The sequence below is a fragment of the Mirounga leonina genome, unplaced genomic scaffold (assembly GCF_011800145.1).
Source record: "Mirounga leonina isolate KUSES-001 unplaced genomic scaffold, KU_Mleo_1.0 Mir_115, whole genome shotgun sequence".
Taxonomy (NCBI): domain Eukaryota; kingdom Metazoa; phylum Chordata; class Mammalia; order Carnivora; family Phocidae; genus Mirounga; species Mirounga leonina.
Genome location: NW_023270268.1, coordinates 70,221,221 through 70,347,429, shown reverse-complemented (window position 1 = coordinate 70,347,429; position 126,209 = coordinate 70,221,221). Strand labels below are relative to the sequence as shown.

The following is a 126,209-nucleotide window of genomic DNA, read 5'->3' as shown; positions in this document are numbered from 1 at the left end:
GGGTTAGAGGCAGAAGCAGGCTCCCTGCCGAGCAGGGAGCCCGATGCGGGACTCGATCCAGGGACTCTAGGATCATGACCTGAGCCGAAGGCAGTCGCTTAACCAACTGAGCCACCCAGGCGCCCTGGACAAGAGTTTTTAAATGCAAAAATTAAGTACAGGCAGATGGGAAGCCAATGGGCAATAAGAAAGTAAAACAAGGTTCCAGATCAAGGGCAGCAAGCATGCAATCCACAGAAAGGGGAAATATGATGAGGAAAAAGCACTATCAAAAAACAGGCTGGACAGCAAGGAAACACTCAAACAGCTCGCCAGTAGAACAAAACTTCCGGAATACAATATTTGCAAAATCCAAAAACCTTGCTTCCAAAAGCAAATCCACTGAAATAAAATTATCCATATGAACTAAGTAGAAAAAACCAAACGCGTGTAATCCCAGGAGAGTGTAGGCCTCTCCTGGACATCGATAAATCTTGCTTGTGGCCATGAAGTGTTAAGAAAAAATACAAATGTTGATGCAGTAATGATTCTTCCCATTTGCTCCAACTTTGCCATTTTCCTCTCTGCAGAGGGCTCCCACATATGCCTTAGAGCCGCACAGCCACCCCAGATAGCTAAAGGCAGACTCCAAACAGCTACGTTTTAACACACTGTATATTTACTGTTCCACCGATCAGTCATTTAGGAACTTTTTTCCTAAGGATAAAACCACATCCTTGCTCTGGGTATTTGGAGCAATGAGGATGCTGTCACCCAAACAGCTGGGGAAGGGTTTTGGCAAGGCATGAGGAACAGCTACTACAAGGTTCACAGGACAAATGAGCAAAATAAAACTTGTCAGAGTGAGGACACTGAGGTGAGCACCTTCGGCGGGGCTAAACTGAAGCTACAATCCACGTAGGCAGTTCCCAGTTTACATATAAAAAGAGAAAATGTGAAACCACCTATCAAAGGTAAAAACGTTTTATAATCATTTCTTCTCATTTTTAAAAAGAGATGGTTTTCTTCAGGATGCATTTCCCCTGACAAACTATATTAAACATGAAGATTAGGTTTCCAGGCTAACCCATAAAAGCCCATCACTACGAGCTGGATTTGAGTATGTATAATAGCCCTGAACAGAGCTCCCCCGCAGGGAGGCCAGCAAACACTCCTGCCCAAGGCTTTTGCTGAAGGGCAGAGCCTCATGCGGAACTGCCAAGTACAGGCTGTCTCTCCTTGGCAACCCCAAGACACTATAAATCTCATTTCACATTCTTCTCAGAAGGATCCCCTCCCAACTAAATCCCACTTAAAGAGATGGCTAGCATTAAGCAGGTTTAATGGGAAGGCATGATTATAACATCCCTTCCAGGTAGGTACTACAGAGGGAAAAGCCAAGGCTCAGAGAAATTCAGTGAAATTAAGACACCTGCTGAAGTCTTACTGCTACTAAGTAGTACTGGGGTGGGGGAGGGGCCGGGACCCAGGCCAGTCTGGCCCTCCACATGCTGCCTGGGGCAACTGAGAAGCAGACGTTGTTTTGGTGGCAGGAGCCAGGTGGGCGGCTGTGGGCAAGCACACGCGTCATGGAGGCTTGGGGAAAAGAGCAGTTTCTTCCCTTTTTTACCAAGGCCGTCTCATTCCAGGAAAGCAGACGGGGCAGGCGAAGGAGAGCACCCCACACAAGTAGCTTGTGCCAGGTGCTTGCCAGGCTTTCCTGAAGGGGAGGAGAGAGGCTCCAGCAGGACCCACCAGCTCCACTTCCCAAACTCCAAAGGACAGCTGGAACCCCGGGAGGTGGCTGCCCCAGCCTGACAGCTCCCCGACAGAACAGTGGCAAGGCCCAAGGTGCTGGGCTCCGGACCACCGGGCCCCCAGAGCCCACCCACCCTCATCAACCGATGTCCAGCCAGCGGGCTGGATCTGTCTGTCGGTGGTCCTGCTCTGCTGGTGCAGGCCTAGAGAAACAGTGCATATCGGCTGGGGCTCCGTCCAAAGCTTCAGGCTTGAGACTCAATGGCAGAACATGCCCAAAGGCACACGTCCAAAGGAGCAAATCAGCAGCTGGGCCTAAGGAACACAATATGCGAATTACTTTCACCCTTGTCCCCTGCCCACTCCTCTCTCCTCCTGGCCAGTCAATCCACTGATCCCACTAACAGACCACCAAGCGTATTTCGAAGAACTGCTGCGGACAGAGACATCTGTGTCCAGGTCACCACTTTGAGCAACACCCAAAGAATTAACCAGGGCCAAGAAAGCGACACTTGGTCGCATCAGGAGAAAAGTTTTCATAATTGCAACTCACAAGAGCTCTGGGCCAATCGCCCATGTAGTCAATATGGGGCAGATTTACTCTATAGAGTGATTTTATTTCATACAACAGTCAAGTCTGCGTGTATTCCCTCTGTAACTACTCGTGCAACAGGATTATCTGTTCAAATTTCTAATTCCTGGAGGAAATACTGCCCCAGACTCCTGTCTGAGCTTCTCCACGCAGCACCCACCCACCTGATTTGACCGACTCACCCTCGTATATGCCCTTGATACACTCCATCCGCCCTGCTACAAACCCTGAAATGACCTTTAGCTCCTCCCACTCCTTCATCTGCAGCATATTCTAAGTTACTAAGTTGCGCTGTACCTTTCATCAAAAATGTCTACTGAGTTTAGTCCCATCACTCTGCCATCTCTCTCCCCACTATCGTCACCCTCATGAAAGCATCACACCCCCCCCAATATTACTACTACCCCGATTCCTATTCCAGTTCTCCCCACCTCCCAACCTTAGTCCTCCTTCGGCTTCCAGAACAGCCACAGCAAGTAACCACTGTCCTTGAGCTGTTCCCTGGCTCCCGACTGGCCAGCCCATCGGTCGAACTTTACCAAGGCCGACCTTTATAACCCGCAGAGGATTCAGCCTTGCTTTTCAGTTGCCCGAGTAATCCTCTCTTCCTCACATATGTCCCAAGCTTGGTGCCACCTCCATGCCTCTGTCCCTTCCTCCCCCAAAATGCCACTTTTCAGATCCCATCCAGGTGTCCAGACCAGTAACTTTTCTAGATTGTATTGATTATTCCTGCATCTGAAATCTCCATTCGTACATGGTAAGCGCCACAATGTTTAAAATTTAATACTCTATAAGTGCTTCAGGGTCTAAGGTCATGACACGTCAGGGCTTAAGTCCCATCTGTGTCACGCACCAGTCTTTGAACAAGTCCCTGAGCAAGCTACGTAATCTCTCTGACTCTGTTTCCTCTTCTGTGAAACAGGGCAACAATAGTAATTATCACTTACAAGCCAATTACTACTGTAATTAAATGAGATAATGTATATAAAAGTACCCAGCACCGTGTTTGACTCCTAGTAGACACTCAAAATTGGCGCCCATACTCCATATTATGCTAGAAACATCCATGTCACACTCTTCTTTACTGTGGTCCTGTTTCCCTCCTAAACACTCAGACCCTCCCAGGGCAGTGCTGGGTACATAGTAGGCTCTAAGTAAGTATGAATACTTGCTAATTAACACAAAACAAATTGTTTTATTTTTAATTTCATCACAGGAAGCACACATACTGTTGTGCACCTCAAGCACCATCTCTAGTCTGGAGGCGTATTCAGATTCATTAAATTCTTGTCATTATTGCATTGACCTGCTGTTCCAGACCTAAAAATAGGTGCTCTTGTTCCCATCTTCCCTGTGCCTGGGGACAAGAGGAGTCCTGGGCTGACTGCCCATAATACTGAACATGAGTGGTAGCCCAGAGGCCCGGGCTACCTCCACAGAGACCAGCCCTCTTGTCATCTCCCCGAGGAGCACTCTGTGTGATCACGTCCACCAAGATCCCTCTGGCGCCCAGAATCACAACACACAAAACACCTAGGAAGAACCCAAGACACCTCTCCCTAGCTTGTCAAGGGTCAAGTTTACGACTTTTTAGATTATAATATGACAAAATAAAAATATGGTATTGGTTACTTTTAATAACATTTTTTATTCCAAAGTACATGTTCATGATTTTTAAAAAATTAGAAAAAACAGGGGCGCCTGGGTAGTTCAGTCGCTTAAATGTTCAACTCTTGATCTCAGCTCAGGCCTCGATCTCACAGTGAGTTCAAGCACCCTGTTGGGCTCCATGCTGGGCATGGAGCCTACTTAAAAAAAAAAACAAAAAAGACAGAAAAACAGAAAAGATGCAGCCTCAGCAGCACAAGTACACAAGACCCCAAGTGTTCCATGTGCTCAACAATCAGGATCCCACCCATGACAGAGATGTACAAAGTGCTTCGTGAGCAAAGGAAAATGAGTGTCTAACTCAGCCTGGGGACAAGGGAGTGGTGAGGGCTTTCCAGAGAACATCTGAGCTGCTTTTTAAGGATCAGTAGGGTTTTTCCCTGGGGGGGTGAGGGGTTGGGAGAAGGCATTCCAGGCCAAGGGAAGAGCATGCGCCAATGCATGGAGGGCTGAAGGCATGGAGCACGTGAAGAACACAAAGTCCCTTGGGCCTAAAGGAATGTAAGTAGAGGTTAGGTGTTAAGTGACAACACTGGCAAGGAAAGTTGGATCAACTTGGTAAACTGATTTGAGGTGCTATGTTAGGAAAGCCTGAATGGTGCTTCGAAAATATCTAGGCAGCGAAATGACATGATAAGACCCATGTTTTAGGAGAACTGAGGGTGCAGTGTGACAGACTGGAAGGAAGGCAAGATGGTCAGTTAAGAAAATTCTTATGCAACAGTCCAAGCAAGAGATGATGAGGACTTGAGCCTGGGCCGTGGATAAGGAGAGAGGAGGCTACCCCGGAACCTGGTCTCTAGTGGGATGTAATATAAAAGAGAGGGAGAACTTTTGGCTTTCGCCTCACAGGAGGCGAAGGTGCGACTCTCTTCAGTGGTCCCGAATCCGGACTCATCCGACACCAGCTGCCTCCGCCGTGCCGCCTAAATTCGACCCCAGTGAGAACAAAGTCACGTGCCTGAGGTGCACCCGTGGTGAAGTCAGAGCCACGTCTGCCCTGGCGCCAAAGATCAGCCTGCTGGGCCTGTCTCCGAAAAAGGTTGGTGATGACATCGCCAAGGTGACCAGTGATTGGAAGGGTCTAAAGATTACAGTGAAACTGACCATTTAGAACAGACAGGCCCAGATTGAAAGGGTACCTTCTACCTCTGCCCTGATTATCAAAGCCCTCAAGGAACCACCAAGAGATAGCAAGAAGCAGAAAAACATTGAGCACAGTGGAAGTATCACTTTTGATGAGATTGTCAATTTTGGCCGACAGATGCGGCACCAATCTTTAGCCAAAGAACTCTCTGGAACCATTAAAGAGATCACGGGGACTGCCCAGTCTGTGGACTGCCATGCTGATGGCCACCACGCTCATGACATCATAGATGACATCAACAGTGGTGCCATGGAATGCCCAGCTAGTTAACTACAAAGGAAAATATTTCAATAAAGGATCATTTGACAAAAAAAAATAAAAATAAAAAGATGGGGCACCTGGCTGGCTCAGTCAGTGAAGCGTCTGCCTTTGGCTCAAGTCATGATCCCAGGGTCCTGGGATTGAGCCCCACATCAGGCTCCCTGCTCCGCGGGGGGCCTGCTTCTCCCTCTCCCACTCCCTCTCCCTCTGCTTGCACTCTCACTCTATCAAATAAATAAATAAAATCTTTTAAAAAATAAAACAAAATAAAATAAAAGAGAGAGATACATGCATGCCCACAGCAGCCTTACTCACAATAGGCAAAAATGGAGGCAAGCCAAGTGTCCATCAGCAGATGAATGGATAAACAAGATGTGGTCTACACATACAATGGAATGTTACTCAGCTTTAAAAGGGAAGGAAATTCTGACACATGCTACAACATGGACAAACCATACAAACATGGTAAGTGGAATAAGCCCGTCACAAAAGGGTAACTACTGTATGGTCTCGCTTCCATAAGGTGGTACCTAGAGCAAATTCATAGAGACAGAAAATAGAATGATGGTTGCCAGAAGCTGGGAGGCTGGTGGGCTGGGGAGTTATTGGTAAAAGGGGACAGAGTTTCAGTTTTGCAAGATGAAGAGCTCCAGAGAGGCATGGTGGTGATGGTCATGGAACAACGCGAATGTCCTTTAATGCCACCAAACAGGATGCTTAAACACCGTTAAGATGGTTAAATTTATGTTATGTGCATTTTATACAATTTTTTTGAAGATTTTATTTATTTATTTGACAGAGAGATACACAGCGAGAGAGGGAACACAAGCAGGGGGAGTGGGAGAGGGAGAAGCAGGCTTCCCGCGGAGCAGGGAGCCCGATGTGGGCTCGATCCCAGGACCCTGGGATCATGACCTGAGCCGAAGGCAGACGCTTAACGACTGAGCCACCCAGGCGCCCCTTATACAATTTTTTATAAAGCAAGGGAGGGAGAGGGAGGCAGAGTTGATAATACTGTACATCTCCCAGCCTGTGGCCCTAAATGAAGGGCAGCACCCTTAACTGCACTCCAGTCCACGGGAAGAACAACGCAGGGGAGTGAAAACAGAATTCAGAGCTGCACAAAACTTTCCCAAGCGGCTCCCTGACAGGATCAGCATTGTCTCCTACATTCCCAGACCCTAAAAATGATACAGCTTGAAAGATAATTAACGGCAGCCCAAAAGAGACAGGAAGTGCCTTCTTGATTATTCGTTTGGGAAAGCGGGATTCTAGTGTATGTGGGGCAGATTACACATATACGTCAATTTCACTCCTTCCTGAAACCCAAAGAAAAGAACAGTAAAGACATCATGCCTTTAAGAAACATCAACCGTAGCAACAAAATCTGGAAACCAGGCTGCAGATGGAGAAGCAGTACAAGACTAAGAGGAGCCGACAAAGAGGATTCCTGCAGTGGAGAAAACCAAGATCCGTTCTGATGTCCACCCCAGAATTTCCAAGAGACTCCAGAACTAGTAGCTCCACGAACTCTGAAAGCTGAGGTGGAACAAGGGCTGAAGGAAGAACAGCGCAGGGGAGTGAAAAGAGAATTAGCACTCAAGAAGGAAGGTTTGAAAATCCGTCTAGGCAGCAATCAGAGCCCCAAATCCCTCCTCCACGCGCAGTGGGCCCTCCCACATGGGCAAACCACAAGAGGTTTATTCTCTAGAGCAGGTAAAAACACGGGACTCGGGTCTGTGGGACAAGGAGCTCAGTTAAGAACAGGAGTTCCATTAGGAATACATGGAGACTTAGAGGTATGTGTGTAATGTATGTGTATAAGTCCGGATGTGGACCAAAAATACCAACTATTCTAAGTATTTCAGGCAGGAAGGGATTTTTTTTTTTAATTTTATTTATTTATTTGAGACAGAGAGAATGAGAGACAGAGAGCATGAGAGGGAGGAGGGTCAGAGGGAGAAGCAGACTCCCTGCCAAGCAGGGAGCCCGATGCGGGACTCGATCCCGGGACTCCAGGATCATGACCTGAGCCGAAGGCAGTCGCCCAACCAACTGAGCCACCCAGGCGCCCGGAAGGGATTTAATACAGGGAATTAGAGGGTACGTAATCATGGTTAGAGCTGTGAGAGCCAAGGTCAGAGAAACCACCACTCATGTTCAGGAAATCCAGATGCACAAGCATCGTAAGAAACTGCATAGATGATCCCAGCTCCCCCATGGCTGAGGTGGCCTGGAGTCCCAGAAGGATACTCTGAAGCTGACAGGAAAATCGCACACCTGGCACGGCTGTTGCTACAGTAACAATGTAGCTTCTCCTTCTGAAGCTCTCACTGGCAGAATCAAAATCAGAACCCTCCTGTCTAGGGGCATCTGGGTGGCTCAGTCACTTAAGAGTCTGCCTTTGGCTCAGGTCATGATCTCAGCGACCTGGGATCGAGCCCGCATCAGGCCTACTCAGCAGAGAGTCTGCTTCTCCCTTTCCTTCTGCTCCTCCCCCCACTCATGCTCTTTCTCTCTCTTCTCTCAAATAAATAAAATTTTAAAAGGAAAAAAAAAGCGTGCCTGGGTGGCTCAGTTGGTTAAGCGACTGCCTTTGGCTCAGGTCATGATCCAGAAGTCCCAGGATTGAGTCCCGCATGGAGCTCCCTGCTCAGCAGGGAGTCTGCTTCTCCCTTTGGCCCTCCCCCCTACCCATGCGCACGCTCTCTCATTCTCTCTCTCTCAAATAAATAAATAAAATCTTAAAAAAAAAAAAAAAAAAAAGAATCCTCCTGTCAAAAGATTCTGGCAACGGTATTGTCCAGGTTCCCAGCCCCTACAATGTGGGAGATCGCTTAACAAAACGGGGATAGGGTTGAGAACCAGAAGACCATATCCGGCCATATCCAATATCCAGATGCCGAGACCACCCTCGTCCTCTCCTCCCACTCAGTTCCCTGCTCCCTGGTACTGGCAGATAAACCTTCACTTTCCAGGCAGAAGATGACAAAAGTCTCCTAACCAGGGGCTAAAGGAAAAAAATCAGGATGCTAAAATTTAAGGTTCTCAAAGAAACAGCCCAACCAGATCACCCTCCAGTGAAGCTCACAGTCAACAGAATAAGGAATTCTCACCTCCAAAAAAGGCCGATTCCCAGCCAAGTTGCTGCAGTTTTTTTCAAAAGGTCCCAAATTCTCTAAACTTTAATTTGCTTCAAAAAGAATGTACAGGAGACATAGGACATCTGTAGTTGAGCTAAGATTAACAACCAATTATTCAGTCACCACAAATGTGAAAATGTGAACCCGTAAAAGTGACAGTGCAGATGGGATGTGTCACTGGAGTAACGGGTTGTGCCTACACATCGAACTCTGGAACTCTGGTTTTCGAAGTCCGACCTGGAAACCCTGTCATGCCCCCAAGGCCCTTCGAGTGATCTGCGAGGTCAAAACTATTTTCATAACATGAACTTATCTGCCTTTGCCACTCCTGTTCTCTACTGAGCATACAGAGGCATTTTTAAGAGTCTGCATGACATCTGATGACACCATCACTCTAAAAGCTAACAGAATGGAAGTTGTTTTAAATTTTTCTCGGTCTTAATTTCTAACGGGGTAAATATCAATAGACAGAAACCACATAAAAGCCCTCTGGCATCCTCGAAAATATTTAAGAGTATATAGGGCCAAAAATCTTGAGAATCATTGCTATAAAACAACATTTTAGTTAGTTGCTTTTGGAAAGGAACTTTTAATATGTGAAACTAATTAGAATGAGTTTAAGTTTATATCTTCAGGGGAAAAAGAAATAAGAAATGTTTTACTATCTTAAATTTTTGATCCCTTAGGAGGAAGATTTTTCCACATAGATCCCCAAATTATCTTTCCCCTACAAGTAAGCACCATGATGGAAGTCTCACTGCCTGGAAGGGAGCATGCACACCCCTACAGTAGTGAGCCCCTAACACGAGCTGTTCCTACAGGTAAATGATCTCAAAGCCCTTCCCAGTGGCTATGTAAACCAGCCAGTACCATGAGGCCCCAGCTCCCCAGAGTTTTACAGAGGAATGTGGAGAACCAACCGTGACATCTCAACATCGCTAAGGGATCTCAGAGCTTCAGAGAATGGGAAACAAGCTCCTTTTTACAAAATCATGCTGATGCTGGAAAGGAAGGAGAGGTGTAAGGCACTGCTTATGCTGGTGTCACATCCTCTCGGGCCACCTTTTCAGCGTGTGCAGCTGCTTGTCATAGCAAGTGTGGCCAGAGATCCATGCCTCACTGCACGGGGATCTCTCTCTCCTCAGCAGCTGCTGGTCTCGGGAAGGCTTCTCAGGAGGCCCCTCCGGCACAAATACAAACCTGGAAGGGTGAGGGAGTTTCATCCCTGGAGCACCCCTGACCAGCAGACCATGGGAGCCAGTGGATAAATACTCCCCTCTCCATGTCCCAGGTGGAGGATACTGAGGCACATTCAACAGTTCCCCAGAGGTCCCTGGCCGGACTGAGCACCAGTGATCCATCATGGCAGCCAGCTCAGTAACTCACTCTTGGATTGGCTTTCCTTCCTCCCCTTTGTCAGTATTCCCTTGGATGTTCTTCCTCTTATGTTCCCTGGGATACCTTTCCAAAATAAATTGCCCGTGCTAAGCCCTTGTCTCAGTCCTTCAGTTGACCCCTGCTAAGATAAGGCATAAGATAAGCTCTCCACCTCCAGCCAGGTGGGGAAGGGGCATAGTTAGCATGAGAGGGGCCCAGCTCCTCCCCGATCCTAAAGCTTGGTAGAAGGCTTCACATCTAGCAGATGTTTTAAAACAACCAGTTAAGTGAAAAGAGAATGAAATGATGGCCAGCTATGGAAGAGACACTGCAACTAATCGCTGTGTTGTATGACATAGACTCTAACTAATGTGGGTTTCAGAGGAAACAATGAAGTCTCAAGCAGAAGATGATGAAGACAGGAGGGTGGTTCTGGAAAAGGAAATGAGTCCTAGCCACTGGAGACCCAGAGACTGGCCTCCCCAAAGCTGGCATCCTAGAAGGTGAGGGGAGGTGGGGCAGAGTACATTCAGATGAACGAGGGGTTCAACAACCTAGGGGATGAGCAGATTTTACACGGTGGTCCATGAAGGCTTGTGAGAAAAAGTATGGACCGATGTCTCCACTTAACCACACCAAACTTTCTACATAATCCCGGACAATCAAACACTTGGGCTTACAACCCCATGCCTGACTCTCTGTATCTCTTTCTTTTCTTCCCAGAGTGATTATGAATTGTCCGGGCATACTTTACACATTAATTTATTTAATCGACAAAAAACCCCATGAGGTAGGTTCTATTATTACCCCCATTTTACAGATGGAGAACCTGGAAGACAGAGAAGTTACACAGCTGGGAGACAGAGCTGGGGTTAAACCCTGCCAGTCTGGCTCTCTCTCACACTTTGTCCCCCACAGTCAATAAAGTCACCACATCCCACGTGATAATCCCACGTGATTCCTTTCACAGTGTTTCCCATATGTTGAATCCTTAGCATTTTCAGAACCTGTAACCACAGGTAACTCATACATTTCCTAGGTTTTGGTTGGGTTCCTGATATATATATATATATATATACATATATATATCAGATGCTGGGCCAGCTGCAGGGGATAAGATGCAAAGGCCTCACTCTCCAGGTAGTTCCCATTACACACCTTGCAAGATGAGCCATGTCATGGAGAGCTGAACCTACAGGTCAAGGTGAGAAGGTGAGCCTGGGCTGAAATTGGGAAGAATTGGTAGGTGAAAAGCACAAATTCTCACTCATCTCAGAAGAAGTGTCACTGAGCATCTGCCCTGTGCTAAGCCATAGAAGGTAGGAAGGAAGGAGAGGGACACTGAAATGAGTTACCATACAGTCCCACTCAATCCTCATACCCACACAGGTAAGGCATAGCAAAGCTGTTCACACCAGGCCTTAGATATGGTAGATCTGTAATAAGAAATGATCATTTCAGTCTCCTTCTAACACCACTTTAAGTCACATAACTTATAGTAGTTTTCCGTAACTGACCAGATTAAACCAAGTTCCTATTGTAGGTATTCAAGGCCCTCATCTTCTACTCTCCACTTGGTTCAGACCTCACTACTCGTTAAATCAATCTTTTTCTTCCCAGTACATTACAAGCAAATAAGAAGAAAATAGTCACACTTTATGTGTTTGCCCATGTGATTTACTTTGCTGGTTACTGGTCTTCTTTATTTCTATCTGTCTTTATCCATGGCCATTTTCAAAAGTATCCGATGATTTTTTTTTCCACTCACATGGCTTTGGTCTTTCCTCTACCACAGTCCCATGGCACTTGTAGATTTAAGTCTCTGGGGTGTTTGGCACCAGTGGATTTTACTCTCTATGGTTCTTACAGCCATGCATGTATGAGTTGGCACATAGTAGGTGCTCAAGAACCCTTATCTGATTCATGATGAAGTGTTAAGTAAGTACCATAAGGAAATATCGCTCATGATCTTACATTGTGCTTTAATATAACTTGTTATAAAACCTTCTTTCTCTTCCTCCTCATAGATAATGAAATATACTGATTCATCAGCCTTGTAAATAAGCCCAGTCTCCCCAAGGAACTACTGTGATATGAATGAAATCATCACTTTACACTGGACATGATGCTTCTAGAAGAGTGTTTGGCACACCATTAACTCCCAATAACTATTTGTGGAAGTGAATTAAAATAATCAGCTTTATTTCACACCTGTCACATACTATATAATGTGGTAAAGATTTCCAGTAACAAAGTTTGCAAGATGAATTTGAAGAGCAACCCCGATCAAACATAGAAAAAGTAGTTTTACCCACTCTACACACTGTACTATCCTAAAAGACTAGGCCACTTTCTTTTTCCTGGACTTCACAATCTGTCAATTGCTTAAGTTAGTTAAGACCATCATCCCTCTCCACCCTTAGGAGCTCCTAATGGGAACCTGCCCATCACTGGATGCAAAATCTGAAAATGGCATTTTCAAATACTTTGTGGAGAATACTATTTAATGACACTACTGACAGTCACTTTAAGTAGTGTGATCACAATATGCTAAGTATTTAAATACAACCATCTCATTCCACTTAGACCTTTTTGAAAGAAAATAATTAAGTAATCAAAAAAGTGAAATTTTTATCCCCCAAATGATCCGGAATTAACATAAAAGAAAAACTGAATATCGTAGAGAGGATATGAATTCTGGGACTCCAATGTGTAACAAACAAAAATGCTTTGGTATCAGCCAATATGAATCCAACAGATAATAAAGGATACTTTGGAAAATTTGCCTCTCATTTGAGGTTGTTGTTTTTTTTCCCCCTCCAACAATACTCTACAGAATGTGAGTAAAATCTGTTAGACTACTGTTTGAAACCTGCCTCAGTCCTCCTAATCCATGCACCTCCCGGTTGCATTGAGATCTGCCGGGTGACACATGAGATCTAAAGTGGGTGGATAAAAATAACCTGGTCCTCAAAAAGACATGATAAACGCCAGACAGCTGAGTCACTTTGAAGCCCATCTGACTCTGGAAAGGGACATTCACCCTCCTTTTCCTTGTCGCACATATACATGCCACCTGGTGAAAAACACTACCAACCGCCCTGGGTGGAAGGCGGTGATCTGTAGTAACTCCCCCCCCCCCCCCGCCCCCGCCCAATCCCGTCTCCGGTCACGACCCGCGGCTAAACTTTTAATAATTTATACTAATGCATTTCAGCCCAGGCGATTCATGTAGAGGAGTAAGGGGAATGATTGAAAGAAACCATAAAATCCAGAAGACCCTCTATTTCTGCTGCCCAACTGGAGGCACTCGAAGGTTTCTTCTGACATTGTAACGGGAAGAAAAGGTGTGGGGAGCAATAGAAAGTGGAGGAAGAAAAGCTCGGCGAGGAAATCCGAGTCGTCCGGGAGTGGGACTCCCTAGGCAAAGCAAACGGTCCCAGAAAGAGAAGGGCTGTGTGTGTCCGGGGCGGGGGAGCGGGGGGTGGGGGGGATCGATGCGGTCCACCCAGCCGCCCTCCGCTCTCGCCCCCAGAGAGGACGCAAACCATCCGCAACGCGCAGTTAAGATCAGGTCTTCGATTGGATCTATCTTTCAAACGGTGGCGGGGCTGGGGCCAGGCAGCTGCGAACTGGGGCCCTGTCAGCCTAGGACGGCTGGCGGAGCCAACCCCGCGGCGACCCCGTCTTCAGCTGCAGCAGCCTCGGGGCCAAGAGCGCCCCGCACGCAGTAGGCGCTCACTCGGTGTCTGCCGAACTGCAGTGCCCCTGAGCGCACTCCGCCGCCGCGGGAGGAGGTCCCCGGCTGCCACTGCGCATCTTCTCCCCCAGCTTCACGTGCCGCCCAGTTCCGCGGCTCGCGGCCGCCCCAGGCCGCTGGCGCCGCGACCCTCCCCCGGGGCGCCGCGAACGCCGCCGAGCCTCACTTACGGGGGAGTCGTACGAGAAGGCGCACTCGTTCTTGTACACCCTGTCCCCCGACCTGGGCACGCGGATCGTGGGCATGTGAGGCACCAGCAGCTCGCCGATGTCTCCTGCAGCCATCTTCCTGCTGCCGCTGCCGCCCGGCATGCCGAACAGGGCGCCCCGGCGCTGCATGGCCGCGGCGCGCACCCGAGCAGAGCCGAGCCGAGCCGGGTCGGGCCGGAGCGCTGGGTCAGCCCGCGGCGGCGGCGGCGGCGGCGGCGGCGGCGGGCTGCGCGGGCGACCGGAGCCGAGCCGGGGCTGGCGGGCAGAGAGGGCCGCGGGGCGGGAACGGGCACCGGGGGCCTGGGGCGGGCGGGCGGGGGTGTGGGGGACGCTGCTATTTTTAATCCAATGGCGAATCGCCGGCCCAGCTGCAGCGTCAGGCGGGGCGCTGGGGAGCGCCAGCCGCAGCGCACAGGGGAGGGGGCGCTGGAGAGGGGCCCTGCGCCCGGATCCGGCTGGGCGGCGGGCGGCGGGGGCGGGGGACGAGCCCCCCGGCCGCGGGAGCCGGGAGCCGGCGGGGTGCTCCGCTCGCCACCGCCGGCGGGCTGCCGTGGGGTACGCCCACGGTGTTTTCTACCCTAGATCGATAGGTTGCGAAGGGACAACTCCGAGGCAGCGAACACAAAGAGCAGGATTTGGGGGTTTAAAAACCGCTTGCTTTTAAAACAACTGAAGATAAAAGCGGGGACTTCCCCTGCCTGGGTAGGGGTGGAACTCGATGTGCAAATCTGGATTGCACAGCGTCGGGCCCAAATCTGAATTTGCGCTGTGCACTTCGGTGGTAACCTCACTAAACCTTGTTCCCCACTTTTTTAACATCTAAAGCTTATTAAAAGAGAATAGAATAGGATCCAGTAAGGATGGACATAGATTTTTGCAATAATACAGATTTCTTTCTTACGTATGGTGAGCAGGATCAAGATTTTTTCGGGGCGGGGAGAAGCTTTATATTTTTCTCTTTGGAACGTATTTTGCTTGATTTGTTCGAGGTCTCCCGAGTCGAACGTTGAAGAGCCTGATTTGAGCATCTTATTCAAACGCACGTATTCCTGTCTTCAGGTCCAGTTCCTCAAAATAAACAATGAATGGGGAAGGGGGGAGGTGAATAATTTGCGAACAGAGCTTGCCTCACAGCATACTCTCATTTTCTCCAAAAAAATTCTTAAAACACAGGTTCCATTCCGCTGAGGTTCCCTAACTACACCCAATGTAAAGGGCAGGGTACCCAGGGATTCCTGCCAATTCATAGAACACAAGAATAGCAAAAAATAGTGAATAAAAATGTTGGTTTCTGTAAGCCTCTCCCAAACAAATCAAACTATCTTTAAAATCTACCCCCCCCCCATTATTTCTGCTACTCTGCCTGATTCTGCAAATGTGCCAGTTTCCACTAGGAGATGGCAAGGGTACCTGGAATTTGATGTGAAGTAGGCAGATGAGCCCCTCTCCTGCCTTGCTCTCCTTAATTTTCATACCTTCAAGCAAGGCTCAAGCACACCTCACATTCAGGTTCATGGATGATGCTTGCTTGTCCAATTACAGAGAAAAAGTTTATTCAAAGTCATTCAAACTACAGTTTAAAATATTTCTTTTTTTTTTTTTAAGATTTTATTTATTTATTTGAGAGAGAGAGAATGAGAGAGAGCCCATGAGAGGGGGGAGGGTCAGAGGGAGAAGCAGACTCCCTGCCAAGCAGGGAGCCCGATGCGGGACTGGATCCCGGGACTCCAGGATCATGACCTGAGCCGAAGGCAGTTGCTTAACCAACTGAGCCACCCAGGCGCCCCTAAAATATTTCTAGATTAAATGCAATTTAAATTGAGACACCGTTTTTTCACCCTTCAGACTGGTTAAGATATGTTGAGTTGGCCTATGTGTGGTAAATAGGCCCTCCTATATATTGTTGGTGGGAATAAAAACAGTAAACAATAACAATATCGACCTTAATTTTATATGCATACGCTGTTTCCCCAGCAATTCTTCATCTAGACATTTATGCTACAGATAACTTCACACTGTGTAAGGATACTTGTTAGAGCATTGTTTATAGTAACAAAAGACTGGGAACAGCCTAAAGATGCCTGTGTAGGAAGTGGTTAAAATACAGCACTGTTGAGAAGAATGAAGCACTCAGTGTGTGCTGATGTGGACCAATTTCCAAGTCATATTACTAGATGAAAAAAGCAAAGTGCAAATCAGTGTGCAAAAGCAAGGAATGCATGCAAGGCACTCTTGTACACCCAGAACGCCACCGGCCTTCCGTCTAGTTGGTAGTACCTATGGTAAATATTTTATATATATGTGTATACACACACACACACACACACACACGAGACTACATTTTATATATACTGTGTGTGTGTATTTGTTTGGCCTTAAGATTATCTCTAGAAGACTACATATTTATTATGTGCAAGTATTGCTTTAAAAAATAATTAAAAATTATACAAACACTCTTAAGTTCAATAACCAGTTAACATGTTTGTAGTATATTAGCCTCACATACTTACAATGCTTATACAATATTATTGCAACTGGGTAAAAAATCAACACACATTTTGACAAGACTGGAAAGACATGTAAAATTTAAATAGTTATGTTTAGAATTTGGTTATAAGGTTTTGTTTCTATTTTCAAAATGTCTTCAAAGATGTTACGTTTGTTTTATAATATAAACATTTATTTTTTTAAGATTTTTTTAAATTTATTTATTCATTTGAGAGAGAGAGACAGCATGAGCTGGGGAGAGAGGCAGAGGGAGAGAGAGAAGCAGACTTCCCGCTGAGCCGGGAGCAGATGCGGGGCTCCATGTGGGACTCAATCCCAGGACCCAGAGATTATGACCTGAGCCAAAGGCAGACACTTAACCATCTGAGCTACCCAGCCACCCCTATAATATAAAAATTTATTGAGACAAAAAGTAAGAGAAACATCAATGAATTAAGACAATGTCTTAATCATGCCATTTCAGGAAAAAAAAATCTGGTTCAGTTACTGGAACTTTTTAACTTAATTTTGCAAATTCTACATATGAATTTATAACCAGACTACTTTACTGGGAAAAGTTTCCAATTAGCAATAATGGCGCCTCAGATAAAACCTCATTGGCTCCAACACTGCCACTGGGCAAAGTTCAGCCAGACTATCTTACTAACGGACCGGTTTCTATGTGTAGATCTTGATCAAAGAGCCAGGAATAAAGTGAGGATGGGTCAACAATTCTCACTTCCACCATAAATCCACAGTCTTGCTGAAGAGATTTCAGAGGACTAAGATTAAGAACTTTTTCCACATCAAGTATTCAGGCCACCACATCACTACTGTTCCAAAGCCTCCTCAGATGTTGTTCGCAGTGAGTCTGTCTCCAATGGCCCAGCATTTGAGGACCTCGCCCTTTGGCACTCTTTCAGACTTCAGTCCCACACCTACTTCTGTAAGCTCGATTATATCGTCCCCAAGAATAAATGTACTTGTCTCCTAGCCTTGGTTGAAAGCTCTCCGCTCCTTTCAATCTTCTCAGTCCTTTCAAGCCTTTTCTGACCGCTGCAACCCTCGGGGACCGATCTTAAATACAGACAGCTCCTGTTGCCTGTACCCATCACTGCATTCTGCCGTATGACATCTTTTGTACGTTATTTAATTAGTCGGGGTTCCATATCTTTTCCCTTTATATAGATAACACACTCTGAAAAAGTTATTTCTCTTAGTATCCTTGCACATTGTGGAATATTGCCCACCCAGAAAGGTACTGCTCTGTTTATTTTAGGCACTCAATAAGTACCTACCAAGTGAATGACTCACATCTGTGACATTGTAATAGATATGTTTTGCAGTCAACTTTGTGTCTTTTAGGTAAAATTCATTGTCTCACAAATGTTCCCAGAACCAACATAGGTTACATTAAAACATGACATGAATGTTACTGTGACTAATGCCAAAAAGGGGAAGTGGGGAAATCTACAGAGAAAAAAGATATCTTAATTACTTCAATTAATGGAATAGCTCTTGAACTCAGATGTCCTCCGATAGTGTGCAGTGATCTATCTAGTAAAGCCACATATGGTGATAGCTTGTCGTGGAGGCATATCCATAAAATGTTCTATCCTGGCAGATAGTCGCTGCAGGAAGCACTGGTTATTAAGTGTAAAACAATAGGTCACTGCTTAAGAAATGTAATATGTTTTCCATTTGAGAAAATTCTATATAACCATCAAAACTCATGTGACACAAGAATATTCATTGACATGGAAAAATGTTCACTATAATGCAAACTTCAAGGACAAGTTATAAAGGAGCACATACAATATTCTTCTGTTTAAATACATACACGCATATATACATAGTCATAGCAGAGAAAAGAGATTCGATTGGAATAGGCTGTATGTTAATGGTGGTTATCTCTAAATGAAAAAAAAATTTTGTACTTTTCTGTGTTATTTAGATGTTTTACATTAACTATCCATTTATTTTTCTTAGTAAGGGGAGATGTTAACTTTTTACACTACCACTGATTATGTCAATTTCTTTTCCACCTGCCCTAACTTGTTTGTCCCCTTCACCACCCATATAAAACTAAGCAAGTTTCTGCTGTTAGGTTTATAGGCAGGCTGCATAACTAGAAGGTAGGGTCACACTGGAATGAGCAAACTCCTTGAAAAACTCTTAACGTCAAGATGAGGTAAGCTGTTACTCAGTTTGAGAGGAAATCTGAGATCCCTGTTCACCTTTTGAGTTCTGTGATGTGTAATACTAAACCACAGTTCTTCCAGAAGCCTGACTCATAAGTTACTCATAGAGATAGGTAGGCATACTGCCTTTCAGACCAATCTGACACAATCTCTACTCATGCCCACTTGCCATTTCCATGTGCACACAGGAAGACATGTCCTCCATTCAGGTGTAGAAAAGCCTGTTGTAAATACGGTAAAAAAAAAAAATTATATATATACACACAATATATATACACAGAGATACACACATCACCATGGGGCCACAGGCCGCTTTTCAGGTTTCCTAGTAAAGCAGGTTACCTAAATATGATACATATTGGCTCCAAAATCCAAAGAAACTCATCAAACATTATGCCTCATTCTTTTTTATTATTATTATTTATTTATTTGAGAGAGAGAGAGCACAAGGTGGGGGGAGGCACAGAGGGAGAGGGAGAAGCAGATTCCCTGCTGAGCAGGACTCCATCCCAAGACCCTGAGATCATGACCTGAGCCGAAGGCAGACGCTTAACCAACTGAGCCACCCAGGCGCCCCATGCCTCATTCTTAGAGATAGGGAGCTCAAGATGAAGAACTTGACCTTCATTCTTCTATATTATTAAATTCCCTTCTGGAGTTTCACTGGGACAGCAACCCCCTATATTTCTCAGAATATATCTCCTATCTTCTGTCACAGGACATCTGCCTTTTCCTGCTCTCCGGGTCCTGTCTGCACATTGTCATCACTGTAGGGATTAACATGATGTCCTGCAGATATTGATGGCCAAGATGAGGAGTCAGTGCACTGCAGCCCATGGACCAAATCAAGCCTGCAGTTTGCTTTTGTAAATAAAGCTCTGTTGGAGCCCAACCACATTCATCCATTTACATATCATCTATGACTGCTTTTGTGCTACAACAGCAAAGTGCAACAGAAACCATACGGACCGGGCACCTGGGTGGCTCAGTTGGTTAAGCGACTGCCTTCAGCTCAGGTCATGATCCTGGAGTTGCGGGATCGAGTCCCGCATCGGGCTCCCTGCTCAGCAGGGGGTCTGCTTCTCCATCTGACCCTCTTCCCTCTCGTGCTCTCTCTCATTCTCTCTCTCAAATAAATAAATAAAATCTTAAAAAAAAAAAAAAAAGAAAAAGAAACCATACGGACCCAGGGTATTCATATCTGATCCTCTACAGGAAGTTTGCCAACCCCTGGTCAAGACCCCTGCAGGTTATATGTTATGATCCAAAATCGGAGAATTGGTGTGACCTTACACTTGTGCTACTTATCCTCCAGGTGATGGCAAACCTGTTTATCTGAACGGAGCAAATACTTTCACCAGATCGGTAGCTGCAAACCGAATGCCAGGAGATGTACTAATTTGCTTCAATAAGGAGATCGTCTCTGGAATATCAGCCAAGTTGAAATCACCACCTTGTTAACTTTACCACAGTTCACTGTCATTCTCCATTCTAATGGGAAAAATAATGGGAAATGATGGGGGAAAGAATGGGAATATGATAGCAATCACCAACTCTGTCTTCCTGGTCTTTGATACGGGCACAAATTCCTGCAGTTCCACTTGAAGAGCAGCTGTGTTCCATATTTACACTTTCGTTAGAGAAAGAGAACACCGGTGGCATCCTCTTGGTCTTTCTTACTATAGTAATGATTACTCCACAGATAAGGGAGTCATTGTGGAGATTCTACAATTCGCTAAGGCTATGTATTCCAGTAGTACTTTCAAGAACTGAAGTACTATCCACAGGATGAGCTTGGGTCCCTCTGTGCCTACCACGAGGTGAGTGGGATCAGAAGCTCATACATCATCTATTTCCGATAAGCCTTCCCTCTGGCAGGTAGGAGTGACATTCCACCAGGCTACCGTTCCATCAGAGCCAGTTTCCAAGAGTCTCTAAAAAGTTTGGATATTTCTCATTCTCCAGGGCACAGTTACTAGGGAGTGGCTGCAGGGAAGGCCAGAAGGTAGGTTCATAGTGTCCATATTTGCTAATACTGTAGCATCTTTCCTGAGGAACCCCACCTCCTCTTCAATCAAGAAGCTCTACGGTGACAACTAAATCCTGTCCGTTACTGTGACTGTTTAGCATGGTGGCTTGATTCAGGTCTTTGCTTGCTAAACTTGGAGATGGGGAGGGTGGGATATGTCTTAGTGGAATGTCCACTGCTTGCACTCCTGGGAGCCCCACAAGAACCATAGCCAGAGTTATCTGTGAATTAGCCATTGCCTGAGATCTGTTAATCATGTTAGGACTGCTGCCTAATACCATAACAACTCCAGCTTTGTTCCTGGCAGTGAATTACCACCACCTGAGATCCATCTAGGACTCCTCCCAGCCCCACAGAAATCAGAAAGCCCACTTTAGGGCCAACTCTTGTAAGCAGCACTCAGATCCACTGGAATGATTAGTAAATTGCCTTTGAAAGATTCTGAGTCCCATTGGAGACATATTTGATAGATCAAATTCAGCATTTGTGTGTCTTCAGTCCCTTCCTCTATGCTATGCCAAGGGACTTCGAACCCTGTGTCATCATCTACCATGAGTCAGCATTTGGGCAACCCAGGTTTGCATTAGGATCATGCCCATGCTAATACATTTTAGACAGAATGTCTGCTGAGTAAATCCACATTGATCAAACTGGCCTGCTCCAAATTCATGTTTTGCCTTCCTTGATCAAATATCCTCAAAATTCATTCCCACAAACATTGCCATTTTACTAGAATTTGCTAATTCTTACGATTCCTTTGGATATAGCTGCTCAACTCCTTCCACTCTGATTTGGCGGTTTACTCTTAGGGACCATGTTGAGTTATCAATGAAAACGGTTATCAGTAGAAAACACTACAGGGTTGGACAATGGGAAAAAAGCTAATGAGCCTGAAAGGGAGTATAGCTTCCCCTAGAAAAAGAAAGTGTGTTGGGGAGGGAAGTTCAGAAGGATTTCAGAATTGGGGATTTTCCAAGTCTCCTACACACTCCTAGATTTCTCTGTTTCAATCATGGGGATCCTACTCTTTTCTCATCTGTGCCATAACTTGAACATAAAATAAATGAAAAAAAAAGTAAGTGAGACAGCATTTTCAAAACTTTGATTTTCAGGAATCTCATTCTACAGCTGCAAGCAGGAAGCAATCTTTTATCATGGTCACATAAATTCTTTGAGATTCATCCTGTTCCTTAAAGACTGTAAATATTTGAGCATGCCCATCCCTTGCATCAAATTATCCAATGTCTTTTTTTTTTTATTTTATTATGTTATGTTAGTCACCATACAATACATCATTGGTTTTTGATGTGGTGATCCACGATCCATTGTTTTCGTTTCCTTAATACCCACCACCGGGCTAACCAATCCTCCCTCCCCACTCCCTTCCAAAACCCTGTTTGTTTCTCAGAGTCCATAGTCTCTCATGGTTCATCTCTCCCTCCAATTCCCCCCCTCCCCATTTTTCCCTTCCTTCTCCTAATGTACTCCATGCTATTCCTTATGTTCCACAAATAAGTGAAACCATATGATAATTGACTTTCTCTGCTTGACTTATTTCACTTAGCATAATCTCCTCCAGTCCCATCCATGTTGATGTAAAAGCTTTATCCAATGTCTTTTATTTTTTTTTTATTTTTTTAAGATTTTTTATTTATTTATTAGAGAGAGAGAATGAGAGAGAGAGAGAGAGCACATGAGAGGGGGGAGGGTCAGAGGGAGAAGCAGACCCTCTGCCGAGCAAGGAGCCCGATATGGGACTCGATCCTGGGACTCCAGGATCATGACCTGAGCCGAAGGCAGTCGCTTAACCAACTGAGCCACCCAGGCGCCCTATCCAATGTCTTTTAAAATAGAGCCCTGACATTGCCCTCTCCCTGGGGTCCAGGGCAGCCACCTTTCCCCAGAGCTACATGGCTCTGGACACACAGTCGCAGACAACACAAGTGCTAACTTGGTTGATCTATTTCACCACTGAGTATTATGGGCTGCTATTTTCTATCTTGAAATTTGAATGGAAATCTGCCTTCTATCCAATTTGTAACTGAACAGCAATTCCAATATGCCCTCATATCCTTCAGGATCTGCTGCTTGCAACACATTCTCTGAGACTGACTAAGTTAGAGTTCTTCTGTTGTAAGCAATAGAAACTAGCTCTGACCTACGTAAGCACTAAGAAGGAATGTCTTGGAAGACTAATGGATGACTCCCAATACTGAAGGATAGGCTGAACTACCAGAAACCAAACGTCCAAAGTCACAGTAACAGCCACTTATAGACCTTTACAGATGCTGCTACCTGTCGATGTGACAATAATTTCATCCCATCCATATGTGTCTCTACTCAGGATCCAGATTTTTGTAGTGGGAAAGAGGCCATTCTGCAAAGAAGGTATGCTGATCAGCAATAAATAAATAAATACCTACATACATAAATACTACTATACTCATCTTGCAAAATTTGCTACAAGGATATGAAATATTTGTAAAGCACTTGGCAGACTTCTTGGAATATGCTAACCATTCTTATTATTTCTATCATTATCCACAGATCTGACTCCTTCCTCCCTCTCTGGGAATGACTGCAGGCTACTTTGGGGAACTGCTTTCCCCCATATATATCTCTAAGTCAGTCTACTCAGTATTCATTGATCACTTCATTAACATTCATGCTTTTTATTTTTGCTCATGATGAACCCCAGTTGGAATATTCTCCTTCATTCATTAAATTTATCTAAATCCCACTTGCCCCACATTTTTCAGAAAGCCTATCACATACATTTACTGCCTGTATCACTCATTAGCTACTAAAGTATGTATGTTTTTTAATCTTTTGTTTATGTACTGTCACCCTAACTCGATTGCAAGTTGCATGAGGCCAGAGATCATGTAATATGTCCAAGCCTAAACCTTGCTTCTACATAGAGAAGTTGCTCAAAAAAAGTTTGTTTTTAAGAATGTTTATTACTATGAAAAGATTGCTAATTGATTTCTAAAGCCCATCTCTCCTTCTCCCTTAGAAAAATAAATCGGTTAATGGGCTCAGGGGGGAAACGAGATGTTCCAACTTTGCATCTCAGTGCATCTAATGTGTTCTAGGCATTAAGATGTAAACAGAAGGTTATGACTTTCTGATGCCTGGCATCTATCTGGATGTAATGCCTGGAGCTCCAGCAGCCATCTTGGAACTTGCAGTGACCCTAAGAATGGAATCCAGGTGTGACATAAATATGGAAAGATATCGTGTCTTTGATAGTTTCTTAGAGCCATGTACTGGTTAGTCCTGGGCTGCCTACTTCTGAATGGTCTTATATAAAAGAAAAATAAAATTTTATCTTGTTTAAGTCACCTTTTTTGAAAGGTGTAGTCAGTGGGGGATGCTCTGTTACAAGTAGCTGAATACACTTCCTAAATGATACAGCTACTATTAGAAAATACCAGTTTTTTAAAATTCTTATCACTTATTATTTAGTACTAGTTATACTTAATGAAAAGCTCTTACGATCTCCTGACTTGTGCAATAGGCTAAATAACAGCCCCTTGAAAATACTCACGTACTAATCCCTAGAATCTGTAAATATTATCTCACATGGGAAAAAAAAAGTGTGCTTGCCATTAAAGATCTTGATTAAAGATCCTGAGATGGAGAGATTATACTAGATTATCCGAGTGGGTCCTAAATGTAATCACAAATGTCCTTATAGGAGAGGGGTAGAATGAGCTTTGACACACACAGAAGAAGAAATGGCAATGTGATGACACAGGCAAAGATTGGAGTGATATGGCTACAAGCCAGTCAATGCTGGCCACCACCAGAAGCTGGAAGAGGCAAGGACAAACTCTCTCCTGGAGCCTCCATAGGAGCATGGCCCTGGCAACACCTTGACTTCAGTTCAGTGATACTGACTTTGGGCTTGGCTTACAGAACTGTGAAAAAATAAATTCTATCATTTTAAGCCACCATACTTGTAATTTGTTCCAGCAGCCATAAGAAATTAATACAACTTGAATTACCTTTCTACATCTCTTCTAAGAAGGAACTATACTTTATTCTGCACGTTACCTGTTACCTCCCAGCACATCATGCCAGATACATCATAGATGCCCAAAATATAGTTGATAAATGTGTAAGTCCATGCATTTTCCCTTTGCCTACCTAAGATGCAATATTCCACAAACGATATACACTTGGTTAATTGTCAACTGCATGACACAGACAATAACCAGCATACTGGAGGAATGCATGAAATAAATTTAAAGGACAGACTGGTTTGGCAAGAATCAAGGATCCAGGAAGTTTATCATTGAAAAGAAAAGGACATTGCAGGCAGAGTGGAGCAGAGCAAGGACTTTGGGTTTCTTCCTTACAGGCAAGGGAGAGTCACTGAAAATGGTGAGTAGGAGAGTGACACATGAATCTGACCTTTGAGGAAGATGAGGCTGGTGGCTTAGGCTGCAGGGGGGACGGCTGCTGTAGAAAGAGCCTGTAGGGGCTATTGGAAGAGGGCATGGGGCAAGAAATGACTGAACCAGGGGAAGCCAGTGGAAAGCATGTTTTGTGAGAGAATTTGCAAAATAAAAATCAACAGGACATTGATTTGGGAGAGCGAAGGCCAGTGATCTACTCCTAGCTATGGCTATCCAGCTCAACTTCCTACCTGGACCACTTGAGAGAATTCATTAGCAACTCCACACTGTGCCTCTTCATCTGTATTCAGAAAATTTTTTAAAAAGGACACTTTTTATGGATGAAAAAGAATTATATAAGAATTGCACCTTCCCTTTCCTTCCTCTTTCATTGCTTCCAGGTTTTTTTTTTTGTTTTTTTTAACTCCGATATCTCCTAAACCCTCCTGAAAGGATGCCATGACAAAGACCACACTGGGAGAGAGCTCCAAAGTACTGAGGAAGTCAAGGTGTGCTAATGAAACTTCTGACAGCTACGCATGGTGTCACTCATTATAAACTGTGTTGAATCATTTTCAATGTCACGTTGACAGCCCCATCAAATTAAGCAGTTTGCAAGAACAGCTTAAATATATGAATATTTCTCGAGAAGTTTGCCCTATGAGACTGTCAAGAGAAGAAGAAGGTAAAGGACAATAAAAGGATGAGGAGGAGGAGGAAAGGGGGAAAGAAAAGAGAGGTAGAGAAATAGGAAAAGAGTGGTAACGTATTGAGCTCCTGCTGCACCAGGGGCTACATATGTGTTATACCATTTAATCCTCACAAAACCCTACCTTGAATGATTCTTACATCTTTTTTCCACCATTACAGTCCTAACAACAGAAACAATATGAAAACACTGAGACAAAACGGAAAGTAAAACACACAAATCATCCCAAATTCTTTCACTCCGAACTACCATTGTTTATAATACGTGAACTTCACTCTAGCTATCTCTCTATGTCTATAAATTAAAAGGTGGATGGAATGGCTAGTCAGAAATAATTTTTTTTTAAATGAGAACATGTGACACCTGAAGCAAGTTTGGTTTTTCTACCTTATAAATGATCTGATATTTTTACCTGGAAATTTCCCCTACCTGCATTTTATTTTTTTTTAATTTTTTGAAGTACAATACAGTGTTATCAACTACAGTCACCATGTTATACATTAGATCCTGTCTTTATTCACCTTATAGCTGAGGATACCCTTTTTCCAACCTCTCCCTATTTCCCTAATTTTTAAGCCCTAAATGCTATCACTGAATCAGGATTTTTTTTTAGCATCTATTTTTCCATTACTTCCTAGAACATAGTATGTTCTTTTTATCTTTGGCTTAGGTTCTTCCTTTATTTCTTAGGAATTTCCCTTCTTGGAGCGCCTGGGTGGCTCAGTCTGTTAAGCATCTGACTCTTGATTTGGGCTGGGGTCGTGATCTTGAGGTCATGGGATCGGGCCCCATGTTGGGCTCCGCACTCAGTGCAGTCTGCTTGAGATTCTCTCCCTCTCCCTCGGCCCCTCCCCTCGCGCGCTCTCTAAATAAATAATAAAATTGTTTTTTTTTTAAAGTAAAGCAATTTCCCTTCTTACATCTCCATCGCAGGGATTTCAGTGCCTGCTCCTACTTCACATTTCATCTTCAACATGATTTGGACCGGCAACAGGTGGCAGAAGTAAATGCAAGGGAAATCCAAAGCTCACAGTAAAAAAAACATCAGGCACACAAGAAAAAGCGTGATTAGTGACGTCAGCTGAAACAACCAATACACAAAGATATACCTGCAAGACTTCAGGTACTTGAATTCTCAAACACAGACTATAACATAACTCTGGTTATCATGTTCAAAGAAATGGAAAACAGATTTTTAAATACCGGCCGGGAACAGAAGACTACCTTCTGAAGAAATGTGTTTTGTTGGTGTTAATCATCTTTTATTGCAATTCAATGAGGACATCAAACAATTTAGTAAACAGTGTCAGATGCCAAGATCTGGAATGCTGAGCTAAGGTATAAGGTCTGTGCTGAGTGGGAAAGAATATGTTGAGAATTACAGTGTCGAAAGGAACTATCTGTCACAAAATCGTACCATCAGGCTGACAACAGACTTGGAAGTTAAGAAAATTGATGCCCTCTTATGAGGCCTATGGGAGTGTGAATTGGTCCAACATGAACAGGAAGGCAACTTTGAAACATGTACCAAAAGCCTGAAAACTTACTCTTTTGCTAAAATCTCCCTTCTGGGAGTTTATTCTAAAGAATCAATTCTTTAATGCATGGAAAGAGGGGCACCTAAGTGGTGCAGTTGGTTAAGCATCTGACTCTGCTCAGGTCCTGATCTAGGGATCATGATATTGAGCTCCAAGTCGGGGCAGAGCCTGTTTTAGAATTCTCTCCTTCTGCCCCTCCCCACCACACCCCTGCCCTGCTCATGCTCTCGCTCTTAAAAAAAAAAAAAAAAAAAAAGCATGGAAAAATTTAATTATGATATTAGAAGCAATATAGTTGTCCAAAAATAGGGGATTGTTAAATAAGTTTTGCACATCCAAGGGAAAAGAGGAGACTGGACACTTAGAAACAGGTATGTTAAATGAAAGCCACTTCACAATGTACCAAAGCCGAATCCTGTCACTTCCCCTCTGAAACTGGTGTGCTTTTATTTATTTATTTTTAATTCCTTTTGAAAATCTGGTACAACTTTTATTTGACTCAACCTTAGGCTACTTACTTTATTTAAACTTTCTGCACTTCAGTTTTCTTATTTAAGAGAGAATAGTCAAATCTACACTGCAACATTACTGTAAGAAATAAATAGGATTAAACAGACAAAGTGCTTAATTAGTGTTTGCTATGTACTGGACTCAAGAAGGGGCAGCTACTTCTTTTTTTTTTTTTTTTAAGATTTTCTATTTATTTATTTGACAGAGAGAGACACAGCAAGAGAGGGAACACAAGCAGGGGGAGTGGGAGAGGGAGAAGCAGGCTTCCCGCTGAGCAGGGAGCCCGATGCGGGGCTCAGTCCCAGGACCCTGGGATCATGACCTGAGGCGAAGGCAGACGCTTAACGACTGAGCCACCCAGGTGCCCCAAGAAGGGGTAGCTACTTCTAATTCATTGAAAAAGAAATGTGGAAAACAGTAAATAGCATCACAAGAAGTTGGATATTTGAGGGGAAAAATAATTCCTCCACCATAAATCAACCATTTTATCTTTTTTTTCACTTTTAGTTTTGTTCATATATGCAATTATGGTGGACATATACTTACTTTTTATACATTATTTTTAAAACTTTTAAAAGTAATAATAAAGTTGTATAATAAAATAGTACAAGGAACACTCACATACTCATACTCTTTACCCAGATTATCTATAATCCTTATACTTCATTTGCTTGAATTTTCTCTCATTCCTGTGTGTATATAAGGGTGTATACATGAGTGAAATACACACACGTACACACACACACATAGATACACAGATATACAAATATATTGCATTAGTCCACAAGGGCTGCCAGAACAAAGTACATAGATTGGGGGGCTGAAACAACAGAAAATTATTTTCTCACAACTGAGAAGGCCAGCAGTCCAAGATCAAGGTGTCAGTGGGGTTGGTTTCTCCTGAGGCCTCCCTCCTTGGCTTGTAGATGGCCATCACTTCCCTGCATCTTTCCATGATCTTCCCTCTGTACATGTGTGTGTTCTATTCCGCTCCTCTTAGACCAGTCATGCTGGATTAGGGCCTACCCCATGAACTCATTTTAACTTAATTACCTATTTAAAGACCCTACCTTCAAATATAGTCATAGTCTGAGGTACTGGGAGTTAGGACTTCAACATGAATTGCGGGGGAGACACAATTCAGCTCATAACACACACACACACAGATCTAAATCTGTAGAGGTAGATACACACAGACACAATACGTGTATATATGTGTACATATATTCATATAATATACATACATATATTCATATACACATTTAGATACATATGTATGTATACACATGTGTATATATATATACACATCGATAAATATAAGTATTTTTTCTGAACCACTTGAGGTAAGTCACACACATATCACATACATCACCTTTACCCTAAATATTTCTACTTTCTACTTCTAAATATGTCTATTTCCTAAGAATGGGGATAGTCCCTCATACAACCACAGAGTGTTACCAACTTCCTACATTCACTCTCTTGTAATACTTTCATCTGATCCATCTTCCATACTCCGATTTTGCCAGTTGGTCTGACAATATCCTTTGTAACATTTTCTCTCGCCGTAGTGCAGCGCAGGATCGAGTATTGCATTTACTTGCATGTCTCTTCATCCCCTTTTTATGTGAAAGATTTCCACAGCCTTTCCTTGTCTTTTATGACATTCATATTTTTAATAAATACACTTCAGATTTTTTTTTAAAAATGGAGTACTTACCATTTTTGTTTGGCTTATCTTTCCTTGCAATTTGATTGAATTACACTGAGGTTATATATTCACGGTTGGCATACTGCCTGGGTCATGTTCTTCTCAGGGTACATCCCTATGTTCCTCATATCTGAGGTTAACTTTTGTGTGTGTGATGTTAATTTTGCTCATCAGGTCAAATTGTTGCCTGACTTCTCCACTGCATTAATTACTGTTTAGCATGTGCAGTTACTTTCCCATCCTATTTTCACTTAACATTATAGAAGATTGAAAAGAAAAAAAAAACATAGAAGATTGGCAGAGACTCCAGTTTCCCTTCAACATCCATTCTCCAAAATTTTTAGCTGGTTATAATCATGTGACTAAGTCCTGTCCAGCGATGTGGGAACAGAAGTGACATGTGATTTCCAGGCGTATGTTTTAGAGGGAAAGAGCATTTCTATTTCCCTTTTCTATTTCCCTCTTCCCATTGGCTAGGATTTAGTGATGACAGCTGAGGCTAGATCAGTCATCTTGAACCACGCAGTGGAAGCTGCATGTGTAGAATGACAGAGCAACAAGACAGAAGGAGCCGAGCATCCTGGGAATTTCATGGAGGAGAGCCACCATACCAGCTGACACTCTACAAAGACAGATAAGTAAACTTCCATCGCACTTGTGATATATTTTGGGTTTTGTAATAGCTTTGGTACCTGTATTTTAACTAACATAGGTATTTCCCCTCATTGCCACAGTTTTTATAATCGTTAATTGCTACATTATATTCCATCAAGTGATGGTAGTAAATTAACAACCATTCTCCTATTAAGTATGTATTGATTATGTTTTCCCACTATTACATATATATAACTATATTCTACTATATTATACATATATTATATATATAACATTATATATAATATAGCATTATATTATATATAATATATATAGCATTATATACAATATACATTATATACAATATAATGCTATATATATGTATAACATTATATATATATATAAAATTAGGAGTTTAGTGTATATAACTTTTTCATTTTTGTGGATTATTTCCTTAAGATAAATTCCTATATATGTGATTAGGCTAAAAATAGAAAAGAGATCATGGCTCTAGGTAGGTTCTGTTCAAATGTTTTCCAAAAAGCAACTCTGTGGTTGGATTCTGATGTGCAGTGCTGAATAACTTATGCTTTTGGATAATTAACTAAATGTGATGCTAAGTGATACGCTTTAGCAATTAATATATAACTTAAAACAAGTCAAAATGTGACTTAAGATTAATTTTAATTGATACGTTAGAGATATTTACTTACATATTTCCCAATGTCAATAGTACTGCCAGCCTAATGAAATATATAAAAATTTGCAAAAGTGGGCATATGTAGAACTGCCATACAATCCAGCAATTCCACTTCTAGGTATTTATCCAAAGAAAATGAAAAACACTAATTTGAAAAGATATATGCATTACTATGTTCATCACAGCATCATTTACAATAGCCAAGATATGAATGGATAAAGCAGATGTGACATTTATATATAATGAAATATTACTCAGCCATAACAAAAGAATGAATTCTTGCCATTTGTGACAACATGGACAGACCTAGAGGGTATTATGCTAAATGAAGTCAGACAGAAAAAGAGAAACAGCATGACTTTGCTTATATGTGGAATCTAAAAAACAAAACAAACAAAACAGAAACCAACTCACAGATACAGAGAACAAACTGATGGTTGCAAGAAAAGGGTGTTGTTGGGAGGGAGGGTAGTGGACGAAATAGGTGAAGGGGATTAAAAAGTACTAACAGTTGTAATAAGACACGGGGTTATAATGTACAGCACAGGGAATACAGTCAATAATACTGTAACTGCTTTAAATGGTGACAGATAATTAGACTTATTGCAGTGACCATTTCATAATGTATATAAAAACTGAACTACTGTGCTATGCACCTGAAACTAATACAATATTGCATGTCAATTATTCTTCAATAAAAATAATAAAATATATTTAAAAAAAAAGATGTGGGCATGTACCTGGAGGATATAATTCATCACATCATGACTAAGTAACTGCTTTTTCAATTCTCCATTTGATTACATCAAGAAAAGCCTCCATTTGGTACTGGTATGTTTTAACGCCACTAATTTCCTTTTAAAATTCTCCATTTTCAACAAAAGGAGAGCCAGGCCTTAGGCTCAGAGCTTTGGGTGGGCAACAGAATCTAAGTGGAATATAATAGTTATATCTGTGATTACTTTTTAATTATGACAAGGGCCTGAATTTCTATTCATAGTCATGATATAACATTTTTTTCAAACTTAAAGTTTAAAAAGGTCAATTTAAAGAGAATATTAAGTATATATCATATGTGTAGGCAAAATAGAAACAGTTAAAATCAAGGACTGAAATTTGAGAAATAGTGACATAAGAGATTGAGCCCAGGAATTACTGCAAACTCTTTTTTGATCTCCAGCAGTGCATTTTTTTCTAGTGAGAATAGTATGCTTAATTTACATTGTAGAATTTGGGCTTTTTCCATGGTTTGGAAGTAGTGCCAAAAACATTGCCCATTGGCTCTAGTCTACCTGAAACTCCATTACTCTTTGAAGTCAATAGGCTTGAAGCAGAGACAGTATGGGATATTCAGTAATTTTCTTGGAAAAGGAGTGGACCATTTCAATCTTGCAGAGAGAAGTCTTCATCACCTATTATTTACTAGCGTAGTAGGCACTTTACATTGTCCCAGTAACTTTTACAACATTACCAGGGGACGAAGATTATCATTTCTTTTAGAGATGGGGCTCAAAGCAGTGATGAAAATTTCCAAATATAAGTTCCTAGTGCAGTGTCTGACACATGCAGCAGATCCCAAGTAGATGATAGTCATCATTACTGTCCTGGTAATTAGCAAGCTCAGGATTTAGTCTGAGGTCTGCTCAATTCCAACAAGCCCACCATGCTGGGCTCTGTAGAATTGCAGAAGAAAAAGAAAAAAATAAAGATAACCCAAAACAATATTAAATCCATGTATCATCAACTCAAAAGATCTTTACTCAGTGTTTACTATGTTCCAGATGCTATGAATTGAGCTTATAAACATTCCATGTTGCCTTAGGCTAGCTTGGAATCCCACAGGTTGCTATAATGCCATTCTTCCTGTCAAACCCAGTGCATATAATTTCTACTTTAACATCTATCATTTATACTAAAGAGTAAACTCTTGGGAGGAAATATGTCTACTGTGTGACTAATATATAATAAGCTTAAATATCTGAATTAGAAAAAATTTACATAAAAATCAATATAAACATATATATACTAGCTTTATTAAAACTTCCCTTCAAGAAACACTTTCAAACCTTAAAAAAAATTCATATGATCCCAGCTATGTTAAAAGAAGGAAGACTGGGGCGCCTGGGTGGCTCAGTCGTTAAGCGTCTGCCTTTGGCTCAGGTCATGATCCCAGGGTCCTGGGATCAAGCCCCGCATCGGGCTCCCTGCTCCGCGGGAAGCCTGCTTCTCCCTCTCCCACTCCCCCTGCTTGTGTTCCCTCTCTCGCTGTGTTTCTCTCTGTCAAATGAATAAATAAATTTAAAAAAAAAAAGGAAGACTGAAGGAAATTTCTCAAATTTCTTTATGGATGGTGGCATTAATAGTATTTCTTATACTTTCGATATTTCTATGTCATGTTTTCTTACATCTATATTAGTAGAAAGGAGAAAATAAAGGAAAACCTAATAATGCCAGAAAGTAACCTATAAACTCTTAAAAATGTTAACATAAATGTACATAGATGTAGCATAATTTACAATTACCATTCTCAAGACCTATCTGCCTCCATTCTCCTACAAAATTGAATGATTCTTGTAAACAGAGGCTTAGGGACCGCATGCCCTTCCCTCAAATCCTTTGTTAGAATTATGAGGTGGTAATTAGACTGCATTAGGGAATCTTCAGAATGAAATCTGGAAGTAGTCGGATGAGGCAGCCCTCTTCTGGGAAAATAAGAAAATGCAACTACTCCAAAGATCTTGGCTGGATTGTAAAGGGCACTAAGTGCCTCTCTGGGGCACAAGGATACTGAAAGGTATTTCCTGAAAACAATGGATTTTTGAAGCTAAAGGTCATTCTGGAAGTTAAAGTGTAAATATTTATTTCTGTAAGTACTGAGTATGTGTTTAAAATCTCTGAGCCTCAATTTCTTACCTGCAAAACATAGTAATAGTATCTCATACGGTGATTTTGAAATTAATGTGAAAAAATACAATCATTTAGGGCACCTGGGTGGCTCAGATGGTTAAGCGTCTGCCTTTGGCTCAGGTCATGATCCCAGGGTCCTGGGATCGAGTCCTATATCAGGCTCCCTGCAAAGCAGGGAGCCTGCTTCTCCCTCTGCCTCTGCCTCTGCCTCTCTCTCTCTCTCTCATGAATAAATAAATAAAACATTAAAAAAAAAAAACAATCATTTAGCACAGTGTTCCCCAGACAGTAAATGCTTAATAAATGATAGCCATTATTTTAGCTGTTACTCACATTTTATAATCTTTGCAGTAATCATTTTACATTGCGCAACTTTTCCAGTGTTTACCAAAAAAAAAAAAAGGACTCTAGGAATCTTAAGAGATTGCATCTAAGAAAAGGGGTGCAAGTGTGTATGCATTTAAAAAGCATAATATACTATACTACATCTGAAACCAACGTAACATTGTGTGTCTACTATAGTTCAATAAAAATTACTTTAGTAACAAAAAAGTTTTAAGGCAGAAAGCATGAAAATATTCAACAGATTTGTTCACTGAAAAATTGTTTATTAAGCTGTTAATGTTTAGTTCAGTAATTATGTAATTTAAAATTCTGAATCACCTCTGAATAATTTAGACATATATGTAAACTACTATATTTCCTGATATTTAATATAATTAGACTTCTCTAACTTCCAATTATCAGACAAATGAAACATTAAACTTTCAAAGACACACCCTTAGGAGTTCATAAATTCCTATTTGCCCAAGTTTTTTTTAAATATATGATTTAAAGGAGGAAGCCAAAATCCACAAATCAAGTCTTATTCTGCCTTTCACGACGTATATCAAATCATCACAATGTACACTTTAAATATCTTACATTTTGTCAATTATGCCTCAATAAAGCTGAAAAAAAAAAAAAGAAATCCCACATGGAAGTCTTACTCTGAACCAATGTTGAGAAATAGTACAATGGAAGATCTTTTATTCATCATGTGACCAAAAATACAGAATATATTTATTAATTTTCCCCTAAAGAGAATATACTTTGTATTTAGAGAAATAAAAGATTAATTGTCAGGAGTTGCTTTTGGAGAATAATCAATCAGCGCCTTATCAACAGTCGGATACTGATACCAGGGACCATCACCTCTCGCACGCATTAACCTTCGCACTTCCAGCTCCTGTAACCTATAACAAACAGGATAGCAGTATTGTGGGTCCAGCATTTCCAATTGCAAAGTTAATGAGTTATCTCCATAAAGAATAACCACCAGAGAGTCTTTTGCTTTTGTGTAAAGTATTATCAAAAGTATTTTATGCGGGGCGCCTGGGAAGCTCAGTCATTAAGCATCTGCCTTCAGCTCGGGTCATGATCTCAGGATCCTAGGATGGAGCCCCGCATTGGGCTCCCTGCTTATCGGGAAGCCTGCTTCTCCCTCTCCCTCTGCTGCTCCCCCTACTTGTGCTCTCTCTCTGTCAAATAAATAAACAAAATCTTAAAAATACATAAATAAATAAATAAATAAAATAAAGTATTTTATGTAAAGTATTAATGTACCTCCATAGATCGATGTGTATGCATGTATCTGATATGCACCTATTAGCAATATTTGGGACTTATTTTTGACTTTCATTATTTTGCTTAGGTGGTTAGCCAACAAATCCTGTTTTTAATCACCAAAACACCACTTGAATTGATAATCTATTCTCTCCTCTTGTCCCTGCTCTTTATCTGGACAGATCACTTTCACATGAATAATGGCAATGCAGTTCCTGTCTTCTTGCCTTTTAGAAAACCTCTTGAGACCACATATTCCTGAAACAGTCCCTCTCCAAAGCAAACCGTAAGAGACTCTTAACTATAGGGGCACCTGGGTGGCTCAGTCGTTAAGCGTCTGCCTTCGGCTCAGGTCATGATCCCAGGGTCCTGGGATCGAGCCCCGCATCGGGCTCCCTGCTCGGCGGGAAGCCTGCTTCTCCCTCTCCCGCTCCCCCTGCCTGTGTTCCCTCTCTCGCTGTGTCTCTTATGTGTCAAATAAATAAATAAAATCTTTAAAAAAAAAAAAAAAAAAGAGACTCTTAACTATAGAGAACAAACTGAGGGTTGCAGGAGGGGAGGTGGGCGGGGGATGGGCTAAATGGGTGATGGGTATTAAGGAGGGCACTTGTTATGATGAGCACTAGGTGTTATATGTAAAGTGATGAATCACTAAATTCTACTCATGAAACCAATATTACACTATATGTTAACTAACTAGAATTCAGATAAAAACTTGAAAAATAAAAAATGAGATAGTCTTTTTTCCATCAAACCTTTTTCTTTCCATTTTTATAGACTACATATTAAATTTTTCATGACTGGAAATTTATCACAGTTAAATAATTCACTTTATTAACCTTAACCAGCTCACTAACCCTACCCCCTATGAGAAACTACAAACCTTTGTGATTGTGTATCTAAGAGAGTGTATTTCTTTCCTTTTTTTTTTTTAGGATTATATATCTTCATATTATCCTTTTTCTTTTCTACTCTTTAGAATGTAATTATCCAAAATGCAAATATTAAAATATTCATCAAAAGGACTGGTTAAATAATGTTTCACCCTTATAAGAGACTACTAGGCATCTGTTAAAAAGAATGAGGAAAATCTGTATATAGTAAATACAGATGATACACATATGGTTAAATTAAAAATGCAAGGTATAAATGAGTATGTGCAGCATCTTCCCATTTCATTAAAAAATAGAAAGTAATCATCTGCGACTATGTATATGTACACATGCAGAGAGTATTAAAAAATCTGGAGGGCCATAATAAATAGTTATCTCTAAGGAGAGACCATTATGGAAGATAGCCCCTTTCTATTTTGTATCTTTCTTTTATGCTTCAGTTTTCCAAATACCTAAATATACTTTTTAAAAAATGTAGGTACTCTCATTCCATCCTCACAATGGCATCTTTTCTTTGGGGGTAGAAGCCAGGGTTTTTTGTTTTTACTTTGTTTTGCTTGGAAATTGTTTAAAATCTCTATATGTCTAAGGAATTCTGGGATCTGTCTTTTAATTGGAACTCAAAGGTATATGTGTGAAGTTCAAAAAAGTCCAATGTTACAAAGTATGAGCCATATTGCTGTTCCACGCTCTTAAATACTTAACAATTCCATATGGTAACTATATATGTGTATAATTTCAAATCTAGGAAACAGGCCCATCATACGTTCCTTTAATCATTTAAATATTTTTTAATATCATAACAATTTTTATAAACTACAAAGTTTAAAAGAGAATAAACAGAAAGCAGATCAATGGTGGACTTGGGCCAGGAGGAGGGGATGGGGAATGACTGGAAAGGACCGCAAAGAGGCTCAGCAGGTGATCGAAATGATCTTGACTGTGGTGGTTACACAGCTATTTACCTTTGTCAAAAACCTATCAAACTTAATGGGTACATGTGACTGTATGTAAACATCACTACAAACACGAAGATAAATCTCAGACAGGATCACATTTAAAAGTAGCAAAAAGAAACATGAGTGAACATTTAAAAAAATAATTTGGACTTAATATTTGCTTATTTAATCACTATCAGAGGCCTATGCATGACACAAAATCCCAAAAGCTAATGAAAAAGACTGACAATGGGCGCCTGGGTGGCTCAGTTGGTTAAGCAACTGCCTTTGGCTCAGGTCATGATCCTGGAGTCCCTGGATCGAGTCCCGCATCGGGCTCCCTGCTCGGTAGGGAATCTGCTTCTCCCTCTGACCCTCCCCCCTCTCATGTGCTTGCTCTCTCTCATTCTCTCTCTCAAATAAATAAATAAAAATCTTAAAAAAAAAAAAAAAGAAAAAGACTGACAAACCTGACAATAATCAAATGAGTAAATATATATAAAGTAATTAAAACACTAATACATAGTAAGTGTTCAGAAACATATTAGCTACTACTATACTTTTGTTATCTGAAACATAAAAACACTTTAGTTGCAAAAAAATTCTACACTATCAAAAGACAAATGACAAGTTGGGTAAACATAATTGCCACAAAACCCAAAAGAGGTATTTTAGTTAAATGTATAAATTAGTAGAAAAATGGGCAATTTACAGGACAACAAATACAAACAACCAACAGATATATGAAAAAATACTCAACCTTACAAAAAAAACAAAATTAAAATAATAACATTTTTCAACTATCTTATCAGCAAAATGTTTAGGTTTGATAAATTCCATTTACAGGGAAAGGCATGGAAAACAGAAATTATCATGTATTGGTGGCAGAAAAAACAACTGGTACAATTTTTTGGAAAAGAGTTTGGCAACATCTATCTAAAATTTAAAACATAAAACATTTGGTTTATCAGTGCCACAGCTAGGAATTTATATTTCAGATACACTAAATATGCAGAAATCTATGTATGAGGATATTCACCATAGCACTATGTATATTATCAAAAAACTTGGAAAGAACCTAAGTACCAAACATGGGACTGGTTTAAAAAAAAAAAACAAAAAACCCTAAGTACCAACAACATGGGACCAGTGAAATATATGATGCAGCCATTAAAGTGAATGGGGTATATACTATTATAGAAAGATCACCACGATATATTTAAGTGAAATGAAGACAGGGTGCAAAACAGTACTTATAAGAGGATTCTATTTGTATTAATATATTTTTTTTTATTTAAATTCAATTAGCCAACATATAGTACATCATTACTTTCAGATGTAGTGTTCAATAATTCATCAGTTGTGTATAATACCCAGTGCTCATCGCATCACGTGCCCTCCTTAACGCCCATCACCCAATTACTCCATTCTCCCACCCACCTCCCCTCCAGCAACCCCCAGTTTGTTTCCTACAGTTAAGTGTCTCTCATAGTTTTTCTCCCTCTCTGATGACTTCCCAGTTTTCCCTCCCTTCCCTTATGGTCCTCTGCGCTGTTAGTTATATTCCACATATGAGTGAAACCGTGTGATAACTGTCTTTCTCTGACTGACTTATGTTGCTCGGCATAATACCCACCAGTTCCTTCCACGTCGATATAAATGGTAAGTATTAGTGTTAATATATTTTTAATGCATTTTTTTTTTTAGGAACAGAAAAAAAAAAAAGAACTAAGTAAGTAGTAGTCACCTTTAAGGATGAGACTAGGTAGAAGAGGAAAGGAAATTGGGAATAGGGGCAGAGGGAGGGGAGGGCTGCCTTGCACTCAAGAGTGGGGTATTTTAAAAAGAATTCCTTTTACTCTGACAGATATTATCAACTAGTAGTCTCTCAGTCTCCAACTTATAAACTCCACTCTAAACAAGCTATTCCCTCCCTGTCTTTATCCTTTTACATGGAGCATTCTATAGTGCTGATATAGTTTATTAAATTTTTTTTTCACAGCTTGCAATAGTAAGAAAGGATTTTCTTCCTTGCCCCCCTCTTCCCACTTTATTTATTTATTTATTTATTTTTACCGTAAATCAGCCTTTTCAGCTTCAATCTGAAGGATAGCCATTGTTCTTTCATAATTCTTTTCAGGGCTATCAAAGAAAGTTCGGGCAATCCATCTTGATATAGGATGCTACAAGAGAAAATTTGTTTATTTTCTGAACAGTACTTTGCTCTTCCAGTTTCCTATTCTTTAAAATGGCCATCTCAGGTAAACCAATAATACTTACTAAATGCCAACTACTAATTTTAACCCATTAGGTGGATACTATTTTTGTCCCCATTTTATAGATGAGCAAATTGCACAAAGTTATACAGTTACTAAGTGCCAGCAGCTGGACTACAAACCAGGTCTGTCTGACTCTAAAACCTGTGCTCTTCGCCATTATACTACACTGAGTACTTTAAGTGGCAGATTTAGGAGCCAAACCCAGGGTTTGGTGATCAAAAACTGAAGCTCCTTCTCTCAGCACAGAGAGACTACCTGTATGACCTGCCTTAAGGTATGATAATGATACATTTCTTTTCTGAAATACAGTTCATTCAGATAATAAAACATGACAGTATTGACTCGAATCAAGGCCATCTCACCACAACACTTGTAAAGGCAAGTAACAGATTTAACTTAAGGTTTTAGTGGCAGTGACAGTGTAGCAAAATGACTAACAGTACAGGCTGTCGGGCCAAGCCTACCTAGGTTCCAATACTGGCTCTAATCCTTGGACAGGTCACTTATCCTCCGTAAAGCTGTCTCTTCATGTCTGAATTGGGAATGGTAATAGCACATTTCACATGGAGTAAGAGAATATTTGCAAAATACTACCACAGTGCCTGCTATACAGTAGGTGCTCAATAAAGAACAGCTAGCATGAGCATGGGTAACATCCTCCAGCACTGAACTGAGGATAAATTCTGACTATTACTCTGCTAGGATAAGAACACACTACAGAATCACACTTTAAAAAACCATGAAGATCAAAGTAATAAAATGCAGAAAATTACCAAAAGAAGTTGCTTGTAAGGAGTGAGCACAAAAGTGTCATCTACTTGATATCAAAAACTGAATATAAAACAGTATCATAATTGCTAAATAAAGACATTAATCAGTGCACTGACAAGACACCTAACAGAAAGTAACTTTCAATGACGCATACCAACCTTGAAATATTCCCAGTGTTCTGGGATGTAGCCTTCTGGAATCTCTGCTAACTCAGCTTCACCTAGTAAGAGAAAATAGCGATGTCCAATTTTAGTATCAAGAGTTTATAATATTAATTCTTCCCCGTTTAAGTAAGAAACCAACTTCTTGTGGTTTTAAAGGAACTTTTGTTTGTACCAATGAAGATTCAAACACAGTTGACCCTTGAACAACATGGGTTTGAATGGCCTGTGTCTACTTACACATGGGTTTTTTACCATAGAGTACTGTAAATGTATTTTCTCTTCCTTAAGATTTTCTTAACATTTTTTCTCTAGCTTACTTTATTTTTTCATTTAATTTTATTTGAGAGATCGAGCATGTGCGCAGGTGGGGAGGGGCAGAGGAAGAGGAAGAAGGAGAGAAGCGGACTCCCCGCTGGGGAGTGGCCAAGCTTGATGCGGGGCTGGATCTTACAACCACGAGATCATGGCCTGAGCCTAAACCAAGAGTTGGACACTTAACCGACTGAGCCACCCAGAGCCCCTCTAGCTTATTTATATAAGAATACAGTATATAATACAAAAAACAGCCAAAGTACATGTTAGTTATTGATAAGGCTTCTGGTCAACAATAGGCTATTAGTAAAGTTTTGGGGGGAGTCAAAAATTATATGTGATTTTTGACTGAGCAGGGGGTTGACACCCTGACATTGTTCAAGGATCGACTGTATTTTAATTACTTTAATGTGGTTGAAAATCATTTCATTCATTAGATATTTTTTAGATGTCTTCAATGTGTAAGGCGCTGCCTATAGGCATTATATAAGAGTTTCAAACTTTGTTTTTATATAGTATAACAAAATATAATAAAAGACACATTATTCTTTCTGGTTTTCCCTATCACTACTAGACAAAACATTTTAGGATTCAAGATGTTAGAAGTACTTTGGGCAGAATTTCCCATGAAAATCTAATGTTAGCTGTCTTTCACAGTTTCATTCTTTTTTAGAAGATTATAATTTTATGTGTTCCAAGATGGATAAAAAAAAATTCTTCCATCCCTCAGCCTCTCTTCCACCTCTATTTCTATTTTCCTTATTTTGGTTTGTCAAAGCTGGTTTGGAGAAGTAACAAGGAGGAGGAAAACAAGGCTTTCTGAAGCCTTTTGTGGCCTCTACAGAGCTGATGACCTTAAAGGCTGTTGTAGCAAAAAAAAAAAAATGTTTAAAAAAAATACATTGTATACTATTGCAGATTGAGATTTCGTTACTGTAAAATAAAATCCCATGCCTATGTTTATTATTTAAATAACTTTTCTTGGGGCGCCTGTGTGGCTCAGTCGGTGAAGCGTCTGCCTTCAGCTCAGGTTATGATCCTGAGATCCTGGGATCAAGTCCCGCATCAAGCTCTCTGCTCAGCAGGGAGCCTGCTTCTCCTTCTCCCTCTGGCTGCCCTTTCCCCTGTTTGTGCTCTCTCTCTGTCAAATAAATAAATAAAATCTTTAAAAAAAAAAGGATTAAAAAACAAATAAATAACTTTTCTTTATAACATCCATAATTTCTTTGTTACTAATGTACATAGATTTTAGTCGGAAAGGTACTTACCAATGAATATATTCACCAGAGTTATGCCAATTGCTACTGGAATCCCAGTCAACAAAATGTAGAATTTCTGTTGAGATTAAAAAATAGTTTTCAGGGGCGCCTGGGTGGCTCAGTCATTAAGCATCTGCCTTCAGCTCAGGTCATGATCCCAGGGTCCTAGGATGGAGCCCCACATCGGGCTCCCTGCTCGGCAGGAGGCCTGCTTCTCCCTCTCCCACTCCCTCTACTTATGTTTCCTCTCTTGCTGTGTCTCTCTCTGTCAAATAAATAAATAAAATCTTAAAAAAAAAAAAAACAGTTTTCAAATAACCATTTCTTAACTCTTTCCCCACTCTCAAACTGTCTACAATTTTTTATTTCCTTACATTGCCTGTAAAATAAACTTGCCAAATTGAAGATGTGATACCAAATTATCTCTGAGGTTTTCTTTTACTCTTTTATAGATGCCTATATTTGGTACCAAAAATGAAAGAAAAAAGTAAGGATTAATTGTACAAGTATAATACAGTATCTATTCAAGTGATTTTTCATTTTTTGGTTAACACAATGTGAAAAAATTGAGAAGTTTTTGTATTAAGATAAAAATGTTAAAAACATTTGAGTGGTTTCAACCACTGTAGAGTTTGAGTTGGTCATAACAACAAAAGTGGGAGCTCAACCAAGAGGAGGGATATTAAGAACAAAGGGCAAGCAAGAGGTCTACAGGGCAGCCATTGCTGAAATGGTCACAGCTGTAGGAAGAGTGGCAGAGAATCCACACAATCTTCCATCTTCCAAGCCTCTACTTTTCATTATAGAGCCTTGAAATACAAATATACAGCCAGTAGCTCACTTGATCCTCTGAAATCAATGTTCCTGAACAATACAGAAATAAAAAATTATAACCCAAAATAATGGAGTTACTTATTTAAAGAAGTCTTCCAGTGAGTTCCTTGGTAATTTAAAGAATATTTTAGGGCAACCCTGTCGGGACCTCTCACTCTTGAGAGCTTTTTCTGTATCTTCACTTAATAAACTTAATAAACTTGTATCTCTTTACTCAAAAAAAAAAAAAAAAAAAAAAGAATAACTATCCCCAAACAAATCCATTTTCAAAGTTCTATAATTTAAAGATTTTGGTGTGTGTGTGTTTGTGTGTGTGCAGGGAACACAGATTACATTTCAAAACCCCACAATCTTAAAAATAAGGGCATGGCTCAAATTTAACCTCCAATACACATGAATCCTTTTTATGATGAAGTAAAGGTTCACTAATTTAAAAAGAAATTCAGGAACAAATCAGACATTACTACAAAATCTCAGTATCTATTGAGAAAATAAATATGAATTTACAAAATAACATCTTTTATAAAATGAAAGATGTTCTCTAAATAGACAAAAGAAAAAAAAAAACCCCACATTCCTATTTGTACGTAAAGAGTTTAGTTCAGAAAAATTTTTAACTCACCATTAAACTCAAAAAACGTCTGTCATAGAATCCAGATGGTTTGATGATAAACAGTCTTTTCCCATGGTCTCCACTGTGTCGCACAGGAGCTGGAAATATTAAATTACCCTGTTATATGCAAGGCTCAAGGTATACTGTTATATTCTGAGATCAAATCAGGTTATAAGAAAATGTACATGCATAAATTTTTAATATGAATTAAGATAAAAATACGTATTTGACTACTAAAGGCAGAGCAGATATCTTTAAACAGAGACTGGTATACTGTTGTAAACTATAGTTCTCTCCATTTTTATTCAACGTTAAAGAAATATTTAATAATTGTTTCAATTTGTTTCCATAGCAGGCAGGGAGGTCAGATACTCTTGGCGGGCTACTTGTCTTTGTTTACCTCTACAATAAATATTTGCTAAAGCTATTAAATAAACTTAATTTAAATCGTGTCATTTCATATGATGAGGCAATATACATTAGGGGCTCACAGCAAAATAGATGGAAAGACATTTATTCAACATATCTCCAGCAGGAATTTGAACTTGTTCAAAAGTAAACACTCTAACGTATCTCGATAAAATCACTCTGTAAGCCATTTCTGATTGTGAATATTGTCCTCTTCAAATTCTCCCTCAGATGGTATGTAATCAACTCTCACTGGAGATAAACTGAGGCAAAATTTCACTCCTGATCTTATTTCTACACAATTTCCCTTTCTTGGATGTCTGGAAGGACCATTGCAAACACTGCAAGCCCTTTCTGCCGGAAGCAGGAAAGGATCTCACTGTTACTGGGAAACTGAAGTTACTGCTTCTGCTGTGTGTAACTGTATTCAAGGAAATTTCACGTGAGAGTCACTGTGGGATAAAAAACTAATTCCCATTAAAGGAATTTCAGTCATGATAGACGTCATAAAGATTTGTATCCTTTGTTCAAGCTTAAATGTCTGGAATGCCCTCCCCTCTCCTGAAATCTATTCTTTAGGCCCAGATGACATTTTATCCTCCAAGAAACCAACCCTCTTCCCAAGCATATGAGATCTCTCCTACCTTTGAACTGTGATATTCATACTTGCTTTCACTGCTCCCACTGAAATATAAATGTCTTGAAGGCAGGAACTGTATTCTTAATTTTGGCATCACCTTCAGCAGCTTGCAATGAATTTAGGAGGTTAATTCATAAGAGAATTAGAAGCTGGCATGAATTCACTGGGTACAATTCATACCGTTAAGGCTTCTACAATAACAAGAGAATGTGACAAAGTAATTACGTATTTCAGAAAATAATTTGAGGGCACCTGGGTGGCTCAGTCGTTAAGCGTCTGCCTTTGGCTCAGGTCATGATCCCAGTGTCCTGGGATCAAGTCCCACATCGGGCTCCCTGCTCGACAGAAAGCCTGCTTCTCCCTCTCCCACTCCCCCCTGCTTGTGTTCCTGCTCTCACTATCTCTCTCTCTGTCAAATAAATTAATTAATTAAATCTTTAAAAAAAGAAAATAATTTGAAAGATACAATGGAATTCTTTGTGGACTAGGTGGGAAAAAAAGGGCTGGATAACAGTATAAACCACTCAATAATTCAATAAATATCTAAGTGCCTACTTTGTGCAGCTCCTGTGCTAGGCCTACAGTCTAAAATGGATATACATTCCGCTGGGAGAAACAAATAAACATAATTAGACATCTATAAGGACAACAAAGAGAAGAAACAGGATGCGATGTCAGAAAAAAAACAGGCCCAGAAATTCCTATTTACACAGGACGGTGAGGATGGGGGAGTATAAAGAAGGTGCATTATAAGCTGAGAGAAATAGCAAGTTAGGTGAATTTGTAATGGGTAATTGATTGATTGATTACATCCAAAAGGTGCTGGTTACTTAATTCAATAACCTGCCAAAAGGCTCTCTCCATAGCCCTGAGAGGTCAAGACTTCTATACATGGCCTGGATGAGGTGAAAATATGCCTGATGACAGAAAGCGACTACTACAAGAGTGGCTACTGCACTGATGATGAAGTGGGATCCCAAAAGTCTTCATACACATTTACAAAAGGCTGATTCTAAAAGGATTAAATATAGTAAGTGGAAAGTCCTGACCGCATCCCCCAAAAGTTGCTCACAGATTTAAGAAGAGTCATTGGTGTGATGTGGTTACTAAGAAGGCCAAAGACAGTTCAATCCTAATCTTATGTAGTAGAAGCATGGGGTCAAAACAGGAGCACCCACCCCCATCTCCTAACCACACCTGCAGAAGTGTGTCCATCCCAGAGTACACCATTTTAGAGAAACAATCTGGAGCACACCCCAATTTAAGCAACCAGGATGGCAAACAACCTGGAAACTGATACAGTGAGCCTTAAAGAACTGAAACCGATTGGCCTACAAAAAAGAAGTCTGGGTAGAAACCAGTAAGTGCCTTTAAATAGCTGAAGAGCTATCCCATGACAAAGGGCTTACACTATTCTGTATTGACCTGAAAGGAAGAACCAGGATCAATGTGTGAAAGAGTAATTTTCAGCTTAATACAAGGAAGAAGTTTCTAACAATTTTACTGGTTCAAAATAAAATTGGATTGCATCTCCAGTTCCCCTTTATGGAGTTATTCAAGTATCAACAATGGGATATAACAAGGATACTCTGGGGGTTGGCCTAGAGGATTTCTAAGGTCCTTTCCCTCAAAGAATCTGAACTTACGGCCTGTCTTAGAACAAAAGGGCATAGCATTGGACCTTATCAGTCTCAATGATTCCCTTCCAAGAACTGGTTCCAGGCTTCATGTTTTTGCACTTACTTTCCTCTTTGCCCAAAAGCTTTTCCCCAGGCTCTTTGAATAGTCACCTCCACACCTCATCCTTCAGGGTCAAGATCAAATGTAACCTCCTCGAAAAGTCTTCTCTGCCTTATCGAAAGCTGGCCTCCCACTCATCCTCCTTAACATCATTTGGTTAGTTCCTTTAGAACAATACACAATAAGCCTGATTTTTTTTTTTTAAGCCTGATTATTTTGTTAAAGTCCATCAGGTCAAGGACTGTATTATTCAGTACTGTATCTCCAGTACCCTTTAGTGTCTGCCACATGGTAGGTGCCCCATAAATATTGTTGAATTTACATTTCTTAAGTAAATTAAATGTTAGTCAGGATCCTTCCTCGCCTTCTGAAAGTAAATCTACTCAGAAGAGACAGCGTACTCCCAATTTTCCTTTTCAATCTGTCAGACAGGCAGGCAGGCAGACAGAAAGACACACACACACAAACACACATACCCCACAGAGAGAGCAAGATGGATTATGCTCTGCATGGTTTTGGGGACAAGTGATTATGAATAACACTCTTAATAGATATGGAAAATGTAACAAACAAAAAACTATGGAAGAATACTTGGTCTGGCTGCATTCTAATTAATATTAATGCAGTTAGGAAAGCGAACTGCTTGCTTTCTTTCCATATAATTACCCTACTGTTAAACAACAATTATTAGTGTCATTAAATGTGATAAATAACTATTGTTACTATTAGCTGTTCTAAAGTATACTTCATAGCACTAAACTCTTTTCCAATATTCTGAGGCTTCATGATTTGTTGTTGATGTAGTAAGGCCATCTGCTTACAATCTAAAAATATTAGGGTGAACACTGCTTACAACCAGGTGACTGCCAGGATTTCTGGAACTCAGATTCTCCTTCCACCAAAATACGCATCTTTACCATTCTCTAAAGCCTGGACTTTCTCAACTAGGTATTCATTTAGCTATGTGAAACTCAAGTTTCAATAACCAATTTTTTAAATGCAAATAACTTCAGGAAAGCTATGTTTTTGACAACTGTGATATTTGTGAGGATCAAATAAGATAATGTAGATTTTGTGTCTTCATGACAACAATCGAAAATCGGCCACTTTCTTTCTCTCATTCTCAGACTACTCCCAGTTAATGACTCCACCAACTCAATTAGCCAGGGTAAAAATCTCACTCATCTTCCTTGCACCTCCCCCTTGCTCACCAGCTGACAAGGCCTCTTGATTCTTCAAACTTTGTATTTCTTTCCATGCCCTCTTCACCTCACTCACTGGCTTAAGTAATCAACACCTCCTTAGAAGCCAACCAATATTTAGAAGCATCTTCCCAAAACACTACTGATGTTGCTCTCAGCTAAAACATTCACTCTCTGCAGCCTACAAAAGAGTTAAGATAGTTTGGTTTTGTATTCAGTCCCTCCACTCCCCCAATTTAATCCCAACTTCCCTTTCTTAAGCCTTCTCTCTCAACACCTACCTACCGCAAGAGCCCCATATTCAGATACATCAGAAAATACATCCTCTATTTTTCTGCCAATTGCATCTGTTAAAACTATCCAGAATCTAATTAAAATGTCCCACCTTCTATGTCTGAATTAACTCCATACTGCTTTGTTTATATAATCATTTAAATACTCTTCTCAGTTTTTTTAAACCATAATATGCACACATCAGTCTTCAAGTTAAAGCTCCTGCAGCTGAGGGAAGAACTTAAGTTCATTTCTGGAATCCTTGATATAAGACAATAAATAATTTAATTAAATAGAATACTTGTATGTGCTTACTTCCTGAGAAAGGTTTTCAATGACAGTGAATGAAGGTAACGTGACAGTACCAAATGTTTAAGAAAGGGGTGGCCACAAGGCTCTGTAGAAGGCTAATGCTTCTAAATCCAGGTGCTGTAGATTTTCCCACTCACTCTTCACAACCCCCTTATGAGGTAGGTTAAAATTATCCTCCTCTTTTTTTTTAAAGCAGTTCTTATGGTAAGAGATAAGTACCTTTCAAAATGACATTCTAGAAAGATGCAAACTTATGCAGAAACATATTTCAGGGTTATAAATTCTTGTCAGTAGGAAAGAGATTAGATTTATTTTCTCTGTCAACAGAATATAAAGATACTTGTAATAAACATCCTCTTTTTTTAAAGATGAAGACACGTAGGTTCCAAGTAATTGCCTTCCACTTAGCTTCCAAGATATGATGACCCAAGGTCACACAGCTACTAAACTCTGGAGCCAGGATTTGAAAGTAGGCAGTCTAGCTCCAGGGAAAACAAAACAAGGCAAGGTTCTCTACACTGCTGGATCTTACAGTCAATCTCATAAGGGCAGACATAAGCAATAACATAACAGATTAAAACCTTTCATTCAACTGTGATAGATGAGACCACCTGCAAAATACCTTTGAAAGCAGGTATAAGGCTGAAACACAGTAACTCTAGTGTAGCTATTAGATCCTTTCCTGCTCCCAGTGGAAAGGGTGTAGATTATCTGTATAGATCCTTCCAGAACTCCAAGAATGGGATATAATGTATAAAGAGGATCTGGGAGTGAGATTTTACCTTAGTTTATCTCCAACAAAGCATGATTAAATACTACCCCCAGCAAATATTTGAAGAGGATATTTGTAATCAAAAATGGCTTACAAACAGAGTTTATCAAAGAATGTGCAAACGCACATGTAGTTTTTTAACAGGTTCAAATTCCTGCTGGAAATTTGAATACCACTGGTTCTTTCCAACATTTTTGAAACAAGTCTCTGTATAATGCCTCATCATGTGAAGTGACATAACTCAAATTAAATTGGAAGAAGAATAAAGGAGTAAACAGAGAAAGGTATTTTCAGGGTGGAGAACTTTTTGGCTTCACTTCCTCTCTACCTGCTTCTATTGCATAGGGCAGATAGCTTATAGTATATTTTTTACCAAGAGCATTAAATGAATTAATACCTTTAAAATCTTAGGATGGTACATGGCACACAGGTGTTCAATAAATGTTAGCTACTGTTATTATTATTAAATTTGATGCAGCACTGCGTGATTTTTGTCATAACTAAGTCACAGCTCCTTCATTAGTAAAATGGGGATACTAACATTGTACTTACTTTGCAGTCTTTGAAAGAATTAGATTTTTTACAAGGCATCTGAGGCTTTGCTATTACTATTATTCATTCTCCTGTAAGTCAATACACAGTCTCCAAGAAGCTCCAACTAGCCTTTCCATGGCTTTCCTGGACCTAGTGACTTTTCCTTCATCGGCCCCTTCCTCTCTAAGAAGATATTAAAATTATTATTTTATGACCGCGTTGATATAAAACAAATACAATCCAGGCTGGATTCATTACCACATATCATTAACATTAACCCTAAAAACGTAGGTGTTTTTTTTTTCTTCTGGTTTTAAAATGAATTTAAATTAAAACATTTTCATGGACCCTAAAAGCACTGTACCTACCTAATGAGTTATGAGCCTCTCCACCTGCGTACCTATTACTTAGCATCGGTGGGCACCTGGACAACAGACTTCCAATATTGTGGGACTAGTACCTAGTGCGGGGAAACGTACAAAGTATCTGGTGCGTGAGAAACATAGGTCTCAGCTCTATGCCTTTTTTAACCTCAACTTCATCCGCAAACCAGCACCAACTGGAGTGACTGAGAGGCAAAGTGTTCACAAATGCTATTTACCAATTTAAAAGCGAACGATCTGATTACTTAGGAAAACCCTTGTCTCCTCACAAAGACCACGCTCCGTCTCTCCTCTCAAGCCCCAGGCCCGCAATTTCTCCCAGATCTCACCAAGGTCACCCGGGAAGAGTTCTCCGTCTCTCACCCCACATCCCCTGAGCGCGCTTTCTCCCAAATCTAGCACCCACCGACAGTCTTCGGAAAGCCACGGGTGAGGAAGCCCCCGAATCCAAGCCGAGTACCAAGCCGGTGGCCGGAGAGCGCGGCCACTGCAGTGACCGAAGCCCGCTGCAATAAGCTCATGGCGGCCATTGCTACTACGGGCAATTGAAAACTGGGGAGAGTAACGGGAGCCGAAAGAGCCAATTTACGAACCAGGGCGAAGGCGGAAAGTGGCCATGTTGAGTGAGGGCAAAGCCTATTTCTGTTTCCTCCATCCGGTCGGCGGAAGTGACGTTATTGGAGGAAAACAGGGCTGTGCTTACTTCTGTGGCAATATGGCCGCGGCCAGTTTCGGCGTTCTTTGCAGAAAAGTCTTAACCGGCCTGAAGGTTTCCAGGTCACTTTTAAGTCCTCAGGCCCTAGCTAGCACAGGGTAAGTGATGTGAGGAGTAGGTTTGTTCTCCTCTCCGACTTTAGATCTTGTTTGGCTGCCGAGATGCTGAAAACCCTGAGAGGCCGTGCGGATGGCTGAGACCAAACGCGCTTGGGTGAGGAGGGCATGACCTTAGAAAAGTCGCCCATCTCCGACATTTCCGTTCTTTCCTCAAAAGTTTTGTTGTCTCCTACTGTGGACCAGGCAGTCCATGGGGTCTGTGCATACCCAGTATTTGTTGAATTAAACCTAGAGGTACAGAAGCATCCTGTTTGGCTGGGTGAGTTGCACTGAAGAGTTTTTTGTTATGGAACGGAGTCAGGTTTGGATGGATAAAAAAGAAGGGGCCTTTGTACTTCCAGAATCTATCACAGAGATTGTTTGGTAATGTTCAGTGAATAAATGAAAAGTAGTCAAATGAACGGAAAGTAGCCCTGCAGGTGTGAGAAAGGAACGTCCTATATATGGTGTTCATTATTTCTGGAAAAACAGTTTGTTTTCTGGACCGACCGACTAGAGTTTATGGTGTATGGTTTCCCACTTATATTGGCTTTTGTGTGTAGTGAGTTGAATTTTATACATAGTTGGGTATGTCAGATTTTTAAAAATTATTTATATATATATATCTCTCTCTGATGTATATATATAGAGATAAATATATATATATATATATATTTTTTTTTTTTTTTAAGTAGGCTCCACACTCCTCTGGCAATGGAGCCCATCGCCTGGTTTGAAAGGAAGTAATATATGTGCCCTTGAATCCAGCACAGACAGCTGTTGAGCATCTTGTTACGTACTACAGTATTATAACTTACACTTACCTTAGAGATAAAAATATTTTTTTCATTTTGTAGAGGCTCAAAGGTTGTAACTTGATAAAGGTGACAAACTTGGATCAATTGTCTCTTCCTCATCCTTTTTTCTTCAAAGTAAATTTTAGATTTTTATTACTAAATGAATATCTGTTAATTTGCAGACACTTTGGAAAATAAGGCAAAGTGTTTTGAAAAAAGTAATAATAGGCTATAATTTTTGCCACTGATACATAAAGATCTCCTTCCACTCTTTAATTTTGCATATATACACATGTAATTTTGAAATAAAGCCAGAATCATATTTACATATATGCAGTTTTGTGCTTTATCCTTGTTTCCCCAACTTTTTATTTTTAAAAATTTCAAACCAACAGAAAAATTGTAAGAGCAGTACAAAGAATAACCATATACTCTTCATCTTTATTAAGCAATTCTTAGCAATTTTGTCACATTTTCCTTTTTTTTTTTTAAGATTTTATTTGTTTGACAGAGACACAGCGAGAGAGGGAACACAAGCAGGGGGAGTGGGAGAGGGAGAAGCAGGATTCCCACCAAGCAGGGAGCCCGATGTGGGGCTCGATCCCAGGACCCCGGAACTATGACCTGAGCCAAAGGCAGCGGCTTAACCAACTGAGCCAACCAACTTAACCAACTGAGCCGCTCATTTGTGAACACTTTGCCTCTCAGTCATTCCACAACCAAACCTTGTCACATTTTCTATATCTCTTTATATCCATGCCTTTATATTTTTTTTCTGAGCTAACTGAGGCATGTCAGAATTGCAAACATGACACTTCAGCATATATCTCCTAAGAACAAGAACACTGTCTTAACTACAGTACTACAATGATCACACTGGAGAATGTAATATCAACATACTACAGTCACTGTTCTTTTATCTAGCATACAGTCCAAATTCAAATGTCTTCAATTATCTTGCCAATATCTTTTTTTTCTTTCATAATTTTTTATCCAGGGTCCAGTCAATGATCATTTGTTACATTAGTTATGTCTCCTTCATTATCTTTAATCCAGAACATTTTTTTATAAAATCAGCCTTTTTAGATTATCCCTCTGTTTGGATTTGTCTGATTGCATTCTTGTGGTTAGATTCAGGTTAAAAAATTTTTTTTTTAAGATTTTATTTATTTGCAAGAGAGAGAAAGAGACAGAGAGCATGAGAGGGAGGAGGGTCAGAGGGAGAAGCAGACTCCCTGCCGAGCAGGGAGCCCGATGTGGGACTCGATCCCGGGACTCCAGGATCATGACCTGAGCCGAAGGCAGTCGCTTAACCAACTGAGCCACCCAGGCGCCCTCAGGTTAAATTTTTTAGGTAGGAATACAACACTTGTGATGTACTTTGCTATTATGTTTTCAATGATTTCACCAAGTTATTAAATATTCTTTAAAAACATGATTTTTAGGGACGCCTGGGTGGTTCAGTCAGTTAAGTGTCTGCCTTCGGCTCAGGTCATGATCGCAGGGTCCTGGGATCGGGTCCCATGTCCGGCTCCTTGCTCAGCAGGGAGCCTGCTTCTCCCTCTGCCTGCCGTTCCCCTTGCTTGTGCTCTCCGTCTCTCTTTTTATCATACAAATTATCATACAAATGCATAATTGGGGAAATTATCATACGAATGCACAGTAATTGGGGTGCCTGGTGGCTCAATCTGTTGAGTGTCCAACTCTTGATTTCTGCTCAGGTCATGATCTTAGGGTTGTGGGATTGAGCCGCCCCGCCCCCCCCAGGGTCCACACTCACTATGGAGTCGCCTTGGGATTCTCCCTCTCCCTCTGCCCCTCCCCCTGTGCGAGTGCCTATGCACGTGCACATGCTCTCTCTCAAATAAATAAAATCTTTTTAAAAAATGCACAAATATGTTTTTAACCATTTCCTGGTTGCATATTTACATTATTATCAACTTTTGGATATCACATATAATGCTTTAATAGACATTTTTACTTATCAATTTCCATCTATAATATTTTTAGTTGAAGTTTCTAGATGAGGAATTACTGGGTCGAAGGGGGAAGCATGGAGGCTTGTGATACATGTTTGCAAAATTAACCTTCAGAATGTTTTTATCTGCTCATAGAACCACTAGCAGTGTATGAAAGACCTAAAAATGTTACTTTGAAATATAATTAATATCAGTGGGGTGGCTGGCTGCCTCAGTCTTTTAGAGCATGGGTTCTTGATCTTGGGGTTGTGAGTTTAAGCCCCATGTTGGAGCGTACTTAAAAAATAAAAAATAAAAATATAATTATATCAATATATTACCTCCAAAATCATGTGAATATATTAACCTCTGAAATTAAAGGGTAGCAACATCTATAATGCAATATTAAAACTAATTTCTAAAGTATTTTATGTTTGTTTCTTGTGCAGAAACCCTGAGTAATTTTTTTAACATGGTAGATGAGGAAATGATTCCGATTATTGCTTATGAAATCCAAATGTTGTAAAACTTTAATCACTTGTTTATATATGTTCAGTTGCAGGTTTTCTCTTAGTCTTTTGCCTAAGAACATACCAAATGTCACATCTTTTCACCAGTGTAGATTACTTCATACCACATTGTCAACGAAAGGACTGGAAGAATTTTTTGATGACCCAAAGAATTGGGGGGAAGAAAAAGTGAAATCTGGTAAGATATTTGGGTTGGTCAATATTAAATATATTTATTGAACCCTCTATCGTTTGGGATTATTTATGCACTTTGGAAATCATTTAGGTGTTTCGTTTTGATTTCCTTTGGGAATGTCAAAGAAAATTAAAAGGATAATGTAAGTAGAGTTAATTGTTAATTGGCAGGTTGGCAAAAGGTTTAGAAGAGGAGTAAGTTGAATTTATTAACTGAGGGGCACCTGGGTGGCTCAGTTGGTTGAGCATCCAACTCCCAATTTTGGCTCAGGTCATGATCTCAGGGTCGAGAGATTGAGCCGTGTCCAGGCTCCGTGCTGTTCAGCCTGGAGTGGTTTGAGATTCTCTCTCCCTCTGCCCGTCCCCGCACTTGTGTGCACACTCGTGCTCTGTCTCTAAACAAATAAATAAAATGCTTAAAAAAGAAAAAATTGTTAATTGAAGGGAGGTTTAAGGTTTTAGATTTCATTCTTTAGAAGTAATTGAAAATTTATGATGATATAAAGTATTTTGTCATTAAATTTTGCAAATACATTCTATATTAATATAACATTTTTTGAATGCTATTGCCAGTCACATTACAAATATTTTCATATGTTACCTAATTTAATGCCAGTTTAATACTAATTATGTGTTACACTACAATATCATAAAACTATTATATTTTATAGATAAGCAAATAGGTTTAGAGAGGTTAAGTAATTTGCCACAGGCCCATAGCTAGAATATTATTTCATGTTGTGGATTTCATAATTTTAATAGGAGCTTCATGGACCTGTCAGCAATTAAGGAATAAAAGTAATGAAGATTTACATAAACTTTGGTAAGTATACTGAGTACATTAATATGTAAGTGTTCGAGGGGTGCTGGACTGGAGTCAGTAGAGCATGTGACTCTTGATCTTGGGGTTGTAAATTCAAGCCCCACATTGGGTACAGAGATTACTTAAAAGTAAAATCTTAGGAAATACATATGTGTAGGTGTTTGAAGCAGTTAAAGTATAACAATGATGTATAAACATATCTATTTGATGTAAGAAATTGAGTAACATGTTTTGTCTTATAATACTATGGATGATATATAAAATCATTATAGATTTTATAAATATGACAGGTTAAATTACGTGAAGACAAATTAGTGTTCTCAAGTATGTGGGGATTTAGAAATTTTACTGTTACTGCTACTAGTCATACTAGCATCTTTATACTAACAATTTTAGTAAACTAATGAAATGGGAAGAGTTTGTTATATTTAGGCCTTCCTCCTTTTTATTACCTTATGCATGGTCTGTAATCTTTAGCTTATTTACTCTGGGGAAGTATGTTGGAGAGTGAATTTAGCTAGATATTTCTGGCAGATTTTCCTGATGAATTAGAGAGGGTTGAGAGAATTTAAGACAGGGTTGCATTTGTAATGGATTACTTATTTATTTACTTATTTGTATTTATTTTCATTGAGGAGTAATTGGCATAACATTATGTTAGTTTTGGGGGTACAGCATAGTGATTTGATATTTGTATGCATTGTAAAATGATCACCTTAATAAGTCCAGTTCAAATATGTCACTGTACATAGTTGGAAAATTTTTTTTCCTTGTGATGAGAACTTCCAAATCTGCTTTCCTAGCTATTTTCAAATATGAAGTACAGTATTATCAACTATAGTCACCATGCTGTACATTATATCCTCATGACTTACTCATAACTGGAAATTTGTACTTTTTCACCCTCCTCACCCATTTTGCTATTAACCTTAAAAATAAAAGTTATCTTACCAGCAAAAATGGGTTTATTCAGGAATAACAGAATTGAAGTTGAGGACAAGAAAGCTATGGCAAAACAATAGACAAGTCCAACAAAGGAATACTATTTTATGGAGAGGGAGGAGAAAGTTGAGCAGGGTTGTTTTGAATGAAAGTTCATTGGAGAAAAGCAAGAGTTCAGGGTGATGATGGTTTCTCATTGGCTGAGCTGCAGAAGTAATTTCTTATAGGAGATGGCAATGTATGTCTTTCCCTGTTGGAGCCTGTAATTGATTCTTTCCTGTTGAGGATTCTTCTGTTAGGGATCTGTAATTGACATTTTTTCCTATACTTGACATGGAGTGTTATGGCTCCCCCTTCCAGCATCCCCTTCCATCATCTCCAATCCACTTACTTAGGTTTTCCTTTTATTAATTCTCACATTTCCCTCTTTTGATCAAGATCTTTCCTTGAAAGCGGTGCTAATCAAGTCTCAGTTTTTCTATATTTAGTGGAATTGTCCTTCAGTGCCAGGAAGGACCTTTCCTGGTTGTCGTGTCCTACCTTGGAGGGAAAGTGCCTAACAGTTGGGAACCTCGGAAGGCCACATTTGAGTAACAAGGAAGGTTAAGAGGGAGAATTCTCTGGCAATTCCCATCTAAAGTTATCTTCTCCAGGCCCAACTGTTGGAGATCATCTCCTTATAGGGTGCATCATTTTTTTTTAATTTCAGTATAATTAACAGAGTGTTGTTATATTAGTTTCAGGTGTACAGTATAGTGATTGAACAATTCTGTACATTACTTAGTGCTCATCACCCTAAGTGTACTCTTAATCTCCTTTACCTGTTTCACTACCCCCCCACCTCCCTTCTGGTAACCATCAGTTTGTTCTCTAGAGTTAAGACTGTTTTTTTGTTTGTCTCTTTTTTACTTTGTTTTGTTTCTTAAATTCCACATATGAGTGAAATCATATGGTATTTGTCTTTCTCGGACTCATTTCACACTTAGCATTATATCCTCTAGATCCGTCCTTGTTGCAAATGGCAAGACTTCATTTTTTTAATAGGCTGAGTAATATTCTGTTGTACATATATACCACATTTTCTTTATTCGTTTATTGATGGATACTTGGGTTGCTTCCATACTTTGCCTGTTGTAAATAATGCTGCAATAAACATATGGATGCATATATCTTTTCGAATTTATTTTAGTATTCTTCGGGTAGATACCCAGTAGTGAAGTTACTGGATCATATGGTAATTCTATTTTTAACTTTTTGAGGAACCTCCATGCTGTTTTCCACAGTGGCCGCACCAGATTGCATTCCCACCAACAGTACACAAGAATTCCTTTTTCTCCATATCCTTGTCAATATTTATTTCTTGTGGTTTTTATTTTAGCCATTCTGACATGTATGAAATGATAGCTCATTGTGGTTTTGATTTGCATTGATGAGTGATGTTGAGCATCTTTTCATGTGTCTGTTGGCCATCTGTGTGTGTTCTTTGGGGAAATGTTCATGTCTTCTGTCCACTTTTTAATTTGGTTATTTGTGGGTTTTTTGGTGTTGAGTTCTATAAATTCTTTATGTATTTTAGATACTAACGCTTTATCAGATATGTCATTTGCAAATATTTTTGCTATGCAGAGGCTTTGTATTTGAATTGTCCCAATACTTTATTTTTTTAATTTATTTTTTAAAAAGTAGACCATACCCAGTGTGGAGCCCAACATGGGGCTTCTACTCACAACCCTGAGATCAAGACCCGAGCCAAGATCAAGAGTCGGATGTTTAACCGACTGAGCCACCCAGGCACCCCTGATAGTTTATTTTTGCTTTTGTTTCTCTTGTCTCAGGAGACCTATCTAGAAAAATGTTGCAGTGGCTGTTATCAGAGAAATTACTGCCTGTACTGTCTTCTAGGATTTTTATGGTTTCAGGTCTCACATTTAGATCTTTAATCCACTTTGAGTTTATTTTTGTGTATGGTGTGAGAAAGTGGTCCAATTTTATTCTTTTGTATGTGGCTGTTTAGTTTTCCCAATACCATTTGTTGAAGAGACTGTCTTTTTCCCATTGCATAATCTTGCCTCCTTTGTTGAAGATTAATTGACCACATGATTGTGGATTTTTTTTTTTTAAGGTTTTTTATATTTATTTGTAAGAGAGAGCATGTGCGTGAGGCGGGGAGGAACAGAGTGGGAGGGAGAGGGCGGGAGAAAGAATCTCAAGCAGACTCCCCACTGAGCACAGAGCAGGACCCTGAGATCAGGACCTAAGCTGAACCAAGAGTCGGAGGCTTAACTGCCTGAGCCACCCTGGTGCCCTTCCTGAGTTTATTTCTGAGCTCTCAATTCTGTTCCATTGATCTAGGTGCCTGTTTTTGTGCCAGTACCATACTCTTTTGATTACTACAGCTTTGTAGTATAACTTGAAATCTGGAATTGTGATACCTCCGGTTTTGTTCTTTTTCAAGATTGCTTTGGGTGTTCAGGGTCTTTTATGGTTCCATGTAAATTTTAGGATTGCTTATTTCTAGTTCTGTGAACAATGCTATTGGTATTTTGATAGGGGTTGCATTAAATCTGTAGATTGCTTTGGGTAGTATGGGCATTTGAATAATAATTTTTCTCCTAATCCATGAGCATGGAATATCTTTTTGTATGTGTTGTCTTCAGTTTCTTTCATCTACATGTTTTATAGTTTTCAGAGTACAGCTCTTTCACCTCCTGGGTGAAAGTTTATTCCTAAGTACCTTATTATTTTTGGTGCAATTGTAAATGGGATTGTTTTCTTAATTTCTTTTTCTCCTGCTTCACTTTTAGCATATAGAAATGCAGCATATTTCTGTAGATTGATTTTGTATCCTGTGACCTTACTGAATTCATTTTTCTAGTAGTGTTTTGGTAGAGTCTTTAGGGTTTTCTACAAATAGTATGTCATCTGCAAATAGTGAAAGTTTTATTTCTTCCTCACCAATTTGGATGCCTTTTATTTCTTTATGTTGTCTGCTATGGCTAGGACTTCCCGTACTGTGTTGAATAAAAGTGGTGAGAGTGGACACCTTGTCTTGTTCCTGACCTTAGGGGAAAAGCTCTCACTTTCCACCCATTGAGTATGATGTTTGCTGTGGATTTTTCATAGATGGTCTTTATTATCTTGAGGTGTATTCCCTCTAAATCTACTTTGTTGAGGGTTTTTTTCATGAATAGATGTTGTATTTTGTCAAATGATTTTTCTGGAGCTATTGAAATGATCATATGGTTTTTATCTTTTCTTTTGTTGATGTGATGTATCATGTTGATTGATTTGTGAATATTGAGTCACCCTCTCATCCCAGGAATAAATCTCACTTGATTATGGTGAATTATTTTGTTAATGTATTGTTGGATTCTTTTTGCTAATATTTCATTGAGGATTTTTGCATCTAAATTCATCAGAGATAGTGGCCTGGCATTCTCTTTTTTTGTAGTCTTTATCTGGTTTTGCTATGAGGGTAATGCTGGCATCATAGAATGAATTTGGAAGCTTTCCTTCCTCTTCTATTGTTTGGAATAGTTTGAGAAGAATTGAATATTAACTCTTCTTTAAAAGGTAGAATTCCTGGGGTGCCTGGGTGGCCCAGTCAATTAAGCATCTGACTCTTGATGCTCTCAGGTCATGATCTCAGGGTCGTGAGATCAAACCCAATGTCGGCTCCTCACTTAGTGGGGAGTCTGCTTGAGATTCTCTCTCCCTCTGCTCCTCCCACCTGTGTGCCTCCCACCTGTGTGTGTATGTGTGTGTGTGTGTGTGTGTGTGGTGTCTCTCTCTCTCTTGCAAATAAGTAAATCTTTAAAAAAATAAGTAAATAAAAAAATAAAAGGTAGAATTCCCCTGTGAAGCCATCTGGTCCTGGAAATTTTTGTTGGAAATTTTTGATTACTGCTTCAGTTTCATTGCTGGTAATTGGTCTGTTCATATTTTCTATTTCTTCCGGGTTGTGTTTTGGGAGGTTATATGTTTTTAGGAATTTATCTATTCTAGGTTGTCCAATTTGTTGACATATAATTTTTCATAATATTCTCTTACAGTACTTGTTATTTCTTTGTCACCAGGTGTTTCATTTATGATTTTGGTTGGGTTCTTTTTTTTTATGAGTCTGACTAAAGGTTTATTTTGTTGATCTTTTCAAAGAATCAGCTTCTGGTTTCATTGATCTGCTCTATTGTTTTAGTTTCTATTTCATTTATCTCTGCTCTAATCTTTATTATCTTCTTCCTCCTGCTGGTTTTGGGTTTTGTTTGTTGCTTGTTTTCTATCTCCTTTAGGTGTAAGGTTAGGTTCTTTGAGATTTTTCTTGCTTCTTGATATATGCCTATATTGCCGTAAATTTCCCTCTTAGAACTGCTTTTGCTGCATCCCAAAGATTTTGGACCTGCTGTTTTCATTTTCATTTTCATTTGTCTTCATGTATTTTTTTTAATTTCTGTTTTGATTTCTTGGTTCACCCATTCATTTTTTAGTAGCATGTTATTTTAACCTCCATGTATATGTGTTTTTTCCATATTTTTCTTGTAGTTGACTTCTGGTTTTATAGCATTTGTGGTCAGAAGAGATGCATAGTATGACTTCGATTTTTTAAAATTTGTTAAGACTTATTTTGTGGCCTAACGTGTGATCTGCTCTGGAGAATGTTCCATGTGCACTTGAAAAAGAATGTGTATTCTACTGTTTTAGGATGGAATGTTCTGAATATATCTGTTAGATCCATTTGGTCCAATGTGTCATTCAAAGCCACTCTTGTTGATTTTCTGTTTAGATGATCTCCCCATTCATGTAAGTGGGGTATTAAAATCCTCTGCTATTGTATTACTATCAATTATTTCCTTTACATTATTAGCTGCTTTATGTATTTAGGTGCTCCCATGTTGGGTGCATAAAAAATACACAATTGTTATGTCTTCTTGTTGGATGTTCCCTTTATGATTATATATTGTCCTTCTTTGTCTCTTGTTACAGTCTTAATGTTTTAAAGTCTATTTTGTCCAATATAAGTATTGCTGCCCATTTTCCTTTTGCTTCTATTTGCATGATAAATGCTTTTCCATCCCTCCACTTTCAGTCTGCATGTGCCTTTAGGTCTGAAATGCGTCTTGTATAGGCAGCATATAGATGGTCTTGCTTTTTTATCCATTCCATCACCCTTTGTTTTTTGATTGGAGCGTTTAGTCCGTTTACATTCAAAGTAGTTATTGATACCTGGCCATTTTATTACTGTTTTATGATTGCTTTTATCCTCTGTTCCTTTCTTCTCTTGCTCTCTTACAGTTTGCTGCCTTTCTTTAGGGATATATTTGGATTCCTTTCTTGTTATTTTTTATGTATTGATTACTGGTTTTTGATTTGTGATTACTTTTAGGTTTATGTAAAACATCTTGTGCATATAGCAATCTATGTTAGGTTGATGGTAACTTAAGTTTGGAACCCATCCTAAAAGCACCAAATTTTTACTCCTCTATTCCTCATGTTTTATGTATATAGTGTCATACTTTACATCCTTCTATTTTGTGAATTCCTTGACTGATTTTTGTGGATATACTTAATTTTACTGCTTTTGGGCTTCCTACTTTCCTTTTTCCTGCTTATGGTCTTTCCACCCAAAGAGTCCCCTTTAACATTTCTTAAAAGGCTGTTTTAGTGATGAATTAATTCCTTTAACTTTTATCTGGGAAACTCTTTATCTCTGCTTTTATTCTGAATGATAACTTTGCTGGATGATAGAATATTGTTGGTTGCAGGTTTTTTTCTTTCAGCACTTAAAATATATCATGCCACTCTCTCTGGCCTGCAAATTTTCTGCTGAAATCAGCTGATAGCTTTATGGAGTTTCCCTTGTATGTAACTGTTTTCTTTTGCTGCTTTTAAAATTCTCTCTTGGTCACTACCTTTTGGCATTTTAATTACTATGTGTCTTGGTGTGGACCTCCTTAGGTTGATTTTGTTGGGGGCTCTCTGTGCCTCCTGGATTTGAATTTCTGTTTCCTTTCCCATGTTCAGGAAGTTTTCAGCTATTATTTCTTCAAATAAATTTTCTGCCCCCCTTTCTCTCTTCCCCTTCTGGGATCCCTATAATACGAATGTTACTATGCTTGATGATGTTGCTGAGTTCCCTAAGTCTATTGTCATTTTTTTCCCTCTCGCATTCAGCATGATTGCTTTTCATTATTCTGTCCTCCAGATCGCTGATCTGTTTTTGTTTCCTGTAGTCTGCTATTTATTCTCTCTAGTGTATCTTTAATTTCAGGTATTGAGTTGTTCATCTCTGATTGGTTTTTTTTTATACTTTCTGTCTGTTTATTGAGGGTCTCACTGAGGTCCTCCACTCTTTTCTCAAGTCCAGTGAGTATCTTTATGACCATTACTTTAAATTCTCTATCAGGAAAATTACTTACCTCTGTTTCGTTTAGGTCTCTTCCTGTGATTTTGTCCTTTTCTTTCATTTGGGACATATTCCTCAGTGTCCTCATTTTTGTCTAACTCTGCATCTGTTTCAATGTGTTGGGAAAGTCAGCTATGTCTCTTGCTCTTGAAAGTAGTGGCCTTATGAAGAAGAGGTCCTGTATGCCCTGCAGTGCAGTGTCCCCTGTTCACCAGAACCTGGCACTTTAGGGGTATCTCCTATGTGTGTTGCATGCACCCTACTCTTGTGTCTGAGGTGTGTTTGGATTGTCAGTCTAGTCATCTACAATGATTTGCTTTGTGTGTTGTTGGCAGGGTTTGGTCCCTGTCTTGTTAGTGTGCCAGTCTGGGGCCACCTTAGCTTGAGTTGGGTGAGATCAGGTATTTGCCAGGGCTGTGGTTACACTGAACTGCAGGGTGTTCTCCCTGTGTTGTCCCCTAAGAAGTCTTCATTGTTCGGCAAGGTCTGCAGATGTCTGCTCCCAATCCACTGCTGGGACCACGGGGGAACCAGTGTATGCGGTTAGTTCCTCTCTCCCCAAGATAGGAGTCAATTTGGAGTGGTATTGACCCCTGTCAGGGCTACTTGCACACTGCCAGGCTTGTGGTGCCATTTTGGATGGACTCCTACTGAGAGAGAGTTGGAGGGAGCATGTCCACAGAAGAACACAAGGGGGCGCCTGGGTGGCTCAGTTGGTTAAGCGACTGCCTTCAGCTCAGGTCATGATCCTGGAGTCCCGGGATCGAGTCCCGCATCGGGCTCCCTGCTCGGCAGGGAGTCTGCTTCTCCCTCTGACCCTCCTCCCTCTCATGCTCTCTGTCTCTCATTCTCTCTGTCTCAAATAAATAAATAAAATCTTTAAAAAAAAAAAAAAAAAACACAAGGGCAGGTGCACAGTGTTAGTAGAGTTTGTGCTGGTCTGCTGTGGGAGGTGGCCAGGTTGGAGGGAGTAGATCTGCAGAAGTGGTTGGGGGCCAGGCACACAAGTGAGGTGGAGTGTGTTTGCACCACACTGGTTCCCATAGGTGTCCGTGTATCTAAGGAAGGGAAATGGCACCTACAAATTCCTTTGTTCTTAGAGAAATCTCCCTAAGATCCTTGCCCCTCCAGCATAGGTCCCGAGATTAACAAACAAATCTCCCTCCTGTACATCCCAGGATTCTTTCAAACTGGTGCTCTGTTTTGTATTTCAGTGGGACTGTTTCTTGTACTGTCTTTAAGAGTGGGGACTCCATTTCCTCTCACTCTCAACTCTCTTGGACCCAAGCCTGCTGCTTTTTAAAGTTACAAGTGTTGGGCGCCTGGGTGGCTCAGTTAAGCGTCTGCCTTAGGCTGAGGTCATAATCCCAAGGTCCTGGGATCGAGCCCCGCATTGGGCTCCCTGCTCAGCAGGAAGCCTGCCTCTCCCTCTCCCACTCCCCCTGCTTGTGTTCCCTCTCTCACTGTCTCTTTCTGTCAAATAAATAAATAAAATCTTTAAAAAATAAAAAAATAAAGTTAAAAGTGTTAAACCCCAGTGATTGTAAGGATTAGAGAAATTAAGCCCCTCTGCTTTTCAAAGGCAAATGTTACAGGGATTCATCTTCCCAGTGCAGGTCCTCCATGTCTCAGGTGCCTGGCACAGGATCTGCTCCTCTCTCCTCTCTGCATCCACCCTATTCCTCTTACGAACAGTCCCATTGGTTTGTTTGGCTCCCCACTACATCTCCACCCTTCCTACCCTCTTTGAGGTGGCCTCCTCTCTACGTTTAGCTGTGGAAAGTCTGTTCTCCTAATCTTCGGGTCGTTTTTTGGGTTATTTACACTGATGGGGGTGTTATCTAAGTGTATGCATGGGAGGAGGTGAGCCTGGGATCCTCCTCCTCCATCTTCCACATGTCTGGGTACATTTTTTACAAAAGTTTAACAGACAACAAAGTACAAAAATTTTAAATAACTATACAAAATACAAGAAGTAACAATTCAAAATTGTTTCATGATTCTTAACTAGGACCCTAGGTCTGAAAGTAGTGAACCGAAAATATTTATTGGCACTTACTCCAACTTAAGAGGAGAAAAGTTCAGGATGCCTGGGTGGCTCAGGTCATGATCCCAGGGTCCTGGGATCGAGTCCCACATCGGGCTCTCTGCTCAACAGGGAGTCTGCTTCTTCCTCTGCCTGCCACTCCCCGGCTTGTACTGTCTCTTGCTCTCCCTCTCTCTCTGGCAAATAAATAAATAAAATATTAAAAAAAAAAAAAAAAAAGGAGAAAAGTTCTCCCTACAGAGGCAAACGCAGAGTCATGTATGCCTCCTACAAGTCCCCACTTAAAGTGGCCACGAGAGCAAAATGGATACTGCGAGAACACACTGGAAGAATCAGTCAAGTGCATTTTGGAAGATACAGTGCAGGTGTAAACAGGAATCGATAGTTAATGAACTTTTGCAAAAAAATAGCAAAACTTCAAAAATGTATTAAAACAGTATTATCTGAAAAACTGTTTGAAAACAGACATTATTCAATGATACAACCAGTAAGGTTGCATATTCAGAGACCATGACTTTGGATAAGTACCCAGAATCAGATAATAGTTTAGATGAAAGACTTTTTTGAATTCTGAACCTATTCTAACCCTTCCGGAGAAGCCCGCAAAAAAGTTGTTCACAAGGTCATGATGAGGCTATTTCTGAAAGGCCATAATGAAAAAAAAAAGAGGTCCCCCCCCCGCCTTGCAGGCATTTGGGAAATGCGCACAAGGATATTTTCTTTCCAAGAAAGAGATGGTAGAAGCAAACAGAAGACATGCAGGCCTGGTCTGGGCATGTTGAGAAAGCTGTCTCGTTACATGTCTGCTTCAATTCTAGGAAACTTTACTTACAAGTCACTAGAGGTGTGCAGGTCTGGTCAGGGTTTAGTGCCTTCTCTAGATAGGTCATGTGAATCCAGGATTCTGTTCCTTGGAGTTTGGTGGCACAAGGTTGAAGAGAGTCTTTCTGGAGGTGTCTTTTTCACTAGGTGAAATCTTCAGGTTGCAAAGTGTGATGCTTAAGGTTGCCATCTCTAGGGAGCGCACTGTGAAAAGATCGCTCTACCAAAGCATGGTTATTTTTTTTTTTAAGACTTTATTTATTTATTTGACAGAGAGACAGTGAGAGAGGGAACACAAGCAGGGGGAGTGGGAGAGGGAGAAGCAGGCTTCCCACAGAGCAGGGAGCCCAACGTGGGGCTCAGTCCCAGGACCCTGGGGTCATGACCTGAGCCGAAGGCAGACGCTTAACCAAATGAGCCACCCAGGCGCCCCTCCATTATTATTTCTTCAGTGGCCATAATTAAAGGGGTGGAGGCAGGAATGGCTCTGAGACAAGGGGGAATCCCCATGCCACAGGGTCTGGTTATTAGCTGTAATACCTTATGGGTTGATGATGGTCCCCATGTTTTGGGGTGAGTACTCCCGAGGGCATTCTCTTCTCTCTTACAAAGAGGTAAAAGGAAAGTTGATGATTAGGACATCCAAGGGCAGGGGACATTACTAGGCTTTTTTTAAAGTTCCAAAGGTTACATCTTCCTGACCTTTCCAAATAATAAGGTCAAGTTTGTCATTTTTTAGTAAAGCATATAGAGTTTGAGTCATAAGAGAATTTTGGGATCCCATTTCCAACGGTAGCCAGCAAGTCCAAGAAAACCTCATAATTGGTGCTTAGTTTTAGGTTTTGGGAAGTTCAGGATATCTTGAAGTCTACCTGGATCCAAATATCCTTGTTCCAAGATCAGGTGCCCTAAGTATTAAACCTAAGTTTGAGCAAACTACAGTTTATCTTTGGAGAGTTTATGTCCCTTTAAGGCCAAAAGTTGCAACAGTTAGATGCTGTCTTCCTGTGAAGAGTTTTGAGAAAGGGAGCAGAGAAGCAAATCATCTACATAGTATAACAAAGTAGAGCCTAGAGAAAATTATATCATCTAAATCAGTAAGATTTTAAAAAACCTCTAAGGTTTGTGACCGTAAGGACTCTCTGTAGGTCTGAGGCATTATTGGCCAGGTGTATTTCCCATTCTGCCCAAGTGAAAGCAGAAAGATTAGCTATCCTTATCAGCTGGAATACTAAAATATGTACTGCAGAGGTTACAGTGAAAAATCTGCTTTCAGTGGGAATGGATGTCAGTAGCATATGGGGGTGGGGAGCCAGTTAGGAACAAGGTGCCAAGGAATAACAATGTTATTTATTGCTTGGGCTAACCTCCATCCTTGGCCGTCTGGTTTTCTTACAGGTAAAATAAGGGTATTACAGGGACTAGTGTAGGGATTAATGCAGCCCAGAGCCTTGTAATCTTTTATTATGGGCTTGATGCCTTGCAAGGCTTCTTTATTTATAGGCTGTTCATTAATTCTGGGGATGGGTTTTGAGGGATCTGTTTGAATCTTGATGGGAGATGCACTCTGGATTCTGCCAACATCAGTTGAAGATCTTGCTCATCAAGAGGATGGTAACTTATCCAATAGGGACAAATGATCAGTGTCCCCAAACTCAGCTATAGTGCTGCCAGAGATGAAGCAAATAATAGATGTCACAGGGCCATTTAATTTACCTAATTGGCTATTTTGACTGTTTTTTTTTTTTTTTTTAAGATTTTATTTATTTATCTGACAGAGGGAGACCTAGTGAGAGAGAGAGAGCACAAGCGGGGGGAGGGGGAGAGGGAGAAGCAGGCTTCCCACTGAGCAGGGAGCCCGATGTAGGGCTCGATCCCAGGACCCTGGGATCATGACCTGAGCCGAAGGCAGACGCCCAACGACTGAGCCACCCAGGCGCCCCCCTAATTGGCTATTTTGATTACTACCTTCAAATTCCAGAATTATTTCCCTATTTAGGAAGAAAGGAATTCTGGTATGGTATTTTTCTAAGAGATCTTGGCCCAATGGGGCAGAGGAACTAAAGAGAAAGAGTTGTGTCTCTCAAAGTGCCTAGACAAATGGGAATAGGTTCAGGGACAGGAATCTATTGCCGTTTATTAGAGATCCCTACTATTTGAACTGTTTTAGTACTCTGAGGCAGAGGCTGCAGTGGGGTTGAGCACCAAGAGTGTAGCTCTCACATCAGTAGAGACAGATTCATTCCCAATCTGGAGAGTGGTTTCTCTGAGCTGATTAAGAGGGAAAACTGGGAAGAGCTCCTGTTGTTCCTCAGAGCCCTGTCATTGGGAATTAGGAAGACATTGGAAAGGCTGGCTAGGAGGCTGAAGGCTCCTGGAGCATTTCAGTTGGTAACAATCTTTTTTTTTTTTTTTTTTAATGTCCTGGTTCTTTGCAATAATAGAAAGTAGGAGGGTTTTTGTTTTGGTTAGGGCCCTTATTTGCAAGACTGGAAAAGTAAGAATTCTAGGTGACTCCTCCAAGGATGCAAGTAAGCTCATTTGCCAAATTAACTAAATCTGCAGTGAGCATAGTTTCCCTTTCCATCCTGGTCCTTGTAACTAAAATAGAAGTATCTTGGTTCAGTCCATTAATAAATATATGGTTAAATGTTACCCAAGTGGATTCAACATATAAAAAGAAGACCAAATTGTCTTTCAGTTTTCTTTAAAGACAATTTGGAGTCGATTATAATAATAATGACAGATTCACCAGACTTTTGTGTATAAGCCTGCATTTCATTCTAGTCAACAGGCTTAGGAAAAAGTACTGTAATTGCTTGGTGGAGATTTCCAGTGAGTGTCCTAGCATCTTGCCAAAAATTAGGGATCTGTTTCTCTAAATCTATTTACAATGTTTCCATTGAGCTAGTTTCATCTAGTGTTTGGTCTAGCCCTCACCAACAGGGATATTATCAGAGAGACTGGGTTGGTGAGTTTGAATGACAATGCTAAATTCTTCAGCAAACCTCTGGGTGTCCTTGGTCACTTTAGGGAACTCCTTTAACTATGGCTTGCAATTCAGCCTTAGTTCAGTGAACATAGATATGTGGGGTTTATTTAGCTCCTCAGAAGACTTAACTTCAAATTCAGGTTCAGGAAAGGAAAGGAGAGAGGAGGAAAGGTTTAGAGGAAAAGGGAAGTTTGGTGAGAGAATTGGCAAGGCAAAACTGCGGGTGTGGAGGGGGAGGCAGTGCAGAAGGGAAGGAGGAGGACGGCACTGATGTGGGGCCTGAACACAGTGGCTGCTGCACATCCTGAGACAAGATAGGAGGGGAAAGACCTTATAAACCTTTTTGTCTTTTTAATTGTTTGCCTGTTAGTCTAGAAATTGTATTTGGCAGAGAGACAATTTTGGATTCCTAATAATATTTGGAAGTTTCAGAATACCAATCAATCCCATTCTGTCTTGGCAATTTTAGAGCCATGGCTGTCCAGTTCAGTTTTGAAAAAAGTAAGTTCGGGAAGATTGAAAGACCTCCCAAATGGCCACTGAAGCCCCAGTTTATAGCTGCCAGTCAAATGTCTGGGGGGCGCTGGAACTTGCTACTGGCATGTAAAGTGGGGGACAGTCTTAGGGGACTGAAGCCTTAAATCTGTGGAATCTGGCTCTACAGGGAGTGTCAGAGTGTTGGAGAAGTGGTGTTGGAAAAGTCAACACGTATTTGGCATCAGGATGGAAAAAATTTTTCATTTGGTATCAGAAGTGTTACGTGTAGAACAGCACAGATTCATTATAGAAAAATTAGTTGTGGGCGCCTGGGTGGCTCAGTTGGTTAAGCGACTGCCTTCGGCTCAGGTCATGATCCTGGAGTCCCTGGATCGAGTCCCGCATCGCGCTCGCATCGCGCTCTCTGCTCGGCAGGGAGCCTGCTTCTCCCTCTGACCCTCCCCCCTCTCATGTGCTCTCTGTCTCTCTCATTCTCTCTGTCTCAAAATAAATAAATAAAATCTTTTAAAAAAAAATTAGTTGTATAAAAGCATTGTTATTGTAAGTTATTGGTAAAGGGCTAGTCAGGTCTGTTCAGTATTCATCTTGGCTAAAACCAGTTTATCTTCTGCCAGTTCCTTCCCCAAAATCATCTTGCATAGCTTAAGATACCCCAGTGCCTTTGTGTCATTTTCAGTGCCCTCCACATTTATTTTCTTTCCTTTGTTCCAGCTCTAAATCTCAAACAGATTTATTCACAAAACCTACCCCACTTCAGCTCTGCCACTTCAGTAAATTTGGTTATGTTTGCTTTGGTTTCCTTTCCAGCCTAAAAAATCCCATCTCTCTGAAGCTTTTCTTGATCATCCTAGCTAGAGGAGATGTGTCCCCTCCCTCCCACTTAATTCTTCTGGTACTTGTCTATGCCACTTAATACACCACATCACATTACAATTTCTGAGGCAGCATAGTGGAGTAAAAATAAAAAGAATTATGCACACAAGGAGTCCAGAATTTGAATCTTGTATTAGCTATGTGCCCCAGAATAGCTTGCTTCTGTCAGCCTTACTTTTTTCTTTTAGAAAGTGGAAATAGTACCAATCTCAAAGGATTGTTGTGAGAATTAAATGAGGTAATATATATAAAATGCTTAGCACATTGCCTGGCATATAATAGGCACCAAATACATATTATCTTCCATCTTCTCCCTCTACTTGGAATGTAGGGACATTTTGTTTATGCTTTTTTATACACTCTCTTGACAATACAGTATGTGGCAAATGGAAGATTTATTAAACAAATGAATAAGAATCAATACAGCTTTGTGTAAAGGATAATTCTCTGTAATGACACTCTAAAGGACTTTTGAGTACAGATCATCAGTTTTTATGTCAAAAATTACAACCTCAGGGGCACCCAGGTGGCTCAGTTAGTGCGTCCAACTCTTGCTTTCGCATCAGGTCATGATCTCATGGCTCCTGGGATCGAGCCCCGAGAGGGACTCTGCACACAGAAGGGAGTCTGTTTGAGATTCTCTCCCTCTGCCGCTCCCCCTGCTTGCTCTCTCTCGCTCTCTCTGTGTCTGTCTAAAATAAATCTTTTAAAAAATTTACAACCTTAATGTAACCATAGGATAGAATTACAAGCTTTGTGTTCTTTGCTATAGGTATGTCCTACTGAAAGAAAGAAACATGCTCCTAACTCTAGAGCAGGAGGCCAAGCGGCAGAGTTTGCCAATGCCAAGTCCGGAGCGGTTAGAAAAGGTAACATTTATGGGAGACTGGAGACTGTTGGATGGGATAAAAGCCAAAATATGTAAGTGTTCCTATTTTCTTGGCAAGGAGATTTCTTTTTTTAATAAGTTGGGTTTTTAGTAAATGTACAGAGTTGTGCAACCTTCACTATTTTAGAACATCTCCATCACCCCAAAATGAAGTGTCATGCCCATCTGTAGTCACTCCCCATTCCCACCTGCAAACCTCAATAGATATGTGGACATGTGTTTTTATTTCTCTTGGGTAGATACCTAGGAGTGAAATTGCTGTCGTATGGTAAATCTATGTTTAATGTTTTAGGAAACAGCCCAACTGTTCTCCTAAAGTAGCTGCACCATTTTACATTTCTAGTTCCAGTTTAACTACTTCCTTATGAACCAGGTCAAAGTTCTTAATACTTTTTTTTTTATTGTGGTAAAAAACAGATACCATAAAACTTACCTTTTTAGTCATTTCTAAATGTATAGTCCATTAGTGTTAAGAATATTCACATTGTTGTGAAAAGGTCAACTATTGCTCAAATTAGGTTTTCTTCATCATTAAAAAAAAAAAAATCCCAGGGCACCTGGGTGGCTTAGGACCGACTCTTGATCTCAGCTCAGGTCTTGATCTCAGAGTTATGAGTTCAAGCCCCACATTGGGCTTCCTGCGGGGCATGGAGCCTACTTTAAAAAAAAAATGCCTTGGGTTCATTATTTCCACTCCTAGAGGTAATCAGTCATACGTATTTCCTGTTTATCCATCAGAATTTTTCTCTGCATGTAGAAGTGTGCCTAATTATTTTTATTTACAATAAGTAATTCCTCTAATTTGGTTATACTGTATAAACTCTTCTGACATTGGCGTCTTCAACTTACCTAGTATATCCTGGATATCTTTCCCTATCAGTATATGTAGATCTGCCTTTTCTTTTTTGTGGCTGTACACGTGTAAGCTAGTTCTTCCATGTCGAAGTTTTTTGGTTTATTTAGTTAGATTTCTCAGGGTTTTTTGCCTGGATTGCTTGCGAGTCTGCTCTTTGTTGATGTGTCTGTGCCAGAGTAAGTAGTCAGTGAGAACAGAGCTCGGCTGTTTGCCTGGCCTCAGCTGTGTTTCGCTTTCCTTTCCCCACACTACTCGCGGCCGTCTCTGCCTCTAAGAGGGGAGGACCTAATATTCCTGCAGAGAGTCCAAGAAGGTAGTAACATATCAGTTATTTACCCTAACTAGAATTCCATAGCATACTTGTTTTTTTAAACTTTATTTTGACATGAGACTGACAGAAAAGAGAATGGTACAGAGGTACTTTTCACCCAGTTTCCCAAGTGAATATTTTACCACATTTGCTTTATCCTTCTCTGCCTTTCTCTAAATAACACATTTTTTTCTTCAGAAGTTTGAGTAAGTTATATACATGCTGTCCCTTTATCCATAAATAATTAAGTATATGTTGCCCAAAAAACAAGGATATTTCCTTAGATAAGTATTGTACAATTTCCAAAATCAGGAAATCAACACTGATACAGTACTGTTATCTGATCTGCAGATCTCTTTCATCAGCTATCCTAACAACATCCTTTATAGCAAAAAAAAAATCCTGGCTCATTTGTTTTCAGTTGTTCTCTTTAGTCTCCTTTGATCTGGATACTCAGTCTGTGTGTGTCAGGACATTGACATTTTTGAAGAGCATAGGCCAATTTGGATTTGTATAATGTTTCTCCTTATAATCATGATGATTGGCAGAAATATCATGGGGGTGATACTGTGTTCTTCACAGTGCATAATATTAGGCACAGGATGGGGATTTTTTTCTGTTACTGGTGTTGACATTAATGATTTTGTTAGTGTGGTATCTGCCAGGTTTCTCCACTGTATATATAGTTACTCATTTTTCTTTGTATTGAGATCATGTAAATATCCTGTAATTCCTCAAACTTTTATTCACTAGTTTTAGCATCTATTGATCAGTTATTACTGTGATGTTTGCTAAATGATGATTTTCTTATCCCACAATTCATTCTATGTTTATTGGTTAGCTTTTTTCTAAAGGAATGGTTTTCCCTTCTGTTTCTTCCTTCTTTCCTATCACTGTGGACTCCTGGATTCCAGTTTTATTCAGTGAGTTATAATTCTTTAATACCATCATCCCAGCCTAAATGGCCAGTGTGGGTCCCTTCACACTGGCCTCTGTGTTCTCATCATTCTTTCGTAAGGCACAACAAGTTGTTCTGGATTCATTTTGTACTTTCCCTGCCCCAGCCTTGGAATCAGCCATTTTACAGCAGAATACCCTGATTCCTTTTAGTGGAGAGTGATTTTTTAGAAACTAAGATCTGGGTGGTAGGTGTCCTCATTGCTACACAACATTTGTAAAGAATTGAGATTTTATTTTCAGGTATATTTGCTAATTCTGCTATTAAGGAAAGTTATGTTTTAGAGGTTTTTTTTTTTTTAAGATTTTATTTATTTATTTGTCAGAGAGAGAGATAGCATGAGCCAGGGGTGGGAAGTAGGCAGAGGGAGAAGCAGACTCCCCACTGAGCAGGGAGCCTGACGCGGGCCTCGATCCCAGGACCCTGGGATCATGACCTGAGCCAAAGGCAGACGCTTAACCGACTGAGCCAAGAGATTCTTAATAAAAGTGCATTGGCTATTTATAAATAGCACATTGTTTATTTGGTGAAGAAGCTTTTGCTTGTTCTAAGATTTTTAAACTTCAGAGGTAGACTATCCCCTATCCCTGTTTAAAAAAAATATATTTCAGAAGTGAACTTCATCCCCATAGGTCCTATTACTGTATTACATTTTCTGAATAAGTGGAATCCAAAAATAACATTTTTTCCAGATAAACTGAAAGCAATAATTTTTTAAGCCTCAAATGTATGGAGTCTTCTCCATGTTTTGTGACATACTACTAAGGAAAATTTATCAAGAAAAACACTTAAAAAGAATTATTCTCAATTTAAGATAAAACCTGAAGATTTGGAAGTGTGTAAGGACACTCTAAGCTCTGGAGTAGTTAAACTAGAAAGGAAAGAAAGCTCTTTGAGGTTAGCTTGTTTTGAATAAGGTGTATCTAATTGATACTTCTGATTTTCCTTCTTATCTGGTGGCATGAACATGAGTAATTGGATGTTAACTCTGTGGACTGGGTAGCCATTTACTTTCTTTGTGAGCTAACATTAGATTTCAGTTAGGAGCCCCAGAAGTAAGCTTGCATGGGAGAACTCTAATGTAGTCGGTTCACAGCCAGGCTTACTAAGTTACTAAGAACTACACAGCTTCATATTAGGCCATGACCAGTCTGGTTTCTTCACTCTTCTGAGTTTGTCTGTCTTCAAAATAGGATTCACTATTCTCACCCATCTTTTATTTCTCAGAGATTTTGTAGAAATTCATATAGTTAAGGAAGTACATGTGGATTCAGCTGCTCATTGTGGCTTTGATGGAAGAAGGGAGAATAGAAGCACTGAGTGTGAGCTGAGTGTATGGGTTATGAGGTAGTCTATCTAAATTTGTGGCTTTCATATCTCTTTTGGGTCTCGCAGCCAACTAGGAGACTTTTTTTTTTTTTTTAAGAGTGTGCGCACCTGTGCATGTGGGGGTGGTGGGCAGTGGGAGAGGGAGAGAGAATCTTAAGTAGGCTCTACACCCAGCATGGAGCCCAATGTAGGGCTTGATCTCATGACCCTGAGATCATGACCTGAGCTGAAATCAAGAGTCAGACGCTTAACCAACTGAGCCACTCATGCGCCCCTGGAAGATTATAATCTAATCTGTCGTCCCCCCCCCCCCCCCCATTTTTGAGAACTCTTTTAAGAAACAAGTATGTATGTGCAATATTTCTGTTTGTTATGATGCTCACAGAGAATACATACAACCAGCTAAAAATGCCTCTCAGTATTTAGAGCTATGAAAAAATTTAGCTCACCTGTCATTTTAGTCCCCAAATATGAATATTTATTTATAAAAATACATATATTGCCTTACCAGTATATTATTATATGCATTGTAAAACTCAATAGAAATGTTAAAAGAAAGAGATAAGAATAGAGGTCCTAATAGGATCTTCTTCCATCTTGATGGATCTTTAGAGATTAGGATCGGGGTAGACTGATACTCCATTCTCTGTAATAGTAGCGGCTGCCAATTAGGTCAAAATATCAGTGTCTGTGTGTTAGGGCACACTGATTAGTTGAGGCCAAAACATGGGTTTTAGCAAACTGTTATCATTTAATAATTCATTGAGTTTTGAAATAACAGGAGTCAAATGGGGTCTCCATAAGGAGTCTCTGCAAGTGTATCCCACTCTAAGCAAAACTAATACATATATATGGAAATCTGAGCTAAGTAGATCTTCATTTAAATGAAATTAAACTTTTGGGGCACCTGGGTGGCTTAGTCGTTTGAGCATCTGGCTCTTGGTTTCAGCTCAGGTCATGATCTCATGGGTTGTGAGATCAAGCCCCGAGTCAAGCTCACACTCAGCGGGAGTCTGCTTGAAGATTCTCTCCCTCTGCCCCTCCTCCAACTTGCATGCACACGAAGGTTCTCTCTCTTTCTCTCTCTCTCAAATAAATCTTTTAAAAAATAAATGAAACTAAACTTTTAAAAAATTACAAAAAGTGATATTGTAAGCACCCATGTATACATACCTGTGCCAAAAAGATTTTTAGGAAATATTTGACAGAATGGTTTTTTGTTTTTTAAAGATTTCATCTATTTATTTGACAGAGAGAGAGACAGCACAAGCAGGGGTAGCAGCAGAGGGAGAGGGAGAAGCAGGCTTCCTGCAGAGCAGGGGGAGCCCAATGCGGGACTCCATCCCAGGACCCTGGGATCATGACCTGAGCCGAAGGCAGACGCTTAACCGACTGAACCACCCAGGTGCCCCCAGAATGGTTCTTTGACAAAAATATTCATTAAGGTTTTCTGTAGCATTGTCTTTATATGTTCTCTCTCTTTTTTTTTGGTATTTGTTGTAGGTGATTGTTGAAATTACATCTTCTTATTCTCTTACCAGGTAATAGATTCCATGGATGCATTAGATAAAGTTGTCCAGGAAAGAGAAGATGCCCTAAGACTTCTTCAGACTGGTCAAGAAAAAGCTAGACCTGGTGCTTGGAGAAGAGACATCTTTGGAAGAATCATCTGGTACATAGTTCCCACTGTGGTTTTTCCACGATGAGAGTGGCAGTCTCATGGCTTATTCTCCTGTCCAGTATCTTTTACAAAAACTCTCACCATATGAAATATATTATAGATGTATGTAATGTAAACAGAGGTCCCCAGGCCCCTTTGGGACCCCAGGATATGAATGAAGGTAACATTATCTGGTAGGCCAGGGACCCCATTCTCATGATTTAGTTATTTGTAGGTTCTTTATAACAGTAGTTCCTAACTTATGTCAGTCATATGACTTTTTGAGAATTTGATTAAAGTTATAGATCCTTTCCCTAGAAAAATGTACATGTGCACATGTAATTTCAAAGAGTTATAAATACCATGAAGCTCATTTTAGGACACATACCTGCCACTTAAGAACCTGAGACTTAAGCGGCACCTGGGTGGCTCAGTCATTAAGCGTCTGCCTTCGGCTCAGGTCATGATTCCAGGGTCCTGGGATGGAGCCCCACATCGGGCTCCCTGCTCAGCGGGAAGCCTGCTTCTCCCCCTTCCACGCCCTCTGCTTGTGTTCCATCTCTCGCTGTGTTTCTCTCTCTGTCAAATAAATAAAGAAATCTTAAAAAAAAAAAAAAACCTGAGATTTAAAAAATTCTCAAAAAAAAAAAAGGAAGTTCTCAAGGAATAAGGCCATATGAACCCATTTCAATGTTTGCTCCCATTGCCATCAGGATAAGCCCTAGTCCAAATTATGAAACAGTTTATTTTCATTACATCTTTCCACCTTTTGTCCCTCTAGTTCCCGAAGTTCTGTCAGACCTTGGGAAAGGATCTGATAATAAACATTCAAACTGAGGTATAAATAATTGAGAAGACCCACTGTAGTCTGTCTCTTCCAGGGTTGTATTGACATTTGAATTGAGCTGCTAAAAGGAAGCATACTTAGTAGAATTTTAAACATCAGTCAGCAAAATGAAGAAGGCATTGTGGGTGGTTAGAGACCTTCCATGCGCTCCTGAAAGTAAACCACATAATAGTGCTTACTCATTAGATAGGATCTTTTAATGGAGTTTGCAGTAATGGGGCTGCTTGGAGCCAAATGTAGGGGAGTAGCTGTATGTCTGTAACTGTGTAATCCAATACAGGAAAGAGAAATTACCAAAACATCTAAGTAGAAACTTCATTTTTTACTAATTTTTATTTGGATTAATCCAGTTGAGGCCAATTAGGAAAGGGTGAGGATAAAGGAGAGAATCTGTGTCAATACTAGAATCTGGATGATGCTATTCTCTTCCAGATTTTTTAAAATTTTGCTTTTTAACTTTCCAGAGCTAAACAAAGTAGTAAACAAAGCAATTATGTCATCTTTCCAATGTAGTTTATTAACTCAAACATTATAATTCCAGTGCCTTTTCCCTAATTTTCTATTGCATGTTAAAATATTTAAGATGCTAAACCTTTTAAATGCAGAGCTCCTTCTTAAAAACATTTCATCTGAGGTTTTTTTTCTGTCAACAAGAACATGTAGCATATTATGTTATATTAATATTATTGCAGGGGGAGGGGCAGAGGGAAAGAGAATCCTAAACAGGCTCCGTGCTCAGCGTGGAGCCCGACATGGGGCTTGATCTCATGACCCTCAGATCATGAGCTAAGGCGAAATAAAGAGTCAGACGTTTAACCAACTGAACCACCCAGGTGCCCCTGTAAAATCTTTTAAAAGCCAGTTTAAAAAAGAAAGCCAGTTACATCTCATTTTATTGAAACATATTTAGTATTTAGCTCAAAGATGGCTAAAACTTTCTGTAACAAGTGAAAAATGTATTAAATATTTTCTATTAAGTCAGTACCTTTTTGTTTTCTTGGCAGGCACAAATTTAAGCAGTGGCCTATACCTTGGTACCTAAATAAAAGATACAATAGGAAACGATTCTTTGCAATGCCCTACGTGGAACGTTTTGTCAGGTGAGCACAAATACTCTTAATAATGAAACTTAACACAAGTTAAGCTTTTACGTAAGTAATACACGTACATTATGGGAAAAAATAGAAGAATCAGGTAGAAAAGATGAAGTTAAAGTCTTCTATAATCTCACCATGCAGAAATAGCTTCTGTTAACATTCTAGTGTATATCCTTTCAAAAATTTGTATTGCCCTTCTGTTCATCAATCTGTATGTAAGTACATGATTAAATCCCTCTGTAATGTGAAAAGGAAGGTCCAGATACTTCAGTTGCATAACATAGGAGCTCATGTTATCGCATGAAAGGGAGCTAGGGTGAGGGGAGTGCATCTTTTGTTACATTAATGATGTAACTTTTGGAGAGCACCTAATGATGGGGACTAGTTGCTAGAGGAACCAACTTTGAATAGATGGTTGAAACTTTCAGTCCCACTCCCTGATTTCTGGAGAGGGGAAAGGGGCTGGAGGGGAATCAGTTGCCAGTGGCAAGTGATTTAATCAGCCATGCCTATGTGATGAATCCTCCATAAAAACCCAAGAGGACAGGGTTCAGGGAGCTTCACTTTTGGTGAGTAGCACCTGGAAATTGGAGGGGAGTGGGATGCCCCACTCTTTGCCCTGTGCACCTCTTCTATCTGGTTGCTCCTGAGTTTATATCCTTTTTTTTTTTTTTTTAAAGATTTTATTTATTTATTTGAGAGAGAGAGAGCACATGAGAGGGGGGAGGGTCAGAGGGAGAAGCAGACTCCCCGCCGAGCAGGGAGCCCGATGCGGGACTCGATCCAGGGACTCTAGGATCATGACCTGAGCCGAAGGCAGTCGCTTAACCAACTGAGCCACCCAGGCGCCCTATATCCTCTTATAATAAATCAGTAATCTAGTGAGTAAAGGGGTTTCCTGAATTCTGTGAACAACTCCAGCAAATTAATCGAACCTAAGGAGGGATCTTTGGAACCTCTGATTTACAGCTAGCCTGTCAGAAGTACAGATAACAACCTGGACTTGGAACTGGCATTTGAAGGTCAAAAAGTTGTGGGAACTTCCAGCCTGTAGCGGGTTGTTGAGCACAGGTGACGACCTCTGATGCAGTTTCCATGTAGATAGTGTCAGAATTAAGTTGGAAGTCTCAGACATTCTGCTGGTGTCTGAGAATTGCTTGGTAGGAGGGTGGGGAAGGGGGGCCCACCACCCATGGAATTAGGTCCAGAACCCTTTTATATAGTACATCCGTTCTACATGGGCATTAAGTAGCACTCATCTTTTTCATCATCAGTGCTCTAGATGTGGTCAATCCTTGATTTAATTCTTCTTGCAGAAGGTCTCCAGGGTCTGTCCTTCGTACTCCCATCTCTGCCCTAGTGCATTCCCTCTTCATCAAAATGAATTACTGAACATCTTCCTCACTCCAGTCCATTCACATATTGCTTCCTGGCTCATTTTCCTCAAACCTTTTTTATCAGTGTTGTTCAAAAATCTACAGTAGCTTCTTGTCTACAGAACAAATCCCAACTCCTTCCCACCCATTTCCACAACTTAGTGTTAGCTGCATATCCTTCATAAAAGTCATACCTTTCTTATTTCCTGAATAGTCTTGCTTATTTTCCTTTTGTTGCTCCTTTATTTACAGGTCTGAAATCTCTCCACCATTCACATTTTAAGGCCCAGTTCAGATGCTAAGCAATTAAGAAATTCAACTGCACTGTTTTTTTCCTCCAGTTTCTCTAAGCCTAATGTGCCATTTGGTGCTTTTGTCCCATAGTCATACAAGGTGAAGTTATAGTTGACTTTTAAAATAACGTATGAGAATTTATGAATCCAGTGTCACTCTTACAGGCCTTATACATGTTCTAATTACTCTATTTTTGAAACTACCTTTTTAGCCTTACCTTCAGAGCATGAAGCATAATCTTCTGACTATTCTTAATAACAAACCTTCAGGCGCCTGGGTGGCTCAGTTGGTTAAGCGACTGCCTTCGGCTCAGGTCATGATCCCAGGGTCCTGGGATCGAGTCCCACATCGGGCTCCCGGCTCAGCAGGAAGCCTGCTTCTCCCTCTCCCACTCCCCCTGCTTGTGTTCCTGCTCTCTGTCTCTGTCAAATAAATAAATAAAATCTTTAAAAAAAAAAAGAATAACAAACCTTATTCTTTCATATGGGTTGATTTTTTTAATGGCTAAAATTTAGTTGGAGCAAAGACTGATGAATAGAATGGGTTATCTGATTTCAGCTTTGGTTTTTATACTTAATTTACAAAATACCTTATATTTTTAAACATCTACGCCTATTTTGGTCTTCACCCAGATAGAATTCTTATCTCAGATTTCTATGACCTCTCCCACAGCACTGGCCTATTAAGTTATTCACTACATAGCACTTAATTCTTGTTATATTTTATATAAACTTATGCCTAGTGATCAATACAATATCCTGGAAAATGTCATCTTAAGTACAGTAGAGGGTTGGCATCCATGATGAATTTGTCATTTGCAATTTTGATTCATAATTGACCTTGGAGGTCAAAATAATTTTAGCTGAGGCACAAACGCTTCATGCTCCAGGATGGGTGATGGGTAGAAGCAAACTCACATAGAAAGTGGCGAGTCTAACTAGCACGTAAGCATCATCTGTTAGTAGAGTTTTATTCTCTCTGTTGTAGGGAAAATGATATGGTAGACTGAGTGCTATTTGGAATTAGGGAATTCCTAAAAGTCTCAGGATATATCTCAGGGTACAGAAAAATCTATTGTATTCAATAAAACTAGTGCTTTTAAAGTATAGAAAGGTAGCCCAGTCTTTTACAGGCTCACATGATCTGTTCATTCTTTTCAGGTAGGAAACAGAAGAATTGGTGTAGGGTTACAGAGGGTTTTTATTTCAAGTTCATCTCTGACTTGTGTAGGTTTACAGTGATTATTCAAGTTTAATAGTCTACATGACACACTTAAGATGGAGGCTGGCATGACTGAGACTTTTAGGTAATTGATTTGGACATACTTTGATAGTACTGAATAACAGGGGAATAGTTTTGTATAAATTGCTGTTATGCTTTTATTATTCTAGATTGAGACTTGAGAAACGAGCCCGCATTGAAGCAAGAAAGAAAAGTTTAGAGAAAAAGAAAGAAAAATTTCTTCAGAAAAAGTTTCCACATCTTTCTGAAGCCCAGAAATCAAGTCTTATCTAAAATGTCTGAATTCTTAAGTTGCCATTTTGTTTTCCTTTGATAAGTCTATATACAAAAGTAAATGTGTATTAAGTAATTTTATAAAGAAATTGTGTTTTTAGTCAAATGACTATCAACTCTTTTAAGAATTAATATGCATGCTAACTCTGGAAGTGGTCATGCTTCTGCCAAAATTTTTTAAAAATCAGGTATAAAGTTCAGATACCCACTTTATAAATTCTGACATCTAAACAGACTTTAATTAACATCACCTGTACCCTGGGGAGGGAAAGTAATGTCAACTGCTATAGCAGAGGCTGTAAGGTCGTTTTGGATCCAGGTAACATTTTTACTATTATGTTAATAGCATATGAAGGGGGTGTGGATATTACTGTTAATAAACAGTGAGTACTTTCACTCAAAATCATGATAAATATATTTAGTCCTTAAAGTAGTTAAGTCATAACACAACAATAATTCAAAAAAGTATTTCTGGAATGGCTAATAATTTTTATTTAACTTTGCAAGCCTAAGGTAAAAAGCATAGGCAATAAGTTTTACTAGTCAATAAAAACCAATTCTACTAGTCACTGGTAACTGACATACTAAACAGAGTTGGAAAGCATTTTACTGAAAGCAAAATATTTAGAGAAAATAGACATTTATACAAAATTATAAAATGCTTGTAATAAGAATAAGTGCATTTCAAGGAAAGCACAAACTTATCTTAATTTATAGAGCCAGTTAAAGCCTTAAAAAATTTAAGTGGAAATTGAAATATGCAAAAATGTATAAACATTCTACAAAAGATGGTCATTCTTTTCCTGAGTATACTAAAGCTATGAAACTTAAGGTGACACAGGAAGGTAGAGCTTTGGGAACTCTTCAAGGGCATTTCCTTTCTACACACTGTTTCCCTCCTTCTTCATATTCTTGTTTGGAAATCCACATCTGTTGAAAGGTACCCTATAAAATGGAAAGAAAAGTTATATACTGTGCCTTTTTATTAGAAAATACTTTTAAATATCTTTTCACAACTCCCAATCTTTAAAGAACCCTTAGGCCCCTCCCCCAAACAGTCCTCCATCACTCCCCTATTTCAGCCCTCCTCCAGAACACCCAAAGACACTATTTGGAAAGAATATTAAGTCTTCCTATTCACACGGAGGCTTTAGAAAATGGCTGTGACAGGAAGATGGGAGGTTTAGCTATGATGGCTTGCTGCCAACCTACGACAACAATAGAAACTGTCATTGGAAGGCTTGATCCCAGTACAGAATTGAAGAGCTATACCCTAGCACTTGACTAATGGCAGCACTTAGATCTCAAAAGTGCTCATCCATCAGGACTAGGATAGTTTTGCAAGTACACACTTGATAGTACATAGGCACTATAGACAGTGGAAAGGAGGAAAATGACCCGAGGAGGAAGGAGCCTAAGCTACATTAGTAATAAAACATATAAGTAGGACAAATTCATTCCCTAAGATTGACCCTATTCAAGTGGATTCATGCATGGTACTCCATTTTGATCTAAGATCTAGTAAAAGACTGCAAATAGAACAAATACATAAGAAAACATTTACTAGCTTAAAAATGTTCAGTATAAGTACTTCATGACATTTACTTTGGCTGCTCTGAGGTGAAGGGGAAATTCTACCCAGTCTAGGGTTGCAGGTAAGTACAAGGACTTTTTCTCCTGATTCAAAGCAAGCACCTGTCAAAGCAACATGCAAAACCCAGCACTATGACTTCACCATTTGCCCCAAGAGCCAACTCCTGATTTCTTCTACCTCCCCAAGAGGCCAGGGAGCAACCAGGACCTGAGAAGGAATGATTTAATTTTAAGTGTGCTACAGAGAAGTCCTGACCAGTGCCAATGGGACTATGAGAAGAGGTGTGAGTAAGTTAGTAAATTCCCACCTTTGAGAAGGGAAATTGAAATTCGGCTGACAAATAGCCACTGATAAGGCACTGAAGCATTTTGTTAAATTAGAACATGTGAAACTGGTATTATTAGGTCCTCTACTCATCTGATAGTTATAAAATACAGAGATAAATGATGCACTGGAATTATTCTTAGTCTTTTTACTATATTCACTGGTACACTTAAGTGAAATCATTCAATAAGACTATTTTTCAGTTTACTAACCAAAGATGCTAGAATCGAGCCTCCAATCCATGAACTAAACCTCCGTTCAACTGTTGTATTATTTGCAATCAATTTCAACCGCATACTCTAAAATAGAGGGAAAATTAAGTATTAGTACAATCAAAACAGATGACTCAATTCAGAAAATTCAGTTGACTGCCTAATGACGTTCAAACACCAATTATATGTGATTATTTTGCAACAGCTAGGCTAATCGTAGGCATGGGTTGAATTACTGTATAAAGTATTTTGACTAAACTACTTTGTGGCTTTTAATGTATAATATTTAATAATAAATTATATACTAAAAAGTATGGCATTCGCAGTTTATATCCTAGGATAGCAAACACATACTGAATACTTATAAATCAGATACTTTGCTAAGTCCTTCATATATTATTTCATTTCTTCTAACACCAAATCTGTCATCCCAACCTGCTACCCATTCTATATAATCCTCAACTTGCTAGCTACTACTCTTTTAGGCCTTCACGCTGTCCTAATCCCTTCCTATCTAAGGTCACTCCACCCCCCTCCACTTCCAAATCAAAATGCAGACATCAGATTTCAGGTTAAGTTTTTCATTCATATTGATTTCCTCCCAAATTAGTGTTTATATTTTGAACTCTCTTGATAAACACAGTTTATGGCTCAGTACTGTCCCTGTCTCCCTATATCAGGAGATCTTCCCCCTACCTAGGACTTTGTTTCTGGGGAAAGTTCTCAAATTGCTGATACTTCCCTATTATTTTATATGAACACATAGTTTGAGTCTTTTTCACAGTGAATAAATGTGTATGTTTTGGGGGTAGAATATGTGATACAGGAGGGAGGGGGTGCTGGAAGCAGGAGGGATGAACATGGATTTTTGTAGGTGAGGAACTGGTTGATATGGATCACAAGGAAATTTTTTTCCCTGTTATTGCATTGATTTTTAATTGCCTCCTAAATGACAAGGATAATACCTAACTGCTCTTGACCAGAGCTTGGACAGCCCAGGTCTGTATATTCATTATTCTGGGACTTCCTATCAAATCTAATTAAAGTCTTTTCCAGGTCAGACTATATCTCCAAGAATGTAGTAAATACAAGTCAGGTGTCAATCCTGTGCCTATTATCAATATTTAAATAACAATATAACAACTTAAATAACAATTCTAAAAATGTGCCATATGTAAAATGTTCCTTTATGGGGCGCCTGGGTGGCTCAGTTGGTTAAGCGACTGCCTTCGGCTCCGGTCATGATCCTGGAGTCCCAGGATCGAGTCCTGCATCGGGCTCCCTGCTCAGCAGGGAGTCTGCTTCTCCCTCTGACCCTCTTCCCTCTCATGCTCTCTCTCATTCTCTCTCAAATAAATAAATAAAATCTTAAAAAAAAAAAAAATGTTCCTTTATATGAGAAACAAAAAAGACTCCCAAATATACAAATTCTATAGATACAATTAGGGCCCATGTAACCCTTAATAAGTTTCTTTTAATGTAATAACTAATACAGAGTAACATACAAAAAACTACTTGATAGAAGTTTTAAAATCTAAAGATTATGACTACTACTCTGTTATCAATGTGTACCAGATCTTCTCCCCAAACCACGTTCTTCTAATCCTTTTAAAATCCTTTTTAAAATTGTCATAATGCACCCAGTGATCTTTTTAAAACAAACATAGGAGTTCTGCAGTCCTCTGCCAAATTTTATCCCAGAGGTTCACTATTAATAAGCAACATGACCTAGTACCTATCTGTGTGGGTGTAATTGTGTCCCCCAAAGAGATATGTTGAAGTTCTAGTCCCTGGTACCTATGAATGTTACCTAATTTAGAAATAGGTTCTTTGCAAGTGTGATTAGGATACAAATTAAGGACATATTGGAGCAGAGTGGGCCCTTAATCCAATAGGACAGGAGTTTTTATAATGAAGAGAATAGACCCACAAGAGAGGACTGCCCTATGACAATGGAGACAGATTGAAGTGTTGGAACTGCAATCAGTAATCACCGGAGGATTCCTCGTAAACCATCAGATGCTAAGAGGGAAAAGAAGAATTCTCATGGGTATGTTTCAGAGAGAGGAGAGCCTGCTGACATGTTGATTTCAGACTTCTGGCTTCCAGAACAGAGAGAATAAATTCCTGTTGTGTTAAGCCACCCAGTTTAGTTTGTGGTACTTTGTTATGGCAGCCCTAGGAAATTAATAAACCATCCATCCTCCCAGCCATATCACTCTTCCCACTTCTTTTTTTTTTTTTTTTTAAGATTTTATTTATTTGACAGAGAGAGACACAGCGAGAGAGGGAACACAAGCAGGGGGAATGGGGGAAGGAGAAGCAAGCTTCCCGCGGAGCTGGGAGCCTGATGCGGGGCTCGATCCCAGGACCCTGGGATCATGACCTGAGCCGAAGGCAGGCGCTTAACGACTGAGCCACCCAGGTGCCCCACTCTTCCCACTTCTGCACAGACTAAACCAACTATGTTGAAATATCAGAATATGCCATCTTCCCTTCATAGTTTGCACATGGCATTCCCTCCACCTAGATGTCCTTTCATAAATTACCAACCAGTTGGAACTCCTATTCATTCAGTTTCTTCATGAGGGAGTTAAGTGCTCGCTCTACAGTGTTCCCTAGAGTGCCTGGTTCATGACCTACTAAAACCACTTAGCACATTATAGTCTTTATGCATGTCTATTCCTCCTAGCAGACTGAGCCCTTAGTGGGCAGGGATTATAGTTTATATCCCCTAGTGCCTAGCAGACAACAGGTACTTAAATATGGAATCAATGAATAAAAGATTCAAGTACAAGAGTCATCTATGAAAAGAGGTCATCTATGAAAATTTAAGTAACAAGGGCTATTAACCTTTTTTTAGGTAATACTGTATTAGGCACACACAAAATAGCAATCTACTACTGAAAAACAAACCTTATCTATAAGGTTACACCAGTGATGACACACAAGACTGAAGAATACTACTAAAGAACAAACAAACTTACTGGGGGAGTTTTCTGAGAGAGCTCTCTATTCAATCTGTCAGTAAAGCTCTGTATTAGCGTGTTTCCTCCTGCCACTATAACACTTCCATAGAGACCCTAGGATTAAAAAAAAAAAAAATTAGTTCCAAATGTTTCCAACAGTTTTTTTTTTTTTTTTTAAGATTTTATTGATTTATTTGACAGAGAGAGAGAGACAGTGAGAGAGGGAACACAAGCAGGGGGAGTGGGAGAGGGAGAAGCAGGCTTCCCGCTGAGCGGGGAGCCCCACGCGGGGCTCAATCCCAGGATCCCGGGATCATGACCTGAGCTGAAGGCAGATGCTTAACGACTGAGCCACCCAGGCACCCCAGTTGTTTTTTTTTTAAGATGTTATTTATTTACTTGAGAGAGCACAGAGGGAGAGGAAGAAGCAGACCCCTGCTGAGCAGGGAGCCTGATGCGGGGCTCAATCACAGGACCCTGGGATCATGACTTGAGCCGAAGGCAGCCGCTTAACCGACTGAGCCACCCAGGTGCCCCTGAATCTAGAGTTTAAATAAGATATAATCAATCTAATAATTAGTATATATATAATATGGAGTTAGTATATAAAACTTGGCAAAGCACAAAAAATATGAAGGTTGAGTCTCTAAACTCTATGTAAAAGTTACATAATTTAAACCCATACCTTCCTAAACAATAAAAGTAGCAAAATTACACAAGAAAAATCACCAATAATATATATTTTGGTTTGTCACGTTTTAGGAAATCTCTAGAAGAGCACTGTCTGTCCAAAAGAACTTTCAGTGATGACAGAAATGTTCACTATCTGCACTGTCAAATAGTAGCCGTTAGCTACATTTACAATGTGGCTAGTGCAACTGAAAAATGGAATTTTAAATTTTTACTTATTTTAATTTAAATTGTCACATGTGGCTGGCAGCTTCCACACTGGACACCATAGCTCTAGAGTTCTGCATTTTTCCTTTTCCACTACTTCATGATTTTACACATTCTAAAATGGACTTCAAAGTCAATGGCCAAAGTTGACAACTTAAATACTGATCTGGGGGTACTTCCTTACCCAAAAAAATACCTTTACACTGTAAGCAGGAGGCTGACACTTACTGGTCTGATATCAATATCGCACATTCCAACACTTGTAGTGACAACGTGACTGACTCCCAGCATTGTATTTCCTGATAATCCCTACAACAAAATAAAAATTAGTAGTTAACAGAAGAACTTCAAACAACACACCCAAAAATATCTAGTCAGTGTTATTTAGGTTTTATAATTACACAAGATCTTCACATATATGGGACAAGTCAAGCTAATTATGAAACAAGCTTTTATACCTTTACATTGGAAGGGTCAAATAATCCTTCAGGAATCTTTAACCGTTCTGCTCCAAAGTCACAGTTGTACCCATTGGGGAATTCATAATGAACAGTTGGCATCTGTGCAGCTACTCTGAAAACATATTAAACAACATTACAAAAGACAAAAAAAAATCCTGCTCAAAATATAAACTAAGAAATTATCAACTTGTAAGAAAGCAGAGTGAGAATATCTTTCTTTTATGCTAGTCAGTGTTTCTTACCATAACTTTTTACCTTTAGACCAGTTAAGCATATTCTGCAATTCTTTAACTAAACAAATCGATTTCTCTCCTCATTTATGAAGTATTCAGTGTTTAGAAGTTTAGTATGAAGGTTTTAATGAGCTATTATAAATCTTGTAGATAAGAAAACATACTGTTCATCATAAGTTGAATCTGATACTTGAAGTACTGAAGCTTGAAAGTCCTGGATAACACACTATGGATTAAAAAAAAAAAAAAGTTTTTAAGAAACAAGGTTATGGAGATTTGTCTTTGCAATCTATACTTTTGTAATATTATATTTAAAATACTTTTTTTTTTTAAAGATTTTATTTATTTGACAGAGAGAGCGATAGCGAGAGCAGGAACACAAGCAGGGGGAGTGGGAGAGGGAGAAGCAGGCCTCCCGCTGAGCAGGGAGCCCGATGTGGGACTCAATCCCGGGACCCCGGGATCATGACCTGAGCCGAAGGCAGACGCTTAACGACTGAGCCACCCAGGCGCCCAATTTAAAATACTTTTCTTAATGAAACCAGACCATGTTCCTGGATGGCAAAGTCATTTCAAGGGTATAAGTCTATCCAGCAAGGACTCAGAGTATCAAGAAACCCAACTCTAAACATTTGCATTAGAAACTATATTATACCACATTTAAATTAACAATAATTAGGGCGCCTGGGTGGCTCAGTTGGTTAAGCGACTGCCTTCGGCTCAGGTCATGATCCTGGAGTCCCAGGATCGAGTCCCGCATCGGGCCCCCTGCTTGGCAGGGAGTCTGCTTCTCCCTCTGACCCTCCCCCCTCTCATGCTCTATCTCATTCTCTCTCTCAAATAAATAAATAAAATCTTAAAAAAAAAAAAAAAAGAGAACATAACTGAGCCATACTAGCAGGTCTCTACATACTAAAACCATTCCCTATCTTAGACGAAAAATGTACAGAATACATAATGTTTGTTTTTACTCCAAAACCAAAGTTCCCTCCGGGTCTTATTGTAATCCAAATGAATACATATAATAGTTTGTTGAGATAATTTGTTTGACAAATATGAAAAGCATCCCTTTCCTCTCAAAATAAGCTATTATTTTTGTTTGTAAAATACCATTAAAACTATAAAGTGCTCAGGGTACCTGGGTGGCTCAATTGGTTAAGCATCCAACTTCAGCTCAGGTCATGATCTCAGGGTCCTGGGAGTGAGCCCTGCATTAGGCCCTGCACTCAGTGGGGAGCCTGCTGCTCCCTCTCCCTCTGCCCCTACCCCCACTTGTGCTGTCTCTCTCTCAAAATCTTGAAAAAAAAAAATACAAACTGCTCACATTCTACTCAAAAACGTATAGCCTATAATAGTTTTATAAAGAGAATAAGGGTACTTACATTACACATGTAATTGTGCCAAGATCTTGTAACCTGTGGCAATTTCTCTTTTCTTTTCCAGTTCGCTGGAGATCCTTCACGAACGGCTTCCTGAGTACCAAGAGCATGTGCTAGGTTAATAGAGTTCACAACATGGGGGTGGGGAGTTAGAAATAAATCCCAAAGAGAAAATTCAAGCATCACTTACTTTTGATGCAATCATATATGGAGGAATCAGTTCTATATTCATTTCTTGGAAGAGTTCTCTGCATTGCATAGTAATGAAGTCTCCAGCAAGAGGGGATTTCACAATGCCTATGAAAACAGATTAAACAAGGCTAAGACAGCATTAAATCCAAGCTCCTTGGGACAAATTCTTCTGTGTATTTATATATGAATAATTTTTTCAAGTAGAATTAACTGAACTATCCCTCTAAGCATGAATGAAGCCATGCATCAGTTTCAAATATACATTATAAAGATGTTTTAAAAACTCTTAATAAAGAGACATTATTTGGAAACTGATATGACTTGATAGTCCAATTCACTGCTCTGTTATCTACGTCTTCATGACAGCTAACATCATCTCAGCGTACCCTCATTAAATCCATTTACCTTGCTGAAGGACATAGCCATCGTGAACTGGAATTGCAGTGGTATGAGTGGCTCCACTGTCCAAAATAAGCCCAGTAGAACGACCATTAGCAAATCTAGTTTAAAGCATTAAGGAAAAGAAAGTATCAAGGCTTGTAAAGGGAAAGTTTTATTAAGGCATTCTTAAACATGTGTATTATGGCTTAAAAGGTGTTAAAGTTAATCCACGGATGAAAACTGGTGTCAAATAACTGGCTTAAAGACAAATGACAACAAGCAGCACTTCCAAAATGATGGTGAGAGGGAGGCAGGGAAACCTTTATCCCAGAGAGACATCTATTAAACTGGTCAAAATTAGCACAATCATTCAAAGTCTCTGGAGACAAATGAAAAGACTTCTATTTAACAAAATCTACAGAAACTCAGTAAAACGGTGGGAGGCTGTGGCATTTGAGCTAGGAACTAAAACCATTCTCCACATAGGTTAAAGAACAACCATTTCAGCAGTGTGGCAGTTCCCACAACTCAATGGGAAAGCTATTCCAGGTGGATTCAACAGCCAACAAATATTGGCAGACCCCATCTTCCACAGCTCTGTGCTGCAGAAGGCATGTGTCACATGAACCTCATAAACCAGTACGTAGGAGGAGGGCCATTCACTTGGTCATCAAGTATTTACTGAGCATCTATTAGGTGCCTAGTGTTAAGTCTGGTACTGAATAAAGGAAGGTATTCAGTCTGGCCCTGGCCCTGACATTCCCAAGCACAGAAGGCACAAAAAGGTGCTCCTAAATGGACTCCGCCCTGAAGGATATCCTGTTTAGTAGAGACCAGTAACCTGTGAAAAGAACAACTCAGGGTGCCCCGGGGTTGTAATGGAGAGCCCACCTAACCAACCCTGAGGAAATCTAAATGTAAGCTAGGGAGGAAAACACAGGGAAGAGAGAGGAACTTGTGGAAAGGGCAGGCGGCAAGAGGGTACAGTGAGGCCAGCAAAGTGCAAAGTAGTTCAGCAGAGCCTGCAAGAATGTTGAAGATGATTCTGGCTTAAAGCAGCCTGCAATTAAAGATGATTATTAGAGGGGAGTAAAAAGAATGGGCAAGGTAAGAGGAAGGGTTGCAGTAATCCCAGAAATAGCTTGCACTGAACGCAGTGGCAGTGGAGAGAGAGAAATCAATGGATTTGAGAGGCAGTGGGGAGAAAAAAAAAAAAGGTCTTGATGACTGACTAAATTAGAAGGGGTAAAGAGAAAGACTTCTAGTCTGCGCAACTGCGAGTAAGAAGATATAAAGAAGGAGGAATAAATTTGAGGGGAGAGAAGATTAATTCAGCTTTGACATAATGAGTTTAAAGTGCTTCAACAGATAATTAATACAAAAAGTTCTAGTAGGACAGCTGGATGTGTGCCTGGAGCTCACAAGAAAGATCTGGGATACAAAACAGATACGGATTTGGAATTTGTTAGTGTAGAACTGGTATCTGAAGCCAAGGAAATGGATAATTTAAACCAGAAAGAGCATGTCAAGAGAGATGAAGGGCTAAGGGCAGAAAACCAAGCAATGCCTAAGAATGATCACAATCAATGAGAATCAATGGCCAGAAAGACAGGTTGGTGATTTATCTTTGCTAGTACTGGTACTCTACTGACCTCTGGTCAACTATATACATAAACATTAATCTGATGCTCTATTAATACAAAGTGACAGATGCAGTAATACCAGACTAAAAAGTGGCATAAAGGTATATGGACCTTCCTATAAATAACAAAATCTGGACAAATTATCTTAAATGACCATTTTAAGATAAAGTGTTCAAAAGCAGTCAAAATTCAGCCAAAATTTACTCTCATAAAACTGCAACTGGAAGGGGTAAGAAGTTCAAGTTGTAGCTTCCTTGCCTGAAAGTGCTCCCCACCTCCATGGCTACGGTTGGGAAAGCAGTGGTGGAAAACTGCAACTTTACCACCTTGAGTGAACAGAGAAAGGAGTTCAGGGCTGGAAGAAAAGCTGGACAGGTAAGGCAGAAACCCTAGAAGCCAGAGAACACACAGAAGGGGTCAAACCCAAAATCAGAGTATAAAATATACCCACATCTCTGACTACTGCTAAACTCTTCAGGGGCAGGACTTCAGGGGGCCCAACAAAAATAGAACAGAGAGTAATCCACTCTGCAAAATCACAGCAGCTAACTGCATTCTCCAACAGTATGCAGCTTGGACAGCAGAAGGCCCTCTTTACTAGCCTGAAGTGTCAAGAGGACAGGGCCTGAGGTTGGCAGGTATGAGAACCCAGCTATCAGTTAAGTCAGATAAAACAATGCTATCCTTCTCACTAATATTTTTTGTTTTGGAAAATATATCTTTTTCATAAAAATGGTATTTATGTTAACCTTAATGGGTCTTTTTTGGTCATATTTAAGTGAATAAATAAATGCTAAAACAATTTTCAGTTGGGGCACCTGGGTGGCTCAGTTGAGCACCTGACTCTTGGTTCTTGCTCAGGTCATGATCTGGGGGTCCATAAGATAAAGCCCCGCATTGAGCCATGCGTACATCAGGCCCCCGCAGGCATCAGGCTCCAAGCTCAGCTGGGAATCTACTTCTCTCCCCATCTCTGTGCCCTTCCCCCACCTCACACACCTGCTCACTCTCATAAATAAATCTTTAAAAAAAAAAAACAATTCTTAGTTTTAATTTCTCACAGTGATCCTGACATATAATCCACATAAACAAAATCTTGGCAGTCCGTGTAAAGGAGGGCGCCTGGGTGGCTCAGTTGGTTAAGCGACTGCCTTCGGCTCAGGTCATGATCCTGGAGTCCCGCATCGGGCTCCCTGCTCGGCGGGGAGTCTGCTTCTCCCTCTGACCCTCCTCCCTCTCATGCTCTCTGTCTCTTATCCTCGCTGTCTCAAATAAATAAATAAAATCTTTAAATAAATAAATAAATAAATAAATAAATAAAGTGTAAAGGAGTCCTGAAGCCATACAAAATGTTTGAGAGGTCAAAACAATTTTTAGAATAATACTAAGATGTTATTTGCCTTTTTCACTCCCACCCTCTCATGAGTGTATATGCAACTCTTCCAGAGACCATGTCACGTGTGATACAGAACAGACTGAACTCAAAAGACAGATATGAGAATCCAACATCTGCTATTAAGCCTGACATTAAAGAGATCTGAAAATATGTAAAATAATTCCACTCTTCTCATAATTTTTTGGGTTTCAGAAATCAACTGATTTTCATTAAAATATTTTACATTAACATATAATGATTTATTATTAATTTACTTAAACTAAGAAATCTAATTTTTTTGGTTTCTATTTTAATTTCCAATATGGTAAACACTGCCAGATACAATCCACATAAATAAAAGCTCTGGATGTAAAAGGTTTGAGATCCACTGGGCTAGAAGAACATAGTAAAAGGACACCAGTCAGCTAAATCCAGAAATGTAGGAAATTCTACAGGACAATCTACCTCCTTAACAGACAGATAACAAGAGAAAAAAAGGGTCAGGGGGAGTAGAATCTATAGATTAAAAGAGACATACTGAACAAATACAACGTATGACCCTTCTTCAGATCCTGACTCAAATATACTACACTGTTTTTAAAAAAAGTTGTGATTACTTCTTTTTTTGTCTTTAGACACATGGTAAAATCTTTTAGAGATACATGCTAAAGTTTCTATGGATAAAATTATACCATGTCTGGGATTTACTTCAAAATCATAGTGGGAGGGGGAGTGGGCAGGGTTATAACTACTACTAGTTAGCTATGTGTTGAAAACTGAACTGTGTGATAGGCACATGGAGGTTCAATATAACATTCTATCTTCTTTTGTGTTAGAAATTTTCCATAATAAAAGGTTAAAAAAATAGAACAATGCCCCATTCTGTTTACACACTCCTTGTAAGGAAGTAGCCAAACAGACCTATATTCAAAATCAGTAAAGCCACTTTTAAATTGTGGACTTGAACTAGTTTGCTCACTTCAACCACGTTCCTCAGAGGGTTATTATGAGTATTAAATGAGATAATGCACACAGTGCTAGCTAGCATTCTCCAGCCTCTACTCAAAAACCTGCAATGCTATACTAGAGTCTAAAGTTCAAATTTTAAAAATCTAACATGCAAGGTCTCTACAGTTTGACCCAAACCTATTTCCACAACTCCTTCTGAAGTCTAATAGAAATCTTCAACTATAAACTAAGTCACCGGAAAGAATACTTACACTTTCTACCTCCACACTTTCACTAAAATCATCTCCAAAACACAGCACTAGGGACACCTGTGTGGCTCAGTCGGTTAAGCGTCTGCCTTTGGCTCAGTTCATGATCACAGGGTCCTGGGATCGAGTCCCGCTGAGCAGGGAGCCCGCTTCACCCTGCCTGCTGTTCCCTTGCTTGTGCTTGCTCTCTCCCTCTCTCTCCCCTGGTCAAATAAATAAAATCTTAAAAAGAACACAGCACTATAGACAATGTTAGATTACAGTTACCACAGTGATTCTCATATATATGTAAAATTTACTTGAATTTTTTTTTTTTTAAAGATTTTATTTATTTATTTGAGAGAGAGAGCACATGAGAGGGGGTAGGGTCAGAGGGAGAAGCAGACTCCCTGCTGAGCAGGGAGCCCGATGCGGGACTCGATCCAGGGACTCCAGGATCATGACCTGAGCCGAAGGCAGTCGCTTAACCAACTGAGCCACCCAGGCGCCCAAAATTTACTTGAATATTACAGCAATCCAGGGAGGTATATGGCATAGATGAGTAAAAAGTAAAGCTAGGTTTTAAGTACTTAATTCAAAAATCACAGTTTGTAAGCATTTCAACTTAAACTCTAAATACAGGGCTCCTTCCCCCACATCATACAAATAACTTCTATTCTCTGCGTAAAGATTTTTTTTTTAGGATTTTTTTAATTTTTTTATTGTTATATTAATCACCATACATTACATCATTAGTTTTTTGTTTGTTTTTTTTTTTATTTATTCATGAAAGTCAGAGAGAGAGAGAGAGAGAGAGGCAGAGGCAGAGGGAGAAGCAGGCTCCCCGCCCAGCAGGGAGCCCGATGCGGGACTCGATCCCAGAACCCTGGGATCATGACCTGAGCCGAACGCAGACGCTTAACCATCTGAGCCACCCAGGCGCCCCTACATCATTAGTTTTTGATGCAGTGTCCCATGATCCATTGTTTGTGCATAACACCCAGCGCCCCATGCAGAACGTGCCCTCTTTAATACCCATCACCAGGCTAACCCATCCTCCCACCCCCCTCCCCTCTAGAACCCTCAGTTTGTTTTTCAGAGTCCATCGTCTCTCATGGCTCATCTCCCCCTCCGATTCCCCCCCTTCATTCTTCCCCTCCAGCTATCTTTTTTTTTTTTTTCTTAACATGTAATGTATTATTTGTTTCAGAGGTACAGATCTGTGATTCAACAGTCTTGCACAATTCACAGTGCTCACCATAGCACATACCCTCCCCAGTGTCTATCACCCAGCCACCCCATCCCTCCCACCCCAACCCCCACTCCAGCAACCCTCAGTTTTTTTTTAAGATTTTTATTTATTTATTTGACGGAGAGACAGCAAGCACGAGCAGGGAGAGCAGCAGGCAGAGGGAGAAGCAGGCTCCCTGCTGAGCAGGGAGCCCGATGTGGGACTCAATCCCAGCACCCTGGGATCACGACCTGAGCCGAAAGCAGACGTTTAACCGACTGGGTCACCCAGGCAGCCCTTAAAGTACTATTTAAATCAATTATTTACCTTTTAAGAAGAATATTACATTACAAATTCTTTGAGATAAGGACATAGTATTTCCTTGTCTGTCCCTTAACATGTCTACGATAAATATGTGATTTTCTAAAAATTGGTGATTAAATCTTAAGTGAATTTATAGGTAATTTCCACTTTTCTATGGTAATGAGAGAGGAGAACGGAAATGGCAATCTTTGAACTTATTTAATCCAACTGGCTTAAACATTACCTTCTATTCACACTCCCCTCCTAAAAACAAAATTTTTAAAAACCTTGTCAACAAGCAGGATTTGAGCATTTCTTTCTTATTTCCCTAATAACTTCTGGTATATCTATTCCAATAAGAAATACTGAAAGACAGCTACAAAGGGAGAGAGAAAAAGCCAAAGAACTGGCTCATGTCTTCCTGCTGGGGGCATTCTCTTTAACGGCAGCACCACATTTACTTTGAAAGAAAAGCTGATTATTATTCTTTCAAGGATACGCTGTCAAAACTGCAGTTTTGCAAAGGAAGAATGCAGGGATGTTGTAGTGTTCAAACATTAACTCTGTCAGTTTCTCTCTTTTTGCTCTAGTATTCCACTTGAGAAGAGGGAAAAAGAAATGCAAGTTATTTACTGTTTAAAAACTAAAATGTTGATTTCAAGATTCAACATAGTACTATATTAACAAAGATGTAAACTTAATATTAAAAATAGAATAGAGTACCACAGAAAATAATCTTCATATATATGTATATTTCTATTTATTTGTAAATAAATTTAGTAAATATAAATTAAAATTTATCATTTAATAAGTAAAATTATCCGTTGCCATGAACTCTACAAGTTACTGACTTTTCAAAGTACAAGAAAATCACGATTCTTATAAACAAACATAAAGTATATTAAATCTTAAGAGTGAATCTAGTAATTTTAAACCACCAAATTTTCCTACTTAAAAGGAAACTAGGAAACAAAATACTGATAATTTATGATCGTTATGCTAGCCTGCTGGGCTCTTTGGACTCTGTACCAAATTCATTTCACAAGAGACTTCGGTCTAGTAATTTCCAGCCCTAGCTCCACATTTGACTTCTCTCCTGGAGAGCAGAGTATAAAAGCAGATATGCCCTGCCCCTGGGGCATAGGGACAATTCATAAACCCAAATGGGAAGCAGCCCAAGGAAATCAAATGTTAAATAAATCCCTGGGAAAAAAAAAAAAATATCAAACCCCATTTAGGGTGCTTTGTTACTGTTCTCTGAATATTTTAATTACTGAAATAATAAAAATTATAATAGTATAGAAAAATTAATCCCCTTTTCCCTAATTTTCAAAATTCAAAATATGAACTTCTATGCCTCTTTAAAGAAAAATAAAACATTCTTCGAATTAGTTTAAAAAACAACAACTACAGAAACTCAGCAAAGAAAGTTTGTCTTACCGGTGCTTCTGACATGAGAACAGGATGCAGGCTGGCTTCTGATTTGACATGCATTTTGTAGGTATGATCCAAAATAGCCTGGAAACTATCCCAGTCTTCAACTACAATATAAGATTAACACCTTGAAAACAATGCTTAGTTGAAGATGAATACAGAATCTTTTAAGAGACTGTTTCTACAGTTTAGCATTAACACTTAATATACAGAACCTACTTATTTCAGAGAGATTTACTTCATAATATAGTACTTTATATAGACATCATCTTTGTTTTCTATAAATATGGAAATTCTTTTTGGTTGCTCCAGTCCCCACAGCATCACAACCCTTAGACCTGTCCCAAATGTAATTAGTGATACCAAATAAATATTATTCAATAAGTACTTACTAGAGGCACAGTATGCAATTCAAATGGTAAGAGAAAATACAAAAGAATGGTATGATCTAGATCTGATATTCAAAAAGCTTATAATCTACTTGAAAAAAAGATTAAAAGATTAAAAAAAAGAACCCTCAGGGAATATAATATGCCTTCAATTTGGCTTCCACCTAAACATTCCATCAAAAATGCATGCATAAGTCACTAATGACCTTCTAACAGACAAATCCAGCAGAAACTTCACATTTGTAATATTGCTTGACCTTTTTTTTTTTTTTAAAGATTTTTATTTATTTGATAAAGAGACAGCAAGAGAGGGAATACAAGCAGGGGGAGTGGGAGAGTGAGAAGCAGGCTTCCCGCCAAACAGGGAGCTCCACGCAGGGCTCGATCCCAGGACCCTGGGATCATGACCTGAGCCAAAGGCAGATGCTTAACGACTGAGGCACCCAGGCGCCTCTTGACCTCTTTAACATTATCTGACATTACTGACTGCTCAAGAGTTTACAAACTTGCTCTGCCACAGTCCAAAGAAGAATGTCATGACTTGTACAACATACTCCCATAGGCATATGAGGATTTTGTTTGTTTTAGTCAATGAACTTTGTCAGTCACTCTAACTTTTCCCTTCTTAGTGTAAATCTCAATGTCACAGCTGAGAACAATGAGAATGAATCACTTCTATGCTTCCAGAACTTGTTCTTCCCTTGGCCTTCTGCTGAGTATTTATTCTCCTACATCCCTAACTATTCCTTCTCATTCTCTTTCATGGGCACACTTTCTTCTCTTCGGTTAAATACAGAACAAGCTCTGACAAGGAACCCCATCCTCAACCCGTGTCTCGTATTTCACACTTTCTCGCTATTAAAATGCAACTCCGTGTCTTAAAATTTTTCTCACCTGCTTACTACAACAGCACCTATATTCAAATACTTTGAACGCAATAACAAACTCATTTACATGCTGTACAGAAAAAAACTCTTGGCTGGCATCCAGGAACTGGCCAGTTCCCTACATTGATATAAAACTTCCCCTAAATGATAAGGCTAGTTCACTGAGCCTAAACTGTTTGTACAATGTGGTTTATGCTGAACACCTTCTTTCCCTTTGGGAGCCTTGGATTTTTAGTACATGCGAGGCACAGGGTCCCTACGTGACCACCCCCAGTAAAAATTGTCTCTAATGAGCTCCTGTGGTAGGCAATACACATGTTGTTACATCTCGTCGCTGGACGAATTAAGTACATCCTGCCTGACTCCACTGTGAGAAGACTCTGAGAAGTTTGCACTGGTTTCCTCTGGACTTCACTCCATGCCCTTTTTTCCTGTCTATTTTGCTTTGTATCCTTTCAGTGTAATAAATTTTAGCCATGAGTACAACTATAGGCTGAGTCCTGTGAGTCCTTCTCGTGAATAACTGAACCTAAGAGTGATCTCAAGTAATATACTTGCCTTTTAAGACCATAAAACTTGCTCCTTCCATTCTATCCTACTTCAGTGCATGGTACCCAATCACCCCAATCAAAAATTGAGGAAACTTTTTCAACTCTTCTCTTTTCACCTCTTTGGTATTTCTCAAAGCCACCTCAGGATCTCTACCATCAGTTATAAAATTTCAACGCTCTTCACTTCTCATCTGAATTCTCACCTCCCTAACTGATCCTCCTGTCTCTATTAACTCTTTCCAATCTAGCCTACATATTGCTTTTAGAATCATCTCTCCAGCTGACAAATATGAACATTTCATACCTCCGTTTAAATTCCTTTGGGGTTACCTTTCAGAGTTGCCAGCTTAATATACCCTTTGCATGGTTTACAAGCCCTATTATGACTGCTCTCTGCCCACCTTTCCTGCAACTGGTCCTAATGGATCCACTCTTACAGCCATACTTAATTGATGATCTTTCTAAACATGTACGCTTCTTACACAGCTCCACCTCTTTACATATGCTGGTTGCTCTCCTTTACCCAGCCTTCCAGTCAGGCTAATCCTTATTTATTGATCAAGATCCAGTAAAAAAGTTACCTCCTTTATGAAAACCATCAATGACCCCCAATGACAAAGTTAAATACCTCTTCTCTCTAATCCCACTGCTTATCAAACATAGCTATAACATTTATCCTACATATTTGTATCTATCTCCCCTGTGAGTCTGTTAAGGAAGAGGAACATGTTTAATGCATCTTTGTATTCTCAGTGCCTGGAACATCAGCTTGTGGAATAAAAACAACAAAATACCCGATATTCGACTTACAAGTTTTAGCTCTAAAACATAGCATGTATACTCTATAAATCAAATCCACAGAAGCAAACATCGTACCCATCCCATTTTTTAGTGGTGAAATGGCCTCCGTGTTCTCCCTGGGAACACGCAGGGCATTAGTATCTATGTAATAGGTGGGGCCGCCTTGTTTGCCTTTATCGCCGTCTATCTCCATCAGTGTGCTTCCATCATCTCTTTCTACCACCATACCAATAGCTGTGGGGAAATCCACCTGGAAGAGTCAAGAACATGATATACAAGTTTTACCTGCTTTCATCAAGTAGTCATTTTTTTCTAACTAAAGTCTTACTATAATTGAGTCAGAATTTCTGCATGAATTTAATTCTACATAAATGGCCTTTTCATATCCAATTAACACTACACTTACCTTGGGACAGTCTTCACCAGCATAACCAGCTCTCACAGTATAGGATCCAATATCAAAAACAAGAGCTCCAACTTCATCTGAAAAGATGAAAGGATAATTAACATTAACAACCTACAGGTATCATATGAAAATTAAGAGTACTTAATGTGCTTAAAATGAGAAAGTATGTAAAACCTCTATTACAAATTAAAACAGGTATTACATTCACATTATTACTAGCTTGTACCTAGTTTTGAATACACCTTAAAATAAAGATGCATTTAGCTATAACAAGTCATAACTGTATATCAGTATAGTTCAATCAGGAATGAGATGGTACACTAAACTGGGTAATTTGCAAGAGTTTACTTATTAAAGGGACTATTTACAAAGATATAGGCACAATACAGGAAAACCAAAAGGGATAGTATGATACCCTAGCACTAATAGTAGAGATCTGTTACCACTCTTAGAACTGAAGAAACAGGGGCACCTGGGTGGCTCAGTCGTTGGGCGTCTGCCTTAGGCTCAGGTCATGAACCCAGGGTCCTGGGATCAAGCCCCGCATCGGGCTCCCTGTTCCACGGGAAGCCTGCTTCTCCCTCTCCCACTCCCCCTGCTTGTGTTCCCTCTCTCGCTGTGCCTCTGTCAAATAAATAAATCAAATCTTTAAAAAAAAAAAAAAAAGAACTGAAGAAACATGGAGAAAGAACTGTTACCAGACCCCAGAGACAGTTGTGTTTGGAGGGCTACCTCACAGGAGCTGTGACTTCAGTTAAGGGATGCAGTGAGCCATGGCTAACCCCGAGGGGAAGAAACCAGACTAATAAATATGCCAACCTCTCTGTTCCCCCTCTCCATTGGCTCGGGTGATCTCACAATTTGTCACCCAAACTGGGCCACTTCCGAATGCGAAAAGGGTTCCCTATTAATCGTTCTACCAGGACAAGAGGCATAAAGCATGAAATATGGTTACCCTACCATGGGCCAAACTAGAGGGTAAGAGACCCACTGAGGCAGTCTATAAGGATCAGCCTTTAAGGGCACAAAGAGGGTGGAAATGGGTGGAAAGTAGATCTGGAGGGGCAAAGGGAAGATATGCAGTATACTTAGGTATCATTTTTTCATATGTTAAGGGAAATAATATCCTATGCAATTAGAGAAGAAACGTAGCAAAACTCCAAGAAAAAGAGGGACTCTGAAGGATAAGAGTTTAAGATATAATTATACAGGCCAAGTAAAAATCACTAAAATGAAGTTATCAAACTTCGCACATTTCAAAGATTTTTACTAAAGTTTAATGCTGAGGAAGAAAGCTGGTAATTTTTTTACACATTCATATTCAGAGAAAAGCCTCTAATTATTCTTTAAAAATATTTCACCCAAAACAGAATGCCTCCAAAAACAAAACACTTGGGTTTTCCAGGCACTAATTTTTCAAAGAAGAATTTTTTTCAATCATTAAAAAGAATAAAGAACTGGGGCGCGTGGGTGGCTCAGTCGTTAAGTGTCTGCCTTCAGTTCAGGTCATGATCCCAGGGTCCTGGGATCGAACCCCACATCAGGCTCCCTGCTCCACGGGAAGCCTGCTTCTCCCTCTCCCCCTGCTTGTGTTCCCTCTCTCGCTGTGTCTCTGTCAAATAATAAATAAAATCTTTAAAAAAAAAAAAAGAATAAAGAACTATTATTTACCTCCATTAAATTGGCAAAATTCATCTGATTAGACCAAGTGTTGTCAAAGATGTAGGGAAAGGAGCTCCTACACATTTGTTTATAAACACGTTTTGTAAAGATACAACCACAATGCACAATTTAGTCACATGTTCTAAAGTTGAAAATGTGCATACACAGAAATTACACTTTTATCTTCTCTAGAGACACTCTCTCACACATATCACAAGGAGACATGTTTTAGAATGTTTACTAGCTATATGACCTTGGGTGATTTCTAACCTTTCTGCCTCAGTTTCCTCATATGTAAATGTGCATAATAGTTCCTATCTCATAGGATGCTCTAATAATTAAATGTGTTAAACGCTATAATGCATGTAAGCACCAAAACAGTACCTGCACAGAATAATCACAGTAAGTGGAAGCCGCTATTACCATTATTATCACCACACTGCTCGTCACAGGAAAAAAGAGAAATAATCTAATGGTCTCTCAGTAGGGAAATAAACTATAATTTATTCACACCATGAGATACTATACAGCAGTTAAAATGGTCTAGATCTATATGTATTAATATGGATAAATCTCCAAAAAATGACTAGTTTGAAAAGCTAGTTACTATACACACACACACACACACACACACACACACACGTTATGATACTGTTTAATTCATATGGACACACAGAGTAAAAATATAAAATCTGCATGGGGTCTGGGAAAGTTGCCTACAACTTCAGTTCTGTGGCTACCTCTAAGGAGGGAGAGAAGGGGACTCTATATCAATAACATGCTACTTCTTAAAATATCTCAGGCAAATACAGTAAAATATTACATCTATTTATCACATATAAATTTAACACATACTTTTAGTATGTTGGAAGTACTAAAAATTAAGTTTTAAAATGAAGAAAAATCAGTGATTATACAGATATTCGTAGTTAAGAGATGGTGTCCTTACAGAATAATGATCTCATTTTTAGTCAAATAAAATGAAGAGCCACCTATTTTTATTTCTAATCTGAAAGGAAGTTTCTGCATTTATTACATTTCCCAAAGTAATTATCCATTCTCTATACAATTCTCTGATCCAAATTATTCTGTCTGAAAGTAGGGGAAAAGCAGAACACTGCATTTTTTGTCACCACAGCATGTACACTCAAGTACAAATAGTAAAGTTACCAATGAATATGAATTAATAAACATTAACACTGACTAACCAGAATACTGGCTAAAGAAATGTCCTAACTAAATAAATGAATTGCCTTGCCTGGTTAACCAAAATTTTCAATTACTGTTCTCAAGGATCAATCTTTTGTCCTACGCCAGGGATCTTAACCTTTTCTGTATCATGGACCTCTTTCACAAAGCTCTGGGCTGAACTGTTTCCCCCTAAAATTCATATGTTGAAGTCTTAACTCCTAGTACCTTAAAACACGACTGTATTTAGAGATAAGGTCTTAATTTAAAGAAGCAATTAAATTAAAATGAGATCATTAGGATGGGCCCTAACCCACTATGACTGGTGTCCTTGCATGAAGAGAACATTTAGACACAGATACATAGAGGAAAGACCACGGGAAGACAAAGGGAGAAGACAGCTTGTATAAGCCAAGGAGAAAGACCTCCAAAGAAAACAACCCTGCCAACACTTTGATATCAAATTTCTTGCTTCCAGAATAGAGAGAAAATTAATTTGTTATTTAAGCCACACAGTCTGTGGTACTTTGTTACGGCAGACCTAGCAAACAAATACAGACACGTTAGGAAACTTATGACTCCCTTCTTAGAATGTTTTAAAATAGGTTATAAAAGAAACCAATTATAATATAGTTCTACCTGTGGATTACTTAGGGAGGCCAGGAACCCCTTCCTTAATTCATCCTTTCACAGGTAATCTGCTCCACTCCTACAGCCTCAACTTCTACCAAAATATTAATAATTTCAATCTCAAATCTCTCTCTCAAGCCCTCACCTTCATCTAGCTAGATCCATATCTCAAACTTTTTTTTGTAAACATCACAAACAAGATTTTTTATTTGTTACCATTAAATGTCTAAATTTTAAACAGATTCTTGGACTGGTGGCTCATATCCATCATATCCAATTTCATCAGGGGCACGTGGGTGGCGCAGACGGTCAAGTATCAGATTCAATTTCCACTCGGGTTGTGATGGAGCCCCCCCCCCACCCCCCCCACCCCCCCACCCCCTCCCCTGCTCTGTGCTGGGTGCAAAGTCTGCTTAAGACTCTCTCTGCCCCACCCTACACCACCCTCCCCAGTGAATGCGCACACACGCTCTCTCAAATAAATCTTTAAAAAATAAAAAGTAAAAATAAATGCAACTTCATCATTCTGCAGATTAGCAAGGCTCACTTCAAAAACATGATCCTTAGGCTTTCAGATGTGATTTTGGTTCCATTGAGTTCTCTTGACTAGTGTTTTTCCAGTATTTCTTACACTGAACATAGGTGGTGCTTTCACATCAGACCAATTTTTCTTAGAAAATAGATCAACTGCTTTCTTCTTGGCTCCCTTTCTGCCACCTTTCTTAAGGCACTTGTTCTTACCAACCGCCATGGTGCTACTCAGAGAGCCAAAAGGTCGTATCTCAAACTTCTTGGTGTACAACATCAATTCCTCCTGATGTCCCACTGGTACCTCAAATTCAGTGTATCTGAAGCACTGCCTTCTTTTCCCCATCCTACCTAACCTAATCTCAGCAGTGCTATCACAATTAGTGGCCTAGTCAGCAGAGGCAGAACACTGAGAAATGTGAATGTCTTCAGATTTTCATACCCCTCATCAAGTTTTGCCAAATATTTCTGCTAAATATTTCCCAATTACTTTCCTCTTTACTGCCATTGCCACTGTCTTGAGTCAAGCTCTTCTTTTAAAAGATTTGAGAGTACAAGGGTGTGGACACACACACACACGGGGGGAGGGGCAGAGGGAGAGGGAGAGGGAGAGAATCTCAAGCAGAGTCCCTGAGAGGGGCAGAGCCCAAGGGGGGCTTGATACAATGACCGTGAGATCATGACCTGAGCAGAAACGAAGAGTTGGATGCTCAACCAACTAAGCCACCCAGGCACCCCTTGAATCAAGCTTTTATCTCAACAGGGAATTATTACAATTCCCCATAAGTATTATGCTTCCCATCTCTTCACCTTCTCCAACCCCTTTCAAACTGCTGCACTGTTATCTTTCAAAATTGTAACTCTGAACATAAGGGTACATATATCCTTCAATGAAAAGAGAGCATCCCTCAGTGGTTTCCCATTCAAATCATTTCACCCAGTTGATACTCAAGGCTTAGCAAAATCTGACCGTAGTCTCGTATCCCACCTCACATTCTAGCATTACTGGATAATGTTGTCTCCGAAACACACCATGTGCTCTCACTAAGCTAACCTTTGCATATACTGTCCTTTACTCTTCTTCCATCATCCCCATAACCTCTCTTGTGAAGTCCTCTGACTCCCCCACACTGAGTTAGTAACTCTCTTGTCTGCTCTACCTTTGTAACTTCTATATATTGTCATTACTGAACACACTATGTTGAATTAGTTACCCTTTCTCCTCAAGTCACCCAATTCTCATCATAGGATATAGATGATAAAATGCACCATTACTTCATGCATCAGTAAGAAAAAAACGCATGCTGCCAATTAAACTCTGCCATACCAATTAAACTCTGCCAAATCATCAAGAAATATTCCTTGTTAATTAGACTGGAATTAATTTTGTTTTAATTTTAAATATGTAAAATAGAAAAACCTCCACAAAAAAAGAGAAATATTCCAACTTCAGCTCTTTAAATATGGGGGGGAGGGGAATGTACAACTAAAAATGGATAAAATACAGTGTCTATTTATTTGACTGACTCACCCATAAGACTAAGCTTCTTGGAGGCAGAGGCTATACCTATACCTGCCTGGCACATAATGAGCACTCAAAAACATTTTTTTTTTTTTTAAATGAAATGAAAAATCTATCAATTATGCTCCTGTCCTAATTAGATGGCAAATTATTTTTTTAATTTTTTTAAATATTTTGGCAAACTAGACATAGAATTTTAAACTGAGTGAGACTCTTGCTTCTTTGAATTTTGCATCTGCTTATTTTCCTTTTTCAAAGGATGGGAAATAGGTCTATTTCCTGTACCTTGTTTTGTTAAAAACAAAGTACCAATGAACCCAAAATAGGAGAACGGCAAAGGGAGATAGGAGGCTTAAGCCATAGCCATGGAGGTCTGGGTATTTATTTTTTATTATTATTATTTTTAAGATTTTATTTATTTATTTGACAAGAGAGACAGAGAGAGAGCACAAGCAGGCAGAGTGGCAGGCAGAGGGACAGGGAGAAGCAGGCTCTCGCTGAGCAGGGAGCCCGACGCGGGGCTCGATCCCAGAACCCTGGGATCATGACCTGAGCCGGAGACAGCTGCTTAACCAACTGAGCCACCCAGGTGTCCCAGGTCTGCGTATTTAAAAACCAGGATACAATTTCTAATGGATAAAAATCCTCAAGACTTGGATCTCTTTGCTACTAAAAACACTGTTTTCACTTTTCTGAGGATGCTGATGTTTTTCCACAGAGTAAATGGCTTCCAAGTTTAGAGGTGTGGTGATTTTTCTGGGAAAACATGAAGCAATGGTGGCAATTTTCTAACCTGGTCTTATATGATAAGGTCCAATATGATACTGAAAAAGGCAAATGACTTTGGGAGAAAGCAGGAAGGTTGTTTTATTTTTTTGTTTGGACAAGGATACCCCAACTCATGGGGATGATGGTTTTGAGAAAATTTTAAGGTTAGAGATTTGGGGGTAAGGGGTGCAGGAATGATGAAACACAATTTATCAAATCTGAACTGTTTATTTTTACAATGCAAGTTTGAAGTAAAGGAGAACCACGAAAGATGGTCACAGGAGCAATGAGTAGGCCCAGAAATCAGAAAGTATGGAAATCCGGATGAATTATGCATTATACCCAAAGCTAAAGATCAGTGTCAGATCTAGTCAGAAATCATTATTAGAATGAGATAGCTATAAATTTTAAAATTTAAACTGCAAAGATCTTTTAAATTAAGCAAGCAACTTAAAAATACAGCTTACTAAGTTAATTACACAAAACCTAGGTGGGAGGTTTGGTTTCTTTTCACAGTACACCCTTTGGAAAATATGACCTACTATAAATACTGGTCATACAGGGGTAACTCAAACACAAAACCATACACTTATTTTTGTGAGTTTTAAATATTTTATATATGAAACAGGCTTTAAGACATATTCCTCTCCATAAGCAAATGAGACACAGGACGTTTATTCTGAATACCTAAACCATACACGAATATGCTGTAGCTATATAACTGGAAAATGACTTACGGAGAAACAACCAAAAAACTATTTTTAAAATGGGAAAGGGTTTTATTGAAATGCCTTTTTCTTCATCCCAGAGATTCTTGTTCACCACTTATTAGGAAGTTATGTAACTCTGGGCCAGTTACTTAATCTTTCCCATACCTTATTTTCTTATTCCATTATACGGGGATAGCAGTATCATTTCCCATGGCTGTTGCAGATTGAGTTAATGCACATATTAAACGCAACACAGGAAGTCTCTGGAACAGCTCTTAGTACAAAGTATGCACTCAATTAATGTTTGCTGCTGGCATTATTAGTATCCATTTCTACCTCAGTCAAATTAAACAATGCTTTCTAAGGAAAAACTCATGAACAGCTTCTAGGTCCTTGGATCAGTGAACCTAAAGGTCAAAACGGAGTCAACAGCCTCTGTGAGCAAAGGCACAAAGACCTAGTTTTTTGGTCAGGATGGCATCTTCAGATGGGAAAGAGTAAATCATGAAGATCCACTAGGCTTTGAGTAAAAATGGGGAACTACTGACTCTCACATTTGAGAAATCAAAAGCAAGAACATAAACGGGGAAGAAGGGGATGAGGATCAGCATATTACCGCAAAGAAACTCAAGCTACATTCCAAAAACTACTAAGAACTTTGAAAACCTCATTTTTATCCCTTACCTGTAAAATGCCATCCTCTTCAGAAACACTAACCTTACTAGACACAATGACAAAAGCAACACTTTAGATTTGTCTCCTTGTTCTCTAAACTCATCAAACACCGCAAAAACCAGAATCATACATCAGTGCTTCCTACCTATCTAGCAAGAATGAAAGCTCTGATTCGGTATATTTCAGGTGGGGCTTGAGATACTGCATTTCTAAAAAGCCTGCAGGTGATGCTGACACTGCTGATCCATGGACCACACTTGGTGTAGCGAGTGTATCATTATCTCACTGAACCTTCACAACCACCCCACTGGGTAGGGATTATCATTCCCAAAACGAGGAGCCTGAAGTAACTTGCCCAAGGCCAAGTCGCTCCATAAATGGTGAGACTGAAAGTACAAGCCAGGTCTGTGTAACTGCCAGGCCGGTGCTTATCTTTCCACCACACCGCAGCCGACCCAAGGACAACATCTTTAAGTTACAGGTGTTCCCACGAGTAACTCTGGAGCACCCACAGTCAGCAAACAGGCAGAAGTTAATGGAAGGTGTAAGGCAACAGAGCACGGAACAAGAGGAGGCTGCGTCCTGAGGAGCCACCACTCCTCCAATCAGTGGTACCTCTCGCGGCTCGCTTTACGGTCCACGGGTCGTTGTGGAAACCCTCGGTCCACGCTTGCAAACTGCTGGGACCTCCCAAGTTTAACGCGCGCGCGCGCCCCAATGTAGCCGAGTTATGGAGACACCCGGGAAGACGCGACCCTGCGGCCAGCCACTCAAGCCGGGGCTCTGCGGGCCACCCCCCAGGATGGAGTGCCCGCCCAGGCGGAGGCCGGCACGCACCCCCAAAACCCTGCTCCTCCGGGGGCCGAGGCTGGAAGGAACCGCAGGAGGAGGCGGCGACTCCGGGCGCCCGAGGCTCTTGCCGAGCCGGGTGGGCTCCGGGGGCGGGCAGAGCACGGGGCGGGGATGGGGCGGGGAGGCTGGGGTCCAGAGCAGGGGAGACCGGAAGGGGCCGCCGGGGAGGGGAGGGCTGGGGGCGGCGGTTACAACCCCACACGCCAAAAAGGCGCGCTCTCTCGTCCGGCCGCACTCACTCACCTCCCCCGTACACCCCGCCGCTCATGGCTGCTCTCCGCGCGACTCCTACGCTAAAGGCTACCGGGCGAAGTGACTGCGACGGCCGCGACTGCGGGTCCCGAGAAGCACTAGCCCCCTACCCCCTTAACTTCCACCGCCACCCCCCTCAGGCAACAAAGCGGCGTCCACACAACCCGAAGCTCAGTCACACTTGCTGTCTGCTCTTATCAGCCAATCATGAGAGGCCCGGATACCCTTTAGCCAATCAGGACGGAGGCTCTGCCGCATCTCTGCCGCGGCACAGCCAGTTTAGCCAATCGAAGGCAGCCATGGAGGCGGGGAAAGGGGAAAGCGACGGAAGGAGGGGAAGGAGTTGGGTTGCGGAACCGGCCGCAGGCTGGCGGGGGGATTGAGGGGTGAGATTGGGGCGGGGCTTCCCGAGTGGGCGGGAGATTAAGCCGGAGGGAGCGGGAGAGGGAGGAGAGAGCCTGGAGGGCAGTGTCGGGGTGGGTCCAGGGGTGTGGCTGGGCTGGGCGCCGAGGAGCGGTGGGAATCCGGGAGCGCAAAGTAAACCTCTGGAAAACAGTCTAGAAATATAAAGTGTCTCCACGCAGCGATTCCTAGTTTTAGACTGTGGAGAATGCAGAATTTTTTTTCCCCAGAAAATGTACTTTCGGCTAACTTTTATGTTAAAAAAATTTAAATGTTATGCTCAATTTTGGGGTAGGGAAACAGTAAATCAGACAAACCGATAGGATCCTGCAATTTTTTAAATGGTTATTAATAATTAAAAGAAGAAAGATGATATACTATATACTTTCCTAACTAAATTTAGGTAGCACTGTATCATCAGTTTCTTTTATCCTGTGAGACAAATGTAAAACAATCCTCATCCAAGCGAGTACCTAATACTAAATACATACCCAGTCTGTCTACTGTTCTTAGTCTCCTATTTTTACCAGCCCAGTCCGCGTCGCCATTGTCTTTCTCCCTGAATTACTGCAACAACTTAATTGCCTTGCCTCTTGGCCACATTGCAAGCAGCTCGACCTATAAAAACTCCCAAATCTGGTCATGTTACTCCAACTCAAATCCTTAAGATGGATTGTATACTCTTACAGTTGAAAGCAGTTCTTTAGTTGATTTGTCTAGAGTCTAGACATAGAGGCCGCTCTTAACCTTAGGAACAATGGAATAAAGCCCTGTAAGTCTTAGTGCCAGCAGCGTGGCAGAAGGTTATATATAGTAGGGTGAGGAACAAGGCTAGTGAGAAAACTTTCCCATTTGCTTAACAGTACAATCTCAGTATATCTGATCATTTAGGAAAACCCCCAGTAACCCAATGAGATAATGCAGAGGTCAGCAAACCATAGCCCCATGGCTACGTCCAAGGTACTTTCTGTTTTTGTGTGGCCTGTGAGCTAAGAAAGGTTATTCCACTTTTAAATGGTTTTTTGGAAGGGCACTTGGGTGGCACAGTCAGTTAAGTGACTGACTCTTGGTTTCGGCTCAGGTCCTGATCTCAGGGTCATGAGATGAAGTCCTGCCTGGGGCTTGCTCTGAGTGCCGAGTCGGCTTGAGTTTCTCTCTCCCTCTCCCTCTGCCCCTTCTGCTTGTGCTCTCTCTCTCTAAAATAAATAAATAAATAAATAAATCTTTATAAAATAAATAATTTTTTAAGATTTTATTTATTTGTCAGAGAAAGAGAGAGCACAAGCAGGGGGAGCGGCAGGCAGAGAGAGCAGCTGACTCCTTGCTGAGCAGGGAGCCCGATGTGGGACTCGATCCCAGAACCCTGGGATCATGACTTGAGCTGAAGGCAGAGGCTTAACCGACTGAGCCAAACAAGCGTCCCTAAGATTTATTTATTTTAGAGTGAGAAAGAGTGTGGGCACGCACTAGTGGGGTTGGGGTGGGGGGAGGGGTAGAGGGAGAGAATTTTAAGCAGACTCCCAGCTGAGTGGGGAGCCCCAAGCAGGCTCCATCTGAGGACCCTGAGATCAGGACCTGAGCTGAAACCAAGAGTTGGTCACTCAACTGACTAAGCCACCCGGGCGCCCCCATTTTTTTTAAGATTTATTTATTCATTTTAGAGAGAGAGTGCGAGAGGTGGGAAGGGCAGAGGGAGAGGGCGAGGGAGAGAGAGAATCTCAAGCAGACTCCCCACTTTAGCACACAGCGCACTGTGGGGCCAATTCCAGGACCCCGAGATCATGACCTGAGCTGAAATCAAGAGTCCAACCCTCAACAAACTGAGCAACCCAGGCGCCCCCATTTTTAAATGGTTTATAAAAATATTTTTAAGGGGCCCCTGGGTGGCTCAGTCGTTAAGCGTCTGCCTTCGGCTCAGGTCAGGATCCCAGGGTCCTGGGATCGAGCCCCGCATCGGGCTCCCTGCTCCGCGGGAAGCCTGCTTCTCCCTCTCCCACACCCCCTGCTTGTGTTCCCTCTCTCGCTGTGTCTCTCTCTGTCAAATAAATAAATAAAATCTTTTAAAAAAAATATTTTTAAGAATAATATTTTGGGCACCTGGGTGGCTCAGTTGGTTAAGCGACTGCCTTCGGCTCAGGTCATGATCCGGGAGTCCCAGGATCGAGTCCCACATCAGGCTCCCTGCTCAGCAGGGAGTCTGCTTCTCCCTCTGACTCTCGTCCCTCTCATGCTCTCTGTCTCTCATTCTCTCTCTCGCAAATAGATTAAAAAAAAAAGAACAATATTTTGTGACATGTGAAAATTATATGAAATTCGCATTTCAATGACCATAAACTGAGCTTCACTAGAACACAGCGAGGCTTATTGCTTATTCGCTTATGGCTGTTTTTGCTCTGTAAAGCCAAATTTAGTAGTTATGACAGAGACTATGACACTAAGCTGAAGAGCATGTTTACTATCAGACCCCTTGTATAAAGAGTTTACCAACCCCTAAGATACTGCGTTTAACACATCTAGCACAGTGCACTAAGTACTCTATGTTAACTGTTGTCCCATGATTATAGTTCTCACTATATAGATACATCTCAAATCCCAAAAAACATTTCCATTTCCACTCTGTGGTTTTATACTGTGTTTGACTAATAAAGCTGATGAGCTATAAAATATGTGATACTTTGGTAATAATTAAACATTGAAGCAATACTATTTGTGTTCATAATACACAGTAATTCATTTAAATCTGTTCACAATTTAAATGCATAGGAATTCATATATACCAACTTAAGTAGGTTATATGTATTGATATCTCTCATCAATACTATCTCCAACCTCTCCCATACATGTAGAGTTGGGTTGAAAAAGTAATATATTTGTCCTACTAGTTCAGAGTTCGCCAGAAAACAAAACAATTCAGTAAGGTTAATGAGGCCAACTGCTAGCCTTCAGGGAGGCCTGGGATGCTGTGTATGTCTCCACTCATAAAGAACACAGTGGAGTGCAGGGGAATCTTCAGAATGACAGCACAAAGAAGACAGCTTGAGAAAATACTGGAAAGTCATTCTTAGCTGTTTTTGTTTAAAATAAGGGCTTTGCTTCATTTGATAATTTGAAACGATATTAGAAAACAGATCATTCATCCATAATTTCAAGTCAGCTTATTCTCTTGATGTATCACTGGACATGTTACTTTATATGATAATAAACCATCGTAATGAACTTCAAACGAACTGAACTCCAGAGTCATTTGATATGTCTTGACTAATGACATGTTAATGCAAATAAAAGTGCACACTTAAATCTTTCATAAATTTTTTTTAAATGTTTTTTTTAAATTTATTTATTCATGAGAGTCAGAGAGGCAGAGGGAGAAGCAGGCTCCCCGCCTAGCAGGGAGCCCAATGCAGGACTCCATCCCAGGACCCTGGGATCACGACCTGAGCCGAAGGCAGACGCCTAACCATCTGAGCCACCCAGGTGCCCTAAGTCTTTCATAAATTTTAATCAGCAAAATTGTTACAGGGTCCTAAGATTGTTGGCCTTAATGTATTGAATTGCCAGAGGAAAGGACTATTGAAAAAGGAAAACTATTCTGTATCCCAAGAGAACAATGTCAGGGAACTGTGCATCCTCGGTAATGACATTGTTTCCTTTGTGGCAAGACTTATACTGTGGCAGCTTGTTGTTTTCCATTCTTCATAATTAGGAAAATTGGCAGAAAATACATTAAAAGAAAAATACTGACCCAGCAAAGTCTATACTTCGTAAAATATAAAACACGTGAGGGTTTTTTTGGGTTTTGGGGGGAGGGGGGGGTTTGGCATTAATATTTCTCCTCTGTAGCCTAACATGTTTTCCCTAAAGTCTTTGCTCAGCCTACATTAACATTACTGATAGCTAGTCGGGTTAAAAAAACAACAAAAACAACAGCAATTCAAGGTTATTGTCTGTATGCCATTTCTTGAGGGCATAACATACCCAAGCAATCAATGCTTGCAATTTTCCCGCTTGAGCCAGCATTCTCCTTCTATCAACCTAAAAATAAAAAGATATTGAAGTAACATGTATGTAAACTTATTGAGCCCTTAGTAGATGCTCAGTGGTTGCCTCTGAATCCAGATCAATAAAAATTAGTGTCCTTTCAGAAATCCTTTGTAATTTTCAAGCGGCAAGAATTTCCTCTGTGTACCCGGTGCAATACTTGGTTTATCCTCACTGGGTCGCTGGTCTTCCATTCTCGTAATGCACTGGCGCGCACAAGATGCACTCCTTTTTCACCAACTCTGTCAGATTTCAGAGGATGGAATCACAGCAGCTGTTACAAAATATTATCCATCTTGTCCTGTCTCAGCCTTTATCAGTCTCAGAGTTGAAAAGAAATTGCAACTTCCTAATGTAAGTTAGGAAACACATTGAGGAGATTATCATTTGTTAAAAAGAATGACACAACAATTCATATACATTTAGAATTACTTTCATGCATAGTATGTGACATTAGCAATTACCAAAAACTAATTTCAATGTAAACAGTTTTGTGGAGATATGTCTGTGTATAAGGAGTCATTGTAAGTACAACTCCATTTATTGAAATTCCAAAAATATAAGCACTACCGGGATAAAGGATAAATACCTGGAGTCTGGAGTTTTTCACCAATAGAAATATGATCGATCAGATCTAATGGCCTGCTTGCCATTAGAGTAGTAAGAGCTCTGCTATCCATTCCAAATAATATGACCTAGGTAGACAAAGAAGCAAATGAAAAATATGTGGTTCTAGCTGGTACCTTTATAACATGCCAATAGATTTGTCATAGTATTAACAATGTGATCCTGAAAAGACAAATAAGGCAAGAAAGGAAGATGAAGTGCTAGATGTTCTGTGGATTTTATAAGTCTTTGTTGCTTTTTTTCATAATCACTCTTTGCTTATTTGAGGTAGCTCTTTTCAGAAATCACAGCACAAGCAAACACTGTCAACATTTAATTAACTGGTGCTATGAAGTGGCACCATGCCCACTGGGGTCACTGCTGGGCCAATCCTGGGCTTCCTGCTGATCTAGGTCAGTGCCAGTGCCATGTTATGGGACTGTTACACACCCCACGTAGTAACACTGAACCGAGTCCAAGGTTCTTGTTCTGTATTGCTTCTTTAGAACCCTTGAACAGTTTTTGGAATATGAAGAAGTTCATCTGCCATATGATAATAACGACTACAAATGCACTTTATATGTAGTATTTTCTAGGTAATCTACACAACATTCCCCGGGAGGGTTTTTTCATAAGAAGCCCAGAGATTTCAGCAAGTTGCCCAATATCACACAGCTATTGAAAGAGCCAGGATTTGAAACTAGTGCTATCCAACTGTACCAAACATGCTGTTCCTACTTCCTAAGATACCTTTTCCTTTCCACTTCCTCTACACCTCTCACAAACTTTATCTTTTTTTTTAAGGTTTTTTTTTAATTTACTTGAGAGAGAGAGTGCACAGGGGAAGGGGCAGAGGGAGAAGAAGGGAGAGGGAGAGAGACTGTCATGCAGACTCTGCACTCAGTAGGGAGCCTGACGCTTGATCTCATGACCCATGAGATCATGACCTGAGCCGAAACCAAGAGTCTGACACTTAACCGACTGAGCCACTGAGGTGTCCCACTTCTTGTAAACTTTAAAAACAAAAGCAATTTTGGGGCGCCTGGGTGGCTCAGTTGGTTAAGCGACTGCCTTCAGCTCAGGTCATGATCCTGGAGTCCCTGGATCAAATCCCGCATTGGGCTTCCTGCTCGGCAGGGAGTCTGCTTCGTCCTCTGACCCTATCCCCTCTCAGGTGTTCTCTCTCTCTCATTCTCTCTCTCTCAAATAAATAAATAAAATCTTAAAAAAATAAAAAAATTTTTAAAAAGCAATTTTAATTTTTATTATATATATATATATACACATACACATTTTTTTTAAAGATTTTATTTATTTATTTGAGAGAGAATGAGATAGAGAGAGAGCATGAGAGGGGGGAGGGTCAGAGGGAGAAGCAGACTCCCTGCTGAGCAGGGAGCCCGATGCGGGACTCGATCCCAGGACCCTGGGATCATGACCTGAGCCAAAGGCAGTCGCTTAACCAACTGAGCCATCCAGGCACCCGACATACACATATATTTTTTTTAACCGACTGAGCCACCCAGGCGTCCCGGCTATATTTTTTTTAATCAAAAGGTACAAAAGACATAGACTCTCCTCTACCTGTGTCCTCAGCTGCCCCATTCTCCTCTTCAGAGATATTCTATGCTTCTATGAGTAATTATGTAGATATATCACTCCCCCCCACCCTTGCAACTTTCCTGATATAAATGGTAACTCACACTATGGTGAGTTTTAAAAAGCATTCTCTTTGGAAACTAATTTTAAGATGTTTACTTTTGAGCATTTTTATTTAAAATATCTTAGTAGCTAGTTTATACACACAGCTAGAAACTGAAACAATACAAAGGGGTGAAAAAAGCAGGGCGCCTGGGTGGCTCAGTCAGTTAGAGTCTGCCTTTGGCTCAGGTCATGATCTCAGGGTCTTGGGATTGAGCCCCAGGTTGAGCTCCCTGCTCAGCGGGGAGTCTGCTTCTCCCTCTCCCTCTGCCCCCTCCTATGCTCTCTCTCTCTCTCTCTCTCAAATAAAGAAAATCTTAAAAAAAAAAAAAAAGAGTGAAAAAAGCAAGTCTCCCTCCCTCCAATCCTTGAAATTCCTTGGTTTCTCCACCCGATTGACCCACTCTTACCAGTTTCTTTTCTAACCTTCCAGAGATAGTTTTCTCAAGTAAAAGGATATATGTGTATCCCTTCCCCCACCTTTTTTTGTTTTTTGTTTATTTACACACAGGAACATACTGAACACGCTGTTTTGCACCTGACTTTTTTCACTCAACCATGTTATCTTGGCAATCATTCCATGTTGGTATGTGTAATTCTATATTATTCATTTTAACATCAGACAGAATTCCATTATATGTATATACCATAATTTATTTTACCGATTCTCTATACATAGACATTAAGTTGTTTTTAGTCTTCTGCTGGTATAAAGAATGTTGCAATGACTATTCTTTCCTGTATGCATATGTGACAGAGTTTTTATGCAGGATGGACTCCCAGAAGTGGAATTGCTGGGTCACAGGGTACATTCATTTCTTTCAATGGTCATTGCTAAATTACTCAGAGGTTGTACAATTTACATTCATCCATTAACATGTTTGGGAGTATACTTTTTCCTCCAAACATCACCAGCATAGAACTTTATCAAACTTCTGTCAAGATGGAGTTTTTATATAAGATGTTTCATTCATTCATTAGCTGTTTAGGCAGAGCCCCTGATTATGTTAACTGTACCATTAACGGCCTACCAGATCCAGGAGTATATTTTAGAGGCTCTAGACTCTGGATGACAAATCAAACTGAATCTTTGATCACTTAATTTATTGAGCACCTGCTCTAAGCCAGGCACTGAGAATACAAGGAGAAATGAGCTGTGGTTCCACTCAAGGCCTCTAACAGGTCCCACATTCTATGAAAATGGCTGCTAACACATTCCAGTTGCTACTTGGAGAACGGATCCCAAATGTTCACTTACGTTTGGCTTCCACCAAAGCTTGCAAAGATGTGGGCGGTTGGTTGTGCAATCCTTTCATTTAAAGTCTTTTATCTCCACTCTGGCATATGAATAAGACAGTCACAAAGAAAAGAGAAAGCATTTGGCACACCCAATAGGTGGTACTCCCATTTTAATTGCAGTATGCACTCTGGCTCTAGCCAGGGAACAGCTTCTAGGGTTTGTTTTGTTGGTAGGTGTGAGAAGGTGTTTCTTTTGTTCTGGTTCTTTGGCAGGTAGGGGGAGATCCAAGTTTTAGAAAAAAAATATATCAGAACAGAGGACTCGTTAATTACAAAACCATCGGTCTTTGCAGATAATTCAAATAACTGCCATCTTCCAGCGCTACCTAAACAGACTATAAGAAAATCTGCATTTAAAATTACCGTTATGTTTGTTGACTTCTGATAAAAATGTCAAAAGTGCCCATATCCATATGGAAAAACCCAAACATTGAAGAATTTGAGCATTAAACTGGGTCATAATTAGCCTATTGTACATAATCAGTACAATGAGGTGTGATTCTGGAGTCCAGCCTCCTTTCCCACCCTCCCTTTACCTCATATAGTTTGTATGGAATCATATTATGCCACTCTAAGATTACTCACTTTATCAACTGTCAGACTTTGATAAATTCACACAGGGATTGAAAAGCCTCTGATTTTACTCCTTGTACCATCAGTGGTGCAGCAAATCTGGGAATACATTTTCGGGGCTCTAGGCTCTGGATGACAAAAGCAAGCAGAATAATTCACAAGCTAAACCTTTGATCATTTCGTATCATTCCGTCAGCTGTTAGAAGCATCAGAGTCATTCCCACTGTGCCAACGGGGCTATAGTAAGAAACGAGATCGCACTGCTCTGGGAAACTTTTTGGTGTCTATCCCCTGGGACATCTGAACAAAGAGATTATGAAGGATTTTATCCCTTCCGAAAGGGTCCTGAGTAACATTTGACAGTAAACTTTGTGAATGCAATTGCTAGTTTTTCCCAAGAAGCCTTGTTAAACAACTTTACCTAGGGCACCTGGGTGGCTCAGTTGGTTAAGCGGCTGCCTTCTGCTCAGGTCATGATCCCGGAGTCCCTGGATCGAGTTTCCTATCGGGCTCCCTGGTCGGCAGGGAATCTGCTTCTCCCTCTGACCCTCCCCCCTCTCATGTGCTCTCTCTCTCTCAAATAAATAAATAAAATCTTTTAAAAAAACCCACTTTACCTAAAATTGCTCTACTTCACATCATTATCACTATGATCATAATCACAGCTGTTAACTAACATTTATTGAACTGTGGTTGTGGCAAACTGCTGACTCTGAGGTTACAATAGAAATAAGGCAAAGAAAATCAGAAAAAAATACACACTTTGACAAACATATAATGCAGATAAGGATTGAAAGAGAACAGAGAAATGAAAACAGTTGTACATAACTAGTAGTCATGTGTACATTTTTTAATATTTCATTTTGTGCCATAAATTTGTTTTAACGATTATTATTTTTAAAAACTCATTTAAAATTTTATACCAGGAAAATAATTTTACAATCCTAAATTGGGATATCGATCTCCAGGTTAACATTTTGGTACATATTATTTTAGGCTTTTTCCTTTGCTTGAACTCTCTCTTTATCTACATGAGGATACAGATATAATTTTATATGTAACTACACTACCTTAATATATAATCATATACAGTTACACATAATTTTATTTATATAAATTTGATGTATAAAATATTCAATAAAATAACATACTATATAAGTACACATCCTGTTCTGAAATATGCATTTTTTGCTTAATGTAATTTAAACAGGTTTCCATAGTATTATATATAGATTTACCTAATTTTTACAAAAATTATTGTTTACAAGAGGGATTAGCAAACGATAACCCGTGGGTTGGCCACATATTTTTGTAAATAAAGTTTTATTGGAACAGCCTATGCTTTTTTGTTTCCTGATTGTCTATGGTGGTTTTTGTGCTACAACTGCAGAATTGAGTAGTTACAAAAGGGACTTCATGACCCACAAACCTAAAATATTTATTATCTGGCATTTTACGAAAAAGAAAGCCTTCAAATTTCAACATCAGGATATTTCATAATTTCAGCAATTGTCTTTTGATTGACATGTCAATCATGTCTAATTTTCTGCAGTTATAAGTATTCATATAAACGATAGTTTTATCTTGAGTTATAAATATCTTGAATGTTTATGTCTTTGCGTCTTTGTGAATATTTATTGACATATAGAAGTTTAAAATTTTGGGGGTGCCTGGGTGGCTCAGTCATTAAGCGTCTGCCTTCGGCTCAGGCCATGATCCCAGGATTCTGGGATCGAGTCCCACATCGGGCTCCCTGCTTGGCAGGAAGCCTGCTTCTCCCTCTCCCACTCCCCCTACTTGTGTTCCCTCTCTAGCTGTCTCTCTCTGTCAAATAAATAAATAAAATCTTTAAAAAAAAAAGAATTTTAAAATTTTTTATATTGACATTGATATGAATACATCAATCTTTTCCTTTATGATTTTTGCCTTTAGTATCTTGCACAGAAACGTGGGTAATTCACTTTTGTTAAAATACCAACCCAGAGCTACTAGGGGCTGGAGGGTTTTGTTGGGGTTTTTTGTTTGTTTGTTTGTTTGTTTGTTTCAGATTATCTAACCCTCAGCTGTATTCTTCAATACTTGGCTGGGTCTCTTTATCTTCTTTCCATTTACATCAGGAAAACCGCTCAAAACCAAAGCAGGCAGGGGATAGCGGCTGCCCACGGCTCAGCTGCCCTGTCCTGACGGTGCTCCAGGGGCTGGCGACTGAGTTGATCTTTCCAGGCTCTGGCTGAATTCCTTTATCTCCCTGCTAACTCCGAATTCTGACTGAAGCACCCAACTTGGGGCCTACCTGGCCTGGCTCTCCCCCTCGGCCTCCCCGGGACTCTGCCTGTGCCCCCCAGCTAGTCAAATACACCTGCACTCTCAGAGTGCTAACCTCTAGGACTCCATACTTGCTCATGCCTTCCAACTTGTCTCACACCCTTACCTACAACTTTTTAACTCTTGGCTTGCCTTGTTTGTTGTGTGGTCACCAGCTTGGAAAGGCGAACAAAATTATTGCCCAATTAAATTCTTCTTCAAATAGTTCTCAGTGTATGGAGTTTGTATACATGTGTATTTTTTACTCAGGAAAAAAAAATCCATTATGTAAGAAAAATCCAATTAGCCCTCTGGAGTAATGCCTTGCACGTACTTTCAAATGCCTGAATTAAATCACAGCAAGCCTCAAATACCATCCAAGAAAAGGTCTGGGAGCACCAGGGAGAGAGGTGAGAAGGATGCATCTATATTAATAAAATTAACTCTTACAATTAGCTGTTTTTCTTTAAGTAATCTCTAAACCCAACATGGGGCTCAAACTCATGACCCCAAGACCCAGAGCCACATGCTTTACTGACTGAAATAGCCAGGCATTCCTACAATTAGCTATTTTTTAATGATTCAGAAGACCTAGAGGTTGACACTACAGTATAATAATTTATAGGACAAAGTGGAATTTTCCTTAAATTTTTAAAAAATATTCTTTCTTGAAGTTTATGAGAATTTACTGTCACAAGTTTTATTGGTGCTAAGAATCCATTTCCTCATAAACAGTATAGAATTACCTTACAAAACAAAAATGCGTGGAATAACTTTTTTTCTGGTTTTGTTGTTGTTGTTTTTGGAATAGCTATTTCTAAAATGCAGTATTTATTTTCTTTTAACTTCTCTTCCATCATTTACAACTCTCTTTCATTGAACCTTTCCAGGAGGAATTTCCAATTCTCTTTGCAAACTAACAAACGTAACTTCAGAACACCCTGGAATTTGTGTAGAAGCATAGAGCCATTGCATTTTTTTCCTGAGAGAATTTAGCTATTATTTCTGTTACTTCTATTGGATTTTATTTTTTTTTAAGATGTATTTACTTAATTGAGAGAGAGCGCGAGTGGGAGGAGGGGCAGAGAGCGAGGGAGAGAATCTCAAGCAGACTCCCTGATGAGCACAGAGCCTCACCTGGGGCGCAATCTCACAACCCTGAGATCATGACCTGAGCCAAAACCAAGAGTCAGATGCTCAACCGAATGAGCCACCTGGGCACCCCTACTTCTACTGAATTTTAAAGATGAGGAATAGCAAATGGCAATTCCTTATTATTTTCCCATTTAACTCCAGCTCTCCTTTTCTTGCCTTTTCCTAACATTGTGAAGTCAAAGCCTGGATTCTCCTCAATCATCTCCTTAAGTGTTGTATTAATTTTTTATTGCTGCTATTAACAGAGTATCAAAAACTTAATAGCTTAAAACAGCACAATTTTTTTCTCTTACATTTCTGAAGGTCAGAGCCCAAAATCAGGTCTTAGGGGGAACAGATCAAGGGGCTTGTAGGGCTGTGTTTGTTCTGGAGGCTCAAGGGCACAATCCATTCCTTGTCCTTTCCAGCGTCTAGAGGCTGCCTGCATCCCTTGGTTCATGGTCTCACATCACTGTGTTCTGTTTCTGTCAACGTATCTCCTTTTCTAAGTCTGACCCTCCTGCCTGTCTTATATGGATTCTAGTGCTCGCCCAGGTAAACCAGGATAATGTTCCAATCTTAACCTTAATCACATCTGCAAAGTCCATGTTGCCATGGAAGGTAATACATTCACAGACTTCAGGGATTAGGCTATGGACAACTTTAGGGGGACCATTATTCTGTCTACTAAAGATGGAGTTCTAATCTAGTCATCCACTTGATCTGCTTTATAATTTTGTTTAGATTAACACACTAACAGAAAAACACCATTAATATTCTCTGCCTTTAAAACTAAAGTATAGGGGTGCCTGGGGGCTCAGGTGGTTAACTGTCCTGCTCATAATTTCAGCTCAGGTGAGGATCTCATGGGTCATGGGATTGAGCCCTGCACCGGGCTCTGAGCTCAGCAGGGAGTCTGAGAGTCTCTCCCTCTGCCCCTCCCCCCACTCTCTCTCTCTAAAACAAAAAAATAAATCTTTAAAAAAAATAAAATAAAACTAAAGTATAAAGACAATAGCTATGCCCATGAAAAGAAAGAAAAGCAGAGATTAGGGCAAACATACTTGCGTAATGATCTAGTTCCGTAATTATATAACCACATATCCTCTCTGCTAGTCCCCCACTTTCATACCTTGGCTCTGTCCATTCTCATATGTCCCATGCCTGGCCTTTAACTAGGATCTCCTTTTGGGCAGTAGGAACTCCCTGTTCTAGGGTCAACAAGCTCCCCTACATCCTTGAACACAGTTTCTCAAGATACAGTTCATGTCTCACTATGATTAAACATTGGTTTTCCTGGGCACCTGGTGGCACAGTCAGTCAAGCATCTGACTCTTGATTTTGTCTCAGGTCTCTATCTCAGGGTCGTGAGATCAAGCCTCCCTCAGGCTCTGGGCTGTGCACTGGGCATGGAGCCTGCACGTTCTGTCCCTATAGACCTCCATGGGTCCTGACCTCTCTCCTTTGTTTATTTTTTTTTTAGTTTATTTTTTTAGTGAACTCTACACCCAATGTGGGGCTTGAACCCACAACTCCAAGATCAAGAGTTGTATGCTCTTCTAACTGAGCCAGCCAGGTGCTCCCCCACCCTTTTTTAAAGTTTATTAGTTTTTTTTAGTAATTGACCTCTCTCCTTTAAAACTGCAATCCAAGGCTGGGGCTTTATCTGTGACCAGCTTTCCTAGTACTGGAAACCTCTTTTGTATTGTCTCAACTCTCTGAATGTTACCTGTGTCTAGGTTCCAGCAGTCACATTCACCTTGAGGCTGACAATTTATTGGGACCCTGAATTGTATAGGTTCACATATTGCCTGACTACTGTGTTCTGCCTGCTCGACTGAACATTCTTCCCAGTACCAACAGCTGGATCTTTATCCCTGGCACCTGTCCAACAAAGTAGACTGGTCCAGCTTCAGTTCAGTCTAGCTCACCAAGCTGCAGTGAACTTCTCTGTGACCAGCTATGAAATGAGATACAGTAATATCTCACCCCCCTAGCTTTCTACCACTCTCTCACCCCGTTCAAACTAGATCTTCCATCTCCCTTTGTTCTCCAGTCCCTTAGTATCTACAGTGCTGCACAGATGCTCTACTTCCTTGCATCATTCCTTCACTGCTCCAGAACATTCCAACCATTTTAGATTCTCTCGTGTCTTGGTTTCTCTGCCATATTCTCTCTGCCAGTATTCCAAACTTACTTAGTCCCTGGGGTAATCATTAAGACCATTTATAAAACTTTCAGTTCTCTTCCCTCCAGCTACCTGGTAGGATCTTACTTCTCCATTCCTGTACTTTGGCCAGTGAAATGTGAATAATTTTGAGGAGTCATACATCCAGGTAGAAACTTTAAGAAATAATGCTCCCTTTGTCATGTTTTCTTTCCTTTTGCCTATATGACAAGGAACACTCTCTGAAGTGGGGAAAGTGGCCCCAAACTGACCTACAATGGATGTAGCAACAGGAGAAATAAATCCCTGTTGTTTTAAGCCTTTGAGATTACAGGTTTGTTTGTTATTATAGCATAACCTAACCTATCCTGAAAGAAACCAGCCCTACCATCTATTTCCTCAGTGCTGTTCTCAGTCTGTGATGCACCTGGTTGTTTTGCCTGACTGGCATTCCTCTGAAAACCCACTTTGGGCCCATGTGATTCGTGACTTTAGGGGTGAGTTTATGATCAAGATTCAGGCAATCAAACTGTCCCAGCCCCTTGGCCCCAGTGATTAGTCCAACGTGGGGCACCTTACCCAAACTGGGCCAATTACAGTCTATACTAGGATTTGGCTGGAAAAATTGGGAAAGAAGGGCTCTTTTTGTGTGGGCTTACTAAAGCAGGTAGACTATGTCCTTTGGTGCTGTCAGTGGCTATCTAGGAAAGCAGAGCCAAACAATGGAGAGAAACATACTTTGGATGACAATTATTTGATTTAGCTATGTCTTAAGAATCTTTAGGCTTTCTTTGGACTTTCCTGTTATTTAAGCCAATCGATTACCTTTAGACTCTACTCTAGTTTGAGTTGGGATTTCCGTCCATTGCAACTGAAAAAGTGCTGACTGAAATAGCTTGAAGCATTAATGGAAACATCAGGAAACTGTAGAATTTTTCCTTCCACTTTTATGCTATAGAATATCTACTGAATTCTCACTGGGCTCAGCAGTCTTTTGTTCAGCTTTATTTACTCCCTATTACATTCCTCATGGTGCTTATTTACCAAACACTTTCTACTCTCCTTAATTCCTTTCTCACTCTTCAAGATGAGTTGGCCTTTCACTCCTCCGAAATCAAATTCATCTGTCTTGAGCTTCCTCCACTTTAACCCCATTCCTATGTATTTTCATCTATCCATCTCTTTCCAAGATAACCACATCACTCATTCCTCCGCCGGTGGCTTTTGTGTCGTGGCTTTCCTCTGATACATTTGACCACTCCCATGCCTCCTCTTCCTTGTACTGCAGCCTGGAAACAGCTATTCATAGCCTCTACCTTTCTTTTCTTGCAGTACAGATCCCTGATATCTTTGGCTGTATCTGCCAAATAGCTCTCAAATCTATGTATTCCATAGATACATATTGGCCTGCTAGATGTTTGCATTCACATGTCCCAGGTGGGAATGTTCTTCAAACTTGACATGTCCAAAAGTGAAATTATTCTGCTTTTCCAAAATTCAAGCTCTGAGTTATTCCAGGCCATCCCAGGGACTCTGCTTGGTACCCTCAGGTCCAGTTAGTTGCTCTGTCCTGTCCGTATCACCTTACAGTGCCTCTCCAAATTGTACCCTCCTTACTACAAACACAGTGACTAGTTCTGACTTTTATTACCTGGTTTTTATACTCATGCAATCATTGCCTCAGTTTCCCTTACGTGATCAGACTCCAGAAGGCCAGAAACAAAATGATGTAGAAAAATACACATTAAAGTAAGTTTTAGGTTGCTACTTCTTGTCCAGGTGCATACATCAGTTCAGGTCTCTCAGCTGAATGCCTGCTAGAGATCTGTCGGTCACGAGTTGAGTCTCAGTATTTCCTATCCCTGATGACATCCTTGGCACACTTGGAAACAGTACATCTTATGCTCAGTGAACATTGCTGTAAAATTCTTTTGTAGTACTCATGAATCCACTGCAAATGTTGAACATGCTATTGTGAAAGGTTTGCAGAACTCATGCAACATCACTGTTTTCTTAGAGCGTTCCCCCAGCCTTGTCCCAGACTCTTTGATCTTCTTGTTCCACTACCATCCTTTTGTATCACAGCTAAAAATATGCAACATGATATAAGGCTCAAATACAAATACATAAACCTGGAAGAATCAGCCACAGCAGCAATAATCTTCCCAGCCTCCCACCTGTCTTCCTTTTAGCTCATTCTCTTCAAAAGATGCTTCCAGTTCCTTTCCTGAAGGGCAGCAAGGATCACAGTACCCCTCTTTAAAAAGTTTAGTTGCTCACACTAACTACAGGATCTAATCCAAACTCACTGGCCTGGTGTCTTAGACCATTTGGGCTGCTAAAACAAAAATACCATAAACTGGGTAGCTTATAAACAACAGAGATTTATTTCTTGTAGTTCTGGAGGCTGGGAAGTTTAAGATCAAGGATTCAACAGGGTCGGTTTCTTCTGAGGCCTCTCCCCTTGGTTTGTAGATGGCCATCTTCTATCTCTGTGTGTATATGTATCTGTGTCCAAACTTCCTCTTCTTGTAAGGACATTAATCATATTGGATTAGGGCCCACCTTAAAGACCTCATTTTCACTTAATTACCTCTTTGATGAGTACTCACCAATATGCTGGTTTTTAAAAGATAGATTTCACTTAACTAGGCAGAGATAGGGGATGCTGTAAGGATGTCATTTTGTGAGCAAAGCCCAGGGGCAAGGAAACTTCAGGGAATGCTGTGTGGCCAATTTGGCTGGCCACAGAACCAGGTGATGGATGGATAGGCTGTGTTATGGGTTGAACTGGGTTCCCCCCAAATTTATATGTTGAAGTCCTAATCCCTGGTACCTCAGAATGTAACTGTATTTGGAGATAAGTTCTTTTTTATTTTATTTATTTATTTATTTATTTATTAGAGAGAGAGACACAGAGACAGAGACAGAGCATGCGCAGGGGAGAAGGGCCGAGGGAGAGGGAGAAGCAGGCTTCCCGCTGAGCAGGGAGGCCAATGTGGGGCTTGATCCCAGGACCCTGGGATCATGAGCTGAGCCGAAGGCAGACACTTAACCAACTGAGCCACCGAGGCGCCCCTGGGGATAAGTTCTATAAAGAGGTAATTAGCGGACAGCCCCACCTCTGCTATCCTACCTACCACTCCCTTGCGGTGTATTCAATAAACTTCTATCCCCCCCAAAATAACTAACTAAATAAAGAAAACAGTACTTAAGTTAAAGTGAGGTCCCTAAGGCGGGCCCCCATCCTAATCCTAGCTATCTTTCATGAAGTCTTTGCAAACACTGAATTAGTTAATACTGAACTATTGCTACTAAAGAAAATACAGGGTTACGTTCCCACGAGCCTCTGGTCACAACATCTTCGTCAACCGATTAATATATAATCTTTTTATGTGTGTTTCTGTTTAAAGGTGTTTCATGTAATATATATTGTTGATTCATTAACACTGAACTCACAGCCAACAGCACTATAACACATGCCTGAACACCGCTCAGGCAATGCATGGGTCTGTTTCTGTAGGGCACATTGTAGCTTCTCGTGCTTGGGAACACTAGGCAGCACTTCACCACTGTGCTTGGGGGCCATCTTAAATGGCAAAATCACCAAGAAAAATCACAAAAATGCAAAACCGTGGCCCAAAATAGACCTAAAGTTTACTTGTTTACAGCATGGGCTGAAGCAAGAAGGCAAAGTATCACCATGTTTAAACTCAGCTGGGAACATGCCCGTCAGGTGACTCAAATTGTTCATTGCACCGCGCAGGTTCACGAATGACTGGAAAAGTGCTGTGAGTGTTCATTCGGGGATTACAAACAAATTCTAGCAAGTAGATGAATTTGCAAATATGGGATCTATAAATAATGAGGATCAACTATGCTATTAATTTCATTTTACAGATAAAGAAACTAAGACTCAAAG

The 126,209-nt window shown here is 40.2% G+C and overlaps 4 protein-coding genes and 2 pseudogenes across 14 annotated transcripts in view; 2 read left to right on the top strand and 4 right to left on the bottom strand.

Moving 5' to 3' along the window:
* The window catches only part of USP13 (ubiquitin specific peptidase 13), a 127,329-nt gene extending 113,216 nt beyond the window's left edge, over positions 1-14,113 (bottom strand). For 2 of the 3 annotated variants that reach the window (XM_034999472.1, XM_034999463.1), the window contains exon 1: positions 13,859-14,113. In XM_034999472.1, coding sequence (XP_034855363.1) covers positions 13,859-14,026 — 168 coding nt within the window. In that variant the 5' untranslated portion in view covers positions 14,027-14,113. The remainder of the gene's footprint in view (positions 1-13,858) is intronic. The other variant, XM_034999473.1, reaches the window with a different exon arrangement.
* LOC117999078 lies at positions 4,458-5,678 on the top strand (annotated as a pseudogene).
* A 2,786-nt stretch (positions 14,114-16,899) lies between the features above and the next one.
* On the bottom strand, positions 16,900-17,031 carry LOC118007254 (annotated as a pseudogene).
* A 17,242-nt stretch (positions 17,032-34,273) lies between these two features.
* On the bottom strand, positions 34,274-50,237 carry NDUFB5 (NADH:ubiquinone oxidoreductase subunit B5). The gene is made up of 6 exons (XM_034999448.1): positions 50,025-50,237; positions 43,364-43,452; positions 41,917-41,983; positions 40,331-40,392; positions 39,199-39,305; positions 34,274-34,921 (listed from the first exon to the last, which is right to left on the bottom strand). Exons 1-6 carry the CDS (start codon positions 50,146-50,148, stop codon positions 34,801-34,803), a joined length of 570 nt encoding a protein of 189 aa, XP_034855339.1. The 5' UTR covers positions 50,149-50,237; the 3' UTR covers positions 34,274-34,800.
* Positions 50,238-50,296: 59 nt separating this feature from the next.
* On the top strand, positions 50,297-88,994 carry MRPL47 (mitochondrial ribosomal protein L47). Of its 6 annotated transcripts, XM_034999402.1 has the most exons (8): positions 50,297-50,431; positions 53,743-53,894; positions 54,653-54,713; positions 70,060-70,156; positions 75,171-75,301; positions 77,141-77,236; positions 80,295-80,421; positions 88,552-88,994. In XM_034999402.1, exons 1-7 carry the CDS (start codon positions 50,334-50,336, stop codon positions 80,416-80,418), a joined length of 759 nt encoding a protein of 252 aa, XP_034855293.1. In that variant the 5' UTR covers positions 50,297-50,333; the 3' UTR covers positions 80,419-80,421; positions 88,552-88,994. The 6 variants fall into 6 exon arrangements, with proteins under 6 accessions (XP_034855293.1, XP_034855301.1, XP_034855284.1 ...); XM_034999410.1 differs by lacking the exon at positions 80,295-80,421; XM_034999393.1 differs by lacking the exon at positions 88,552-88,994 and having other exon boundaries at positions 80,295-82,862.
* On the bottom strand, positions 80,887-108,272 carry ACTL6A (actin like 6A). 4 transcript variants are annotated; one of them, XM_034999360.1, is made up of 14 exons: positions 108,055-108,272; positions 99,277-99,353; positions 98,946-99,120; positions 96,249-96,349; positions 95,308-95,405; positions 89,085-89,179; positions 88,678-88,784; positions 88,491-88,580; positions 87,273-87,334; positions 86,873-86,987; positions 86,643-86,723; positions 85,536-85,631; positions 82,549-82,635; positions 80,887-81,363 (listed from the first exon to the last, which is right to left on the bottom strand). In XM_034999360.1, exons 1-14 carry the CDS (start codon positions 108,077-108,079, stop codon positions 81,283-81,285), a joined length of 1,290 nt encoding a protein of 429 aa, XP_034855251.1. In that variant the 5' UTR covers positions 108,080-108,272; the 3' UTR covers positions 80,887-81,282. The 4 variants fall into 4 exon arrangements, with proteins under 4 accessions (XP_034855251.1, XP_034855257.1, XP_034855272.1 ...); XM_034999366.1 differs by having other exon boundaries at positions 99,042-99,120; positions 108,055-108,229; XM_034999381.1 differs by lacking the exon at positions 108,055-108,272 and adding an exon at positions 106,969-106,989.
* Positions 108,273-126,209: the final 17,937 nt, after the last annotated feature.

Excerpts from the sequence above, each read along its gene's own strand:
- NDUFB5 (XM_034999448.1), bottom strand. The coding sequence starts at position 50,148 with ATGGCCGCCATGAGCTTATTGCAGCGGGCTTCGGTCACTGCAGTGGCC. Across the intron at positions 41,984-43,363 it reads GACGTTTTTTGAGTTTAATG|AAATTCTACATTTTGTTGAC; the intron begins GTGAGTTAAAAA and ends TAATCTCAACAG. Across the intron at positions 39,306-40,330 it reads AACACTGGGAATATTTCAAG|CATCCTATATCAAGATGGAT; the intron begins GTTGGTATGCGT and ends TTTCTCTTGTAG.
- MRPL47 (XM_034999402.1), top strand. The coding sequence starts at position 50,334 with ATGGCCGCGGCCAGTTTCGGCGTTCTTTGCAGAAAAGTCTTAACCGGC. Across the intron at positions 53,895-54,652 it reads GGAAGAAAAAGTGAAATCTG|GAGCTTCATGGACCTGTCAG; the intron begins GTAAGATATTTG and ends TAATTTTAATAG. Across the intron at positions 75,302-77,140 it reads ATCTTTGGAAGAATCATCTG|GCACAAATTTAAGCAGTGGC; the intron begins GTACATAGTTCC and ends TTTTCTTGGCAG.
- ACTL6A (XM_034999360.1), bottom strand. The coding sequence starts at position 108,079 with ATGAGCGGCGGGGTGTACGGGGGAG. Across the intron at positions 96,350-98,945 it reads ACCACTAAAAAATGGGATGG|TTGAAGACTGGGATAGTTTC; the intron begins GTACGATGTTTG and ends CTTATATTGTAG. Across the intron at positions 82,636-85,535 it reads TCTCTCAGAAAACTCCCCCA|AGTATGCGGTTGAAATTGAT; the intron begins GTAAGTTTGTTT and ends CCTCTATTTTAG.